At 41.3% G+C, this 144,179-nt stretch overlaps 4 protein-coding genes across 5 annotated transcripts; 2 read left to right on the forward strand and 2 right to left on the reverse strand.

Moving 5' to 3' along the window:
* Window positions 1–3,237: 3,237 nt before the first annotated feature.
* Window positions 3,238–36,660, reverse strand: LOC148831731 (hypoxanthine-guanine phosphoribosyltransferase-like). Its single transcript, XM_088918962.1, has 9 exons — window positions 36,609–36,660; window positions 33,918–34,024; window positions 32,572–32,755; window positions 17,675–17,740; window positions 11,689–11,706; window positions 9,697–9,779; window positions 5,885–5,931; window positions 5,433–5,509; window positions 3,238–3,682 (listed from the first exon to the last, which is right to left on the reverse strand). Exons 1-9 carry the CDS (start codon window positions 36,657–36,659, stop codon window positions 3,635–3,637), a joined length of 681 nt encoding a protein of 226 aa, XP_088775088.1. The 5' UTR covers window position 36,660; the 3' UTR covers window positions 3,238–3,634.
* Window positions 36,661–43,035: 6,375 nt separating this feature from the next.
* On the forward strand, window positions 43,036–84,308 carry LOC148831732 (uncharacterized). Its single transcript, XM_088919053.1, has 14 exons — window positions 43,036–43,462; window positions 45,023–45,189; window positions 45,470–45,581; window positions 46,564–47,876; window positions 51,904–52,100; window positions 53,443–53,545; window positions 54,131–54,503; window positions 57,188–57,336; window positions 58,065–58,176; window positions 60,100–61,584; window positions 69,098–69,427; window positions 70,612–70,787; window positions 71,641–71,746; window positions 81,951–84,308. Exons 1-14 carry the CDS (start codon window positions 43,183–43,185, stop codon window positions 82,499–82,501), a joined length of 5,454 nt encoding a protein of 1,817 aa, XP_088775179.1. The 5' UTR covers window positions 43,036–43,182; the 3' UTR covers window positions 82,502–84,308.
* A 7,628-nt stretch (window positions 84,309–91,936) lies between these two features.
* fbxo15 (F-box protein 15) lies at window positions 91,937–102,403 on the reverse strand. Its single transcript, XM_088919039.1, has 10 exons — window positions 102,243–102,403; window positions 100,385–100,483; window positions 99,408–99,512; window positions 98,283–98,513; window positions 97,784–97,975; window positions 96,490–96,601; window positions 95,282–95,364; window positions 93,999–94,144; window positions 92,870–92,994; window positions 91,937–92,504 (listed from the first exon to the last, which is right to left on the reverse strand). Exons 1-10 carry the CDS (start codon window positions 102,386–102,388, stop codon window positions 92,235–92,237), a joined length of 1,509 nt encoding a protein of 502 aa, XP_088775165.1. The 5' UTR covers window positions 102,389–102,403; the 3' UTR covers window positions 91,937–92,234.
* Window positions 102,404–120,385: 17,982 nt separating this feature from the next.
* On the forward strand, window positions 120,386–128,277 carry cbln2b (cerebellin 2 precursor b). 2 transcript variants are annotated; one of them, XM_088918060.1, is made up of 4 exons: window positions 120,386–120,974; window positions 121,904–122,402; window positions 124,206–124,325; window positions 124,674–128,277. In XM_088918060.1, the coding sequence occupies exons 2-4, from the start codon at window positions 122,115–122,117 to the stop codon at window positions 124,869–124,871; spliced, it is 606 nt and encodes a 201-aa protein (XP_088774186.1). In that variant the 5' UTR covers window positions 120,386–120,974; window positions 121,904–122,114; the 3' UTR covers window positions 124,872–128,277. The 2 variants fall into 2 exon arrangements, with proteins under 2 accessions (XP_088774186.1, XP_088774187.1); XM_088918061.1 differs by lacking the exon at window positions 120,386–120,974 and having other exon boundaries at window positions 121,828–122,402.
* The last annotated feature ends 15,902 nt before the right edge of the window (window positions 128,278–144,179 follow it).

The raw sequence follows: 144,179 nt of genomic DNA on the forward strand, positions 1-144,179 counted from the left end.
ATGTGTAAATTTATAGCCATTTATGAAAAACTACCCTTTTTTCACCCTCCAGTGTGTAACGCAGGTCCAAGCATCCCACCTCTCGCACTGCATTCGTAATTCAGGTTTTGCTCTAATTAAACATGCTACTTTATATTTTGTGAAATACGAAGTCTCAGAACTAGAACATACACAAAAATTAACAACAATAAACTAATTCGAAAGTGATACTATATTTATTAGTCCAACAATATACCAGCCTCATAATAGTACAAGCTGAAATGAATGAAAGGAATGGACATCATGTCTCAACAGAAAGCCTTTAACAGCAATATAAATTACTTTCAGGTAATGTGACTTGTCCATAACTTCACAAATCCATTTTTAGCAAGGTATGTGGTGTCTTTTACAACAGCACAGCTCCCACCAAATCACTCCTGGAAAGGGATTGATCCAGGATATATGCAATGTCACAAACATCTCTGTCAACGTGCATAGTTACAGAACAGGATTATCTGGGTATCTGGTTAATGCACCTTTACTTATGCTAAAAAGAAAAGTAACCATGTCTGAACTGACAAGATCAGCAGGCTATACTGTCAGAAAAAAAATACTTGGAAGTCCAGATATGCTAGTCATTTTTCTATTAGCACTGTTTCCCCTCAAGCTGTGACATACAGTGGTGTGAAAAAGTGTTTGCCCCCATCCTGATTTCTTATTTTTTTGCATGTTTGTCACACTGAAATGTTTCAGATCATCAAACAAATTGAAATATTAGACAAAGATAACACAAGTAAACACAAAATGCAGTTTTTAAATGAAGGTTTTTATATTTAAGGGAAAAAAAAATCCAAACCTACATGGCCCTGTGTGAAAAAGTGATTGCCCCCCTTGTTAAAACATAAATCAACTGTGGTTTATCACATCTTTGGAAAGCTGAGTTCAATTTCTCTAGCCACACCCAGGCCTGATTACTGCCACACCTGTTCTCAATCAAGAAATCACTTAAATAGGACCTGCCTGACAAAGTGAAGTAGACCAAAAGATCCTCAAAAGCTAGACATCATGCTGTGATCCAAAGAAATTCAGGAACGAATGAGAAACAGAGTAATTGAGATTTATCAGTCTGGAAAAGGTTATAAAGCCATTTCTAAAGCTTTGGGACTCCAGCGAACCACAGTGAGAGCCATTATCCACAAATGGCGAAAACATGGAACAGTGGTGAACCTTCCTTAGGAGTGGCCGGCCGAACAAAATTACCCCAAGAGCGCAGCGACGACTCATCCAAGAGATCACAAAAAAACCCACAACAACATCCAAAGAACTGCAGGCTTCACTTGCCTCAGCTAAGGTCAGTGTTCATGACTCCACCATAAGAAAGAGACTGGGCAAAAATGGCCTGCATGGCAGAGTTCCAAGACGAAAACCACTGCTGAGCAAAAAGAACATAAAGGCTCGTCTCAGTTTTGCCAGAAAACATCTTGATGATCCCCAAGACTTTTGGGAAAATACTCTGTGGACTGACGAGACAAAAGTTGAACTTTTTGGAAGGTGTGTGTCCCATTACATCTGGCGTAAAAGTAACACAGCATTTCAGAAAAGGAACATCATACCAACAGTAAAATATGGTGGTGGTAGTGTGATGGTCTGGGGCTGTTTTGCTGCTTCAGGACCTGGAAGACTTGCTGTGGTAAATGGAACCATGAATTCTGCTGTCTACCAAAAAATCCTGAAGGAGAATGTCCGGCCATTTGTTCGTGACCTCAAGCTGAAGCGCACTTGGGTTCTGCAGCAGGACAAAGATCTAAAACACACCAGCAAGTCCACCTCTGAATGGCTTAAGAAAAACAAAATGAAGACTTTGGAGTGGCCTAGTCAAAGTCCTGACCTGAATCCCATTGAGATGTTGTGGCATGACCTTAAAAAAGTGGTTAAGGCTCGAAAACCCTCCAATGTGGCTGAATTACAACAATTCTGCAAAGATGAGTGGGCCAAAATTCCTCCACAGCGCTGTAAAAGACTCATTGCCAGTTATCGCAAACGCTTGATTGCAGTTGTTGCTGCTAAGGGTGGCCCAACCAGTTATTAGGTTTAGGGGGCAATCACTTTTTCACACAGGGCCATGTAGGTTTGGATTTTTTTTTTCCCTTAAATATAAAAACCTTCATTTAAAAACTGCAATTTGTGTTTACTTGTGTTATCTTTGTCTAATATTTCAATTTGTTTGATGATCTGAAACATTTCAGTGTGACAAACATGCAAAAAAATAAGAAATCAGGAAGGGGGCAAACACTTTTTCACACCACTGTAGTCAAGTGAGCTTGTCTAGAAATCAAGCAGGGCTCACATGTTATCATGAAGTGTATTACCTTGCACACCTTCAAAACAATAGTCAAGAAAAGATACAATATATAGAGCCCCTCAGTCACTCTAGCTTAAGGGTGAATCGAGTTCTAGAATGTTTGTATTGTTGTGAGAATCCTAGGGTCTGTTCTTACTGCAGCAGCTACAAACAGGTGCAGCGATCAGAGGTTGTGGGCTGGATCCAAAAGCAGGCAAAGGTAAGTGGACAGCCAGGCGAAACACACAGCAGCAGGTGAGCATTACGCACGGCGGGGAGAAGCAGGCAAAACAACAGAACCACAGTCCAGGGGCGTAATCCAAAAAAGGCCGAGGTTAAAACTGGTGAAATCCGTAGACAGAATCAAGACACTCTAAGCAAGTTCAAAGCCAGGAAAACTCAGCAAAGCAATAGAAGGGAAATTCAAAACACAGATCAAGCAAACACGGGTCGAAGCCCGGAAGGTACATACGATGAGAATGCCAAGACAAGCAACAAATCAAGACGACTGAGCATCTTAGCATTGTAAAGGCAGCTCTTCAATAAGCCCAAATTGAGAGCGAACAGGTGGGACAGATCTTCTACCGAAGTTGTAGTTGGTTGACGGGCAGGTCCACCTTTTACATTAGTGATCCTGATGGAATTCCAAGTCCTTGGGCAAGAGTGTAAGATAAGGTTCTGGCTAATTTTGTTTAAATTTTTTAGGTTCAAAGTCTCCACTAATGATTATTAATACCCAGGTGAGTTTTTCTTGGGTAACCTGAGACAGCTGGGCAATGGTATGGAAAAACTGATATATATGAACGGCCTGCTTTAGATTCATGGCTACTTGAATTAACCAGAGGTCAGCAATGGGAAAAACATTCACATGGAAACGTTCTTAAGAGCAAGAGAAATAAATACATTTTATTCTTTAATTATTGGTACTGATATTTAAAGGCAACTGTTTTAACTGAATTACTAAATACCAAACTAAATTACTATTCAGGCATAATCCAGTCTTTGAATTTAATACTTAAGAAGATAAACAGTTTGTTACTATTCCTGTGTTGTCTTGGGGGCTGTTGGGGCTGTAATACAGTTTGTGGTTGAGAACATCTGAACACTCAGCAAACATACAGTACTTCATCCACTGACAGCATGTCTTGCAGGAGCTCCTTATGAGGAAATGTGCTGTCATCTGTATCCAGACTGTGTGAGAAAATACTGTCCACTGTGTCCAGATGTCCTATCTAGGAGGTAACATGCTGTGCTTTGTGTCCAAGCATCATGTGAGCAAATATGCTCTCCTTTGTAGGCTGGAAAGGGTGATCTTCAGACCTTATACTTTTCTTTGCCTATTTCGCTGATTACACATATGTGCTGAAAATCAGAAAAATGTTTGAATCAGTCACACACTTACACAATCTAGTAAATGAAGTGGTGCCACAATTTATCAATCTGAATAACTGTTTATTAGACTTAGTACTACGCTGTTTTTTCCAAATTAATTATACTCATCAGAAGTTACAACAAGGGAATATGCTGCTTTTATGACTTTATACCACTTATATACTGCATTTATTCCTACAGTATATGTTTGCCATTTTGTTGTTATTACTGAGCCTAAATTTAACTTTATGGTGCTGTGCTATTTCAAAAGATTTCCATTTTAACACATCTGACAGATAATCAATATCTACTTATTATTATCATATAAGCATGACATGTAAATGAGAGAAGTTGTCATTTTTACAACAAGATCAATGAGAGATACTATACAGTTTAATAACAATACAATCAATATCATAATGACTGTTTTAGCAGATTAGACCTGCTGTCATAATGGGTCAAAATAACATAACACAACCATGAATTCTTCCAGGTTCAAATGTTTCTTCATGGAAGTTCTAGATTTCCATAAAGGCACACTGTTCCACAAGATTTGTACAAAAATGTAACACAGTAGTTTTCACTAAGCAAGGCTAAATGCTAGCCATTACTGTACTTCATGAAAGTGTATTCTTAAGAATTATTTTTATAATAACTACTTTTAAACACAAATATGAAAGTACAGTAATTTTTAAATATTTTTCCTTTTGTTTTAATCTGACCATAGGCAAAAACCCGATGCCTTTGTGTGTTGCGATAGGATAGCTCCGTATAGATATACTTGACTGTAGCACAACATGTGGCTTATACAGGGTTGATCCAATAAATCACCTCGGTGTCTGCAGTATCCTTTTAATAAATAAAACATTTTGATTCAGTTCAAATTTGGGAACACTAACTCAGTGCAGATAGGTTTTTATTGTATGTTCGATAATGTCTAAGGAACCTTTCAAATCTTAAAAAATTATAAATAGTAACCATCTCTCTATCTCTCTCAAGTTCTCTTAATCGCTGTATTACTGTATTTAATCATTCTAGCAAACATCAATAGATTTCCTGTACTTATTAGTCATATCAGAGATCATTTATCATAGCTGATAGTATCAGTGCTCTACTGGGTACAGTTTTGTATGTTAAATCAATAAAAAGAAGGTACTTATTGCTAAGTTAATGCAAATAAAAAGAAATATGTTTTTCATTTGTATTCTTTTTCTAGTGCAGTATTACAATGATGGAAGAAATGTATTGCTCCAGACTTTATTCCTGCTTTTGTTTTTTTTATGTCTCTGTAGACTTATTACAACACTAATGTTGCTGAAATCTGACATGAAAAGATTCCAGATACTTAAAACGATCAAATACAAACTGTATCATTTTTATTTTAACAGCAGGATTAGGAAATAAATTGGGTTTCACCCATGTTTTCACACCTACGCCACAGCAAGATGAACTAAAGGCAGATGAGAGACTATCCTAATTAACAATAATTGATTAATAATAATTAATAAGCTTGGCTAACTCTACCTAACACTGAAACACCCAGGATACCTGAGGATAAATTATGCCAACCTATTATTCCCAAATCAAGATTAACAGCAATTATAAGTAAAATTCTCTTTTAAGCCCATAAAGAGACTAAACTTGCAAACTTGATTCCTGTCACGAAATTTCAATAATGCGCCTAGATGTGTCCTTATGTTAAAATGAAAGTCAGGAAAATCACAACATGATATTATCTTACATTGAGGTCTCTAAAATGCTCATTGTAGTCCAAGGCATAGCCCACAATGAAATGGTTCGGAATTTCAAATCCAACATCTGCCAGGAAATAAAAAAACAAAACATAAATGCTTTAATTAATATGTTTTGAATTCATTCAAGTACGAAAAGTAACCTTACAAAAACGAATGTACAAAATTGATAAAACTCTAATCATTATATTGCGCCCAAAGTAGTATATAGTATGAAAGATTATTAGCAAATGAATAACTTCAATAAAATTCATATTATCAATATATGCCTGGCTTTACATGCATATAGAATATTTCAAGATCAACAACCCACATAAAAACATGCAATTAGCATTTGATATTTAAATATTACGCTTAAACATAAATAAGATGCAATTGTGTTATTGGAGCTTTTAGTTTAATCTAAAGCAGGATGTTTGGAGTTGAAGTGGAAAGTACGCACAGTCTGGACGACAGCCTCCTTCGTTTGGTACTCTCTTCACCAGCAAGCTGAAAAAATAACAGTGGCACTTTGGTACCAAGCCTACAGTTCTTTCTCTTAACGCAAAGGCAAAACCGCAAGGCGCTGTACACTCACAGTTCTACTGAGGCTTTTTCTCATGCACAGACAGGAAAGTGTAAAAACAGTAACCAGAAAAAGGATGATAAGGAGAATATTAACAGCAGATTACAGCTTTTAATCACAGCATGGAGCAATATCTACTGAGAGGCGATGTCAATTCAACCAGTGATTACTAGAAACACTAACACACGTTGCCTTTGAATGCCTCTCAGTACATGTTCAAATTTAAGGAACAAGGTGAACACTGGTCTAAAACCTGCTTATAAACAGATTCAGATTCAGATTCAAAACACCATGTTTACAATGGAGGAGCCCAACTCCAGTCTGCAGACATACTGTTCAGCAGGTTTTATATTTCTCTTCAAATCTCCAGCTCCCTACGAACAAGGAGAGGTTTCAAATTGTACAGTTAAGCAATTAATGAGACCAGTAAAGTATCGAAGGGCTCAGGTGGAAAGAAAACCAGAAACCTTCTGGTGCTCCCAGACTCTTGGTTTACAACTTCCGGAAAGCAGACTATGAAAGCAAGACATAAAAAAATAATATAGGACATATTACTTTTTTGTTATCTCTGAAGCATAGAGATACTTAACAGTAAGCTAATTAAAGCAAATTAATAAAGCTGAGCTCAGTAAATATTGAGAAATGTACAGAATGGCAAAGGAAAAAGAATTCAAAGGAACAATGTTTGGTTAAAGAAGATGGATGTAAGTAACTGCGAGCACAACTAAAAAGGGATATTAGAAAACAAAGATCTAAAAACCAATCCTGCAGTACTGGAGGCTGGAGGCTAGAATAAAAATGACTCTTTTCTGTATTACAAGAGCTAAAGAACAGTAAAAGGTGAAGCAAATTGTTCCAAATAATAATCTCAAAGCTTCTGACAATGAGCGAGAAATAACTGAAGTGAGAAATTAATATTGCACCCAAGTGGTTCTCAAGGAAGAAGCCAATAAACACATCTCAATCTGAGAAAAGACAAAGTTCTAAATTAAGAATTAGGAACACAGATGAACCAGAAGTGTTTCAGGCGCTGAAAGAGCCTGACAGTATTCTACCAACTGTACTTAAACAAGATATGTGATTCGTAGGTTGTCACTCAAGACAGGGGAAAACCCATTGACAGGAAGATGGTATATATATCTGTAGAGGCCATCCATATAAAGGGTGACAAAACCAAACAATTACAGATCAATAAGTCTTACTGTACGTCTATTATGTTTAAGGTTATGGAAATGACAATTAGACACCAAGGATCATTAATATGAAAACAAAATTCCAGGGTAGCATAGGTTTGGAAAAGGAAGGACTTTGATCAAAAACCAGCAGGGATTAATACAAAGCATATGATATATTTTAAATATTAAAAATATTTGTCTACTTGAATTACCAGCAGTAGGCATTCAAGGAAATGCATGTATTTGGATTACAAAATAGTTAAGAAAAGGAAACCTGGATAATAAAAAGGACAGGAAACAAAAGCATAAGGGATGAATACTCCAACTGCGGTACTGTATTTAGCAGAGTACCACAGGGACCTGTATTAGGGACACTGTTAGTCCTAGACTATATGATTGATTTGGACTCCAGTGTAGTTATTAAACTAGCCAAGCTCACAGGTGAAGATGATGAGTAAGCACTGTAGAAGTGGCAAAGTGAAAATGGCAAAGTGATGCAGATAGAATTCAAAACTGGAAAAACACTTCACACCCGACATTCAATGTGTTACATGCAAGTAGCATATAAATACAAAACGGAAAAAACTGAGCTTGAGTAAGCTCCTTATGAAAAAGGTCTAAGTGTTATGTGGACAACTGACTTTCATCTTATAAATTTTTGTGAGGAGACAACACAAAAATTAACAGCTATACGGTTTAAAACACTGCACTGAAATCATGGAAAGTTGAAATTGTACAATGTACTCGCGAGACCGCATTTAGAACTTTTTGTACAACACTTTGGTTACAACAACACAAGGAAGACGCTGCTGCTGTGGAATTAGTCCACAGGAGAGTGGGAGAACGCCTGGCAAAAGTATTCAGACCCTTGCAGAGTTTACACATGTTGTTGCTTTAAAGCCTGCTGTCATGGCACTTTGAAGTACAGTTAATGTTTGTGATATACACATCCTACTCCACATAAAAGCAAAAAAGAAGTAACATGAAAGAAAAAAGAAATGATATATATATTTAAACCTTCTGTTATGGCAAACCTAAATTAATTTAGGTGCACAGAATTACCTTAATGAGTCAGCATAATTACTTTAAAGCAGGAACATAAAATAATTTTTCAGCTGGAAAATGATCCAGAGCACAAGGACAAATTTACATTGCAGTGGCTTAAGAGTAACAAAGTGTACGTTCTTGAACGGCCTAGTCAAGGTCCCGAGGGAAATCCTGCTGAGAATCTGTGGAAAGACTAGGAAACCGCCCTCCGTAGGTGATCCCCGAGCAACTCAAGAGAGCTTGAGCAAATCTGCCAGGAAGAAGGGGCAAAATTGCACCAAGCCAGTGTGAAAAGGTGGTTTTCATCAAGCCTCTACAACTGTAATTGCTCTCAAAGCATTTACTGTTATTGTACTTCACCCCGTTTCCGATTTTTCTGTCTGGTTTTTGGTCACATTTACTGTAACTTATGTTACCCCTTATGTACTTATGTAACAAACGTTTTCTGTTTGAATAAGATATGTTTAAAAAAATGTGTATGTGGGAAAGAAACTACACTGTGATGGACTTTTAGGAGCAAAACTCCCTTTTATTCTCTTTTAACAATTACAAAAGAACCTCTTCTGTGGCTCATTGTCTCTGGACAAACTATAAGTATAGCGTCTCTAGTGTTGCCACTCTTAGTCTCTCAGAGCTCTGTCCGCAGGGTTAGAACTCTCTCTCTCTGGTTCCCTTGCACACTCGACTAAAGCAGCACCTGTTTAAATAACCAGGAGCTCAGCTGCCCAGGATCAGGAAGTTCCTGACCCACAGCTGGCTCCCAGGAGGTAAACACTGAGGTCTGACAGCCCGTCCCGGCACCATTCTGTAATTTCACAAAATTACACTACAGGAAAGGTGTGAATTCTTCTGCAAAGCACTGCACACCCCCTGACTCACAGAAGGACCTTATTCAGGTACTGTATTCAAAATCCCCAAAAGTAGTGACAAAGTCAACGCAACGCACTTCTTCAGGTTTTGCAGTGTAAGATGTACCAGAGGACACAACTGGAAACTAGGGGCAGGTGTGTTTAAAGCCGTGAACTGGAACTACTGTACTGTACCTCCATCCTCAACTTTCTCACATACTTCAAATGCTAATAAGACTATGTGGCACCATGACCTGTATGAATACAAACATAATAGCAAAGAACAACAACACCTGATTTTTTATCATCATGTACAGTGTCCTTGGTTTTGAAAAGGTGCTTTTTTTAAAAACACGTTTTTGTTGTTTAATTAGCAGTAATTTTGTCTAATGAATACCCGCCTTGGTCAGGTACTTTTTTATTATAGTTGAGCAGTTTTAAATAACAGATAATGGCACCATTTTCACTACACAGGAAAAGTTATAATAAAACATTAGGTATATAGTAGTTAGTCGTAATTGATTAAGAGTACTACAGTAGGTAAGGTGAAAAAAAGTACAAAAATACATGAAAATAAGTGAAGAGTATACTCTAATTGAACTGTAGATTTTTAACTTACCTTGCTACTTTGATCATCTTTGGCTTGTAGTTCTCAACATGTTTAAGGAGAGCGTTCATTGTCTTGCCTGTGTCAACTATAGCCTATGAAGTAAGATTGAGGTCCTGCTGAGTCTATTATTAAAACAACACAGTGAACAGATGCATGCCGTGACAAAATTTGTACCCCCTGTCCACAGTGAAAGTGGATGCACATCATACATCAAGTCTAAAATGTCTTACATGATAAGCTGTTCTGAAAAATGTAAAAAGACAACACAGAAGATGAAAAGACTTTCATTTAATTACTTGGCCAGTTTGGAGTGCCTAATTTTCTCTACTGTGTACCCAAATTATTGTCACTGACAAGTATCTTACATCAGTGAACTTAATCTATAGATATTAGAATGTAAGTGAATTCATGGTCTCAGAACTATTTCTGTCCAAATCTTGCATTGCTGTCCTACTGAACATCAAGGTCAACTCAGAACGTTTGTACAAGGAAGTGGGACAGCTAAGACAGTCATGTCATGGAAATATGACACATCATGGAAAACTGTAGTTTTCAGATGCAAGACTTTTTAAATCATCTCAGTCTATTGTTCTCTTTTTTGTTGACTAAGGACATCTCTGCTTCTTAGACACAACACATAATTATCTCTATTATTATTCCAGATACATGTGCATGAGTCCTATGTCTGCAGCTACAGTACAGGAGGGATATTGTATGATGCCTGTATTGTTTTGCTATACAGTCATTTTATTCTTTTGCAACAGTTCAAACCTCTTTTCATATAAATTTAGTTTGACAGTTTTATTTCAACCAGTTTTGTTATTCAAGCTTACTGGGTTATTTATAAAAAAAACATAAAATGGCTCAAAAAGGTTTGATAAGCTATTAGAGTCTCTGCTTCCAGACAAAAAAAATCCTTTTAATCTGAACATCCTACTGCCTGTACAGATGTTCTCCCTGGTCATAAATGAGTCATTTTCCTCTGTTTTTAACCACAATGCTGATAGAGAGGAATTACTGGCACAATTCACCAGGAAGCATGTTGATATTTGATGTATGGAGAGCTTTTCCTTCTGCCTAATAGGAAAGTATCTTGGCTAGCTCTCCAAACTAAGAATAACTACTGTATATTCATTGATTTACATCTATATTTGTAGTCAGGTTTGCTGAGTTTTGCTTCAGACAATGGCCTGTTCTCTGATTGAGTGTGGCAAAATGAATTGTGGGAATGAAGTGCACTAAAAAGAAACAAAGCTATACTGTAATTTAAAAAACTAAAAAACGTGCAAACCGCCCGTTCCATTACTGGAAAAGCTAACAGAAACAAAATGCTGTACTTTCATAATGTTGCAATGTTAAGTGTTGTGTTAAGCGTGACACACACTTGAGGTAAGCAGTGCTAAGAGTTAAGGGTGTTGAGACAGCTGGTCTGGAAGTACTCCCAAGCAGATCTCAATCTGTCCTGCTCCAAAAGAATCAGGAGCACCACAAGAAAAGCAAAAGGGTTAGTCACGATGTTGGGTTTCGGAAATGAGGACATGAAACAAAGGCACAGACCTCTGAATGGTTTATTATTTTGCCTTAGTAATCACATTTAATTGCAGAAGTACAGTACATTCTCACTGAAGGCAGCCTCCCAAGCAGACCAATTCAATGAATTCTTAAACAATGTGTTCTTAAATGGTGGGTCAGTTGGAATTTGCTGTAGATCAGCTTTAGCTGCTTTACACACTGAGTGGCCTCTACTGTGTGTGCAGCACTACAGTAGTACAATGTGTAGCACTGGCATCACAAAGAGGTCAAACAAACGTCTACTTCATAAAACAACTTATGAAATGAATGAGAGGCACTCTGTGTACTTACAGTATGCCTGCGCAAATGTAAATGGATCTTACTATAGCGGGCATGCTGATCACGCAATCCACGACACAACCAAACACACTGAACAACTCAGAAGATTATATTCCTTTTTAATTGGTTTATGAACATTTTTGATCTTACCTCTACAATCAAGACATTCTTCATTGCATGTAAAAGAAAAAAAAACAATTAAAGGTTTTGGTTAGGAATGCATAATCACACTAGAAATATACATTTTAAATTACAGTAATCAAACCACCGAAGAACTGTTATTTCAGATCCTTCTCAATTAGAAACAAGACTGTTCTCATCATGTTTTAGTTACAATTACAGTTATTATGCACAAGCTCTTGAGTGTATCTTTAATTTAGGAAAATAAATGCAAAGAATCTTTGCTGTTACAGAGCTTCATACCATTTACGGAAAATCAAAATAAACGTGTAGGTCAGAACAGCAGCAAATTTACAAAGTGCACAGGAAAATGACAATCTGTTTTGTAGCAGGTGTCCTGACACTTTCTTCAACAGACATGAAATAGTCTGTTGCTCATGACACAGGACTGATTAACATTTGTCATCAGCAAGAGGTCTCCTGTGAATACGCTAGTAGACTGACCACCCCAGCAGGCAGTGCAAGCTCTCCATCCAGTCGATAATGCTGCCTTGTGTGGTTCTGTCTCATTGCTTTAGTAGAGACTATAGACTAGATAGACTATAGAGTAGATCCACATCAGCCCAGCTTATCCCCACAGATGGGTTCAATGGGGCTCAGTTTGTGCTGGCAAAAGTGTCACTTTCTCATCTTGAGCTTTACAGGTAATGGGGATCCCCTCCACCGCCACCCGTGTGCAGCCCCACCTGGATGATGTGACAACAGTTAAAGTGCACCAGTACACTCACCACACACCAGTTATCAGTGGGGAGGCATTTCACAGATGGGAATTATTAGGGGCAATGAGTGGGAAAGACCAATGGGAAATTTGGCCAGTATGCTGGGTTAACACTCTTACTCTTTTCAAGAAGAACCCTGGGATTTTTAATGACCACAGAGAGTAAGGACTTCGGTTTTACGTCTCATCTGAAGGACGGCACCTTTTTACAGTATAGTGTCCCCCTCACTATACTGGGGCATTAGGACCCACACAGATTGCAGGGTGAGCGCCCCCTACTGGCCCCACTAACACCTCTTCCACTAGCAGCCTTATTTTTCCCAGGAGGTCTCCCATCCAGGTACTGGCCAGGCTCACATCTGCTGAGCTTCAGTGAGGCACCAGTTGTTGTGAGTTGCAGGGTGCTTTGGTTGCAAGCAAGTGAGGGCAATGTAGAAATGTACAAGCATGTTGCCACCAATAACTACAAGCAGGGCTCTGTAGTGACCTGACATGTTCGTCAAATCATTAACAGGACATTAACGTTCAGTCAACACATTAAATCAGGACTTCCCCACTGATCTGCTGTACACAGCAATTAGCAGATCATCCTACACATAAGCACCACACTCACTGAGGTCCATCAGGCAAGACTACACTAAACCTTGATTTATCACAACAGAGGACTTGGCTACACTGCTGGTGAGTTCAGGCAAGGTGTGACTCCAGAATGTCAATGGCATGAAGCTGTTGATCCTTTCAGTGTTCTTGTTACATCTCTGTCAGTCCTAACGAGGTGATTTAGACTTCATGTAACAGAGTCACTCAAGTGTATCACAGTCACAAATGATCAATTAATCAAAATGGGGCCTAAACATTTAATCAATATGCAGCACCCAGACACTGTATGTCTCTAAAAAAATGCATGCATAAAGTGAAAATTTCTTTTGATGTGCAGTATAAGCAATTTTTATTCACTTCTATTGACATTTTGATTGAACAAACGGTTTTTGATAAATATTTGGAAGAATTTTAGTACCAGGACTGCCAAGTACTGATTCTTTGAGCTTTCTTATGCAATTATTGTGGATTCAAATATTACTGACAAATTCTTTCAAAACCCGAACATGTAAGAATTGCAGGTAAATTCCTCTACCTCCCCATATTTATTTTAAAATAAGTCGCGCAAAAAAGAAAATCATGTCAATACATATGCTGTTCAGTGCCTACCTCTGCTTTAAAAAGATTTGCAAGAATTCTGGAAATGGCAAGAAACTATCACTAAATCACAAGTCAGCTGTCTGAAAACCACTTCACATTGGACAGCTCCATTAAGGAGCTAATTGTATTCAAAGTACATTTCTATGCCTTTTGATTTTTAAGCTTATATATATATACACACACACACTACCTTTTTCAAACCCAGATGTGTTCTTAACATGGTGTCATGGAATGTAATTATCCCACCTACATCTTTATATTACAGTGCTTAATTCAGCTTAATGGGGCTTAATTTTCCATTCTAACGTCCATTAGGACTGTGATACACTCGTTCACTGTTTCGAACACAGATACCGTTCAGAACGCCCACATGGAAAGTTATATAAATGATGTATGGTTGCCAATCAAACAGAACTGCCTGCTGGCACGACTTCACTATACTGAAACACTGCCTACGCCCAAAGTCTGGTCAAACTCTTCACAGCAACGCATGATGTGCTAATATATGACTGAGATGTAAAATTCGAGTCTTTTAAAGATGATTGTTAAGAAAGGAGGACAAATTCTTCTCGTGAGTGTTATTTTTCAATTTTCAAAGCCTCACAGCAGAGGTTTAACAAACGCAGTTCAGATCTTATTGAGGTCCTAACAAAAATACCTGAAACTCATATCTTTTATAAAAGGAAACATAGTTGTAAGTAATGAATTTAAGTGTCTAAAATGGATTTCAGTGTTTTTTCAGGTTACTTCACCTTTATCACGATAATTCAGTTTTACCACACTAGAATCAATAGAATAAAATATGATTAAAATCACGAGCTTCACTAGTCTTACATCTGACTGTGTAGATAGAAGTTGACCTTATTTCCTTGTCAAGGTTAGTGTTAGTTTTAACAGGCCCTTGAAACTGGTAATCTTAGAACTAATACAAATGGCAGTTTATGTTAAGCAAAATCTGTGCGAGGCATTTATTTGAAAGCATGTTGCGGATTATTTCATATATTAGGGGAAACATCCTAAAGGAAAAAAGCCTTTGAGTGAGTTTAACATTCACGTGAGGACTGACTTATAGACTGGGGAATCCTAACCATGTAGGGCAAAGATCTATACAATTACAGCAAATGACAAACATTAATATTGATTGTGCATTATTTCTGTTCATGCATCTACTCTATCTTTACAGCTGTATTATCTTTACGGGGTAGAGCAGTGGCTCTGTGGCTAAGGATCTGTGCTTGTGGCTGGAAGTTTGCTGGTTCAAATCCTGCAGCTGGCAGAGGAATCCTATTCTGTTGGGCCCCTGAGCAAGGCCCTTAACCCCAACTGCTCCAGGTGCGCTGTACAATGGCTGACCCCCATGCTCTGAACCCAAGAAGATGAATTCCTAATGCAAGAAATTGTATATGGCTAATAAAGTGATCTTATCTTATCTAAATGCTTCAAATGCAAATGTTTTGCTATTTGGAAATATCCAGATTTCTCTATGATATACTTAAAACAAGACATAACAAACCTGGCACCGTTCAATCCAAAATTGTACGCTTTCAAAACACGGCTTTCCAGTTTCCACAAGTTGCTCTTGACATTGGCAAATTCGCAGTGTCAGATGGGAAAGCTGCTGTGTTTGTAGCTCGTTCTGCCCTGAGCACCAACATACTGCAATTTCAGATTAGTGTCCGGACGATGTGGACTCCCGTCCTTCAGGGATTCTTCACAGGATCTCTGTAACAGCCTGAGAGCTGAGGAGCTCCTGCTGTCCTGTGGGTGAGGGGTGGCGTGCCTTCGGACAAGCTGATTCTACACGACAGCACCCGTCTCCTCCCTAAGCACGGCAGTACGACCAAACAGATACCTCATTTCCAGGCTACATTTTTGTAACCAGGAAGTGTTCACTCACACATTCTGACAGCCATCGGAACAAAGAGCATTGTTGTTCACTGATCTAACCCCTAAACAGAAGCCTTGCAGTCTCAAGACCTTAAACTAGACTAAAATAGATCACAGTACTCCCCTCAACTAAATATGAATTAAGTTTCTGCTTAAGTTTCACCCTTGGGTACATTTTAATACAGTGCAGTGGCTGTATAAAAACGAGCACTCATGACAAACTGTATAAGTTTCTGCAATTTCCCTCACGGGATCAATAAAGTATCTATCTATAATATACTGTATAACACAGGGCCTGCTATTTGGGCTGTGATTACAAGTATAATATGGCTTAATCATTGCATTGCATCATTGCATACATAGTGAGAAAACCACGTACGAGGAGTGAAGCCCACAGACCTTTTCCAATGTTCACAGTGGATGAAATGCAGTGTGCAGCAACTGAAATGTCTCAAAGGGCACCTCTTTTCATACAAAGTTGGTGTCAGAGAAGGCAGTCTGTCTCGGTACATTATAATGGGAGAGTTGCTCTCCTAGATTCCTCACAGAAATTTACGTTTAAATGACGTTTGAGTAGCTTTTACCGTGTTCTCCCTCGGGCAGCCAGCAATCTTCAATGGCAATAGTAAAAACCTGCCCCAAGGCAAGATTGTCTTGGCCTTGAATGAGAGACACAACGTTTCAGCTGCCGTCGACACCTGCAGAAGGCACAACAGCTGAAATCGTGTGTTTCTCCAGCTTACTTTTCACTTTGGAATTATTCACTTGCGCCCTCGCAGTCAACGCACGCTGACGCAGTTCCCCAACGCAAAGCCCCTGCTTGTTTTGATGGCCGACTTTTTATATTTAGTTAATTGAAGCAGCTGTTTTAGTCCTAAAAATGATTTGCCGTTTGCAATCCTTCATCTAGTCCGTCACGACCTATGCCTATTATTACAGAGAAACCTACACCGCGTTTTCCACGAACCAGCCTTTCACACTCCCTACCGCAAGTGAGAAAATACCGTACAGGACTGTGGAGAACTGCTCCCCCTTGTGGTGTCAGTGTATCTCGCCAGACCTGGAAGGGGAGACCGACCCGCCTTTTTAGTACCAGGCCAGGATCCATAATTATAATTACACGTACTTTTAATCAACTAGAGTGATACAATTAAAATAATATCTCAGTTTGATTTAATGGGTCACTAAGAGTGTCTTCTGTTGACAGCGGCTTATATCAGAGGACAGCAACTTCAGCTGGATTCCCAGATTTCCGGGGGGAGGTACGCTCAACTTCTGTTTCCAGAAGTGTGCCGGCGTCATGTGAAAGGGTTATTTTAAATGCTGTCCAGAGATGACAGTGCGTACTAAGGAAGTCCCTCTTGTCTGAGCTGTCATGAAACAGCGGCACATTGAGCGTTTTGTCACATTATTTAAACACCCCTTAGAGATTGATTCACTTACGGCTTTTCCAACCTTGCCATCTTCATTATTTATACTTCTATCCAAAACGACTTACATTTATAAGGCAGGGCTTTTTACTGGAAGCAAAGTTTCTCAAGGATTCAGCAGCAGTGCTCCAAGTGCAGTTTTAACACACAACCTCCAACTATTGAAAGCAAAAACACATCTTCCTGGGTTCCCCACATGCTGGACTAAGCTTAAGCTACAGGCAAATCAGTCGTCTGTAGTACAGGTATAAAAGTATTTGTTCAATGGTCTTCCAGCCCTGTAACTCCCACCAGACCACACACTACATATTTAATAAAAGCACATCCAAAAAGAGAAATACAACCAGCCCAAAGCATTTTCTGAACCTTGTGTTACAATGAGTAAACAGTTTCAATTACATTTTGTATGAAAATAAAGAAAAGGCACATTTTGGTGAGGACACAATTCTCTTGTAATTTTGTTTTTTGTGATAGTCAGGCCATAGTTCTTGTCATTTGTTCTTTGTTTGACACTATTTTAAATGATCTCCAGACTGATCGTGAGGGAAACTAATGAGAATACACTATCTCAGAAGCAACATAAAACATTCGGCCTTTTTGAGCAGTCATTTTTTTAAAAGTATGACACGCATAAAAAGTCTTTGTGTATAGGAACACAATAAAAAACAAAGGCATCTTAAAAAATCGTTCTAAGCAATCTATGCTAAATCCTTGTACATACCTTTCCAGTGAGAACTGTCAGGTCATCTCCTCCTATTATCTGTATGTCTTCTGTTGATTGGTCATTCTGTAATTTACAAGAGAACATTAACAGAAAAGCTCAAACAAGAAGCCTTCAAATTGTCTAAAAAGGACTACACAAATGACCATACATTACAAAAAAGCACCAGAAATTCAAGAACAATGAGTACAGTAACTATTATAAATACATTATGGAAGACTAAAAAAAGATTAAATATTAAGAAGCTTTTAGGTATAGCAGTTTACAGTAAGATACTCTCTAAAATGTAGCCTGTAGTCTTATTCATCTTTACTTATGTGACAAATTTGGGAAACACTGAGCTAAAGTTGGCTCCTTATGACCAAGGCTGAGATATTTAGGATAACAACTCTTACATCTTCCATGAAATGTGAGAAAGCAATAAAAAGGCAAAGATAATATTAGTTCAGGTGGGGAGCTGCGTCAGCATGCGTAGGCTGCAATGGGACAAGTAATAGGTTTATTCCCTGCTGAAAAGAGAAGAAAGGAAACACGATGTTTTGTTTCGGCTGTGGAGCCTTCTTCAGGTGTGAGGGTAATCTTAAGCTATTTAGTCAAAATCACATTTGGTCATTCAAATCAAGGGATGTCATGTTATGATTGTACAATGCACTAGTTTGGCTTCATTTAGAATAATGTACACAATTTCTGTCACCACATTACTGAAAGGTATTGCTGCTCTGGTATCATTCCATAGAAGAGCAAACAGATGCAGTCGAGATCTTAAAGGAATGTCCTACACTGACAGGCTGAAAGAACTGAACCTTTTGAGTCTTAAACTAAGAAGATAAGGAGGAGACATGACACAAGTATTCAAAATCCTCTATACTGATAATAACTGACAGTCAGCCTAGAGGACATCTCCAGAATGGAGAATGAAACACGAAACAGAACGAGAACAGAAGGAACAAGCTATCCAGCCATGTGGCACTTTGATGTCTTTCAAGAAAACAGCTGGATGAAATGCTTAGATCAATGAATGGCTGACCACCAGATATGGATGGTGACATATCTGTCCTTCAGAATTCCAGAGGCTGGCAGACATGGTAGTCACGGCACATACAAACCATACTGGTCACACGTGGTGGCCCAACCCCTTTTATTTTACATTGGTATTTCCATTTTTTGTCCATTACCTGTATAAGGGCTATATTAAACCCTAATACCACTGTATTAAGCAATACAGTGTTTAGTACTTACTAGTTACTGCAAATCCAATGAAAAACACTTGTGCCTTAAAATGGTCCATCTATAAAATCACCAATAATGATGTGATAGTTTCATACAGGTTGTACATTTTTTGCTTTGACTGAACCAGTAAGGTTCGAAGGCACAAAAATAAGAGAAGAGGTTATATTTTGGTTTAGGAAAGATGAAACATTTTTTTAGAAAACAAAACCAAAAGAAAACCAAATCCATCAAAGGCAGGGCATCGTAGTAACCCCCCTACACAGTGCACACAGATACGTGTTGCTGTAGGACAGGTGTGGACTTATATCAGTACGATTAATAACTGTTTTAGGAAGAGGAGCTCCAAGAAGACATCAGTGCTGGTTATATATGCTTTATAAACACATTTGTCTTGGGATTATAAGGGAGTAAGATGTGAGTTACGGACTGTGGGAATAAGCTCTGAATTACTTATTGCTGGCAGCAGGTCTCTGAAGAGTGGTTGTGTGTCTGGGTGTTATATTACTATCAAAAATAGTAGAATCATCTTGCTGCATGCTCTCATTGTTTCTACTACTATATTATTATTATTATTATTAATAATAATAATAATGTTTCATCAATAAACTGTCAAAATTACAACTGTTATCAAATATTTGAATTGTTTTGTCATTTTGACACTAACACAATTTTTCAGCCGTTTATTGATGTGTAATTATTGGTTTTATGATACACGGGTCTTATTGTATTTCTGGTCAGATGGATCCACTTAATCTCATGATTGTCTTTTTACATTTTAAAGGGGGCTGCCGTCCACCTGGAGCGCCGTCGGGTAGGGAACTCTTGCTTATGGCAGATCTCCATCTCCATCTAGCCAGAAAGGTTTGTACTGATGAAGACTGCTGTTCGCTGGAACTTCACCCAGTGTTAGTAAGTGTGAGTTGGAACTTCGCTGAGAGTGTGTCTGGTGGATTCTACTGGATTTACTGATTTTTGGTGGACTGCACCTCTATAATTTTTAGGTATGTCTTCTTTATATTCCTGGCCCAGCTGATGGTAGTAAGACTGATAATGGTGAATGTGCACAAGAGCACAGTGAAGGCTGAGAAGTGAATGCAGGCCACAGTAGGACCTGCTGTGGTGACTGCAGCACACACACATGAGCACAGGGGTGGGATAACACAACGCCTCAATGCCTCGCATTTTGTGTGTTATCACTTAAGGCTGATAAGATGTGGACAGGAGGTTTCTGCTCCCACAGTCCCAAGCATGCTTTATTTACCCACCAGCAGTCAGCAGGACACGAAAGGAGATTTCAGACGGGCAGTGGTGCTGATGTAAAAACAGCTCACCAGTCAATATGAGGCACAGGACAGCAGTGAGGTTCCAACGCTGTCCTAACAGATAAATATATGATGTTGCCTTTAGCTTAAACAAACTGGCACAGGGGAGGTTGCTGGGGAACGAGAAAGCTCTGGATTAATGCCCCTGTGGAAACTGATCAGGCAAAAAGTTTTCAGAAGGAGGTGTAAATTGGCCATATTTTACATTGCTAAAACCTGCATTTAAATTGAATTAATTTACAACATTTTATGGAAAACCATCTGTACAGAGACTGAAGCATGTGGCATGGTATTACTGTTCATCTGAAATGATCTCTGCAGAGCATGGAACCTTACTGAAGCATGAAGGGGAGATGAATTACACTCGGTACAAAAGAGCATATGATTGGACTTTTGAGTCCTGTTGTCAAACTCTTCAAAATGTCTACAAGAAAATAAATGCCGTGACAAAGTCTGCTCTGTCAGAAGCTGGAGAACTTATTGTTTTTAATGTTCACATAAAAACTTAGTCAATTAGTATCTGCTATTGTCAGCATAATGCAGGCGGAACTGTGGTTAAGTCTGTGTTAAGTTGCAGTGCTAAACTTTTCACCTCTTATCAGTACAAAATTTTGAGGTATTACAAGAACTTCCTCAATTTTTTGAAATGACCTTTTGTTTTGGAACATTGTAATGGTTAGCCATGATGGACTGGCATCCTATCCAGGAAGAATCCTGCCGGGCGCCCCTTGCTTGGCGGGATAGACTCCAGCTCCACCTGGATAAAGCTGTTAGAAAATGGATGGAAGTAATGATTACACGGAACACTGTTTCGTATGAAGAAGCTTAAATGTCACCAAGAACTGCAAGGAAAATACACAAAGTGCAATTTACTGATTGCATAAGTATCTGGTCCCCTAAGTCAGTACTTTGTGGAAGCACGTTTTGCAGCAATTACTACTCCAAGTCTTTGAGAACACTAGCTTTCCACAGTGTGATGGTGCAATCTTTGCCCATTCTTCCAGGGAATTTAGCTCCACTACTGACATATCTGTTGGAGATCTGCAATCTCGAACTATTACCATACACCTTCTATTGTATTCTATAGAAAATCAAACAGCAGGACTGTTTGGGCCCCCTCTCTCCTTATCAGTTCACTCCCGTATGGCTTTGGTCTCATCCTTCAGGTCATTATCCTGCACAATTGTGAATTTCTGACCCACTTGTGGATTCCTGACTGACTTCCACCATCCATTTCCCCCCTCAGTGCTGACAATTGGGATAACTCAGTCCCTGATGATGACAAAGCTGCCGGCACAGATGGTGTCGGCTGTATCAGGCTTGCAACATATGCAACGGGCTGCGTCATCAAAGAAATCTGACCATAAACCTTTCTGCTACATCTGTATCATGATTTACATGTTTCGTCACAACCTCCATAGGAGAGATTTAAGGTGAGTTTTCTTCAGTTAAAAAAAACCACGCAGATTCAGACAAACTTTGTGTTGGGACAAGGATATTGTCAACATACCCTTCTTAAAGCAGTTCTTTATACTTCTCCTACCATGTGGCTACGCACCTGTAGCTAATTCCACCTGGGTCTTCTCCTTTTCAGCACATTGTCACAAGCATGATCACAGTGCTGTCTGAGCAGCCTGCTCCTCATGGAGATCTCGTCTCCCCCTTGTGGTTTCTTACTGGAATTTCATGCGGCCAGCATTTGAATTTGTAGCCTTTATCATCTTCTTATGCTTTCATATGCACTTAAGTGAATTTTCACGATTCCATGTGTCAAACAAAAGCATATTTTAAGTATCTTTTCATTCAGTATTGGTAGTAGTGCTATTGAAGAGCAGCCTGGGTACAATACCTGGATTCTTTCCTGCTTGGCTGAGCAGTTTAGAGGTGGGGACAGGTCCCTTACCTTAACACCAACTAGACCAACAGTAATAATGTTTTGCATTTAGACCACCAGATGAAGACTTTCATTCTTCCTGATTGGTAACTTAACCATTTGACCACAAAAACTGGTAATGGGATATTCGAAACGAAACTATATGCAATTTGATGTGTACTGACCATTTTAATAGCAAATCCTTTTAGAGCGTCATGATACACTATCAAACATTAACTCAATTATTTTTAATTAATTAAATCCCATTTGAAAAACCAAAGGCTACTGACAAGCAACTTCCAATATCTACTGAGGATCATCTCTAATGTACAAGGAGCCCTTTTCAGAAATTCTTCCAGCAAGTGACACCCCTGATTTGTAATGATAGGTATATCCTGGCAGTATATCTTTGTAATACAGGATATACTGACAGATAGCTCAAATGAATTCCTGTTGTGTCAAGTTCCAACCCCAAAGAAGGAAGGCCATGTGTCTGCAAAGATGCTGAGGCAGAATTTACAGCTGATATCCTGTCTGTTTGAAAGACATTCAGTCATTGCCTTATCAGTGAACAGACTGCTGAGAAAAGAGCTAGATTTATGACACAAGACATATGGGCTATAAGCTCTGAAGACAAGAGTTTGTAACATACAGTAACGGAATGTTCTTCAGACACAGGGAATGTAGTGTGCATGTATGATACTATTTTGCATCAAATTACTCTGGATGTCATAGAATAGCTGAATATTACCCATTCAGATGCTGAAATGACATATTACAAAAATGTTTTTATACAAAAATATCTTGAACAGCATACGGGAACTTTTACCCATGCTATTAACATAACTTGCCAGCAGCTGTATAGCAGCTACATATGTAGCGGCTCTCTCACCCTGGAACTCACCACTGGCAGTCCACTGAAGCTCAGCAGGAGTGAGCCTGGTCAGTACCAGGATGGGAGGCCTCCTGGGAAAGCTACAGTAAGGTTGCTGCTGGAAGAGGTGTTAGCAGGACCAGCAGGAAGCGCTCACCCTGTGTCTGTGTGGGTCCTAATGTCCCAGTATAGTGACGGGGACACTACACTGTAAAAAGACGCATCCTTCAGATGAAAACCGAAGTCCTGACTCTCTGTGGTCATTCCTAGAGAATTTCTCGAAAAGATTTGTGGTGAGTGTTCTGGTGCTCTCTGGCTGCTGTTACATCATCCAGGTGGGGCTGCACACTGGTGGTGGTGGAGGGGATCCCCATTACCTGTAAAGCGCTTTAAAGCGGAGTGTCCAGAAAATGTCTATGTAAGTGTAAGGATATTATTACATATTATTGAACATTAGGTCTGCCTTGATGTGCCCATTGTGTTTTTACTATAACAGCCCCCTGCTGGCTGTTTGAGAATACTACAGATAATTTAGCCAAGCCAAACACTCAGCTTCCCTTCAACTAGATTGCTTACAGGAGTTCAGAATTCATAAGAATTTTTATTAATTTAATTAATAAGGATTAATAAGAATTTTAATTTTTAATTTGAATTTGTGGTTTCAAATTTCATTCTAGCATTCAAAAGCTAATTTCATTTGTTTTTTATTTCCTTAAATGTACGTGTTTTTGTGAATACTTGGATTGTGTAATGATTGGACTGTCTTTAATGTTTTTAAAACTCCTGAATGGTACTTCAAATGTTACTGACCAACCGCTGAAGAAACAGCAGGCAAATAACATTTTTACTAGTGTTGCCATAGGTGAAAAGAACTTACCTGTAATGTATGCAAGCATAGCAGTACTGGCCAAAATGCATTCTGAGTCAACAAAATCTTGTTTTCTGCAGCCTTTTTTAAATTTTGTGGTGATCACAGTGTTGAGACAAAAGGTCTTTAAAGCTTTTAAAGGCTTTGGATTGGGGTTAAATCTGCTACTGTATTTTCTTTTTATAAGCGCCCATTACCAAAGTGCATTTTGTCTCTAATTCAGAATACAAATACATACAATGTATTGCCAGCCTATCTTCTAAACTCTTAAACTTTACAAAGCAAAACACAACATGATATGTATTATACAAGAAGGTCTCCTGACTTTGTGAACCTTTGTGAAATTAATCTACCCAGTCAAACCTTAATTAAATCTGGCTAGTGATGTTAAGTATAGTAAACCAACAGAAATCAGTGTGACCTTTTCACTGGGGAGTCACTTTGAATCAAAATGATAATTTAGCAACTGCCCATTCAAGCTAAGTCTATGCCCAGAATGAATCACAGAACCCGACTATTAATGGAGCTATCAACTAATGCTATAGAGACATGCTGTACACTGCTTTTACACGACTGCCTGCTGGGGTCTAAAGCTAGCAATAATCAATAGGTTCATGCACTCACGTCAAGAGGCACATGGAAAGACACATCACATTATTGAAATTATAGCACTCTCATGAAACTAGAGAACCTGATTCAAAACAAACGTAGCTGCTATAGCTTTTAACCCTTCCAAGCTGTATGAGACGTTCACGTCCACGGGCCAGTTGTACTCAATCCCACACTGACTCAGGCTGTCTTACTTGTCAAGAAAAATACATTTCACAGGCAAAACAAAAAAACTACAAAGAAGTACTTTTGCATTAACCATGCAAACATGAAATATTCAGTGTAACAAAAGGGGGTCAAAATTAGATTTGAAAAAAATCATAGTAAGACACTGTAGATCCATTAAAAACCCACTACATATCATTACCAAACTCCTTTTGAAATGATTGATACTTCTCCTTTCACCCTGTCTACTAGCTCTTAGCATGTAATCCAACACGATTTAACATTTAATGCACTGCAAAATTTACAAAAGGCACATATAGCCTTTCACACTACAGTTACAATATTGACCCCATCTTGTGCCCTTTAACTTGTTTATGAATGAACAAGATCTAATTATTTGCTTTACAAAGAAGAGCTTGCAGATCTGGCTAAGAATACATCACCGTTAATCACAGCCTTCCCAAAGGGTTACAAGGATCGATCCAATTTGTGCACAAGCTCGGGGGCACTCAAAATGACTGCTCTTGAGGGTTTCAAGTCTGACGAGGTCTTTCAGCCATCTAAGCACGGTTTCATACGAAGCATGTTGTGCATAAATCAGAGATTGCAAAACCTACTGATTTTGTCACCTGATCACAATCGGGTGAATGCCCGGTATTACAACCCCCCCCCCCTTCAGTAAGCTCTCTAATTGTAATATGTGCCAGCTTCCACTTGGTTTTTGTTTAATCCTTAGCCTTTAGCATCACAGCAGTGACGTACAGTACCTTCCTGCCTAAGCCTAATTTTATCTATTACCTGCTTCATTCCATACCGATCACCTCAAGGTGTCCTTGTCTTTTACCTGTCTTTCTTTTCCTATTTGGTTTTAAGGAATACAGAGTGCAGGACCTCGAAAGCAGATCAAAGCCATTCCTCTAGAGATTTAACAAAGAAAACTAATTAAAGTGCTATTTAAGTGAGATAATACAGGCTACGTCAAACTTACAAAACTCATTAAAGCATTATCTTCTCTACTACAATGTGCAGAGACAGCACAAAGATATCAGAAAGTAATAGTAAAGAAAGTCAGCCAGACAAACGAAGGCTGCGAGGTGGGGAAAGGAAGACAATGAGTCAGAAACTCATCAAGCCATGAGGACCCTCATACTGTAAGTGAGCATGAGGATTTTGAAGTTGACATGAAACCTGACAGTAAGCCAATGCAAGGACTCCAGGATAGGAGTAATGTGACCACTTGCATACGATCTGGTAAGGATTCCAGCTGCCGAATTCTGGACATACTGTCAGTCAGAGTCAGTGAGGATTTAGATACCCCAGCATGTAGGGCATTGCAGTGATCAATTCTGGAAATGACTGCAATGACCAGCCTTTGCAGGAATCAATACTGGGAATGTGATGACCAGCCTTTCAACTAAAGTCAGAGACAACATAGGACATAGTCTGGCTATACTATGACAATATATATTACAATATGTTGACTGCAAAAGTATTTATCTCTTTGAGTCAAAACCAAAGATCATAAGTCTCTACCCAGTTTACACACCAGGATGGTGCAATTTTTGTCCAACCGTTTTTGCAAACTTGCTCAAACTCTTTCAAGTTGTTTGGGGGTTGTTGATAGAAATTTTCTAATCTTGCCACAAATTTTCTATTGGATTCAAGTCAGCTCTTTGACTGGACCAGTCAAAGACATTCACTTTCCTATTGTTATACCACTCCTATGTAGCTCTGTGATTTTGTGATTTGGTGTGATTTGGTGATTTTGTGTCCTAGAACACCTACAGTTGTTTGAATTGTCAACTCTGAAAGAACCCAAAAGCTGAAGGGTGTTCAAGGCCTAGTCTTTTCCATACCAGGGAAGTCTCTGTAAGTCTGTCAAACCAGGTTTTAAATGAAGAACAAGGCTGAAGCATATTTTTGTTCTGTTCATTTTCACTTCAGTCTGAAAAACTTTGCAGTCCCTACAGATGAGAACAGCCACTTAACATAATACTACCCTAATGCTTCACAATGCTGACTGTGCGATGTGTTGTGTTGAGAATGCACAGGATGTATTGCTTTGCACTTAGACCAAACAGTTCCTTTTTGTGTTGTCTGACCACAAAATGATTTGCCATGGGTTTTGCAGTTTCACTTAAATGCTCTGTTGCAAACTCCATGCACAATTTGAGAAGGCTTTGCCATTCTGACACTGCTATGTGGTTACTGGGATATTGTCTCAGCCTCTAAACTCTTTCAAAGTCATTTTGCTGTTGGCTTCACAATACATTTATATATTTTATACATGTATACATTTTCCACTTCTTAATGGTTGATTTCACTACGGGCAAACAGATATTGAGTGTGTCTGAAATTCTTTATACCCCTCTTCAGATCTGTGCTTTTCTACATCTTTGTTGTTTTGAAATTGGTCTTCATGGTTGAATCTTTGTTTGAAATTCACTACTTCACAGTGTCAGGTGTATTTATTCTGAAATCATTTCAACCACTGTTCACAGACAACGTCCTTTCAGGTAACTGTCAAAGTAAGTGTGTGCCCCTGAACTAATTCAGGTTTGCCACAGCGTATCTTTGATAAGCATAATTCAGTTTCTATATTTTGACTTACAATTTTTGCTGACATTTAACATCTTGCATGCACAAACGTGTTTAGTTTGAACATTCGTGTCCTGTTTAAAATAAATAACAATTTCTAATTCAACAAAATAGGATATCACAATGTACAGTTCATTTTGATAAATATATAGAACACAATATTAAACTCACAAAGAAAACAGTTAAAATCAAAGGAGAAAAAGTGAGGTTTACTCATTTTTTAACTTCAGTATTATAGTAAGGAATTGACCATTGAAATAAAATGAACTCTGAAAGAACCCTCAGGCTGAAGGGTGTTCAAGGCCTAGTCTTTTCCATACCAGGGAGGCCTTTCGAAAAGCTGTCAGACCAGGTTTTAAATGAAGAACAAGGAGTTATGCCAGGTACATTGGCAAGCTCGTTATTTCCGTAAAACCAAAGACGACAAAACGTGCTTCCAGGAGTATACGCAGATGTGTGTGAAGACCAACATCAAGCAATATTAAAAAAAAGAAAAAAATACAGCAAGAGTGACTTTTCAGAGAGGAAAAGATAATTCATGAACTATTTTCCTTAGGTAAGACACTCTGGATTCACCTTAGGGTCAAATCCATTTCATGTTTCCTCAGGGAATACGAAGCAAGTATTTCTATGGAGGCTTGAGTTTTATTTTGCATGTTAAGACTAGTCTAACTGCCTGTAATTATTCATCCAACCCTCACAGTCTTTCTTTCCTTTATTGCAGCAACATGCACAACATGTTTTTTCCTCCAGGGTAAACGCGAAGCTCCACACAGCCACTACAAGATCCCGTACAGATTGGAAATCCTTCTGTTTAAAATACAAAATTGTGCCGTAAAGTGGCTTGATGCCTTTTGTTGTTTTTTTTTCTAAATGGAGAGGAACAAAGAGCGTTTCAACCCAGGCTGCCTGAAAAATAAAAAGGAATAAAGGACATAAAATCCCTTTCAGGGCACGAAATGAAAAGAGCCCTTAGCCTTTCCCTCCAGCTGGAACACAGCGTCTAAGTCCTCTTTGTTCTAAAATGAGTCAAGCCAAGAGCTGCTTAATAAGTTCTGCTGCATGACTGCCAACAGGTGAACCTCACACACAAAGCTTCTCAGTACACAGCAGCAGAACCGACGAATAAAAAGACAATTTGGGGCCAGTACTGAAAAAGGTGGCTTACATGCCTTATTAAAAAGGAGCTGAACAGGGGTGAAGTGCCTTTAGCACATTTCCCTTTGACTTTCACATCCCTCAGTTACAAATATGACTAAATTTTTCTGTACGGCACACAACCATTAGTACCCCCACATAAACGCATTGGCAACTTGGCTCTGATGAACCTTTTGGACAAGGCTGATGAATTCTAAGGTGCGTTAGCCATTACTAGCTAACGAGTTTTAATCAAATGAAGAGAAGAGGTTTTTTAAATTCTATATAGCAGAGAAAGTTTTCGTATGACACCCACACCAGTCATTTCATTACATTTTCAGAACATTTTAGCCTGTGGCTGTCTCATATAACTCATTTGAGGTTTTATTTACAAACAAGTATACTGTACCGACCCCTTGACAGTGATGATGAGTCTGACTTCAAACCTTGAAGGCTGCAGTGAAACCTGATTTTCTATGAATAAGTAATCTGATCAACTCTGAGCCCTTGAGCTGCAGGTCGAGAAGTTTGACAACTGGTGTTGCTCATCACTGCTTTCGTTTGTTCAACAATAAAGGGGTTTTCCTTTGCCTCACCTGGAGAACAACACCTCTGATTCAAAATAGGTCTCTCACAATATTTTAAAATTCCAAATAAAAAGATTGTTGCAATGCCTGGAATCTGACAGGAATGTGACGTATTTGACCATTAGGAGAAAATAACATATAAAATAATAAAATAATAATAATTATATTATGGAGAATTTCCCAAAGAATTGTGTACTATGGTGTCTGTTTTCAAAATTAATTTCATGAGGTATTGAGAATTTTTTCTTTAAGCTTTTTGTTAGAGAAACCTTGTTTCTTTAAGAATTGAATTCAGGATACTAATTAAAATATAAAGTTCCATACGTACATACTGTATATAATTTCACAGTGGCCAATTTCAGAAACCCACAAAGCTGGCTATCTTAAGGAATAATAAAAAAAAATAACATCATTGCTTAAAACTTAAGTAAAACTTTTTTTTAAAACTCGTAGCAGCAAGAAGGGGAAAGCGTGGCCAGATGAGATTTGAGGCCAGGTCTTCATAGGGTGAAGGCTAGTCTCTCATCTTACTGTGCCATTGCTTCAGCTGGGAGTCAGCAGCGTTTCTGAGCCTGATAAAGAGCTCGTCAGCAGTGACGTCGCCCTCGACAACCTGCCCCGGGAGGGAGGGGCCACCAAGGTGAGGGCTGGCAGCTCACCTCGCCTCCTGCTCTACCGAGCTGCAGCTCCTCTCGGAAAACACAGGCCCCCCCGTTAGAAACAGGCCAGACCGGCTGATCGTGGATCTGATTCATCTAGGCTTCTAGGCAGAATCAGATTCATGTCAGGTGAGGTCTTGCGCTTGACAGGAACTGCAGCCAGTGAGATCGAGCTCTCAGGTACATTTCAGTGAAGGTAGATTTTACTGTTGTTAAAGGTGACGTCACTGCTGACGAGCTCTTTATCAGGCTCAGAGACGCTGCTGACTCCCAGCTGAAGCAATGGCACAGTAAGATGAGAGACTAGCCTTCACACTGTGAAGACCTGGGCTCAAATCTCATCTGGCCACGCTTTCCCCTTCTTGCTCTTCTGACTTTTTTTTTCTCAGTTAATTGGTTTTACTTCAGTTTTAAGCACTGATGTTTAATTTTTTGTTTAATTTCTTAAGGTAGCCCGCCAATTAATCAGAGCCTATTCAAGGCTCACCTCGCCGCATCACAAGAACATGTCATCTGCATATTTAACTAGACTGGCTGTGCATCTCTATAGCACATATTGAGAACAGAAAATAATACCTAACCAATACCTAGGTGACAATACCTAACCCTGGGCTCAACATGTATGCAAAACAATACCCAGAAACAAAAGCTGAAAAATGATATTTTTGTATCATATCAATCTTTTGATCTGAAATACGATTTTCATTAGTAACCAGCTAAAATGACAATTTTCAGTTCACTGTCCCAATACTTACACTTTTCACGGTATATATCCAGATATTCAATTAGCTTTTTATTATTTCCCCATATTGCACCAAAGAGGATGTAGGTTTACTGGTTTTTAGCTGTTTTTAGGCCTCTGTAGGACCTGTGTCCTGTTAACATTGGGCTTCTTTTCAATGTATTCTGTTGTAAAAGCAGTTTGAAGTTTTCATTTACATCTTTAGTTTATATTTGCCTTCTGTTATTAACTGCATATTATTTTGTGAACTCTTTAGTCTGTTTTACATCTTTTGATATAAAATGCGTATTTCTGCAACACATACAGTACACCTTCACTTAAATCGGCAAAATTTGTTACTACTGTAACAATAAAATCACTATTGTATACAAATTGCCTCAACAGGTAAAATGTGACGTATTTGACCATTAGGAGAAAATAACATATAAAATAATAAAATAATAATAATTATATTATGGAGAATTTCCCAAAGAATTGTGTACTATGGTGTCTGTTTTCAAAATTAATTTCATGAGGTATTGAGAATTTTTTCTTTAAGCTTTTTGTTAGAGAAACCTTGTTTCTTTAAGAATTGAATTCAGGATACTAATTAAAATATAAAGTTCCATACGTACATACTGTATATAATTTCACAGTGGCCAATTTCAGAAACCCACAAAGCTGGCTATCTTAAGGAATAAAAAAAAAAAAATAACATCATTGCTTAAAACTTAAGTAAAACTTTTTTTTAAAACTCCCAGCAGCAAGAAGGGGAAAGCGTGGCCAGATGAGATTTGAGGCCAGGTCTTCACAGGGTGAAGGCTAGTCTCTCATCTTACTGTGCCATTGCTTCAGCTGGGAGTCAGCAGCGTCTCTGAGCCTGATAAAGAGCTCGTCAGCAGTGACGTCGCCCTCGACAACCTGCCCCGGGAGGGAGGGGCCACCAAGGTGAGGGCTGGCAGCTCACCTCGCCTCCTGCTCTACCGAGCTGCAGCTCCTCCCGGAAAACACAGGCCCCCCCGTTAGAAACAGGCCAGACCGGCTGATCGTGGATCTGATTCATCTAGGCTTCTAGGCAGAATCAGATTCATGTCAGGTGAGGTCTTGCGCTTGACAGGAACTGCAGCCAGTGAGATCGAGCTCTCAGGTACATTTCAGTGAAGGTAGATTTTACTGTTGTTAAAGGTGACGTCACTGCTGACGAGCTCTTTATCAGGCTCAGAGGCGCTGCTGGCTCCTGGCTGAAGCAATGGCACAGTAAGATGAGAGACTAGCCTTCACACTGTGAAGACCTGGCCTCAAATCTCATCTGGCCACGCTTTCCCCTTATTGCTCTTCTGACTTTTTTTTTCTCAGTTAATTGGTTTTACTTCAGTTTTAAGCACTGATGTTTAATTTTTTGTTTAATTTCTTAAGGTAGCCCGCCAATTAATCAGAGCCTATTCAAGGCTCACCTCGCCGCATCACAAGAACATGTCATCTGCATATTTAACTAGACTGGCTGTGCATCTCTATAGCACATATTGAGAACAGAAAATAATACCTAACCAATACCTAGGTGACAATATATAACCCTGGGCTCAACATGTATGCAAAACAATACCCAGAAACAAAAGCTGAAAAATGATATTTTTGTATCATATCAATCTTTTGATCTGAAATACGATTTTCATTAGTAACCAGCTAAAATGACAATTTTCAGTTCACTGTCCCAATACTTACACTTTTCACGGTATATATCCAGATATTCAATTAGCTTTTTATTATTTCCCCATATTGCACCAAAGAGGATGTAGGTTTACTGGTTTTTAGCTGTTTTTAGGCCTCTGTGGAACCTGTGTCCTGTTAACATTGGGCTTCTTTTCAATGTATTCTGTTGTAAAAGCAGTTTGAAGTTTTCATTTACATCTTCAGTATATATTTGCCTTCTGTTATTAACTGCATATTATTTTGTGAACTCTTTACTCTTTTTTACATCTTTTGATATAAAATGCGTATTTCTGCAACACATACAGTACACCTTCACTTAAATCGGCAAAATTTGTTACTACTGTAACAATAAAATCACTATTGTATACAAATTGCCTCAACAGGTAAAAATATTGTTTTTAAAAATTACCTGTCTCGTGTGTTTCCTGCATTTGTGGACATTTCTGTCTACATTTTTTTTTCCGAAGAGAATGTCCAGAAAATGACCACAGGCAGCATGGGTGCAGATGTGTTTAAGTAATAAACTGTTCTGATTTGTACTTACACAATAGCTTTTTAGTCTGATGAAATTGACTCTCATCAGAAGGGATTTGTCAGAGCTTCGGCTGAGGACTTTGATGAATTCGACCAGGTCAGCGCAGAACTTGTAGCCTCCTTTCAGGACACAGAGGACAACAATGTCATGACCGCCGATGTCATCCATGATGTTTCTGGCCAGGCGCTCAGTCCTGCCAATCAGATTTAAAACATCACAGGACTGAAACACACGGAGCAAAAACAAAACCTTATACAGCAGCACAAATCCATTTACAACACACAGTATATCCGACACTGGGTAATGAATGAATTTATTAAATATAACTAATATTGTTTGTTAAGGTGTTCTTATCTGCACCTATATTGTGCACTATCTAGCATTCAGTGCTTGAAACGCTGTACTGAATTTAATAATTTTAAACATTAAAACACATGGTGCTAAAATTTGTTTGCATACATTATTATTATTATTATTATTATTATTATTATTATTATTATTATTATTATTAGAGTATAATTAGCGTATATCTGTGTCTGGACTACATTCCCCAAGAGTCTCTGGGAGAATGAGCCGCTGCTCTAAGTCACCTGACCAATTGCTCAACGCTAATTGGTCAGGAGACAGTTTAAAAACCAGGAAGTGGAGGGCCTCTGGCTTGCTGGTCAATCTGCAGTATGGAGTCACAGTCAGATCTTCTGCTGTGTATGCTCACCAGACGAATGGGAGAAAGACTTGACCGACTGAGGAACATGAAATTGTGAGTTCTGAAAACTTTAGAAGTGCTTGTTTGTGAAGAATTGCAGAGGGAGTCTTCAATTTTGAAAGAGTCTGTTGGAAACTGAGTTTTGAAGTTGGTAAACAGTTTAGCAGCCTGGCAGTGGTAATCTGGAAAGTTGTGAGGAGGTTAGTCAGTTTTTAAAATGGAGCTTAGGCTTTTGTTTTGGTGTTTTTTGTTTGTGGTGTTTTTTTCGTATCATGCACTGTAAATAAAAGAGCACTGCTGTTTTGAACTTTATAGTTGTTTGGTGCATCTGTTGACCTGGACCCACCTATTTTTAAAGATCCTATTATACCATGTCACAACATTGTTTTTGAATTCTCAAATTCTTCTAAAAACATTTAACCTGATATGACTTTCTTGTGTAATGTTACTATTGCTTTTTCACAACAATTTAGTATTAATAGAAATTAGTCTGTGAGTGAGTATGCTGAATGTGCAAAATCAACAAGTTCCCCAACATTGTTTTGGAGCATATCTCTTGTAGGATCTGGAGGTGTATATCAAAGTAAAATTAATTAATTTTGTATTGCTCAAGTTATTTAAGCATAGTGAATTTGAAATGAAACCTTACCTATCCATGATAACTCCATGTGGTATGTAGACGCATGCTAAGTCTTCAAAGTAGTGCTCTGGATAGGAGAACAGATCCAAGCTGTAGCCTGCAAAATCATCTTTGATCTGAAAGAAAATATTAATTAACTCATTAGCCTGTTAAAAATTAGGGACTTTTCCACCTGAATGAAGTAGCACTTTTATAATTGCTTTTTTTTAATGAAGCACTGTTTAAGGATTTAACATGGCATTTCAGGTGTGTATTTGGTGTTATAAAAACTGCCAAATCAAAAACTGAGCACTTAAGAGTTTCAATATTGTGTGTATAAATGCATACTGTACACTATTTATGGTACAGTGCTTTGATAGTCAAGGAGGAGGGTTCTGCAGCCTTGTGAGCAGTTACTGTCCATGCCTCCATGCACATCTGTCCAGTTTCCCCAGATTGTGTGATCGTCTTCAACTCTTGCCATTCAATCCAGAGCTAGAACAACCCAACTGTGATTAAATAAACCAGTTATTTACTAAATGAGAAGTTATTTCAGTCAAATCAGGAAGTCTTTCAGTCTCCAAACACCAGGGTTCCTTTAACTCAACACATTGTGTGTTTATTGCATCAATAACTTGCAGATCTTTTCAATCTCGCCCGTAAGATTAACTGCAATGAGGCTCTCCAGGCTCAGGGAAGGAGCGTCCTGTTCTAGAGACTGTGATATCCAGTCGAGAACACCGAGTTTTCAGTTGATCTTTTTATGCCTTCTTGATCTATTGATTGAGTTTCATGCATGCATTACATTATCCTTTTGTGAATCTTGCAGGCAAACAAATGAGGTTCTTGTTCTGGTCCATATAAAACTCTTGTTTATATGCTTCACAGAAGGAATGGCAAGGTCTTTTCAATATTTCATTTGTTCTTATACTGCTAATAAGGTTGTTTCACCTGACATCATGTTTCTGAAGTGGGACTCCTGTATATTGCACATATCCAGCACTCCAATATTACTTCTCAATCATATTGCAGAAAGGATTAAAGTAATTCCTGATAGAGATGGCTGAGGCCTTGCCAAACACCCACGACAAGCATGTCCTAAAACAGGACAAACCCTCAAAGAGCTGCAGGCAACGGGACAAACAGAACTTCTGTTACATATCAAGAACAGGACAAGCACTTGAAGTGTAAACTGATCTCCTTTCTGGGCCTGTACTGTCTGCAAGAGTTGAGAAATCCTGTCTGTTCTAGGAAGCAGATCCAGGATTGTGCTGCTGTACATACGGAGCTCAATAAAAGCTGAATCTACAGAATCGATTAGTTGGCAAATGCACATCTGTCTGAATCTCACCCATTTGAGCCCATCCTCCTACTGATGGACACCAATGTTGAAAGATTGTATCAATTCTATCAGAAAAATCTTTTTCTGGAGCTGTTGAGGATGGGAGTTTTACCTTGCACTTTATTTCAGTTCTCTTATTTACCCCATGATGTACTTAGTGTTTTGCACTGTGCTCAGTTTCATGGAACACAAAAAAGGCAATCATGGTTGTGTCTAGAAGAACAACCTCATAACTAAAAATATGTGGATTACATTTACAGTGTTTGACAAAGTATGAACATGTATTTAGAAATGTACTTATGTTGTCAGTTTGAACGTTGTGAGAGTGATGCCCAAATACATCTTCTGTGATGAATCATCTTTAGGCAGTTGGTCAAGGTTGTGAAGAGATGCAGAGGCTACTGTACATTAACTGGTCCAGAATTAGAGACTTTCCTAGTAGCACACAAGGATTGACTGGGCTGAGTGGTGCAAGACCTCTCTCTCTCTCTCTCTCCTTCTGCAGGCAGGACTCCAGATAGCCAGCCTACAGATGGCCAGTGGAACACAGGTCTGATCCCACACCCCACTTCCCCATCACAACTTCAGTTGAAGGTGATCCTGTTGTAAAACTGGGATGGAGTAGGACTACAAATGTTGAACAATCTAATGGAGTTCATGCTATGAAGAAGTTCTTGCTTTCAGAAACCCACCACACTGTGGTGTAATTTCTAACATTCTGACCAGTGTGCACAACACATACAGGGAGAAACACACCGTTATAGACAGCCAGTAAGAAAGTTAGGTTACAACACCGAAGAATGTTTTTTCTTGACCCCTGTACATCACAAAAGATCAACAGCTTTCATTTTTCACATTTCAGGTTCAGTGTAGCATCACGTGCATGTATTTTAAATTTTATCTAAGCTTTTTTTTCCCCTCCCGATTTGGATTGACTAACAATCTTAGTCTCAACTTTTAACACGATATCGTATCGTTGCATACCACACGGCTGTCACTTTCAATTGCATCTGCGAGGATTTAAAGTCTTCGTTGTGAATACGAATACTATTTTATCCTCATCGCACACAAGTTACTTGCTTTCCAGAGTCTTAACTTTAGTTAAAAGTTTGATCAGCTTTGCAGCGGTCAGCTGCACACAGTTAACCACGTGTATCTTATTATTCTTCAAGTAGCCTTCGCGGCGTCGTACGACTGTATTCTGCGAACTTGAAAAAAGTTGAATACATCTCAAAGGAAAGAAATGTGGTTTAAAAGCACATCATACTGCAGATGAAGAAATCTGAATTACAAGTAGAGGTTTTCTTACGGATAAGAACAGTTTTTTTTTTCCGTTCTGAAAAAGTTTTGCATAAGAGTAGTCGGTGATCAATAGTTACCACAACGCCTGCGTCCTTTTCCACACTTTCGAGTGAACCGCTGTCTGCCATGTTGGTTTCGCACGACCTGTCAGGTATCCCGCAAACTTGAAGGGATACAGGACTTCTGAAAGTGAATCCAAGACGGGAGACGGGGGAGGGGAAGGGACTGCAGTTCTCCGCCTACTGCTGCGACAGATCAGATGTCGGCTGCGGGGAAAAAAAGTTTAATAACCCCCTTTACTCTCATCTACTTTGCGCAGATGTTGAATAAAAATTTTACTAAACACAAAGGATTTGCTTTTGGGTTCCTTTGAGCAGCGACACAAGGCGTCACATAAAAGCGTCATCGCAGGAGTATTAAACCAGCGCACAGCATTTACCCTCATTATAGTGCCTGATTACGTATATTTTGCTGTTTGTACGTTTGATTTCTAGTTCTAACTTTTAAACTTCTAACGACGTTAGAATACCGTGACTTATGACTTGAAACACTACTCAATATTATCCCCCGGATGAACGTATGTGTGAAAATTACGTGGTGGGCTTTCTTATCTTGGAAATGTCACACGTACATGCTAATACATACAGTATCAGCTCTTTAAGCTGATCCGTGGACAAAGCTCTCCTTGAGAGGTTTTTAAAACAAGCAAACTATCAGGAGAGAGAGTGTATCAGTTTAAACCGCATGTTCAGAAGATCTTTCAGTTTTTATATTCAGACAGAAATAGTTTCTACATAGTCCTAGAAGGACATAATATTTATTATAGATCCCCCATTTGAAACGTGTACTAGTCTGTATCCCTGCAATCGCAAGCTAAAATAGTATCCAAAGTCCGAAACATGCTCCGTAAACTATCCCCAGGATACTGTGAACAGGAGGCTAATTAAATTTTGTAATTTACAAGTTATTCAGCTCTCATCATGTCCAACTGAACCTGGTACTAAGTAGAAAGGCATGACTACTGTCATGTTGAAGTCATTAGATATGCTTCCAAGGATGTAAGAGCTCTTTTAAAATCTCAAGATGCAACAGAGCATTTGAAAATACTTGCACTGTGTAAAGTGTATCTTTAATTGGGAATGTTTCTTATATTTTCCATGCATGAGTGCAAGTTGTTAGGATGGTGTCCCATATTTTACTGTTCTGCAGATGCATAACTAAATACTATGATGGAAAGATTTCTCTGCAAATTAAATTACTGCTATGGCAAGTCACATGCTGTGAATGGTTGTTAAGGTGGTTCAAGGTCAAGCGAAGATGTGATTTGTAGTGGCAAAAGCTGTTATGTACAATTTTGACGTTGGAACATAATTTTAGACAGCTGACTCTTGGTTAGGCTCCTGATTTCATCAGTGTTTAATTTGTACACCCCTATAGTATGTCAATTGCTGTCTTGAGACTCTGATATTCTTTCAGTTCAGAGGGTATTAAAATAAGAGGCTGGGAAAACAGCTTTTTCAGCTGCTCCAAAGCTGTGAAGTTGCAAAGCCCCTTTTGAAAGCACTGGGTGGCAAGGTTTAAACATCTTAAAACTCCCTTTTGTACTTGCTTTTAATTCTGTTTAAATTAATTAGTGTACTTGCTTGGTTATTGTATTGTAGACTGCCTTCCGATGTACTACAATACCCTTATAAAATAAAGGCTACTGTCATTACTCTGTGCTACACTGAGTACTGCACCACCAAAAGGTAAAATGATTCTTAGATTTGGTTTACTTTTTTTGTTTTGAGTAACTTGCATTCAAACTGTCACCTCTGAAAAACAAAAGATGAAATGTATATTTCACATTAAGTACAACTCAATTCAAACTGCAAGTCAGTTTTAAGGCATAATAAAACACCATATGATATAAAAACCTCAGGTACTGTAAATACACTGTAGTATATGCATCTCAAGATTATGTACTCTTTAAATTCCAAACAATGAAGAAAATTGTTTTGGTGGTGCAACAATCACCTTTTTGTTTTAGAAATAACATTCTTTAAATGATAGACAATATAAACTAAAACCTGAAACTGTTCTCTTTAATTTAACACATAAACACTTTAAATAGCAATACTGTTTATCAGTTCCCTGGGACATGGTTATACTTAAACCTTCTTTTATTTCAACTCTTTAACAATGAGGAGCACTGTTCACATCCAGGCTACACAGGCTTATTGAGATGATCTCCTCTGCTCAGCCTGTCTTACACCTTTTGTTTGATTGAATATCTCCTTGTTCACAAACTGGATCAGTGCCGATATAGTGTCTGGTTTTGAATTAATGTGAATGCAGACAAAATTGCTGTCTGAAAAGTACACTAAAGTATATTAATTATACTGATTAAAATTGAGAATCCTGTGCTGGTCAGGCTGCAGTTTGATACTGGTAACAACTTTAGAAATCCAGTATTAATGACCAATATTTTTTCCACAACATAAAACTGATTTCAATAAATGCTTTAGGTTTTCAATTCCACATTTAATGTTATTACTTCTGCTCTAACAGGTCTAAAGAAAAAATGATTTCACTCTTGGAAGCAGTATGTTGACATTATTAATGATCCCTTTTAGTACAGTATGAGTTGTATGTATTTAATCCACTGTTAGGGACTGCACATCGTAGTGACATATAAATGGTCTAAAAGCCTTACTAGTTGTGGTCATTGACTTTATGCTTTAACTTAATTTTTTAAATACTTAATCTTGTGTAGAGTAGTAGGATTTTGAAAAGGTTTGAGAAGGTGGGTGAAATTATATTATTGGTATATAATTTATATTCTGAAACATTACTGTAGTGAGTATACTGTAAAAACCAGATGCATGGTGCCACTATACAGAAGTTAGGGCGCTGGCCTTGTAACTGGAAGGATGCGTGTTCTGGTCTCAGGCGGAGTGTTGCTCTTGTGCCTTCGAGTAAAGTTGTGGTAAAGAATCCAGTGGAGTAAGTGGGTTCACATGTATGTACCTTTAGATAAGTGTCGGACACATCCATCCATTTTCTCACTGCTTCTTCCAACTGAGGGTCACAGGGGAGCTGGAGTCTATTAATAGACACAAGGCAGGACACACCCTGGACAGGATGCCAGTCCATCACAGGATGTGCACAGACATACTCGCACCTGGATCGATTTTCCCAGAAGCCAGTTAACCTACCAGCATGTCTTTGGACTGAGAGGAAACCGGGGCTCAAAGGGGAAACCCATGCAAACACGAGGAGCACATGCAAACTCCACACAGACAGTACCACAGGTCTGCTTTGAACCCAGGGCCCAAGTGCTGCAAGGCAGCCATGCTAACCACTGTGCCACCATGCCATCTCGGACAAATACATTCACAGAAACACGATAGAAGGGAGACATCTACTATTTAGTGTTGAATTTCATGTAGAATGAATATTGATGATCTGACCTTTGGGTTCTCCTATAGTAAGACGGGAGTTAGTTCAGACAAGATGAGCAGCCATTCCGTTACCTGATCATTTGGGGAAAAGACAATTTAGTGTTTTAGGAAGCAGGGACTGGAGACAGAGTGCAGGTCTCCTGCGGTGTCTTTTCCCCAGAGGGAGAAGGAAGAGACTGAACATGAAGCTGTTTTGAGGCTGGTAAGCAGCTGAGCTGTCTTCCAGTATTGATAAGGGAGGGATTTGAGGAAGAGGTCTAGTTAGGAATTCAAGGAGTTGCTTAGTTTTTTATTTTGGTCTTGTTTGTGCCCTGTGCGTGTGATTTTTGATTAACGTCCCTGCACTAGAAATGAGTATCAGTTTCACCATGACTCGCCTGTTAAAGGACCTCCTACTAGGGCACCTCGACCTCCCAGTGTGTCTCAGCCTGTCGTGAGCTCTAACAATGTACTCAAGAAGTTCAAGCAGGTGACACCCGAAGGGGCTCCACAGGTGAAACGTTGTTTCTTTTTTTTTCTTCATGGAATAAACCTTTACTTTATCTTACGGTATTTAAGGTTTACAGTCAGCGACATCACTGAAGCTTCACACGGTGGGACTGTATGATGGGATGAGCAGCTCCCATCTTCTAGGGCCGGAGGGTCCTCTTGCTTCCATTCCAGCTCTTCTCTTTCGGGGATGTGCGGGAGCTGACTCCTAACCGGGCAAGCAATGGGCACGAGGCAGGCAGACACGAACACAGGCATGCCCACACTATCCAGACCTGCCACGTTGATTCATTGTAATTCACAACAAACACTGAAACACTCTGAAATCTATTTGCAAATTGGCAAAAAAAATTGGTTGAACAAGTTTACACACCCTTGATTGAATCAGTCTTATATCAGGCTGTTAGACTACACAATGTGTTAATCTGGAAAGGGTGTGTAAACTTTCTATAGGCACTGTAAGTACTTGAAAACTGGAGTTCCTACAAACCATAGAATAATATAGTATATGAAGTTAAACAGCAAGAAAACCAGTACCATATACAGTACAGCCATGATCACAAACGCACAGATGGATCATTGTAAATACAGGCTCAGAGCACTATAAAGACACTTTACGTTTAAAAGAACAAGACAGTATACAGTACATAATGTATGTGTGTAAGTGTCTTAGATAAAATCTGGAAACAAAGTAAAACACTGCTTATAAGAAAAATTAAAACAGCACCACCCTCTGGACAAACAAATCCTGTAAGGGGAGAGGACACATGGGACTCTAATGATGGAACTTCATTAATAATTCCTTACACTTCTATAAGGCTTTTCTGGACACTCCACTCAAAGCGCTTTACAGGTAATGGGGATCCCCTCCACCACCACCAATGTGTAGTCCCACCTGGATGATGCAACAGCAGCCATAGCGCACCAGTATGCTCCCCACACACCAGCTTATGAGTGGGGAGGATAACAGAGTGATGAATACAATACAGACACACTGACTGGACCCTACAGTACATTACATTGAGGGAGGGGTTAGAAAACCTTGCATGTAAAGCGCTATAGAGGTACCATGTTTCCTGTGAATATATGCAGAAACGTGTTCTGTCTTTATATTTAATTGTTGTTCTTATTTATTATCACTTATTATATTTTAAAACTGAAGTCATTCTTAGAATTACTAATCATTTGTTTTGAAAATGTAGCTGCGGAACTCAGCGGTGGTGGCTCAGGTAGCAGTGGGGAAGTTATACGAGGTGGCACCGTGCGCTGTTTTGTTTTGGTCGAGGTCCGAGGCAACTTGTTTTTGCTGAGCTTTTAAACTTATAAACCGCTGCGTTGTTTTGGGATGTTTTAATATTTTGTTTTGTCCGTATCCATTAAACTGCGTTGACGACAGGGTTAAATAAACGGTTGCATAACGCTGTTAGGTACGGTAGTATTTATATGTTTTCAGTCCATTATTATTGCTGCTTGCCATCTCTTACCCTTTTAACTATTTATACAGGCCTGATGGTTTTGCCTAAGGATCCCCGATATTGGGATTTGTTTTGCTTTAATTTTTAATGTCCAGCATTTTACCCACGGATGGTTGTGCGGTAAATAAGGTCTTTAACGGCGACGGTGGAGGATGCGTGGTCAACATTAGTTTCCTCTCGGCGTGTAGCTGTAACGGTTTGGCCTGATGTGTTAAATCTCTGCATGTTAGGCCATCGCAGATCTGGCCCTCGTTAAATGGAAACTTTCGTGTTTTCGCACAAATTACAACAGTAAGGTTATTAAGGCAAAACATAAAATGGCTATTTTGACGTGGGAATTAATAAAACAAGAAGTATAGAGAAAATAACATACAGTAAATCGCGATTTATTACCCTCCTATTTTATTTCGAAATAACAGCAGTAAAAGTCCTCCAAGAATTCTAATATGCTTAACTTTTCTCTATAGTAAACGAGTCTGTGCAGACAAAGCTACAATATGCCGTTTTCCGAGGTGTAACTTGATGTTTCGGAACGTCACAATTTAGAAAAAAAAAACAGCTTTCGCGAAAATATTTTTATTGCGTGTTTGGTGCAAAGGCCACAACGTGGTTGGGCTGCTTGTTGCACTCTCCCACCTCCTTTAGTGTAAAGGAGTGCTTCCTGTTCTCGGTTTTAAATGTGCTTTCAACTTGTGTCCCCTGGCTTGTTTAATCGTTTCTTTGTGTCAAGTATAAAATTCAAATTACGGAAAAATATAATATGCCATCATGCCAATTTTAAAACCATATTGTTTTAATTGTTTGCATTAAGTAACTACTTTGCCCACTTAATGCAATACCTCCCACATGTATAATAAGTACACTGATTAAAAGCGCAGTAGTCTCACAATCACATACAGCTGCAGAAAGCAATACTGGCTGGTGCTGACACCCTACATCTACAGCACTGTGATTGTGATTTTGTATCATTTAAGTTTAGTGACCATCCATTCATCTTTGCGAGTGGTTATCGCTAGCTGATTGAAAATAAAGAAACAAAGCTGGGTCAGTGTTTGTCTGCTGAAAAGGTCCTTTGTTTCCTTCTTTTAGTCTGGGAGTTGAAAGTGCCGATTCTCTGCCTGCTGACAAGCTCAGTGGAATGGAAGTGTGTCCTGGAGAACCCTGACCGCAGTCAAGTTCACCCCTGAGCTGGGATCACCGAACGGGTGGGAAGGAAATCCCGAAGGGACCGTCGGAGAGGCAGGATGCTGGAGTCCGTGGTGACATTCCAGTCCCAGCTCACCTCCGTGATGGAGCTGCTCGTCAAAGCGGCGGTGTGCGAGATCACCAAGCTGTTCGAGGGCAGCTTCGCCGACTTCCAGCTGGAGATCGCCCAGAGCAAGAAGGAGAACGACACCCTGAAGCTGAGGCTCAGGCTGATTGAGAACCAGCTGCGGGCGGGGCAGGACGCGGGCAGCCTGCGCTGCAGCGGGCTCCGGGCGGCTGAGGGCGGCGCGCGGCGCAGGCGCAGGAGAGCGGGCGCAGGTGAGCTGGGCCGGGCACTGCCAGGCCACGCTGAAATCAGGCCCCAGATCAGCGCAGGCCATCTAGCCTGGCTGGTAGTTAGCAGCTAACTGATCAGAGGATCTCATCCAGCCATTTCAGAAGTGCCTCTTGTCCTTACTGGAGGATCTCAGTAGGATCTTGAAAGAAACCAGGATATTGCATTCAACAACATGGCTCTGCAGCTTTTTTTGCAGACCACCACAAACCCTCAACTTTCAGCAAGCAGTATAATGACAGGAATGTGCTAGCTGCAAATTGAACTTGTGAATCTTGCATGATACTAATTTTTAATCTAATCATCCAGTAGCTGTATCACCCTGCAACTCACAAGTGGCAGCTCACTGGAGCTCAGCAGGTGTGAGACTGGTCAGTACCTGGATGGGAGACCTTCTGGGAAAAACTAAGGCTGCTGCTGGAAGAGGTGTTAGTGGGGCCAGTAGAGGGCGCTCACCCTGCAGTCTGTGTGGGTCCTAATGCCCCAGTATAGTGATGGGGACACTATACTGTTAAACGACAACCCTCCTTCGGATGATTTAAGGTCATTAAAAATCTCAGGGCATTTCTCAAAAAGAGTAGGGGTTATTACCTTGGTTTCAAATTTTCCATTGGGCTTTACCTATTCACAGTCTCCTAGTAATCCCCATTTATGAATTGGCATCATTACTCTGTTCTGCCAACATATAGTTGGTGTGTGGTGAGCGTACTGGTGCGCTATGGCTGCCGTCACTTCATCCAGGTGGATCCCCATTACCTGTAAGCTTTGAGGGGAGTGTCCAGAAAAGCACTATATAAGTGTAAGCAATTATTATTATTATTAGTATTATTATTATTATTATTATTATTATTATTAATAATGAAGTTCCACCATAGAGTCCCATGTGTTTCAAGTGTAATTCTCTGCTATCAGCATACACCTGACAGTTCTATCAAAGGCATCTTATTTTTGCTCCCATTTACAGCAAAATACAGCTGTGTATTTTACTAGAAATACATCTGAGTGAAGTACCTTGCTCAGGTGTGCATGTTGTGACCCACCTGGGTTCTGAAGCTGCAACCTTCCAGTCCAGAACCCTAAGCATTGCTCCTCACTCATGCACCTCAGAGATTATCCTTGCGGAATGATCTCTGTGAATCTGGAAATCCAGGTAAGGAAAGCACCTAGACGTGTTAGCGACAGTGGGTGTCCTTGCCTGTTCAGGACAGCACCCACAGACAATCGGGTCAACAGGAGGCACTGTCACATGCTTGCGGTGTTGAAAAGCTGAGCCAGCCGGGAGTGCACAACATCTGTGTAAGCAGGTTTTGTATTGCACGTTTTATATTGTTTTTTTTTTCTTAGGGAGAGGAGAGGAGCTGAAGGCAGATTCTAGAGTCTTAGTCTTAGTTGCATGCTCAGACCAAACTCCCTACATTTAAACTTAATGCAGAAGAAGACGTTCTTGATGAGGCTTTAAAACCCTAATCTTGGTGTGCCCCGCACCCAGCTACTGTAACTGTGTCATGGGAGTTCTTGTATCGCGTCCATCGTTTTCCCCGCAGGAGCCAAGGGCAAAGGCTCTGTGCGCGGGGAGAGCAGCTCCGAGGCGGAGCTGGACAGCTGCCTGTGGAGAGACGTTGAGCCGGCTTCCGTGGGCGCGGCCAAAGAACCTGCCGGGCTGTACCCTGGCGAAGGTGCGGAGCTGGAATCCATCATCATCAAAGAGGAGGTAAGAGACCGGACACCTGTCTGGATCCCACTGAAAACCCCTCTGTGTCCCATCGGTCTGCCCGCTGGGCCAAGGTGAAGAAGAGCCTTTGTCTGCAAGGCCCCCCCCTCTGTACAAAACAGACCACCCGTCTGCACTCCAGGTGGTATGATGGCATACAGAATTGGCAAATATATGCAGATCGGCCTGCACCTCATTTCAGATGGTATGTGATGGCATTGGTAAGGATGTTAAGCAGTTGATTCATTTTGAATGCCCACCTTTACTCTCTCTCATCCAGCCCACAGACCTGGACGAGGAGACCTCTGAATCCATCCTTGACCTGGAGGACGGACCAGAAGCGGACCCAGGCGACAGGGACCTGCGTGGAGGATTAATGATCGGTGTGGACGGTAGGATTGCTGGCAGCACAGCCTCTCTGTTAAAAATCCCCTTATCGTAATTGTTATAAAATCTGCTGGTATGCTGGAAACAGTTTTTTTCACCCCTAGTTACATCTGTATGGTAGGTCAGTTTGTCTGATTTTTGTTTGAGTTAACACAATAGTTATGTGATTCGCCATCAATCATTTTTTCTGCAGGGTTGTAAACATTACAGCAAATGCAGTGTCCTCCCAATGTGACTGTCGCTTTTCTTTTGTCTGTTGTTGTGCCTCTCCAGCACGAGAAACTTCACCATCTGTGACTTCACAAAGCACTGAAGGATTGTTTTTGTATATCTTTTGTTATAGCACTACTATAACCTCAAAATCATTGTAATCATAACATCGGTAATCTTACGCCTGCACTTCCCATGTAAGCTAGTAGTGACTGGGAGCACTGATGACCTTGCATCTATAAAAAGTTGCTTAAAACGCTTCTTTTGTTAACAATATGTTCTTGTAATTCTGACATAATGCGTAGACTGCAGGCAGTTACAAATTATGAAAGAAAAGAACTCCAACTAAGTTTTTATAGAGGCGAGAATGGAAAGTCATCCAGTTGCAGGATGAGGGAGGCTGAAAGAAAAAGACTTTTTCTTCCTCTCACGCTATTGTTCCTTAACTTGATCTGAAATAAAGGCCAGATGATAGCTTCAACTCTGTATCCTGGACTCTGATTCTTTTCCTGGTCTACTGGAGAGGGATACCATTACCCATTCGCCTTAAGCAGCCACCCGATCTGCACCCATAAAAACAAGAATACGAAACTGATAGGAGGGAAAAACAGTCAGTGTTGGCAGTTTTGTACATAGGTCCCTTGAAAACAGCTCAGCCAGATTAAGATGTTTGCCTCAGCATGTCAACAGTGGCTGCCTCTACTGTCTCTGTGTTGATGCAGTGCTGGTGACCTGTTCTCTTAGATGCTGTTAATCGTTTGACTTTCTCTCGACCAGGAACCATCGAGGCCTGCGCCCTCCCGGACGCGGAGGAGAGGAGCGGGGTGGACGAACAGCTCGGCGCGAGATGTTGGAGCCCCGATCTGACTCTAGGCGCAGAGCCCACATCTACAGATGACCCCAGGAGCAGGCAGAGTGGAGAGAAGATGAGCGGGCTGGAGGCCGTCCATCTGGCAGAACCTGGTCTTCAGCAGGTTACACAGCGGTTCAGCCCGCTGGAATCGGACCATATTACAGAAGGGCTTAGTATGGGCCTTGATTATGCGGTAGAAAGTCTTATGGATCTGGGGGCTGTTACACAATCATATAGTAAAAGAGACCTGAATGGACTGGAGGGCATTGTGATGCCAGAGCAGGACACTGAGCTGAAGTCCAGCGAGCAGAATGCCCCTGACGACTTTCACCTGCACGGTTTAGAATCGTCATACATGAGTCCAGAGGCAGATGACTTAAATCCTGCCCGGGTGAAGGAGGAGATGAAGCTGCAGGCTGCTTACAAGGAAGAGAGCAGGGCGGAGCAAGAGCACACCCAGCAGGGGGAGCTCGGAGAGGGCTTGGAAAGTGGTGGACGACCCCAAGGACCCAAGAGCAGGAACCCTGCCCCACAGCTGCACAGGCAGAAGCAACAGGGACCCTCCGGCACCGTCACCCCTCCGCCTCCTGCCGGCGAGAGCAAAGCAGAGTCCAGCGGGGACGCCCTGAGCTCCAGCCACTGTGAACAGTGTGGGACCAGTTTCAGCACTGACTGGCCTCTCCAGACACACCAGTGCCCGCAGGCCGGGCAGGGCGTGCACAGCTGCTCCCAGTGCGGGAAGGCCTTCAGCCAGCCCGGGTACCTGAAGGCCCACCAGCGACTGCACACGGGAGAGACGCCATACTGCTGCGCCCACTGCGGCATGGGCTTCAGCCTCTCCAGCAACCTCAAGGCGCACCAGCGCATCCACACAGGTGAGCGGCCATACAGCTGCACCCTGTGCGGGAAGAGCTTCAGCCACCTGGGCACCCTGGAGCGGCATCAGCTGATCCACACCGGGGAGAGGCCCTACCGCTGCCACCAGTGCGGGAAGAACTTCAGCCGGCAGGGGAACCTGGAGAGGCACCAGCGCATCCACACGGGAGAGAGGCCGTACTGTTGCCCGTACTGCGGGAAGCGTTTCAGCCGGGTCGAGTACCTGAAGATACACCAGCGCATTCACACGGGCGAGCGGCCTCACCGCTGCACGCAGTGCGGGAAGACGTTCAGTCAGTCGGGCCACCTTAAGAAACACCAGTGCTACCATAGTGCAGAGACTGGAGAGCCGCCCTCTGTCTGATCGGCCTTCCATTTTTATAGTTCCCTTTTACCTCTTCGCGTGACTTTGGTTTGGTGTGGTTATTGACTCCACAGCCTTTTAGTCAGAATAATTTCTCTTAATGTTCTCTTTGTGCTGTCAAGAGCCAGGCAGAAAATGAAAGGCAAGAGACTGAGGGCAAACTGTTCTGAAAGTAGAGCCTACTTTCAAATAGACTGCTTTATGTTTTCCTCTTTTCGAATGATTCTCTGTTGGTATCGGTCTCGTGTTTTGCTTTCTGTAATGAAACTTCTGGTTCCTTTTCATTTCTTTCGTCAGCCCGCTGGAAGAAAAAAAACCCAGCTGTCATAAATGTCTCTTCTACAGAGAGGAGATCAGAGAGAAAAGGGAGACACAGCTGTATTTTTTTTATATGCGTCATGGATCAACTGATTAACCTTTGGAGTGATCAGGTGTTAATTAGCTCAGCCCCAGGTTACAGCCAACACAGGTGTTAGGCTAAGACAACACAAAAACTCCATCTAGCTCGTTCGCTAGATTTATCTGAAGATCTCATCCAACTGTTTCTTGAAAGAACCCAGGGAGTCGGCTTTGACAACATGGCTCAGTGGCTTTCCCAAGCTCCCACAGCCCTTTGTGTAAAGAAGTGCCTCCTGTCCTGAATGGAGGATCTCATCCAGCTGTTTCTTGAAAGAAACCAAGGTATTGGCTTCACCAACATGGCGGGGCAGCTTCCCAGCAGTTCGTAAAGCAACACGGGCAAACAAAAGGGTCAACATTAAGTATGTTGCAAGTAATTTGTTACTTTTGAAATGAATTTGTAGATTAACAAATTTCAAGTGGAAACAATAGGACTCATTTTAATATCTTGTACAAGGTAGACGATTCATGCTCATTACAAACTAGTTTTTTCTTAGTGTCCCTTTTAACACTTCTTGAAAGAAGGCCAACATGGTGCAATAAAAAAAAACTTTTAAACAGAAAAAGAGCTGTGTACATCTTTGCTGTCTTGTCTTCTGCCCTTTGCAAAACACTAAACCCCGAATGCAGCCAATGTGTCTGGAAATGACAGGAAATTATACGTCCGTGATGAATTGTTGCTTTCTACAACTGCTTTCCGTCTCCTTTAATCATTGCTTCGACCTCTTAAGTCGCACCTGTATGACAATTACAAGAGATGCAGGTACATTCACTACAAACAGAAGAATTGGATTCCCTGTTGTTTTTTCCCCATGTGTCAGATTTTCTATTTATTAAGAAACTAGTAGGCAGTAGTTCCGTGTCTTGTTTTGTGTTGAATTATTTTGGTGTATTTAAATCGTTATCTGCTGTACAGCAGAAAGAAGACTTGCCACGTAACCTTACGGTTTCCGATGTTGGAGGAGAAGTCGTTTGGAATTTCCATTTATTTCAGATGGAAAAAGCAAGAAAAACACGGCACACACTGGGCACACCACTGATTAGGTCAAGGAGCGTCGCCCTTCCTCACGTTGCACCCTGGCATGAGGGGCTGTATTCATTTGGCTTATTCGTTTGTACAGTCGTTTCTGATGGAGTTTTGATTTGAAGAGAAAAAGCTTCCAGCGGTGTTCATTTGTTTTGGTTTTTCACTCGTTTGTTTTAATACTCCTGACTCCGGGATGTAACTGCGCTCCGTGTTGTTCAGTAGCCATGCCGGAGGGGTTTTTAGAAAGGTGGGTTATTCCAACAACAACAACAACAACAAAAATGAACGCGCCACTAAAATAAGGACGCGTTTTTGGGGGGGGGGGGGGGGGGGGCTGAATGGTTACTCGTAGGATCCGGAGTCATTTGTAACGAGAAAACTAAAGACTAAGTCAGGCTTTCTCCAATTTATTTGCATGGCACTCGCAAAATACAGCTAGGGTTAATGCCATGCTGGGAGTCCCCCGATTCTGCGAGGGCCTTTATGAGATCCCATATTCATAACACACTGACTCGGTAATTTACCTACACTTCGGGAGGCCAATTGCTGCTGTAGTTGGGGAATATGCTGGTCAAATTTGTAGCAAACCTTAAGTTAAAACCATACGAAATTTTATCAATATAATATACAACCAAATTATCATTTTGCCCACTCCTGTAGTTCACGTGAGATCAGTTCACGCATTTCCCAGTACAGACAGTCATAGTACACCTAGCCCCAGTTTGACTCTGTTGAGGGACAGAAAGCGGATTATTTAAAACCAGAGTTTGACGAGTCATGTGAACTGCAATCTATTTCTGTTTAAGCAATAGACCAGGACATCGTGAACTATTAAACACCGAAGCATCACGCGGTACAAAAAGTGACGCCACTCCCCTCCAAAATCCCATCTGTCTCTGAAACTGATTTTTTCCCCAAGTTTTATTAAACATCGAATAATACAAAGGAGGAATGGTATAAAAAAGTGAGCGAAATAAAAACAAAAAACAGAGCGCTGCCAGAGGAAAACAGTAAGTTATAATTTGTACATTTTTGTCTCGTTATTTATGAAGTTCTTGAGAAGTTTTAGTAACATTGTATTTCTACTTATGAGCATTAAAGGAAAAGTAGGTAGCGTTCGTATTTTTTGTTTTGTGAATGTATTATCTACCCGGTATTACTAACAGATTAATTAGAAATAAATGTTCTTTATATTACATCTTCTAACATAATATCAGATTTCTTAGATCTAACATTCATTTAATAATTTTAAATGACTAAAAATAACGTTTTGAAAGTCTATCCAAAACAATTTTGTATATATAAATTTAAATAAATGCGTCAGTTTCTTCTATAGCCCTACAGAGCACATGTACATCATCTAGTTCGTGTCTCAGTCTAAAACGAATTAGTTTAACAGGATGAAACCCGAGAACAACTTTAAATGTTATTTTTTTTAACCTTGCTTGTCTGTATTGCATTTTTGTCTTTTATTTGCACACCATCCAAGAATCGTAAGTGTAGATTCAGAAAGGTCAGTACTGACAGATTTAAGATTACTTTGAACAAACTCACTACTTTCTCAGGCATGTCATCATAACTATAGCATATTCCCGAGTGGTAACTGCAATCTGCCCAAAAAGTCAGCGTACGTCAACAATCTACCATCTTTGTCCTGCCATCTAAATCTAACAATTATACCATGTCTGCAAGAATATGCTTTTATTTTTGTGCTTAAAATTTTTGTAATTTTAGTACTGTACTGTATGTGTGTGATGAGAAATTATGTTTATATATATATTCAATTCCAAGATCGTAATATCTGCCTGTGAAGTCTGGATAACTTAAAGAGGAACTGCAGTCCGAATTTCTCTGACCAGTTATTAAATCTCAGTAACAAAATAAATTAATTGATGGTATCACAAAATTTTACAAATTCCGATTTAAGCACAAAATCGTGAACTTTGTGAAAGTGCTGAGCAGCCCCATTTTGTCACAAACCCCTGGTCTCGCCACGGGGGGCGAGAGAGTGAGAGTTTGCGTGAACTGCGACGTAATGCGGCCCTTCCTGCTCACTAGTCACCGTAATGACTAATGTAAAGGATGTGATGCAGAGTTAACAAGTAAGTAGTATTTGTCGGCCACCCATCTCGAAGTTGAGAGCGACATTTCTCTTAGATTAAAAGAGATGTATTCACAAGCCTGCATGTTTACATTGTCATACGGCCGCATCGCTGTCACTGAAGTTTTGTTGCCTCATTCTGAATCGCAGAACATGGCGCCGCGCATACCTGGAAATTTAGTCTATTTTATTATGTAAATTGGAGGTTTTACATGTTACTGGGTACATTTTACTTTCACTGTGGTTTGAAATGCACTCATTGATGTCGATTCTTTCTACTAAAAAAATAGCATTGCAGTTCCCTGTTAATGGGGATTTTCCTTATATCAAAATTACACTTTCACAGAATGTCAAGATCACCTATAATTTGAAAGACCTAACTGGCAGATTCCATAGATAACCTTTGTTTTTAACGTGAAGATTTTGAAGTGCCCTTAAAAACTGCTGCCCTGGCAGAATGATTAGGCTGTTGAGCCTCGTCACTTGTCCCTTTACAGCCAACATACGCTGACTCAGCTCCTTACTCCATGTTCCTCAGTATAAAGCCTCATCCACAGGACAGCTCCTCCTACAGCTCAGTGTCCCCAGTTCACCATACTGGAGTACTGGGCTTATGGATCTCCTGGCTCAGGGGGAAGAGCCCCACCTACTGGTCCACCAACACCGTGTACAGCAACATGGTTTTCCCAAGAAGGTAAAAGATGGGTGCTTCACCTCTCCTTCTACTTGTGAACTGCTTTACATCGATTAAGAAATCAGCTGCAGTAGTAGCAATTCCTGCTCTTTCATACTTGCTGCTGTCGTGTGTGTATTCACATGAGTGTTCTTAGTTATTGCGACCACAGGGAGCTGTAGCAGTAGTAAGTACAGGTTAATTGACGTTGTGCTTGGCGGGTCGCTGGGTGATTTGTCAAACCTTCAGTCCAGACAATCGCTTGCACTGTTGCTCCGTGAAGGAGGCGGCACGGTTTGGGACTCGGGAGCTTCCGTACAGAGGCCTTCCGTCACTGCTTTCTTCCTTTGTTTTGGTTCCGTGGGTGAGGGCTACGGCTGCTTTCTTTGTCACTTGTCACTGCGAGGTAAGTTTTCTTTTTCGTTACCGAATTATAACTTTGTTTTACAGCGCAGCGTTGTAATCGGTTTTGTCGAGAGGATCTGCGATGTTTAGGGGATGTCAGGCTAGGCTTCAGTGACTGTGTCACTGCATAATAACATCAATACTGCTTCTGTTTGAACCCGTATACTGTACTGTATATTACTTTTTATAACACACGAGTAATTACAATAGAATAATAATAATAACACTACACACATTTGCGTGGTGCGGTGACATGAGCACGCTAATTAAAGAAATCGTGGGCTGAATTTGTAGCTGATGCTGTTATAACGTAAATTGTACGTGTTTCACGTACTTATTCTTTCCTTTGCGCTTCGTGAAAACGGTTTAGATACGTGCAACGTTTATTGATCTTTTAGGTAAAATTACCGTGTCACGAAATCTGTAGCTGGAATTATAGTCAGATTCATTACTGCGTTTGTGTTATCTTGCAATTATCTGTAACAACAGAAACATACAGTATGCTTAGTACAGTGCCTTGAGTATTGGATAGTAACGCTTGTAAAATGAAAAACTTGGGTCAGTTCCATGTTTGCAGTTTCTGAAAACAACCGCTATTCATAACGTTAATGAAACTGTAGATTACGTGGCCTTCATTCCCCGGAATCGCCCGAGGTGTTGGAGCGAATATGACTGATATTTTTATAACGAGCGGTATTAAGATGTAACCAGCGCTCCCAGTTCTGTGTCAGCGGTGTAGGCAGTGACTGGCTGGAGACGACTTTACAGGCTCACTAACAGTTTCATTGCCCTTTTTTATTACAGTGGGCGTGATAATCGCAGAGCAGGGAGTTAGCCGGGAAGGCAGAGAGAAAGAGGGGGGATTCCTCTCTGCTTTTAAAAGGAGGTAAAGGCAGGAATGGGGAGAGGTCATGGGGACATTCAAACACAGCGGGATGTGCTGTGCTTCCCCCCTTAGCGCCCTAACCTCCGAGGGAGACCTCCAAATCCCAGAGCTGGATTGCCTCTTCCAAGTTCCCAGGAGCAGAAGGGATCTAGCCTTTGGAGAGACGGAGCACACAGTAGGCTGCTTAGCGTAGAAGATGAGGGAGGCCCTGTCTACACCAGCTGCAGCTCAGACCATCGAGCACTGGGTGTTCCTCTTCCGTAGAGTATGTCGGAGCCTGTGTAGAAACATGGGGGGCTCAGTGATTCATAATGCCTCATGCTGCTCTGTCACATTTTTGAGGTCCATTTCTGGTTTTAATGAACAGCCGGCTGTTGTACACATTCCAGTTTGTGACACCAGACTGTTGTAGCTGTGATTTGCATAACAAGCTACTCAAGCCGCAGTTAAAGAACTGGAAATATCCTCTGCTCTGCTTTGTTTCTCCCAAAAGAACCTGCGTCTGGTAAATCCTGTAGTGGATTTAACTGCTGCACACCTAAAGTTTCCTAAAGTTGTCGCCTCAAGGAAAGCCTAAAGTTTCCCGCCTGCTTGATGTCCACTACTTATTAACCCAAATGTATAGTATTACAATAAGGGCAACAGTATAGTATAATATAACTGCACACAACCATCCCTGCCTTTTATTCTCTTTTTCAGATTCCAGACTAAGATCATCATGGTGCCACAAACCTTTGAAGCTCAGAAACACTGAACCCAGTGTTGTGTGGACGCCTATGCCCCAGTACAGAAAGGCTCTATTGTAATTAAACGTAACGCTCCATCTCGCTTCAAAATGGCGGATTCTGCTGCCGTCTTCCGGACCCAGCTGGCCTCCGTCATGGAGGTCCTCACGAAAGCGGCGGTGTGCGAGATCAGCCTGCTGGTCCAGGGCAGCTTTGCCGACCTCCGGGCGGAGGTATCCCGGAGGGACCGGGAAATCGGCACCCTGAGGTCGAGGCTGCAGTGGTGGGAGAGCAGGTCGAGAGCAGAGAGTGGAGAGGCAGGGAGGGACGCGGGGAAGACAGCGCAGAGTGTCGGAGTCCAGGTGGATAAGGAGGACATGGACAAGGAACGGCCTGCACAGATCCCTGGTAAGTTAGAGGATCCACCCAGCTGGAGGGCAGCCATCTCTTATCTACCTGTTAGTCACGGCACAGGCAGGCAGCAGGCCTCCTGCTTCTGTTTTCTTTAAGGGTTGGAGGCAAACAGGACTAAGAAGGAGAGGTATTGTCATTGTGGTTCAGGATGTCCAGCTCATTCCCTGGAAGGCTCCAGCATGTTCTGCTTTTTTCAGCTGCAAACGAGCTCTACTTGGGGGCAGAACTGGAGGTGTTTTTTTTTTTGTCTTCTTCAAAATGAACGAACCAGAAGGCACGAGTGGGGGCTGTGTGGAAGTCTGCTTAAAACGGAGAGAACGTCTTTACACAGGGGAGTGTAGAATACGTGCTGCTCCACCCTGTTGTTAAAGCAGCTGCGTTGGCTTCTGTCACAAACTGGCTGGATGAGATCCTTGGATCAGTCGTTAAATACCAGATCTCCACACCAGATGCCTGCTGTCATTCGTTACCTTTCCTCTGTTCTGATGACCCCAACGTCCACTTTATGATGGGGTGGCACTGTTTGTTTGGAAATGTGCGTCAAGCATTAGGTCATGTAATTGTGTTTTGACACCTCTCACCTTGCAAACCATAAAATTATCTCATGAGTCAGTATCATGTTTTCTGATTGTATAGGCAAAGCCAAGTGGAGTTGAGCCTGCCTGGCTTTCTGTTGCCTAAACTGGAATGTTCCTATGTTGAACAAACACATTTATCCTTATACTTTACTCATACACTGTATTTAAAATAAAAATGAACGAGAAATGACATTTGGCTTGGAGACATGAATATTAACTTTGCCAAACAGCAACAGAAATGTGAATGAACTGTATATTAGTATAATTTGTCACTGATACACACAAAGCCCCATCTTCTTGTTTGTCATAGGTGTTAGGAAAATAAAAGTTGCATTACACCTCCTGCCTTCCAGTTCTTGGAAGAATCACATTTTCTAATATTACATTAAGGGATCTTGTGGAAGATAAAAGAAATGCTGTGATCTTAAAATCAGCTCATATAGACTGGTAAAGTCTAGATCCCTACTGCAGGAGGGTTAGATTAATGGAACTGATCATGACTATAAGACCAATAAGAGTGGTGGGCCTCATTAGCAACAATGATGAGTCACCATACAGAGAGGAGGTGGAGCAACTAGTGGACTGGTGCACAAACAACAACCTATCTCTTACTGTAAATAAAACAAAAGAGATAATCATTGACTTCAGAAGGGGCTCACACTGATCACTCCCCACTGTACATCAATGGCTCTCCTGTGAAAACAGTTAGAAGCACAGTTAGAAGTTTCTTGGTGTACACATTACAGATGCCCTCACTTGGTCCCTCAATACCACCTCCCTAGCCAAGAAAGCACAGCAGCGTCTCCATTTCCTGCGGCGACTGAGGAGGACAGACCTTCCTCTGCCCATTCTTGCCACTCTCTACAGAAGCACCATTGAGAGCCCCTTGTCCAGCTGTGTCACTGTCTGGTTTGGGAATTGCAACGCTTCAGACCGCAAGACCCTGCAACGAATTGTGGAAACAGCTGAAAAGATCATCGGAGCCTCCCTCTCTTCCATTTCTGTCACCTATCACAAACGCTGCACACACAGGGCCTCCAGTATAGTAGATGACCCCTCCCATAAACTCTTTGCCCTCCTACCATCTGGGAAAAGATATCGCAGTGTACGGGCCAGCTCCCCCAGACTCTGGAACAGCTTCTTCCCGCAGGCTGTCAGGCTCCTCAACACCCTGGAATCTATTTGCACTCACTCCAATTCCAGAAACAGGGTTTAAATCCCCCCAGTGTGTTGTTTATATTGTACTACAGTATGTAATGCCTTGTAATTTGCACTATCTGCACTTTGCACTATGTGTATCCTGTCTTCTATGTCTATGTCAGTGTCCTGTTTGTCCTGTCTGTATTTGCACTGTGGACCAGGAGGAACGATATTTCGTTCCACTGTATACTTGTATATGGCTGGAATGACAAATAAATGTGAACTTGAACTTGAAGAGTAACAATCGGGATCCTAGTTTTAGGCTCTTTCTCCCATAGGGAAATAATGAGATTAGAGGTGATTTGTGCATCATTGACTACAGTGTGAATTGCACATTCACCTATGGTAGGAACTTGGTTTTAAATCTCACCTGAAGGACAGAGGACAAGGAGGTTTTGTAATTTATTCTGGATGACACTCAACAAGTCCATGGCATCTGGAGTCTGGAACATCCTAATAAAAATGGATCTGTTCCCACGTATTAATACTCCTTAACTCTTTTCCTGAAGAGCCACAGCTTCTTTTGTTAGTTGGTTCTCCTGAGCTCTATAGTAATAGGCAGACCAAAATTATTTACATTATTGTGTGAACCTGACTGTTTTCAGGTCTAAAGTAAGTGAACCATTAAAAAGCCTTGGAAAATCTGCAGAACTCTGGCTGTTGAATACTGGAGCTGAGGAAGACAAAATAGCACAGAGATCATTCTCTTGTATAATTTTATTAAATTAAACTTAATCATTCTTTTTGATGGAGCAGCCAGTACTGCAAAAACCGTTGTGTATATGAGCTAGTGAAAGGTAGACCTTAGTATCAAAAGTCATTCCCAATGTCCACATCCATGAGTGTCGAATGGTGGAGAAATCCCGAACTGCACTCATTTCGGCTTCACTGTGTTTCCAGTTGCTGTTGCCGAGAAGGTCCTTAATGGAGAATGGAAACATAATACAGCTGAAAGGCCGACATCTATGAACGTCGAAGAGGAAGATACAGAAACATATCCTGTCCACACTACACCCAGGGATGCTGGACTGCAGTGTGTCATTAAAGAGGTTGGTGATGTTAATGGACCCGGGGCTCTCTGGACTGCAGTGTGTTGTTAAAGAGGCTGGAGATGTGAGTGGACACCAGGAGACTCTGGACTGCAGTGTGTTGTTAAAGAGGCTGGAGATGTGAGTGGACACCAGGAGACTCTGGACTGCAGTGTGTCATTAAAGAGGTTGGAAATGTGAGTGGACACCAGGAGACTCTGGACTGCAGTGTGTCATTAAAGAGGTTGGAGATGTGAGTGGACACCAGGAGACTCTGGACTGCAGTGTGTCATTAAAGAGGTTGGAGATGTGAGTGGACACCAGGAGACTCTGGACTGCAGTGTGTCATTAAAGAGGTTGGAGATGTGAGTGGACACCAGGAGACTCTGGACTGCAGTGTGTCATTAAAGAGGTTGGAGATGTGAGTGGACACCAGGAGACTCTGGACTGCAGTGTGTCATTAAAGAGGTTGGAAATGTGAGCGGACACCAGGAGACTCTGGACTGCAGTGTGTCATTAAAGAGGCTGGAGATGTGAGTGGACACCAGGAGACTCTGGAGCTTGATGGTAACCGTCCAAATGAAAGTGAGTACTGATCCTGACTGAGGTGTTTTATAAATAAAAATATGATTCTGCTTTGCATTATGATGTTTTTTAGACAGGTTGGATATATGGTTGCATAGTTATTGTACCATATAGTATATCAAGTGTCCACTCAGACTCTCTTAGCTCACAATCTTGTGTTACAGACAACTAACCTGGAAGAGAACAGGCCTGAAACACTTCTCATCAAAGAGGAGAGATCTGGAGAGGACAAGGCTGTCGGTACTCTGCAGAAAGGGCTGGTGATTGATCTGAAGAGTAAGTGTTGAGCACCAGAGAAATCTCCTGTGTCTCTACTTGTTCACCATTAACTGCTTGGCTAACTCCAAAGAATAATTCCATAATAAAAACTTAACATTGCAATTAAAAAGTTTGGAGGATTCATTGTAATATTGTTATTGACTATATTAATTGGCACATAAGAATATTGGCACAATATTACCATATGGGCATGTGATGTATTGGTAATTAAGAAAAAGTACCAATTTATCCAAGGTTTCACATTAAATTCTTAATTTGTTTTTGGGTGAGGGTAGGCTCCAGCTAGCATTAAAGGGGAACTGCAGTCTAAATTTCTCAGACCGGTTATTAAATCTCTGTAAGAAAATAAATTAATTGACGGTATCAATTTTTTTTTACTAATTCCAACTCGAACACAAAATTATGAACTTTGTGAACTTTGTATGGTCGCCATGTTGTCACAAACCACTGGTCTCGCCACAGGCAAGAGGGAGAGAGAGAATTGTGACATAAATTGGCCTTTTCTGTACTGTAATGACTATTGTAATGTGCTGGACAAGTGAAGTAAGTACAGGTTGGGAAGCAGACATTTCACCTCAGAAATGTTCCAATGTGATCGGCATGCAGAGTTAACAAGTAGTATTTGTCAGCAAAACCGTCTTGAAGTCCATAAAAAGAGATGTGTTCACAAGCCTGCTTGTTTACAATGTCATAGGACCGCTTCACATCACTTGGAAGTTTTGTTTCCTTGGTCTGAATCTTAGACAATGACGGCAACATGGCGCTGCGGTTACCTGGAAATTTAGTCTATTTTGTGAGGTAAATTAGAGGTTTTACATGTAACTGCATACTTTGTACTTTCATTATGGTTTGGACTTCGTATTGGACAGCAAATTTCTTGTAGGTGTTAAAAAGTGTCGATATGGAACGTTTTGTTGCGTTTCAGAACGTTAGGGTCATAAAGGAGAAGAGATACATTTACTTTTCCTCCTTTACATTTAGCTATATTGGTGTCAGAGTTATTAATATGAACATCATCCAATCATTTCTTGGAGGATCTCGGCTAGTTGGTGTGAGTCACATGATTAAGTAGCCGGTTCCTGGAGATTCCCGCTGCTTGTTTCAGAAAAGACACACCTCCAGACTGTATTTTTAGGAGTTGGCTGGCTGATTCCCATGCCTGCCAAGTACTGGTGACTCCTGGGAATATGCTGGGGCGAACTCACAGTGAATCCACCGAGAGATGCCCAGTCTTTCTAAGGGAAGTCTGTGAAACAGTGGTGGAGCCCTGGGTGGAAGGAGTCATTGGCAATCTTTCTGGCCCTCTGAAAAGAGCAGAAAGAAAACACAACGTTTTGGCTGTAGAGCCTGTGGATCCTGTGGTGACACCCGAAGATGGCTCCGCAGCTGAAACGTTGTGTTTTCTTTCTTCTCTTTTCAGCATGGAATAAACCTTTACTTGTTCCTGATGCAGCTACCCACGTGAACTACTTTTTCTTGCCCTCTTCTTTGCTCTGGAATTGCACAAATCACCAGTGGAGGGCAGGTGACAACCACTGACCCTTTCTGCAGAGCGAATAACACAATATGCCTTTGGAGTAGGCAGACTTATTGCAAACCAGACAGTTAAACAGTTTAAAATGTTCCTATTGTTTTTCGTCGTTTTTAGTTGTATTGTGGTACTGTAAGTGTTTTGTGCTGTTTTCTGTATTTTGACAGATGTAAAATAAGAAACTTAAAATAATTTTTGTCTGTAGTGTACAGATCAATGTACTGAGGGTTTTGGGCACTATCATTACACATTTAAAATTTATAATGGCTGTGATTTAACCCTCATTTTTATTTTCACTGCTTCTTTTCCAAGTTCTGATAAGCTCATCCGATCCAGGAAGGAGAATTCTCGGAAAGACGTTGACTCGTGTGTCTGGTCTTTTTCCACAGAAGCGTCTGGTTCTCTCCTACACACTAAAGAAAGGGGTCCCGTTGTGCAGCCGGACTATGAAGAGGAGTGGGGCTGCAGCTGGTGGCAGGACAGTGATTTAAAACATACGGAAGGAAACGAAGATCCCGCCGAGCAGCACCGGTCCGGGCAGCGTGTGAGGGTGCCGGGATCCGAGCGTATCACACACGGGGACAGTCCAGCAGTGTCTGGCTACAGCACAGGGAGGCTCGATAGAGCAGGCCCTGAGAATATCGCCGAAAGTGCCAATGGAACCAGTACTGGCTTAGCATCGGTATACGTCAAAGAAGAACAGAATATAATTGACAATGTGGACCGAGACGCTGAGCCCCCGTCATTTCATACGAAAGGCAATGATCAGTTACTTGAACCCCTGTTGAACCCCTACATAAACCTAGAAATGGAAGGCTGGCGCTCTGCCTGCGTTAAGCAGGAGGCTGAGCAGAGGCTTGCACGCAGCGAAGGCAAGAAGGTAGAGCTAGATCCCACCCAACCGGGTCAATACAGTCGGGGCCTGCCAAATGGATCACGGGAGCATAGATGGAGCATTGACAAACCTCTGGATCCCGTTGGGGTCAAGGAGGAAAATGAGCTTCGGTCAGTTCACACTGAGGAGCAGACCACTGCTGAATTAGGACCTCTCTACGTAAGTGCCAGGGGCAAGGGGCAGGGTTCTGTTCACCTTAGAGATGAGACCGGGCAACGTCCCGCAGGCGGCGAAGACAGCAGAACGGAGTTGAATCATGCCCTCGGCGGGGTGAGCGAGAGGGCAGAAAATCAGGACTACTTCCAGTGCGAGCAGTGCGGCAAGAGTTTCTGTACCACCTGGAACTTTAAAGTCCACCAGCTCACTCACAGCGGGCAGAGGCCTCACTGCTGCACCTACTGTGGGAAGCGATTCAGTCGCTCCGATAACCTGAAGACACACATGCGAATCCACACTGGCGAGAGGCCTCACTGCTGCTCCCTGTGTGGGCAGAGCTTCACCTACCTGGGCAGCCTCAAAACCCACCAGCGGCTCCACACTGGGGAGACGCCACACTGCTGCACCCAGTGCGGGAAGAGTTTCAGCAACTCGGGGAACCTGGAGAGACACCAGCGGGTTCACAGGGGAGAGAGGCCCTATAACTGCTCCCAGTGCGGGAAGAACTTCTGCCACTCGGCCGATCTGAAATCCCACCAGCGCATTCACACAGGAGAGCGATCCCACCGCTGCCTCCAATGCGGGAAAAGTTTCAATCGCTCCGATAATCTCAAGACGCACCTGCGGATCCACACAGGAGAAAGGCCCTACGACTGCGCTCTGTGTGGAAGGAATTTCAGTCATTCTGGGGACCTGAAAAGACACGAGCGGATCCACACGGGAGAGAGGCCGTATGTCTGTGCCCAGTGCGGGAAGAGTTTCCGGGTCTCCGGCAGCCTGAGGACACACCAGCGGATTCACAGGCTGCGCTCACATGTGAACAGCTGATCAATGCAACTGCTGTAACTGGAGAACGCTTCTGCAAATCACAGCAGTGTACTGTATATATCAGTAGAAAATGATGAGTGAAAAATACAGTAGGATGTCAACACTTAAGAGGATTAGATGCAGAGAAATGTTGTGAGTAGCCAATAACTAAGTCCACTCCTCTACCATAGCAAAATGCACTACAGTATATAGTATGTATGGTTAAAAGGCATAAGTAACTAAGGCTATATTAATATTAATAGGATTATTAAATTAATAAAAATATTAATTTAAATAACATTGATTAACTAAAAGAAACACAACTTTATAATACTTAAAATAAACATCATGAATTCCTCCTCTGTGACCAGCCTACACTTTCTGTCTCTATCTCTGTGATTAGCACACCCCGAATTCGTTTTGCGATCCTCCTCTCTTGTGCTGCTAATTTTAAACCTGTGGTTAACAACCTTCATCTTGGGTTCATCCCATTCTGCCCTCTCATCCAGATTGAATCATTAATAAGTACATTGGACGTCCAGATCTGCTGTATAATAATAATAATTGCTTGCACTTATATAGCGCTTTTCTGGACACTCCACTCAAAGCGCTTTACAGGTCATGGGGATCCCCTCCACCACCCCCAGTGTGCAGCCCCACCTGGATGATGTGACAGCAGCCATAGTGCACCAGAACGCTCACCACACATCAGCTCTCAGTGGGGCGGAGAGCAGAGTAATGAACCCAATTCAGACATGGGGATTATTAGGAGGCCATGATTGGTAAGGGCCAATGGGAAATTTGGCCAGGACGCCGGGGTTACACCCCTACTCTTTTTGATAAACGCCCTGGGAATTTTAATAACCACAGAGAGTCAGGACCTCGGTTTTACGTCTCATCCGAAGGACGGCGCCTGTTTACAGTATAGTGTCCCCGTCACTATACTGGGGCATTAGGACCCACATGGACTGCAGGGTGAGCGCCCCCTACTGGCCCCACTAACACCTCTCCCAGCACCAACCTTAGTTTTTCCCAGGAGGTCTCCCCTCCAGGTACTGAGCTTCAGTGGGTTACCAGTTGTGAGTTGCAGAGTGATATGGCTGTATAGATGATACTGTTGTATTATACATGCATATTTTAAGTGACATTTCCTCAGAATGTCCAAGTCTACCGGTACCATAGGCAAGAGTCTAGACAGCAATGAATTTCAGCTTCAAATGTGAAGAATGATCATTTAGGGTTCTTGAAGTCTTTGTTCATTAACATGATTTTAATTGCTGAAGTGAGCAAAATGCCTTGAACGTGTCAAAAACCACCCAGTCAATACGGCAGTATTGCGTTTTGGTTTCACCGATGACCAAAAGTCAGATAGTAATTTCCTGGCATTTATAAATAGTGTTTTTCAGTTCAAAAGATCACAAAAGGCTTTATGTACAATGGGGAACCTGCTTCTTACCCCACTGAAGTGCAGCCCCACCTGGGAGAAACATATCGCACCATCCCACACCAGCAGCCCCACCTTGTGACTCGCAGCATGATTTTGGCCAAATGACTTGTACATTCTATTTTTCCTAAAGACATTGCACTGGTTAATCTTGCTGTCATACTTTACTAATTTGTTTGGCTGACATTTTCAGCCAAAGGGACTTTGGACTTCGCGTTTGTATACATTTATACATCTGGGAGTTTTACTGGAGCAACTCGGGTGAAGTACTTTGCTAAAGCGTGCAGCAGCATTGTTATCCTTGGGATTCAAGCCCACAGTCTTCCATTTACAAGTTTAGAGCACTAAGCGCTCTGCCACACTGCTGCCCACCAGGCTGCTAGGTCTTGATTGTTTGTATCTTTTCTTTTTATTCTGAGAGGAAAAGCCTAAGAATTTAAAAGCATGGGTGTTTGAAGAAGTCCAGAGAGGAGCAGCAGGAACCAGCTCAGCTTAAAGGGAAACCGCAGTCCCAGGTTTTCAGACTGGTTATTCAGTAACTAAATTCAGTAACTAAATTATTATTCAGTAACTAAATAAATTAATTCACGGTATGGGAAAATCTGACAAATTCCAAAGTAAGCACAAAATCGTGAAAGTACTGGATAGGTGCCATGTTGTTGCAAACCCCTGGTCTCCCCATGCATTGTGATATGAGGCGGCCCTTCCTGCTCACTAGTCACTGCAGTGACTAATGTTACACGATGTACGAGCAAATAAGTACAGGTTGTGCAGCAGACATTCCAATGTGATCTACAGTACATGCAGAGTTTACAGATAAGTTATTTTTGTCAGCAAAAAAATTAGTCTTGAAATCGAGACCAATATTTCTATTGGATTAAATATTGAGCTGTATTCACAAGCGTGCTTTTTTACAATGTAATAGGGCTGCTTCGCCTCACTGGTAGTTTTGTTTTCTTGCTCTGAATCACAGAATATGGAGCTGTGCATTCCTGGAAATTTGGTCTATTTTGTGATGTAAATTAGAGGTTTTACTTCCCTAGAAATGGCCGGTCACTGTTGAAAGTCTCTGTTGTTCACCTTGCAGAAACTCTGTCTGACCACCCCAGTAATAACAATACTAAATTTTAAGGATATTGCAGCTGGGATTGTTTTATTGATGGTAGTGGCTTGTAATTATACATTTGCATAGCATTTTTGTCCAAAGAAGTGCTTCTCCAAGGAACAAATAAATGTTTTTTTTAAATTATTTCCCACTTTGTTCTAGAGCTTTTTGAGTCCTCCCTCTCTCCCCATCACTGTAAAATAACAGTTTCCAATATATATTTGATTCTTACACCTTTGAGAATAATTCTATTTTATTTATGTTCAGGAAAGTGTGCAGAAATTAGATGTTTTGCTGACACCGAACTGTTATTTTCATTCAAAATGTCTCTCTACTGGTGGCTCTATTTCCTCACATGTTCTTTACCTCAAGAGCAAAGTAGCAAACCTGTTAATAGCACTTTTTTCTCCCTGTACATGGGTGTACAAAGGTATTTATTTTAATGACATTGTGGCAAGAGGAAAAAGTTGAGTTCAGGAAGAACAGAGCATAGGGAATGAATCATTCTGACTGTACTGTCTTATACTCTCCATCATAAATGATTCTGTCTAAAAAATATTTGTGAATTCGGTATCAGAAAAAAAATTTAATTCTTTCTTTGATTCAAATAATCAAATAGAAGGAAAAAGTCACTTTTCCACTTTTTGTATTTAAAAAACATTTGAATATTTTTTTATTCTTCCTAATTCACTGAACCATGTTAATTGCTTTTCCTATCATCCTCTGTAGCATATATTCTCCACCCTGCAATTCTGAATTAATGAGAGTTCCCTTATTAGTGATGTAGAATATGTCAACAGATGTTCAACCTTAGAATTAATATCTGATGCAGTACCTTGGAAAGTGTAAAACGTACTGTTTAGTTTAACAATGATACGGCACATCTAGAAAATGTCGTTATTTAAAAGCTTGTCACTACAAAATGTATCTTGTGTTAAAGGAATGGGAGCAACTGTTAGTTATATATCCCCTAAAATAATTCTATATGTTCTTTGTATCAATACTGTATGTTCTCCAACTTCTGAATTAATAAAATCATTAAGATATTTATTTGGCTAAAGCAAACTTGTACCGTATATGTTTTTGCAATTGCTGAACACATAGTTGTGCTTATAATTCTTAGATAAATTTTAAATAAAAATATTTATACTACTGAGTATGATGCAATAGGCAATAAGTCTGCTGCTTATTTTCATAAAGAGCACTACAATCAAGCCACGAACCATTCAGTCAATTAAGCCCTTTTGAAAGTAGCTATCTGATCCACTGGACTCATCTAGTTGTTTTGTGAAAGAAGCCAGGGTATCGGCTTCAAAACTCCCATAACAGTTTGTGCAAAGAAACGCCTACTGTTCCTGGTTTTGGAACCTTATAGTCAGTCCTAAACTGAACAGATAACTAGTGCAGGTACAGTTAGCTGGGGCAGGACTTAATTTGGCATCATCTGCTTTTAGTTAAAACTCCATTAGTCATATTTTATACATGCAAAGGAACAAGTAATAGGTTTATTCCATGCTGAAAAAAAGAAGAAAGAGAACACAACGTTTCGGCCGTGGAGCCTTCTTCAGGTGTGAGAGAGACCAGAGAGACCAGAGAGATGCTGAAAAAAAGAAGAAAGAGAACACAACGTTTCGGCCGTGGAGCCTTCTTCAGGTGTGAGAGAGACCAGGTCTCTCTGGTCTCTCTCACACCTGAAGAAGGCTCCACGGCCGAAACGTTGTGTTCTCTTTCTTCTTTTTTTCAGCATGGAATAAACCTATTACTTGTTCCTTTGCAGCCTACGCATGCTGACGCAGCTACCCACCTGAACTACTACCGCCTACAGCTGCTGCGACCCACTATGCCTTCCTCCAAATCTCTTTCTAGATCTCTTCGTCATACCTTCTCTTCCTCCCTGGGCCACTTGCCCTCTTCTCTCACTAAACCAGCATTCCGTCTCTTCACAGCTATCTGTGGTCTCTCTCACACCTGAAGAAGGCTCCACGGCCGAAACGTTGTGTTCTCTTTCTTCTTTTTTTCAGCAGGGAATAAACCTATTACTTGTTCCTTTGCAGCCTACGCATGCTGACGCAGCTACCCACCTGAACTACTATATTTTATACATTGCAACTTTATTAGGGTTGCAAGCAAGATGTTACAATAAGCAGTTCTGGATGTGATAAAGGCTGTCAGACTTTCTCTGCATCAGGAAAGGGGTCTTTGCTGAGCTGTATTTCAGAGGTGGTGCATCTTTGTGTAAACTTTGTCCTTAAGGCCTGAACAAAAGGTACAGGATGAATAACCTTAAGGAATCACAATGACTGAGTTCCATCCCTGTGAGTTGGGATTTAGAGACGTTTCTGCATGCTGCTGCAATTGATTTTGCAACTACAACTAGATGTGGCTTTCATTAAATCACCAATTAATATGCTGAGGTGACATTGTTAATTCCTTTGAGATAATGCTTTGAGCAGGTGCCATTCATGTCTGTGCCATAACCAATGTTAAAATAAATGTTGATAAATTGGGTTTTGCCCAGTTTTGATGTTGTGATGTATCACAAAAAAAATATTTTTTTATGATATGTGATTTGGGACCTGAACGGTGTCACCCTTCATGTAGTCCTGCTGAGTCAATTGGAATAGCAAACTGAAAACAAGTGACTGTAAGTGGTAGGACTACTGCAATAGGAAAAGGCAAAAAATTCTCCTATGGGTGAAAAGGAAGCATTATAAGGACCTCTGCTGGCCACAAAAGGAATGGCATATGCTTATGTAAAGCAACAGACGCTCGCTACAGGAGATGTCCTCAGTGTTTTTCACAAGCAGGAGGTAAAAAGCTGTCCTCCTTACTAGAAGGAAATGCAAAAGAAACTTACTCTGAAGTCTGTAAATGGAAGAAGGTAAGAATGATTAAATAATCATAAGGCTTTTGGCATTTGAAAAGAAATAATCCTTATGTTTATATAGCATTTTTCTGGACACTCCACTCAAAGCGCTTTACAGGTAATGGGGATCCCCTCCACCACCAGTGTGCAGCCCCACATGGATGTTGCGACAGCAGCCATAGTGCACCAGAACGGCGAGCGCCCCCTGCTGGCCCCACTAACACCTCTTCCAGCAGCAACCTTAGATTTCCCCAGGAGTCTCCCATCCAGGTACTGACCAGGCTCACACCTGTTGAGCTCCAGTGGTCCTGCTGCCTGTGGTGAGCTGCAGGGGGAGAGAGCTGCTGGTTAAAGGGTAGGGATGATTGTAACAGTCGGTTAAGAAGATAGGAAATCCAATTTAACGTGTCTTGAGTTCGAGAGCTGCGAGGAAAACAAAAACATCCAGTGAAACTCCACTGAAACACAAGAAATGGATGATCACAGACACTAATGCAAAATGCTAAAATATAAAAATACCTTACTTTTTATGTCCAAAATTAGTCAGAATTAAATTGGCTATTGGAGTCGATCAATTACACGATTAGAACAGTGAAAGACATATTGTGACGGTTTGCTCGCTGTTGCAGAGTCATGACAAGACCTTGTTGAAGCCCAGTGAAAGATAGGAAAGCATGAACAATCCGTATTAAACCTTAGCAGCTACAACTGTAGTTAAAAGGGATGTGAAATAAGAGTATAAGACAATTAAATACGGTCTAAGCGGAGATCCGCATGTTCCCAAGTCTGGTGGGACTCGACAGGTAAGCACATGCCAGCAGTTTTTAATTTTCTATTTACAGACGAACTAAAAATTTCGGACACGTTTAAATTGTAAACGGAGTTTTAGTAGAATTTGACATCGATCCAGACCTCCTATGCTCCCCGGCCAAGCGGAGACTTTTCTCAGCCAGACGGTATTGAAATTATTTAGAATTTCGAAATGAAATGTTTTCCATCCCCTCCGTTATATCACCATACCTTGCGCCTGTTGACGTCTAGGTTATAAGCTGTCTCACCACGACTTTGTATTGCGCTAAGCGGTTATTGAAAATGAAACTATATTTTAGACTCCACGATGTAACCTGGCGAATACCTTATGGCTGTGTTACTGGCCAGCCAGAGCACCTGACATTTAAGAGGGCCGAGCATAGAAAAGAAGAGGAAACAGTGTCAGTCTGCACATTTCGACCTCAAACTGGCCTACGATAGGACAGGGATAACTTGTCCCTAGATGTTTCCGACCGAGATAAAAATGTGAATAATACCGGGTGGTTGCAGCTGTGAGATGGCTGTGGAACTCGGTGTGCAGCACAGGTTTCCGGCGGGACGCTGAGTTAGTTTCACCAGCGGAACCAGCTGGTGGGGGTGTGCGCTGCGAAATATGTCCGTCTCTTTGTTTTGATTGTAATCAATGCTTGATACACCTTGGTAAAGGATCCTGCTGCTGAATAACAGAACCTGATTCGATTTCAACCGCACGGCCTAAATAAGGTATTCTCATAACGATTTTTTAAACTTATTGCATTCGTATTTCGTACCTGACAGTTAACCTCATTGGTTAGTGTATACGTGTCGGGTAGGTTTGAAATAGTGTTATTATTGTTACTGATGAACTCGTGTGTCATTTTAAAACGAAGTGTACCCCTGGGGTATCACATAAGTGAGTGTGGCTTCCGTGGGAGACAGACATATGTAAGGGGATACTATTTTGTGCAGATAACATGGCTATGGTGCATTTTTCTGCCCACCGTTAAAAATATTTCAGGCAAAGAAAAAAACAAAGCAGACTGTCTTTTCTTGTTTATTTCGGTTCCTCTCCATGAGTTAGTGTAATTCATAGGAATTCGTAAAAAAAAATTCAGAGGAAGACGTAATTGCTGATTAACACCTAATTTCTCAGAATTGTAATTCTAAAAGTAAACCTTATTTTCAGGGCAACTGAATACAACTACATGCTTTTTCCTTTTGTCCAGATGGTCAATTAAAGATGATTAGAACAGCGAAGAATATTGGATCTACATGATATATGTGCACCGCTGAGTTCTAATAAGGCTCATTCCTGCTCTGGGGAGAACCGGACAGAGAAGCAGCCTTTATTCTAAAAAAAAGTCAGTTCCCTGGGACAGGCGGCAGTATGTCAGAGTCCACGGTGGGCTTTCAGTCCCAGCTCGCCTCCATCATGGACATCCTGTTCAGGGCAGCGGTGTATGAAATAACCAAGCTCGTGGAGGGCAGCTTCTCCAACCTGCAGGTGGCGATAGCCCAAGCCAGGAAGGAAAACGAAGCCCTCAAGCTGAGGCTGCAGGTATCGGAGTCCGGGCTGGCAGGAGCGAACAGCCGCTGTGTGGGAGTTCAGGACTGTGAGGAGACCACAGGGAGAGAACTGAGAGGAGGTGTAGGCGGTAAGTTGGTTCTGCCTATCTAACAGGTTGCAGATCAAAGTGTTGGCACCCTGTCTCTGAAATAGTTATTCACAAATAGAATTCTGTTTAATCGCGTCTCAACCAGTTGAGGCACCACTGAAGAACAGGTTGTGCTCTATGAACCTGGGTTCGAGCCTGTGTCATTGTACTAGCCAGCAGTGACCAGGAGCCTGTCTCTGAGGGTATGATGGGATTAGGCGGATCGAGGTCTCTGGACGTTTGTGTCCCCCTTAAAAAAGAACGGCTGTATGAAATCCTGTGGTCAGGATTGGAGTCTCTTCTTTACACAGAGGGTTGTGGGAGTATGGAACAAGCTCCCCAAGAAATGGCCCCTGGTGGGAACAGCACTGTATCAGACGTGCCCATGTGTGGTAATGCAGCACGTACAGCCTGTTTGGTAGTTTATAAGCAGTGGATCCGAGAATTTCATGTCTTTGTCTCTTGAAATAGCCAAAGTATTGCTGGGTAGCTTGTTCTATGGTCCCACAACCCACAAGTTATTTCTTACAACATTGAATGGGGTTTGTAGGTGATATCAGCCCTGCGCTAAGTAGTGAGTGTTAGGGCTGCCCTCACACAGTTGTTTGCCAAAATGTAACCAAATGGACCTGAGCAGAAAGAAAAGCACTGACTCCCTGATATTTTGCTGTACCCTCCCGTGGACATGTCTGATATTGTCCTTGAGGGCCGGTATGTTTACAGCAGGGCTGTCCAGTCCTGGTCTGATAGGGACGGTCTGTCTGTAGCACTGCTGTCCAGTCCTGGTCAGATAGGGACGGTCTGTCTGTAGCACTGCTGTCTGGTCCTGGTCTGATAGGGATGGTGTGTCTGTAGCAGGAACATGAAGTCCAAGTCCAGGTGTGCCCGTGTGTATGCAGCAAGGCTGTCCAATTCTAGTCCTAGAAAGCTGGTGTGTCCACAAGTTTTCAGCCCTGTTTGGAATGCAAAAACCAGAATCCATAATCATTTCATTAGTGGCTTAATTGTACCAATTTAACAGTTTTCTCCAGTTCTTCTCCCTGCTTCTGCTTCTGCTTTAAAGACACATTGTCCCTCCAGGACAAGGCCTGGGGACATGTAACATAATGACATAGTCACCCTGTACCATGAGGGTACTGTGCTTTAATACTTCGTTCTATTCTGTGCTGTTGTTTTCCTCACAGGAGTGAGGAAAAAAAATACCTCCTCTGTGAGGGAAGGCTTTGGCAGAGAATGGTGTGACAGCCTGTGGGAAGTCAAGGAGCCCAGCACCGTGGAGAGTGAGGAAGTCGCTGGTGTGCGTCCAGTCTGCCCTGCAGAGGAGGCAGCTGAGCTGCAGGCTGTCATCGTTAAAGAGGAAGTTAGTGGCCCACGTCAACCCCATTGTTGTTGTTCTCCAAAATTATTTGAAATATTTTTTTTGTGCCAAGACCCTTGAAGAGCAGAGAGAGAAATCCGCTTACATCCTCTCAGTCTGCTCTGAGACATCAGTATTTCTGAGGGCATTTTAGACACTGGCTTTAGCAACTAGTGCTATCATAAATGTTGTGTTAAGGAGGAGGATGCACAGAATATATATTTAAAAACAGAATATGTATAGACATGGTTTGAGCACAGAATGCAAATTCCATTATTCAGCCTGCTCAGACATGTCACACCTTTCTTTCTCATCCTCGAAAGACAGATGGCGCACGAGAGGTGTCTGTACGCTCTCTTTAACATGAAACGTGCTCACTAAGTGTAGGTCAAGGCCCTCCACAGACCACAAGCACGCAGGCTGCCGAAGCAGACTGTAGGTTTGTTCAGCAGGTGGGAGATGCCCTGTCATGCTGGGCGGACGCTGGCGTCTTGAGTTAGAAACCTTTCCTGGACTGGCGTCCCAGCCAGGCTCTGGGTCCACCTGCACCCTGTGCTCCAGGATGGGCTCCATGTTGCCAAGGCTCGGACTGGGAATACACGGCTTCCTCAGCAGTGATGGATGAAATTACAGTTAAAGACAATCCCAGTCTTTTGGTTCTCCAAGTACAAGTCCTCAGTGAGCTCCGAGTGAGTAAGTGACACATCACCATGTGGAGGTGCAGATGGGATCACTCTACACTATATGTAACAGTCCTTGAGCCTCTAAAAAAATCCTGATGTGTGATTGTGAACTGCATTAACGTTGAAAAGACAGAGCTGCGTTTAAAGTAAAATCTGTGCTCTTATCTTCCCAGGATGTAGACCTTGGGGATCATAGTCCTGAACCGCTTGTTATCAAAGAGGAGACATCCGAAGAGGTCTCAGTTGGCAGGCACTGGCAGGAACGACTGCTTTTCACAAGTACGTGCATTAAGTCTGCACTTTTTTTGCAATTAGGAAACATTTTATGTTTTGAAAAATGTCTACAGAAGTATCTGCCTGAACAGGTTAGGTTATTTTCAGATTCTGGATTCCAGTTTGACGCAGACTAACTACTAACATACAGAGGGTGAATGTCTGTTACTTACTGAAAAAGTACCACACTGTGTCCACTGTGAATGCAAATGTGGTACACTGAACGGACAGTAACACACTGTGGCCAGAATGTGAATGAAATTGTGGTTCACTGAACGGACAGTAACACACTGTGGCCAGAATGTGAATGAAATTCTGGTACACTGAACGGACAGTAACAGTTGTTTTTGTTTAAAGTTCATCTCGCATCTGGGAGAGATTTATTTCTATATCTTGTTTTTTAAGATGTTACTGCGATTATTTTCCAAGTTTTTTGGGTTGTGGAACTTGATAACCATCTTATCTGATTATTCAGCACAACAGACTACAGCACAATTTACCCAGGATCAAGCAGTATTTTGTTTGAACTTTATTTATTGGAGCAATAAGCTTAAATAAACTGATGCATTATATTTTCTCATTTGTGCATTTGATTCTGGTTTATATATTGTTAATTGTTAGTTGCCTGATTCAGCTGTCCAGTGAGGAGTAAGATATAGTGACAAAGTAGAAGCCTTTGACACGCATAGCAATAACACAGCAACAGCATATTCTTACTGTTTAATAAGCTTTTTGGACTTTTACTGTTCAGGTTCAGAGCTCAAAATGGCTAAGCAAAGACTGATTTTCATGTTCACGTAACCTAATGCTTGCTTCTTGAAAGAAACCAGTGTATTGACTTCAATAAAGAGTCGATTGTACCATACTCTCAAAACCCTTTGTGTAAAACAGTGACTCCTGTCCTGACTAGGTGATGTTATCCAGCCATTTATTGAAAGAAGCCAGGATATCGGCTTCAGCAGCACATCTGAGTAACTTCTTAAGTATGTAACTTGTAACATACTCCCACACCTCTTTATGTAAAGGTCTTGTGTAATGTTTTCAGTTAGAAACCTGCAAATTATCCTGTTTAGGTTTAATGACACATGTACAGAGAGGCACATGTATGTCATTTTTATTGCATGAGACAGAGGAACTGTTGATTTAAAAAAAAAAAACTCTGCATTGTTGAGAAGTTGCTTTCAGAAATGTAAGTGCTCTCAAACCATAGAGCACAATTTCACTGATAGCCCCTGGGATGCTGTACTGGGACAAAACCCAACACAGCTTTAACTTCTGTAAGCCCTTTCATTCATGTGAGCCAGGTTCTTGTTGTAGTCTCAGGACCATTCTCAAAGCTTTCCCATACTTGTAGCCATTGAATCAACTCCAATCCTTGATGTCTGCATAAGAAGTTACAGTAGTATGTTTCTATCATTTGCCAGATTGTCGTTATTTAAGGTTTGTTTGTTTTCTTGTAAAGAGATGCTGATCCCTTTATTTTGTGAAGAACTGACCGTTGTAAAGCCTTGCTTGATGTTTTTCTTATTAATGTTCTTAACAGCTAATCTGAAGGACTTGGTCTTTTGTTAGTTTTTAGATCATCTGTAGTTTACTGTGGTCTTTCATTTAATCTCATGATGATCAGGTCCCCTGTGTTCTGGATCTTCAACTGGTATAATTCTCTCTTTAAGATCATCCAGGACTCTGAATACATCTGCTTCTAAGTCATGGTGAAAAACAGATTGTAACACTTAAAAGATTCCCAGTTTTGAATGTATTTTCATATTTTAATTTCTTATTTTTTGTGTCACAAAGGGAAAGGTATTGCTTTTAATACTGTTTTTACTCCTGCATCCTTTTCATCTTTGGATGCAATTTTAAGTCCCTTTGAATAACAGTGTCTCCCAGTTTAGTAAGTGTGTATGTATTATTATTTTCAAACATTTCTGCATCTAAGAGATCACAAAATAGTAAGAATTTAATCCAGTTTTTAAGAGCCTGAAGATAGCTGATTAAAGTTAAGAAAACCAGGACCAGAGAGATAATTGGGCAGCGCTGTGGCACAGCTGTCAAGGTTCTGGACTTTAAGTGGAAGGTTGTGGGTTCAAATCCCAGGTGCGACACTGCTGTTTCACACTTGAGCAAGCTACCCCACTGCAGCTACTCCAGTAAAATATCCTGCTGTGTACACTATATGGGTGCAAATGTAAGCTGCTTTGGATAACTGCATCAACCAAATAAAAAAAAAAATTGAAGCTGGGACAAGTCCGTTTCATACAGAAAACGAGAGGTACGATACACACAGAATACGCACAAACAAGTTATGGGAGCTGAATGACAACTCACTGGGCAGATTAACTGCTTGCTTGAACTGAAAAGCATTTGAAGGGCAGTGTTTTTAGTAAGCACACATGGAAAGAAATAAGTACTGATTTGGTGAGAACAGGATTTTTTTTTATGAATGAACCTCCAAGCTTTCAAGCTCTTTTCTTGAAGTGTCAAGTTGTCATTTTATTTGAAAATGATTTCTCCAAATTGCATAATGCGATCAATGACACAGCATGTGCAATGGCAAATAAGTGCATGTGCTTCCTGGCAGTGGTCACTTTTCAGTTCTCCTAGCTGATTGTTAGTCAACACAGCCCCTGGTACCACATGGGATGGGTAAGAGCATCACCCAGCCTGCCGGCTTGTCAGAGCTGCTCTGCCTTTGACAATGCACAAGAGACTTCCCACTGTAGGAGTGATGCCTTTTTCGCCGACAGCACAGTAAGCTTTCAGGACTCCAGGGGATCACTGATGCTTGACAGGCCGAGGACACACTTGATGACCCAGAGTTGCCCAAACCTGGAACTACTAGGAGAACTAATTAATTAAATTTAATTGCTTACACTTATATAGCGTTTTTCTGGACACTCCACTCAAAGCGCCTTACAGTTAATGGGGACTCCCCTCCACCACCCCCAGTGTGCAGCTTCACCTGGATGATGTGATGGCAGCCATAGTGCACCAGAACACTTACCACACACCAGCTCTCAGTGGGGAGGAGAACAGAGTGATGAAGCCAATTCAAAGATGGGGGTTAGTAGGAGGCCATGATTGGTAAGGGCCAATGGGAAATTTGGCCAGGACACCGGGGTTACACCCCTATTCTTTTCAAGAAACACCCTGGGATTTTTAATGACCACAGAGAGTCAGGATCTTGGTTTTACTTATCCGAAGGACAGCGCCTGTTTACAGTATAGTGTCCCCATCACTATACTGGGGCATTAGGACCCACATGGACCACAGGGTGAGCGCCCCCTACTGGCCCCACTAACAGCTCTTCCACCAGCAACCTTAGTTTTTCCCAGGAGGTCTCCCATCCAGGCACTGACCAGGCTCACATGTGCTGAGCTTCAGTGGGTTGCCAGTTGTGAGTTGCAGAGTGATATGGCTGCTCAGCCGTATCACAGAGAACTGTGCCCTACCCCCGGCTTGTTCTAGTGATGCCCCTACAGGGCTGTGATGGTTGAAACCTGGGTTTTGGCCAAGGCCTCCTCTGGGAGTGAAAACTGGACACACCTGTCTTGATTGCCTGATGTGATTCCTGTGTCACTGGATTACCACTGGAAGGAAGAATAACCAATTTGATTGGTCCAGTTAATAATCCAACCTTCCACAGAATTTACTGTCAGGTTATATAAGTAGTCAGGTGTGCGTAGGTGGGGGGCTGCATTTAATCACCTGCAGGTCAGGGAGAGGGTTGAGTTAGGAGGAGAATGAACTGTAAGGAGCTGAGATAGCACAGGACGTTGATAATTTACACTAGTATTTTAACGCTAACTGCCAGCCTGTAGCCCTAATTCCAGTCAAGTTAAATTGATCTAAGAGGGATACAGAAGAAACTTGCAAGTATCATTGTTTTGGAGTGGAGTCACTTTAACAAGCAACTGATAGGTCCAGAGTGAATTTAGTATTTTGTATCTATATTTTCCAGGATTTAATTTGAATCCTCCATAGTCTCTGTCGGGTTGGAGAGTGGTGTTGATTATAGTTGGAAACTGGGCACCAGTGTGGTGTGGGACATATATTTTCCTATTAAAGGAGAAGCCTGACCTTTTATTGAGCGGCTGATCCTGGTTTAGTGTGTTTAGTGTGTCAGGGTATGTTAGGAATAGTTTATTTTAAAGGAAGAGAAAGGAGTTTTGTCAGGAATTCAGCTCTTCCGGATCGTTCAGTCGATTAAGAAGACTGGAAGAGTCGGTCCCCGGGAGATGAAGAAGAAGGGGAGATATTTGTAATTATTCCTATGTGAAGGACAGTTTTCTGGGACTGAGCAGGCTTGTCCGCCAGGAGCTCCTGTACATCACAGGAGCCCAGAGGGGCCACTAACGGTGATGGACCGCTGAAACGCACACACCTGATACGGTGATTTTGTGGCTTGGGGGACAGCATTCACTACAAGGGTTCATCTGCGTTCTTCACAACCGCATTAAGAACAAGAGGAGACCACTCAGCCCATGTAGACCTTATGGTGGTAGATAATTAATCCAAGGATCTCATCTTGTAAGAAGAATCTCTTCTTGTAAGAAGTTGGGGTTTGAGCTTTGACAACATGGCTGGGTAACTTTTTCCACAGGTCTTTTTGTGAAGAACTGCCTCCTGTTCTGGGTTTTAGTGTATTTCCATGCGGGAAGAAGTGCCTTTACCTGTTGATTTTTCCCAGGAGGGAAATCGTGCAGCATCCGAGTGGGTCTCCTGCATCACCAGCTTGTGACAGATGCTCAGCCTGGCCTCTGAGTGCGAGGTACTTACAGGTGCCTGAGGCAGTGCCTGTCTGGCTTGTGATCCTGCCTGACATGTTCTCTGATTTCACTGGTCAGTTTACCTGGTCATCAATTTTAGAAGACCTCTGAAAACGACTTACAGTATATCTGAGCTTCTCTGGGCACAGGATTTTGACATGATCCCCAAACCTAACAGAATGAGTGAGAAACAATCAGGACCATGGATAGAAGGACTTGCATTTGAATGAGATTCAATAACGCTTGGTTACAACTTTTAATCTCATGACTCATGAATCTCATGAGTTTTGGGATACAATTACCGCGTGGTGCACCGCGCCATCCAGGCCCCAGGGAGTTTCCGAAAACAAAAATTCAGATAGGAGGTGAAAACCACTCGTCCTAAACCTGACTTGGGCCCCTAAATCCATCCCTGAGCTTAATGATTGTCTACGTAGTGTGTGAATGCTGATCCTAACCCTCCCTGGGTTGTCAACTGAGCATTTCCGCTATCTACAGTAAATATTAACATCCTGAATTTATTACTGCAAAGCTTTTTTTAAAAATAAAAATAACATTATAGCAAAGCTTTAGGCCAAGAATCAGATGGTAAATCTGTCATTTAGCAATGTACAGTATAATTGGAATAATAAATATTGTATAAAGCCACTGCATATAATGCATTTTATTAAAAAATGTACCCTAAGTTGATTCAGTTTCAGATGTCTCTCACCTGTGAAAAATGTATCTTATGTATCGGATTTATAATTGGTGACCTTTGCAACAAAAGGTGAGCAAATGTTTTCCCTGTGGCACTGGTGAGTATTTGGAAGCCCCTAGGACATAGGTGGTCCACTTTACAACTCAAACTTTATAACTCAAAAACACCTTTATCTCCAATAAAAGACATTTTGATGAAAAAGTCATGCAATTTGTCATCTGTAGTTCCTATATGAAATTTCTGTAAGGAAAGTACTTTATTTGCTGGGTTGTGTAACTTCTGAATGCAGTACAGAAAACACTGGGTTTAGCAGACTAATAGGAAAGGGAGTCTGTTACTGAATGTCTGCTGAATCACTAATGACAGTTGTTCAGCCCAAAAACACTATTATAAAGGAAATATATATCCGTTCTGGAACTTTTTTCTTATTTAGCAACTGCAATCAACACAGTCAATGAAAACTGTCCCTGTGCCTTTTCACTGACTAAAGCAAACGAAACACAACATCCACCTTAAACAACTGATCTATCCCTTGTGGGCACCATTGATGTTATTGAATGTTAAACCTTAGTTGTATTCATTTTACACCCATCTGTGCACTTTACTGATTTTTTTAACTTATTGTACGCATTTTAGTGTATTTTCTTTAACGATTGTTTTCTAAAAATTCCCTACATCATACAAAGCACAAACAACACCCCACTTCCTCTGTAACTGCGGAAATGTCTGGTATTTCAGGTTTTACAGACAAAATTCCTCAACAGCAGATCTAGTCTGTTAAATTCAAAGTCAGTCTATAGTAATCTTGCACTTTAATGAAGCTAGAAACAAGCTTGAGAGTGGAGCTGCTGTCACCTCTCATCAGCTGTATATTGCAGAATGAAAGGCTTCCTTGGCATCTGGAAGGCAGGTGGTGCATTATGGGTGGGTAGTCTTTATGAGATGAAACGTTACTTTTATGCTTTTGATGATACTGCTGTCAGAACATTAAAATATCACAAATTAGAGGAAGCCATTTTGAAGCCAGTAGGTTATCCATGGAGTTCATTAGCCCTTTCTGGAACGACGCTTGGGTATCGACTTCAGTAACATGGCTGGGTAGCTTGTTCCAGTCTCCCACCACCCGTTGTGTAAAGTTTTTAAATACACTTCTGTGCAGTTTCCACTAGTGACCTCTGGTTTGTGTTTCCAGAGTTGAACTGTCTAGTAGCTGAATCAGATTGCATATTTTTTGTTTGTTTTTTGACTTGCAGGTGATTTTTTGAGCTGCTGACCACTTCAGTTTTGTAAGTTTCGTTGGTCCAAAGTACATAGCAGCAACTATGTTTTTGTTTCTTAAAATAATTTTTCAGGATGAAGTGAAACTGTTTTTGGCTCATGGGGATCCAGATGATTTGTTGATTATGGCAGCAGCTATAATATTGAGTAACTGCAATTCTGCAAACGCGGTCGTAATCTATGATGCTTTAAGACAGTGCTGTATTCATAAAACTAACTATTATGCTAAACTGGCATCTGCTTTTTTCCTAATAAGGGAGTCAAAAACTTTGTGAGATCTAAAAGGACAGTGATTTGAGTTGCTGAAAAATGTTCTTTGCTAAAATTGGGAGTTTGTGTTTTTTATTTGACAATACTAGTGGTCAAACATACCCGACATAAACGTTTGATGAATACAGCCCTTAATAAACAAAATATCTCATGTGGCTTCACCAGTTGTTTAAATTTGTCACCAATAGGGAACCCGATACTGACCCAGACTTTTCAATTAGTAAGAATATAGGAATTTTAATACTGTAGTATAAGCAGCATAATTATTTTAGGAATGCACATAGCATACTGAATGGAAATTGTGTTGGGAGTCAGTGGGTTTAATGTTCTTGGAGCTTTGGATAGCAACAGGTAAATGCCAGAGACAAGTGTGCAACTTAATTATTAATACTAATTAATAAAAAATACTGTTAATAAAACACTATATAAATGACATAGGTTACGTATGTCCTGCAGTCTGACTAGTGACAATAAACATTCATAAGCTTGCTATATTTTTTACCAGCCACTTGTTGAACAGCGTGAGTGTTCAGGGAGCTCAGAAGAGATACCATTGTCCAATATGTGTCATTTAATTATTGCACTTCAAAGAATGTTGGAAAAAGGGTGTTAATAGTTTTATGTGGGACTGTAGCAGACTACAGTTTTGTCTAATCATAGAGGAGGGTTTTATAAGGACTGCTGTGTGTTCAGCAAGGAAAGTGATAGGAGGAAGTTCTCATTTTAAGATCTGCAGTCAGCTGAAACAAGACGGTGAACTGTTTCGTTGCTGCAGTTTCTTTGTTGCGTTGTAAAGAAATCAGTCGGCACCATTAACATGACTGTATGGTATGTATGTTTACGTGTACGTCCTGCTCTTCCAAAACCAGGGTCTTTCAGGCTAATGTGCAGGAAAGCGTTTTCAATTCTTAACATTTAAATTTTAAACCCTTTACTTCTTGCAAAGATCCCGACTTCCTAAAGGGCCGTATCCACCGAAGGTAATAAAAGTTCCGGGTGGCCCGCAGCTCCTTAAAGGCCGGGACAATAATTTGACCAAAATTTTTTACATATAATTTATTTTTACATATATCAAATGTTATCTTGCTTTTTGCACTTTTCGATGTTTTTAATATAATTAAAATAAACGTTTCAACTCCATCTTAAAAGTACTAAAAAAAGGAAGTATTATTGGACCATTTTAATTTATGAATGTGAAATTAACGTAGAATTACTAATTTACTATAAATAAATGCTTTTTTTCCCAAATTTTCTCTTAGTACAACTAAATATCAAAATCCTTTAAATGCCTACAAACAAAATACTGTAAGTCCATCCAATACAACTTCACAGATATACACCTTACAAATAAAAGTACCAAAAAAACCCTTTCAGCCCAACTGGGGACCCGGGTCAGGGAAGACTGTGCCCTCGTGACGCAGAAAATATTAGTCTAGAAGCTGTGTAGAACATTCAGAAGTGCTGAGGCGCGCAAAAAGAACGTCGTCAAAGCGCACTGATGATGTCCTACTGCACGCAAGCATGTGTCCAGGTTAGGCATTTGAACCGTGCTGAGGAATTTAAATGAAGTCACATTTGGATGTTTTATAAATCACTGTTCAATAAAGGTTCTGGGCGTCAGCAGTTTTATCATTCAGTTTTCGTTTTGTCTATGAATTTTCATGTTTGTGCTTTTAAAACATTTTTTTGGAATTTATTTGGAAGATTGTCATCTGAGTTTGTGTAAAGATTTGTGAACATTTGGTAAACGTTTCCTTCGAATCCGTAACTGAATTTCATGATCATGTGAGCTACATGACCTGGTTGCTCTCTTTTTTTTAAACTTGGTGGACAAGTAAAGAAGTTGTCATGAATTGTCATGCTTCATGAACTACTCAAGAAATTTGTTCTTGATTAATGATTGTGTTACTTTTGCAACAGTTAGCATGAATTGGTCTATGGTGGCTTTGACTACTACAGTACATTTTACATTTGCTTTGGTACCTCACGTATTTGTCTGATGGTTTTATCCAAAGCGACTCAAGTTTGTTCCTGTGTATTTTACTGGAATCATTCAGGTGAAGTACTTTGGTCAGGCGTACATAGTAAAATCCTAGATTTTCATACAGTTTCGTTGTGTGTGCACATGCTCTGATGGACCTGTGACCCATGCAGAGTGTAGTCCCACCTCATGATATGAACATAAGAAAGTTAACAAATGAGAGGAGGCTATTCGGCACATCTGGACTGTTTGGTAGTTCCTGTAGTAGCTTATTGATCAGATGATCTTGTCCAGCTGTTTCTTGATAGAATCCAGGGCTATTGGCTTTGTCAGCATGGCAGTTAAATTTAGAAACTGAAAATGAAATAAACCTCCAGGCTAAATTGTGAGTAATGTCCAATATTGAATTGTGTTAGAAAATGAGTGAATGATGAGGTAGGAACTTCCGAGGATTTAGTGGATGAAGGGAATCTGAGATCAGGGCTCTGGGATCCTATCTGGAAGGCTGTGGGTTTGACTTCCAGATCAGACACCACTGATGTATCCTCGAACAAGGACCTTCACCTGAATTGGTCTAGTTCAGGGGTTCCCGACCTTTTTTTTTCAGCTGAACCCTTTCAACCTAAATTATTTGCCTCAAGTACCCCCTTGAGATTTTAACTAAATCAAACCTATCAATAGATGTAGATAAATGCTACAGCAATTAACTGAACTTGCTTCTCTTTACTTGGTAAAATATCAATATCACTACTGTTGTTTTTCTTATGCTTATTATTACATTGTTATTGTTATTTATTAATAGGAGTATTTAATTTGACATTGACGTTTCCATCACAATCTCACGAACCCCCTGCAGTACTGTCACGAACCCCTAGGGGCTCGCGAACCCCCGGTTGGGAGCCCCTGAAATAGTTAAATACCCAGCTGTATGGATGGGTACAAATGTAAGTTTCTTTGTATAATAGCATCGATTACACAATTAAACTGTGAATACCAACATGAATGTGTTTTTCATTCGCCAAACACAACCTATAAAGTTACAAACAACCCATAATTTATTGTCGATATGTGTTGTGTTCATCTATTGATATTCAGTAGAGAGGACAGTAGCAGTGACAGGTAAGGTCAAAAAGTATTTGCGTTCATAACCGATCATGAATAACCCCTCTTCTTGGTGTGTCTTTGCTCTCTTTCCTTGGTTTCACCCTTTAGTTGTAGAAGCCGGCACTCTCCTGGATACCAGTCCCACAGAGGGGCAGCAGGGCTCCGGTCTGAGGTTGGACACCGTGCCCACACTTATGGAAATCAAGGATCCACCTCCCATGCAGTGCAGGACCAGACAGGATGGAGCAGCGCACCTTAGATTGCATCGGCATATTCACACGGGGAAGAGACCGCACTGCTGTGCCCAGTGTGGGAAGAGCTTCAACTACTCGGGTGACCTCAAAGCACACTACCGCATTCACACGGGAGAGAGACCGTATATCTGTGGCCAGTGTGGGAAGAGCTTCGGTCGTCTGGGAGTCCTGAAGGACCACCAGAAAATTCACACAGGGGAGAGGCCCCACTCCTGCACTCAGTGTGGGAAGAGCTTCAGCCGCCTGGGAGTCCTGAAGGACCACCAGAAAATTCACACAGGGGAGAGGCCCCACTCCTGCACTCAGTGTGGGAAGAGCTTCAGTCATTTAAGCAACCTGCGAAGACACCAGCGCATTCATGTAGGAAGGCAAAATGCAGCTTCAGGTCATCACAGTGACTCCTAGTTCTTGGACAGGCTCAGTCTTTTCCTGCTCCGTGGCATGAGCACAAGAAATTCTGTCTGTGCCTTTCACTGATTACAAAATCAAAAACTTAGAATTCATATTCAACTACTCAACTGAGCTATTTGTTATTTATTTTGTGATTCCCAGAGGCTGTATTGAGACCTTAGCAGAGTCTAGAGTTCGTTGTATGTCTCATATGATCAGTGCTATGATATTCATAGTCAAGAGTTTGCCTGGGAGCACTAATTGGCACAGCTTTAACAGTCAATCCTTTTAAATCCCTTTGAAAGTTGGTGTCCTTTCCCATGCCAGCTTGAACTTGTTTGCAAAGAGCTTTCAAACATTTTGTCACTAGTGTTTTCGTTGTGGTGACATCACACTGGATTTTCTGATAACTTTGTAGAAGACGTCTTAAAATCCAGCATTTGCATTATTTTGGTTTGCCGTGACAAAGGTTGTATTAGTGGGTAAGAGTTTGTTTGGTGCATTGTTTAAAAGTTTCCATGCATGTTCTGTTGTGCTTGTCCCTTCTGCTCTGTGGGGTGCACTAGCATTGAAATGGCAACTGGCCTCTGCTCCACCCACCTGTCACTCAGTGCCTGTTGCCATGGACATCAATGTGACAGGAGACCTGGATCACCTGGATCCAACACCACAATGTACTAACTTGCCTACTTCAGGTGGTTCAGGGATATCTAAGGGCTGCTCTGGCTCTGCTCAGGGCTCTGTCTGGACTGTGAGCCTCTAAAGTCTCTGGCCTTGTTCCCCTCCTGTTCTGAAAACTTCTCTGGCCTGACTTGCTGCTTATTTCCCACATACTTATTCCTGGATTTCCCTCTTGCTTAGTTAACGTCTTCCTTGTACGACCCGGATCGCCCGACCTTGTTGCAGAGCTATGACCTCTTCTCCAGTTTGACTACTCTTTTGGATCTTCTCTGCTTCCAGGGGACTTCCAGGGCCACAGCACTGTGAAACAGCAATGCTAACCAGAGTATCACTGTATTGCCCCATTACTGTTATAATGATGATGATATTTTGGGGTTGTTTTGCATTTACAGGTCCCGTTGCCCTTGTTAAGACAGGAAGAGTCATGATGTCCAACACATACCAGGACATTCTGGCCAGTCACCAGGTTCCTTCTGTCAAAAATTCAAGTTTGATCATGTGCACATCCAGCATGACAATGTTATAAATTGACACACAAATTGACAAAGGAACAGCACAAAGAAGACATGATCTCAGCTGTCCGTCTCAGTCTCCAGACCTTAATTTAGTTGTACTCAGAAACACTGTTCACTATGGGAATCAAGGGGTATGAAGGACCTAGAGCTGTTCTGGCTGGAGGGATGAGTTCATTGTCCTCAGAAAAGCCAGAGGCCAGAGCCTCACAGCACTACAGGAGTGTCTGTCAGCGTATGACCTGCCAGAGGAGGATTTACAAAACATTGCACAGTGTTGGGGCCCTGGGTTCCTGGGGTGCTATCTGTGTGGATTTTGTATGTTCTTTCTGTGTTCATGTGGGTTTCATTTAAGTTTTCCGGTTTCCTCCAATAGTCAAAACAGTTATGTTTTCTGGAATTGAATTCTAATCACATATGAATATATTCATTTGCTATGTGCAATGATATTAAAATTGCAATATAACATTTTCAGATTCTATAAGCAAGATACCTTATCCAATCTGAAAGTTCTCTGTGATGTGACATTGTTTGTCCCCTTTTCATATTTCACTCAATTTGGAGGGCACAGTATATATTAAAATGAATCATTAGTGACCCTAAATTTATATTAAAGAACATGAGTTTAAGTTGAAGTGCTTCCAATGTTTGTAATGCAATTGTCCAATAAGCTTCTCTTCTTCATTTTAGCTTAACACCAACCGCATGATTGCAGACAGTCAATTTAAATATGTGTTCATACCAAAGGTCTTAAGTTTTGTGAAAAGCAACATATAGTCTATAGGGTTTGGAGGACGTGTGCATTGTCTTAGCTGTGCTGATATGAGGGTGAATAGCAGTGCTCCTAATGGATTTTAACTGATGACCTTGACTTGTGTCTTTTCAGAAGGAATATCCTTGTTCAAAGAATCTAAGACAGTTTCTTTAAAGTTACTTATAGTCATATAGTTACTTCGTCTACAGACTGTTCACATAAACCGCGTCAAGATAGTTATCTCATTCTGTCTTAATTGCTAATGTCGTTAATGGTTGAGGCTCCTTATCCCTGAGGCAGTTCATCGAGGAATGTGAAAGATTTTCCCTTTTTACTTACCATTTTTGTAAACATTTTATAATGTGAGTTTTAAGTCCAGAGAGTATTCTGTAAGCTAACTCTGAATCAGAATTGTTAGCAAGAAGTGCTTCTTGTGGGGTTGTGGGAGTGTGGAACATGCTGCCCAGCCATATTGTTGAAGCCAGTTCCTTGGGTTCCTTCAGGAAAAGGCTGAATGGAATCCTTAGATCTTGGCTATTAGTAATAAAATGCACTAAATAGACTGAAAGGCCATTTATGGTTTATAATTTCCTTGTGTGACATACCTGTGGTCAATGAGTCTATAGTGATCACAGAGCTTGTAATCACGACAGGATCTGTCTTATACAGCCTGAATGAACATGGAAGAGCTGTGTGTGTTTGCAACACAGCTTCTTTAGTGTCTTTACCTTGAAAAAGCCAGTCCTCTGAGATTAACAATCCTTTTAATTTATCATACAATCCTGTGGGTTTGTATCTGAAGAGTCCCCTTGTTTCTTTTTACGAGATACACCTACGTTTGAACATGCTTTCTTCATTCGATGCATTCCATGCCTGCAGTTTGGTAGGTTTATGCTTGTAGGTTTATGTTTTTATGTCTCGCCAGTTATCCGATGTTAAATACTGACTGAATACTGTAGTATACCCCCCTGCTATCTTTTTTTGTTGTTGCTGGCAATGCTCGCCATGTGCTTCACTTTCAGGTTCATGATACAGTCAATATACGAGTGCGAGGAGTACGTTCATCTGTCTTTTATTCTGCATGCAGTCAGCAGAGAAGCGACCTTGAGACCATGTGTGTGCGAGTGTGGAGCCATCTGCCTTTTCTCTGTTAGTCAGCTCAGTCAGGCCCCAGGATGTCCAGGGAGTGGGTCACCAATTTCAGTACGGCAGTTAATGAACATCTGCTCTAGGACAGGGTTGCGGTTTGGAGGTTAGTGCTGTTTCACGTTCACAGCTTTTGAGTCCTGGGTTTGATTTTAGAACGGCACTCCTTCAGTGATGAGTTTGCGCGTCCTCTGCGTTTTGGCATTGTTTTTTTTCTTCTGGGGTGCACAGAGGTGTGTCTGACCAGGACAGTTCAATTCAATACTTTATTGGCAAAGGTGATGGGAATTTGCCCTAGTACAGTCTAGATAAAAACAACAAAAACAACAGAACACATAATTAGGCTTACACAGCTAGTCTCAGGCTCCCCAGCACTAAGGATAAACTGGTGAATGAATACTGATAGATGCTTCTGTGAAGAAGGATATGTCTTAAAGTCTAGCTTACACTGGGACAGCGTGGAGAACTGAGTAAGCCTCTGGACTCATGACCCCCTGCAGACACTGCTGGTGTATCCTGGGTGAGGTGCTTGACCCCAGTTGCTCCAATCCACCCAGTGGTATAAGTGAGGACCAGTGTTTACTGGGTGGTCATCCCTGAAATGGAGTGATGTCCTGTCCAGTGGGGGGCATCGTGTGCTCTCTGATTGCTTCACTCCACTGACATCAGGATGAACTCTGGCGCGACAGGCTCTTGTGGCTGGGATATACAACAAATTACCTTACCAGTTTACTCACAATTTGATTACTTTTTTAGTTTTTTTAGTTTTCTAAAAGTTTTTTCTAAACTCCCCCCCAAAAAAGCACAGTTTGCTAAGCAGAGGGAGTGTGTTCTGTTTGCCTTTGCCCAAGACTTGCTCTGTGTCCACAGTGCTCTGTGAGCTGTGTGCTCTTGAGAGCTCAGGGTTCTCTGCATCCTGATTGAGATGGGCTGCCTTCCTGGATGCAGATTGAGTTCTGAGACCTGTTCAGAGGGCTCAGAATTCATCCACAGTCCCGTGACTAAACTGCAGCCAAAAGTGTCTGCAGATCTGGGCTTCTGATCTTCTGTCCACCCGTTATCAGAAGGTCTCTTGTCCTCCTGGAGGCTCCAAAAAAACAGAGCACTCCAATCCTGTCTCCAAGGTCCGCTCTCCCTCTGGATGGGACATCTGGCTGTTGCCAGGCCAAGGAGAAAGGGACACTGTGGCACCCTTTCAAAAAGCCAATCAGACCATTTATTTAGGAGGAGATGGAAGGGAGCTGGAGGATCAGGTGAAAAGTCACGCAAACTCCACTCAGACAGGCCCACAAAGCCTGAACCAGCATAAGACCCTGGAGCCAAGATGATAGCCACATCACCTCCACATCCGCTTTCTTTTAACTGAGCTTGATGTGAAGAAATGTTTTCTCCAGGCTGGGCTCTGTTAAATGTGCATGATTGGAAAAGGTTGAGTCAAGCACTCAAAATTCTCCAGCTACTGACTAAATCAGCCTGGGGCTCCACATATGACTAACCACCTAATAATAATAATTGCTTACACTTACAGTGGTGTGAAAAAGTGTTTGCCCCCATCCTGATTTCTTATTTTTTTGCATGTTTGTCACACTGAAATGTTTCAGATGATCAAACAAATTGAAATATTAGACAAAGATAACACAAGTAAACACAAAATGCAGTTTTTAAATGAAGGTTTTTATATTTAAGGGAAAAAAAAATCCAAACCTACATGGCCCTGTGTGAAAAAATGATTGCCCCCCTTGTTAAAACATAAATCAACTGTGGTTTATCACATCTTTGGAAAGCTGAGTTCAATTTCTCTAGCCACACCCAGGCCTGATTACTGCCACATCTGGTCTCAATCAAGAAATCACTTAAATAGGACCTGCCTGACAAAGTGAAGTAGACCAAAAGATCCTCAAAAGCTAGACATCATGCTGTGATCCAAAGAAATTCAGGAACGAATGAGAAACAGAGTAATTGAGATTTATCAGTCTGGAAAAGGTTATAAAGCCATTTCTAAAGCTTTGGGACTCCAGCGAACCACAGTGAGAGCCATTATCCACAAATGGCGAAAACATGGAACAGTGGTGAACCTTCCCAGGAGTGGCTGGCCGAACAAAATTACCCCAAGAGCGCAGCGACGACTCATCCAAGAGATCACAAAAAACCCCACAACAACATCCAAAGAACTGCAGGCTTCACTTGCCTCAGCTAAGGTCAGTGTTCATGACTCCACCATAAGAAAGAGACTGGGCAAAAATGGCCTGCATGGCAGAGTTCCAAGACGAAAACCACTGCTGAGCAAAAAGAACATAAAGGCTCGTCTCAGTTTTGCCAGAAAACATCTCGATGATCCCCAAGACTTTTGGGAAAATACTCTGTGGACTGACGAGACAAAAGTTGAACTTTTTGGAAGGTGTGTGTCCCATTACATCTGGCGTAAAAGTAACACAGCATTTCAGAAAAGGAACATCATACCAACAGTAAAATATGGTGGTAGTAGTGTGATGGTCTGGGGCTGTTTGCTGCTTCAGGACCTGGAAGACTTGCTGTGGTAAATGGAACCATGAATTCTGCTGTCTACCAAAAAATCCTGAAGGAGAATGTCCGGCCATCTGTTCGTGACCTCAAGCTGAAGCGCACTTGGGTTCTGCAGCAGGACAAAGATCCAAAACACACCAGCAAGTCCACCTCTGAATGGCTTAAGAAAAACAAAATGAAGACTTTGGAGTGGCCTAGTCAAAGTCCTGACCTGAATCCGATTGAGATGTTGTGGCATGACCTTAAAAAAGTGGTTAAGGCTCGAAAACCCTCCAATGTGGCTGAATTACAACACTTCTGCAAAGATGAGTGGGCCAAAATTCCTCCACAGCGCTGTAAAAGACTCATTGCCAGTTATCGCAAACGCTTGATTGCAGTTGTTGCTGCTAAGGGTGGCCCAACCAGTTATTAGGTTTAGGGGGCAATCACTTTTTCACACAGGGCCATGTAGGTTTGGATTTTTTTTTTCCCTTAAATATAAAAACCTTCATTTAAAAACTGCATTTTGTGTTTACTTGTGTTATCTTTGTCTAATATTTCAATTTGTTTGATGATCTGAAACATTTCAGTGTGACAAACATGCAAAAAAATAAGAAATCAGGAAGGGGGCAAACACTTTTTCACACCACTGTATATAGCACTATTCTGGACACTCCATTCAAAGTGCTTTACAGGTAATGGGGATCCCCTCCACCCCCACCAATGTGCAGCCCCACCTGGATGATGTGACAGCAGCCACAGTGCACCAGTACTCTCCCCACACACCAGTTCTCAGTGGGGAGGAGAGCAGAGTGATGAAGCCAGTTCATTCAATTCTTTTCAATGTTTTTACATTCTTTCTTTTATATTTGTATCTGCCATCAGTCTGGAGGGCCCTGTAATTATGTAGGAAAATGTGAGTTGAAATAAACAGCCACAAAGATACACATAATTTTGTATTTTAATGAACTGCATATAATAGCATACTGAGGAATGCTAGTACGGAAATATAACACAGGTGCAATAAAGATGGCTAGATTAAGGTTCCATCCTCCCTGGGGGTATATGAATCTTACTGTGGCCAGATTTTATTCTTTTCATAAAAACAAATCAGAACCATGACAAAGTCAGTCAATGAGCATGCAAAGGTTACATGAGCACGTGGACAAAGGTAAAGCAGATCATGCTCTTTTACTTTTATGAAGGAATCTTTTAATATCCTTTTAAAATAGCTTTTTTTCCCTTTATTTTCATACACAGAATGTCATTTTTTTAATATTCAGTCTGGAGAAGAAAGAAATTATGCAGTAATGTTCTTGTACTTTTTGATGATTTCATTGCTGCCTCTGAAATCTGCTTGTTGGGCCGGTGAATGTGGTTTCCTAGCAACCTCTTTGAATTTGTAAATATTCCAAGTTGCATCTTGTGCTCCTGCTGTTGTTATCAATGCATGATGTGAAATGAACCGCTGAACAGACTTGCCTTACCTTATTGAGCAGCCCTTTCCTCAGATTGCATTGAAAACAAAGCCTAGGACACTAAATGGAAAACCTTTTAGAATTTTTACCCTTAAAACACCATGGGTGTTAAAATATTAACTGCTGAAAGAGATACCCGACTATGGAAAATGAAGTGACGTTTTCAAGGGCTAATAAGCTCTATTTAATTGCGTAATTGGTTAGGTATACTTGTGTAATTGATTATTTGACAAGCAGAATAAGTTGAAAATGTGTGTTCCTTGTACCCAAACAGTTGTAAGTACACATGGACATTTCTTAACCTTCTAAAGACACAGTGAAACAGATTGTTTTTGCTGTCATTTTATAGAAAACATTTGCCCTCAAAATAACTTCTTCCCTTGGAAATAAGTAGCTTGGAGTTTTTCCATTGTTAACAACTGGCCTAGAAATCTGTTGTTGTGAACCAGTGAACAAGGTCTCTAAAGCACAGTTTTATTATGTTATAAATCATCTAGATTATTTTTCATACATATCTTTGAATGTTATGCACTAATAATAAGCAAGTATGCACTACAAGGATCTTTTAGAATTCTTGTGTCACAAATTCTAGAAATTCTGCTAATCGAAATGACATAAAAAGCTTTTACACATATACTAAGGATAAAAAGTAATGTTTCACTTAAAATTGTGTAGACCTGGTGGTCAACAATACGAGACACTCTAGACTGTGGGTGATCTCTATATCATTTCACCAGCTTCTGCTGCCTCAGAAATTCACCTTTTCTGGAAATACGTGTCTGTAGCTGGATAAAGGCATAGAATTGGGGGGTGTCTGTTAAATTAATGTCTGAGCAGCATGAGGGCATCATCACGATGAACATTATGAACTCTTTTTCTGTCAGAACCACTCAGGATTACAATCTTATTAAATTCATAACACAAGAAGGATTTCTGAGCGAAGTATCAATTTGGAGTCTTGCCAATGTGAAAATTACCTTTTGCATTATGGAATCTTAATAACCAGGAAATACATTTTTAGCAGCTTATTGCAACAGCAATTACATGAATATTTAGCAGTTTGCAGTGGTGATTACCTAAACCACTACATGGTAAAAATGGCTGTAAAGCTTGATCACATAATTGTAATAATTTTGTTCACTGTAGGATATGTTGGGACTGTTTAGTTTCATTAAACAAAACGTAGTATAATCTGCTAAAACTGTTTTAATTAAAATAACCCCTTTCCCTATATTACACAGCGTATTCCCTGGATCTCCCCCAAGCTCTGCTGGGCTAGAATCCAGCTGTGCCTGGCTAAAAAGAAATACAGATCTTAATTGCCTGCTGCCTTGCATCTCCAGCATTCCTCCTTCTCTTCAGCTCTCGCACCTGACAAACGTTCTTATTTTCAATCAGCCACTTAGTCCACTGACAATCATCATAAGCTCTCCCCATCTTCTCCCCCTTCCTGTATCTCATCCGATGGCTCTGCTTCCCTTTTTTTCTCCAAAATCCTGAGTCCCCTGACCCTCTTTCCTTCTCCTCCCCCCCGGTTCTCCCTTTGCACCCCTGTCTCGGATTCAGATATTCCTTTCTTGCTCAAGAACCAACGGATTACCGGCTTTCCACTCACCTGCCCTCCAGTGTCCTCTCTCCTTAACACTTATCCTTCTGCCTATGCTACACCACTCTTCTAAGACCACGCCCTTGATCACTTATTCCTCAAGAACTGTCAGCCTGTGTCCTTGCTTGCCTTACTTTCTTAAACCCTTAAGAACATCAGGCTGGTCACAAGCAAGAGGACACAACTTTGTGATAGTTAGCTAACCAATCCAAGGATCTCATCCAGCTGTTTCTTGAAAGAAGCCAGGGTAGCGGCCTCAACAGCATGGCTGTCTGATTCCACACTCCCACCACCCTTTTGGTAACACCGTGTTTAGACACAAAGCCCCATACCCACTTCCCTTTTTTTTTTTAAATGGATTTGTTCGAATACTGCAGATATTGGGCTCCAGAGGATGGGTCAATATGCTGCATGACACCTCTTCTGGTATTTTAAGCTTTGGTAGGGCAAAAAAGTGACCTAAACACATTGTGAATCCTCAGTGTTTGGTAGCTTTTAAAGATTCTTGACACAGCCTCTAAAGATACACAGACACAATACAAAGTGTATAGTACATATGTAAGAATTTTTCAAAAGCCTTTCCATAGACAGGATCATATTTGACACCTATGAGTACCTTTCGCAAAACTTAAGGAGTTTTCCAAAACACACTTACTTTGGGAACATTCCTATTTTTATTTCTCCTTACATGTCAATATAAGTTTCTGTGGGCATTACGGTACCTATGTGAAGTCTAGCAACAGATGCGACGTCAGTCATGCCAAAAAATGATGAAATTCGACACGAGAAGATTGGCTTTATTGCCATTAACATTTTCAGAGCTATCTATTTCTCCTCCTCCCCCGGCTCGCTGCCTTTGTGTCCTGAACTGAAGCAAAGGAATTGGAAAACTCAAATTTCGAGAAACTGAAACAACAACAAAAAGTTTTACATCCATTCCTGACTGATGTTAAGGGAATGAAGATATGCTGCGATTCTCGCCCGTCTCAACTCCGATCTGGAAAAGCGCCCTTCGCGGATTTAGATCCTCTTTTGCCTCGGCGGTGTCATCGGATTCCTGTCTCCGGTGTCAGTACTCTCTTCCAAAGTGCTTGTTGACCTTCTCGGTGGCCATGGAAACCACCAGGTGCACCAGGAAGAACTGGCCCTGCTCCTCCAGCCACACCAGCTCCATCAGGACCCTGCCGTCCGCGTCCACATGACTGACCACGTAGTTCTCCCCCATGTAGTCATACGACACCGATTCCTGGCTGGACAGCTGCAGGGAGACCGGGGTGCTGACACACCAGAACGGGTTCTGTGCTTCATCCAGAAGGGTCAGGCTCACCATACAGCAGTTCTGCAGGGAAACAGCATGAAAAGGACACAAACAGTGTGCCTGCTGTGCGTCACTGACACAAGGTCCTTGGATCAATTGAATTCTAGACCAGCCAAATGGCCTCCTCTCGTTAACTGTTATGATGTTCTTATTGAGCCATTTCTTGAAAGACACCAGGGCTTTGAAAACGTAGCTCAATGGCTCATTCCATAGTTATTTATGGCTGCAGAGATTAATTTTTCATGAAATGGTAGCTTATTCCATATATCCACAACCCCCTGCATGAAGAAGTGACTCTTGTCTTGACTAGAGAATCTCATCCATCTGTTTCTTGAACATCATAAGACACTTCATTGTTATGCTATTATGCAGTTTAAAACATTTACCTGGATAATTCCCTCTAAAACCTCAGTCTTCCAGGGCGTGTTGATTTTCCCAGAGATGGAAGTGTGTTGAGACATGTCATTCCTCCTGATCACCTTCAATGGTATAAACCCATTGCGGATCTGATCTGAAAACAAAACACAAATTGTCTTAACCATAACTGATTTTAACTTAATTTAAAAAAAAGCTTTTGTTTCACTGTATATAAAACATACATGAGTGGCCATGTACATTCCTCTAGCTAAAGGAACGCCCCCCACTGATTAATTTTGTTACACACCCACCCGATTTGGAATCGCCAATTGTGCGAGTCTGGGTTAGGTCACTAGCCAGCCCTGGCAAGAATTTCCTAAGTGGCATGGTGGGATATGTCAGCCAGTGCCACCACATGGTCTATTGCGTGCCAGGAGGCATGTGTAGGACATGTAGTTCAGGTGGGGAGCTGCGTCAGCATGCGTAGGCTGCAAAGGAACAAGTAACAGGTTTATTCCCTGCTGAAAAAAAGAAGAAAGAGAACACAACGTTTCGGCCGTGGAGCCTTCTTCAGGTGTGAGGTCACACGGCCGAAACGTTGTGTTCTCTTTCTTCTTTTTTTCAGCAGGGAATAAACCTATTACTTGTTCCTTTGCGTGTTAAAAGATGATTGGCTGGAAGGTGGGTGAGTGGGAGGAGTCTGCCTGAACTTCATCAATTTCCCCCTTGTGCGGTCGTAGGGTTCACTGAGATTGTAGCTCCAAACAGAGATGTAAGAAAGACACAACTGGCTGTTACAACCCCGCTCAGAAAAGCAATCTGTAAAAAATTAGTACAGATTCGAAATTTCATATGAGAAAGCAAATAATGCTAGAGAGGTTTTACAGCTAAATCATGTTTATTCTTGCACTGACAGAAATGAAATAAAAATGAAATCAAGTAAAACAAAGCACTAAGGAACAGGTTATGAAAATAAAAACACATCCTTCCAGGAAAAAGTTTCCTTTCCTTTTAAACTAAAAGATCAGAAAGTTAAATTATAACAGTTAGTTATTGTGAACTAAACCTGATATACACCTGATTATAAATTGTGTACAGAACATGCTTCCTTAAAAATGTTTAAAGTTTTAATGTTTACTTACAAAACAAAAACTTTACCTTTCCTGCAGAACAAATGGGAGAAATGCCCAGACATCATTTGCTTCACACTGCTGTGAAGTGAGATGTGCAGTGTGTAACCATGGAGACCATAGTTGGGGTCAACATCATCAAAAGGACACCTCTCTACTGGTGCTGTGTAGGGGCTGTATCGAGAGACACAAAAGCATTTGGATGGATTTGACAACATTAAATGTTGCCCTGATATTAGGGCACTGGAAAAAAATCATGCAAAATGAAACATACGAAAATTAAAAAAAAAATTGGTATTTTTGTTATGGTGTGGTGCACAGTGACTGAACAGCCCAGGATTTACTCCCAAATAAGACACTTTCTCCTGGCTTCAGGAGAACATACTGTATATAGCACTGCCTTGCAGGAAAAAACACACAGGCTCCAGAATTAAATAACATTCTTATAGGCCCAAAATAAAATTTATCAGGCCCGAAGGGAGACGTAGGCACACTAAAAGCCTCCAGACAAGGTCAGACTGAAGAAACACACAGGCAGACACTACTTGCGGTTGCGGAGGCCATAGCAGTGCTCTAAGAAAACTAGACAGCTCCACTGTATTGGAACATAAGAGCAGTCACAGTCAAACAAGAGAACAACCACCTGGGTTGTTTGGTAATTAACAGCTCATCTGAGGGTCTTATCCCGTCATTTCTTGAAAATAGCCATGGTATCGGCTTCAACAACATGGCTGGGTAGCTTGTTCCACACTCCCACTTTTCCTGTAGAAAAGTGACTCGTCCTGACTGGAGGATCTCGTCCAGCTGTTTGGCTTCAGCAACATGGCTGGGCAGCTTACTGAAGTCTCCAATTACCCTTGTATGTTAACATAGCAGGTCCTGTTGAAGCATCCTCTTCCATTTCTCTGACCTAGTATCCCAATAGCTCAATTGTTTTTGCAAAAGGAACATTTTCAACCTTCAGAGCAAATCCTGTTTTTGAACTGTTCCACTTTTCCCTGACTACCTATGATCTACTACAGATGCATCATAAGTGCTTTTACTGTGAATTCTTGAGCTATGAGTACAACAACGGTTACTCGTTTTGCCTGATCACATTACTGCATATTATTTCATCATGGTGCATTGTAACATTAGTTTAAGACTTTAATACAATAGACAATAGACTCTATTATGTTTACACCTAAATAAAGTTGTCTTCATTTCCTAATGATAATGTGCTTGGTATTGGTGCCATTTCACAACAGCACTTCAGTTCCACAGAACCCAGCTACGTTTTTAAAAAGGAAACAGAGTAAAGAGAATCTTTACCATACAGAGGTCCCCAGGATGCTTCTTTCCACTAACTTGTGAAAGTGAAGGGTTACCATGAAAAAGGCTATTGACATCTGCCCCTGCACAAGAAAAAAGACAATCAAACCTCATCACTTCCCATCTCTCTACCACTGCTGGTCCTGATCCGATTCTCTGTGTATTTGCTGTCAAGGACATCAAAATGCAGACTTGATGGCAGTCGGATGCAGATTTTTCTCCCGGCTCCCATCCAGTCAGTCTTATAGACCCTTTCAGCCGAGCTCTCATGAATCAAATTGACTGGGACTGCCTTGGGCCAGGAGCACGGGATCTTCAAGACTGACTGGACTGGGGCTTGTCAGGATTGGGAACCCCTGTGCAAAGGACCAGGGGGTAGTCTTTTTCCCCGAACCTTCATCATCACCTCCCATAAAACCATGAGAACAAAATCAACAAACAAAGATGTCTAAAAGTAAATGTTACAGGAATGGCTAGACTAACTACAGTAAATCCTGACTAAAAAATATAATTTCCTCCATTTCTACCTCATTCTACCTCATTCTCATTCTCATACCTCATGCTTTTCCAGCATCTTCTGTTCGGTGTGTCTGCTGTATTTTGGTGGAGAAAATTCTTTCTGACTTTCCTGTTCCAATATGTCTATATTGGCCAGCAGCTATATCACCCTGCAGCTCACAGCTGGCAGCCCACTGGAGCTCAGCAGCTGTGAGCCTGGTCAGTACCTGGATGAGAGACTCCTGGGAAAGCTAAGGCTGCTGCTGGAAGAGGTGTTAGTGGCGCCAGTAGGGGGCGCTCACCCTGCAGTCTGTGTGGGTCCTAAAGAATGCACCGTCCTTTGGATGAGACATAAAACTGAGGTCCTGACCCTCTGTGGTCATTATTACTATTCACTATCATTATCAATACTTCTGAAGGGCCCCATACCTGATATAGAGAACTACCAGTCAGCAAAATGGTCCTTCTAAGCATTGAATCACATTGAACAATTCTGAGAATCAGTGTCAATATTAAAGGCACGATTCATTGATTACTATTCGAGATGTAGCGGGGTTCAGCAGACAGGCCTGGCTTTACGGGCCCTGTAGGCTGTACTAAACTACAAGTCCCCACTTCACACAGCACAAGGCTTTTTGAAATGGAGACATCATGGTAGAAAATAAATCAGAATAAAAATGCAAGATTAAGAAAAAACAATGAAAACATACCCGCCAGACTCCAACAATGAGCCCCGGAGGAATATGCAGCACATTGACAAGCTTATCAGAGCCGATGAATTTTCCTCGAATGCCATCCAGATCATATTTTGCAACCAGAGATCTTCGGCCAGACAAAGTGAAGACAAAAGGAATATTATTATAGAACACTCAACTATTGTTCCTATTCAAATCTCATGATCCGGGTCTTGTGAATCCTGTAGTGTATTCTGCAGCAGTGTGAGACAAGACACCATCACCCTGCTGTAGGGGACGTGTTTAAAGAACAGCCATTTTAAAGCCAAGAACACAAGAAGGGTTCTAAACAGGAGGGGCCATTCAGTCCATCTGGCCTGTTTGGTAGTTAGTAGTTAATTGATCCAAGAATCTCATCCAGCTATTCGTTGAAAGAAGCCAGAGTAGCAGCTTTAAGAACATGTCTAGAAAGCTTGTTCCATACTCCCACAGCCCTTGGTGTACAGAAGTCCCTCCTGGTTCTCAGTAAATCTAGCTCCCACTACTGGTTCATGTTACATTGTTTAATCCGCCAATGTCTGTGATGATCTTGAATGTCCTTGAAGATCTTGTATGGGGGGCACATCTTCACAGAAAGTGTTGTGGGAGACTGAAACAAACTAACAAGCAGTGCTGTTGAAACTGACACCCTGGCTTCTTTCAAGAAGCAACTGGATAAGACCCTCAGGTCAATTACCTACTAATTACCAGATGACGTTGATGAGCCGAATAGCCTCCTTCCTTATGTTGAATATCAGTCTTATCTTTTTGTAACTGGTAATATAGATAACAAACTGCTTTCTGTGTATGGCAGGTTAGAAGATAATAATGGACAAATAGATAGGCAAATAATAATAGCCCTGCATAGACAGAAAGTCAAGAGTTGATAAAGTTTAATACCCATCAAATGTCTGTATTATCTGGCCTTACTGGACACTGCAGGCAGATGAGACTTCATTCTGGCAATCGCCACCTTTCTAATCATTTCCAAATGGAACCTCTAAGGCTCGAACTGCATGCGTAGAAATGGGCCTCCATGAATCCTTGTTAGCTCCGAAATGAGAGCTCTACCCCACCAGTTTAACTTAAAGACCAGGAAGAATTTAGAAGCGTGAGACAGTGCTGCAGTGAATGAAGAAAAATGCCACCAGGCAGCCAGGCGTCCTCTGTCTGTGAAGTCATTAAGAATGAAGGTCAGGGTGACAGAGTGCTATTCAGGATGGAGCCGACCTCACATCCAGATTAATGAAGGTGGTGTAATGTTGTGCACTGAGGGGGAGACATGCCTCACCTTCTGCTCACAGGCCCATCGCGTGCAACTCCGTGCAGCTGCAGCGTGGAGACATTCTTGAGAAACGGCCAGCACGTGCTTCTCCAACACACAGCAACAGAGGACTCAAAAAAGCAGGCATAGGACTGCTCAAAAGTGGTCTCTCGTCCTCTCTTGTCCAGTATTGAGATCTCCCATGTAACGTGCAGGCTCCTGAAGGATTTAAAATGGGTAAATAGGCATTCACGTACTTTATAGCAGAGTTCTCCAATCTTGGTCCTGCGGCCCCAGTCCAGTTAGTACAGGGGTCTCTCACCCTGGTCCTGAGGCCCCAGTCCAGTTAGTACAGGGGTCTCTCACCCTGGTCCTGAGGCCCCAGTCCAGTTAGTACAGGGTCTCTCACCCTGGTCCTGAGGCCCCAGTCCAGTTAGTACAGGGGTCTCTCACCCTGGTCCTGAGGCCCCAGTCCAGTTAGTACAGGGGTCTCTCACCCTGGTCCTGAGGCCCCATGCCCGCTCACCTGAGCACCTGCTCCGTGTGGCTGGGCAGGCCCGTGTAGGGGCTGACGGCCTTCAGCTGGCTCCTCCACCTGTTCTCACTCCTCACCGCCACCTTCCTCAAGTACAGCCTCTTCCAGTACCCGTCCGGCCGCTCGCCGACGGAGGCCGCGCCCAGGGCCTCCGCCACCTCATCGGAGGGCCTCCACTTCTGTGCCCCCCATTCCCTCGAATACAGCCTGTACCACAGAGAGCTAAGAAACAAAGAAACAAACACAGAGCCAGGTACGCCTGGCGTCCGCGGGGAAGACAGAGACCACACTGTACGAGACAGAGACAGACAACCCCGAGCCCTTCCCTGTTGCTTTTCAAGGAGCTACACCAGGGCCAGGCCTGGATCTACACTTCAGGTCTTTCTGTGTGGTAGAAACTTCAAAGCTTTCTGCACAAGTAGGCACTGACTTCTTGATCACTACAGAACAGACTGCTTTCGACTCTTTATTTGCTAAACGTACTCGTGCTGTGGAACCATGACCGTGGATGTCATCTCCATCAACGGATAAGTTAAAAAAAACAGGGAGTTGCTAAAACCCAAGCACTGTAGGATACTGGTCCACTGCAGAGTATCCCTTCACAGTGAAGCAAGATACAACATGGCCTACCTGTAAATCATTATTCATTTGTATTAAAAATCCAATGAAAGAAAAGAAAAATAGCACGATAATATGCAAGTGAAAGATATTTCTATTGCTTAGAGGAGAATGTCTCCTCTGTGTTCCAGCACTCACAGTGAAATTTGTATGGGTAAGATACAGTAAAAAGCAAGGCTGATTTTGCAATCTATGGTAAACCCAGGCAGCTTGGATCTTAGACACACAAAAGCTCCAATTAAGTGACCTGTTTTTCCATGACCAATTAAAGATAGAGACAAAAGTAACATTTTCAGTCCTACCTGCTTTTCACTTATATGGAATCACCCTACTGTGTGCTTTTTAATTAACACATAAGTCTTACTTAAAATACGATTTCCTGTACGTAAGAGAATGACAGCATACAAACGTACACAGGTTTTGGTGTCTTACACTGTAAGTGCTGGGACCAGTGGGGTTTTACCAAGAAGAACGGGGCGATGCTCGAGTAATCCTTACTTGTCATTCACCAGAGTGTGAAACCTCTTGTTCAAACTGCCCATACAGAGCAAAGAAGCTGCATCTAAATGGGCTAAAATCTTCAACAGCATCTCAGAAGGCAGGCTAATAAAAACAAAGAATCAAAACAAAATAAGCAAAGTTAATCAAATATGTACCTAAGCAACTTCCTTCAAAATCAAATATTTCTATGAGGAAAAAGAAAATTCCCAGACCCAGACCAGGATGATTAATTCAGTAATGACAGCAAGTTGTTCATTAATATTCAGTTTCATGGCAACAGTTTAAGTACATGAGAAGTCTAAAAACAATGGCTATAACAATGGCTATAATAGCTATAAAAAAATCAAGCACAAAATTTCAAGTTACTAAACCCTATAGCATGTGTTCAATCCAGGCCAGACGGAAAATGAAGCTGTATCCTGAAGGTCTGCAAAAATATAACCTGGACTGTGAACAGGGGTGGGGGTAGAACAGGGGCAGGGACAGAGGCAGGGGCAGAAGTGGTGACAGGGGCAGGGGCAGGAGTGGTGACAGGGACTGGGGTAGGGGCAGACTTTGGAAGGCGGAAGAAAACTCTAGCACCTGGCAAAGGCTTGCATGAACACAGGGAGAACATGCAAACTGTGCTGTGCATGTAGCTTGGCTGCGACTGTCATTATTTCCTGTTTTGTGAAGCACAGTGCACATTGTGTGGTGTTGTCAGATAGAGACAGGCGCAAACAAGAACCCCCATGTACAGTACATGTGGCAAATAAACTCTCTCTCTCACCAAGCCAGAATCAAACCCAGGAGAACCCAAGAGCTCTGATGCAGCAGTCTGAAATACGTCAAATAACTAGAGTTTTGCAGAAATAAATACTGGAAGAGAGCCTTGATGATTTGAACTGAATAACCCTTCGAAGTTATGTTCTGTGACACAGAAGATGCAGCCCATCACAGCTGGAAACAGTACACTTCTGCTCTTTTTGACTTGCCTTTCAATGTGGACTTGAGAAGTTGCAGCAGGGGTTTTGCAGATTTTGGATCTTCCACATGCTTTTGGCTTGGAAGGCAACACTTTGGGAGTTACTTGGCTAGAAAGCAACAAAGAAGGGTTTGAGGGAAAAAAAAGCAAACTTTGCTTACATGGTAACACTCCAAGGACATCCGTGCTGCAGCTTAATACACCTCCTGGTTTGCCTTGAGGACAGTGTTTTGCCCAGTCAATCTCTATCATTTTTACTGTTATCTTATTGCCTAAAATTGCCTTATTGCCGCTGGAGCGTGGGATAGCTCCAGAACTCTAGGGGAGAGATGATGTGACTGGATTTCATCTGGATGAGGTGCAGATTATTTGCCGAGCAGAATTTTATTTGTCTGGTCAATCACATAGCTGGTAGAGTTTGAGCACGGCCTGGAACCTTAATATGCAGTGGCAAATATCGCAAAGAGTAGATGCCAGGTGAAAACACACTCCATGATGTCCCCTAGGTCTGTTCTAGGAGATTCAGTCACAATTTTCTAGATAATTTAGGGAAGCAATAAAAAAGACTCCCCAGAGGAAGTTATGTTAAAATGGTATCATGTACTAGTAAGAATATTTATACTACTGTGTACAATTGTGGTCACCATGTTATAAAAAGAATACTGGGGCTCTGGAATCGGTCAAGACCAGAACAACCGGATACATTCTGGAGCTGAAGGAAATGTCCTACACTGAGAGGCTGGAGGAACTGAATCTTTTCTGTCTTTAACGGAGAAAACAAGGGGACCTGAAACAATTATTCAAAGTCCTCAAAGACACTGGACAAGTCAAGTCACCGGACCTCTTCAGAATGAACAGTGAAACACGAACAAGATGGAACAAGGGGCATTTAAAACTGAGAGCAGGAGGCACGCCTCCTTTACACAAAGGGTGGCGGGAGTGTGGAATAAGCTGCCCAGCCATGCTGTTGAAGGTGACACCTGGGCTGAATGGCCTCCTCTCGATTGCCACCATTTTTATGTTCTTAATCTTTGAGCTGCCACTACTGAGCTTGGTACTGGAGCAATCTGAGCGAAGACTGTCGCTCTAAGGGTACACCAGCAATATCCCACCCAGTCTGAACCTGTGACCTCCGTCTTGGAGTCCAGAGCCCTGAGCACCCCCCACCCCATGCTGGCTCCCCAGGTGTCTGACCGAGACCATCACAGACCCCCGCTGGGGAACAGATGAGGAAGACTCTGAGCTCTGCTCTGCTTGTTTCTGCAGCTCTTACTGATAGCAGTGCACAACCGGGGTGGGTGAAGCTAATGGGATGCTCTTTTGCTAGGACTGAAGAGTAGAGCTCTAAAATCAAACAAGACCTGGATCTCTTGCAACAAAGTGAGAGAGAGCCGAGACCGAGAGTTTAAAGAGATCCGAGCTAAAAGACTAAATACCAAACATGAATGCAAGCTTAGTTTTGCCATTTGCTTTTAATGATGGCTGGGAGACTATTCTGCACGTGTGTATGTTTTATGGCTCATTTTCCTTCTGTTATTTTTAGTAGAAAATGGGGACAAATACCTTGTATTTAGGGTCATACCCGCATTGCAAGTATTGCACAAGCAGTGTGAAATAATCCCAAACACAAAGTTTCTGCCCGATTTTATTGTGCAAGACTTAGGTGTTAGCCCCATTGTGTAGTCCATTAAAAAAAAATGGGTGCATTTTTTATGAGGATTAAGCCATCCAAAACATTCGGCATTTCCATGAAATCATCCCCCTCACACACACCTACACGATGGGTGATTTTACAGATGATTTCTGAAGGCACAGCTACAGTATGAGACAATGAAAAGGAACCCGCGGGCACCGCAAGCCACAGCTACCTGCTGTTGTGAGGGCTTCTGGGAGGCGCCTGCGGGCGCTCCTGCAGACCGGCGCGCTGCGCGCCGCCGCCGCCGCCGCCGCCGCTCCGCAGCCTCTCCAAGCCCAGCCTGTAGTTCCGGAAGACCCGGCCGCGTCCCGTCGCCATGGCAACACACTCGCGCACGCCGCTCGCTCGCCGGCCGGCAAAGTCTCCAAGAAAAGTCGAGACACTCGCTGCGCACACACGACTTCACATAAACTGTCTTAACACCACCAGCAAACGCGACCTTTTCTGTTTGACTCACAGCCTATTATTCCTTATTCCTCCAATGCGCCAGCGCGCGTAAAAGGAGTGAGTTTAATTTTCCAGCGATAAGCTATGAAATGCTACTGAATACCAAACTATAGGTGCTAAACTTTATAGTTTGTATACTTCGTCATAATATAACGTCATGACGAATTACTGTAAATTTGTTTGTAATATATAACATTACATATAGACGTGTTACAGCGCGATAATAATATCCCAAACTTTAGAAAACCGACCGCCCATGCAGGTACCTCAGCAGTATGCAGCCGCAGAAAATCCTGCGTATTTGTTTGAAGTGATTCTGTGCAGCGAGTCTGCCGCCTTCTGGTCCGGAGTACTAACAATTTATCCGTGTCGGATTGTGCACCTCTTGTCTCATTTTCACGATCCAGATACTTACAATTGTGCCACCCATCCAATAATACTACATTTATATAGCACTTTACATACACAAGGACCACAAAACGCCTCATATACAGTATATTCTGAATGGAGACACCCACAGACGTGCAACTCCACCTGGGTGACGCGACCGGCTACTGTAATACACATTCAAGTGTTTGCGTGCTGTTTCTGGTTTCTGTGTGTTTTTTAGAAGCTGTCTTTCCGTTTATGTGGAGCAAGAAACGTCTTCTTGTATAAAGTCACCAATTCAACAAATAATAAAAAATCAGTGGAGAAGACAGAATTAAGGTTTAATGATAGTTATAACAAATTATTTGCGTTAACAAAGAGTATCACTTTTCATTCTCAAGAGATCTAAAGGTTCTGAGCACGTAAGAAGGACTTCATCCATTTCATCTGTACTGACCAGTAGTGAGGACACTGGGGTTAAGACCCCTACTCTTACTAACAGTGTCCTGGGTCTGTACTGACCAGTAGTCAGGACACTGGGGTAACTCTTACTGACAGTGCCATGGACTCTTTAATGGTTGTGAAGTTTGACCTGATGGACAACAACTCCTGCAGCACGGTGTCCCCTGTCACCACACCGGGCCATTGATTTGGAAATCCTGTACCAAAATTAATTAATGGCAATTTTTATATTTCTCACTTGCACCAAATCTAAATAGTTCAATTTGGTGTTTATGCGTGTTTCTATAACCTTGCGCAAAATAAAAGTTGGACTTTTTGGTCTGATTTGGTTCACTTTGTTGCCCTTGTTATGATTAGAAACTACATTAGCGATTTTCCATTGCTAATTTAAACGTTGTGTTAACAGCCTGTTCAGAATATCTCTTGGTTCACTCAGTATCACTGGGAGTAATGTCAGGCCCTGGAGCTTTGTTTGTCCTAAGAGCTTCTTAAGCACATGTAAGAATTCTGTCTCTTCAGTGCTAATACTATTTAATGAAATACTTTGTCTTTTGTTCAGCCTGGGGCATGTTGTTGATTCTTGTAAAGTTTTATTTACAAATTGCATATAAAATGTATAAATAAATATTTATAATAAGCAGGAGTACCTTGGCCCAGTCTTGAACATCCAGGCTACTCAGTGAGAAACAGACTGCTGTAGTGTCTGAGAGAGACACTCTCAGCATAATGAATGTGAACACATGCTTATAAAATAAACGCCCCTTCCAAGAATAATACCACTGTCTTAATGAAGTTAAAGCAAAGCGAACCTTCCTTACTATACAAAATAAATGCATCAAAATACAACAGAATAGAGATTTTTGCTTAGTGGATACCATGTTGATGATCCTGGATAGGGGCAAAATAGCTGTGCTTGGCTACTTTGAGTTCATGTATGCAAAAGCATATTTAGAAGTCTCATCAGCTGGTTCCACTCCACCCTCATCATGATGAAAAAGCAAGAAATAAAGTTAATTCCCATAGTTTATAGTAACTACCTGCTCTTAAAACACCCTACACCTGCAAACTGTTTTCTTGTTATACACCTATGTACTGTACATATTTCTTCACACACAACAGATAATTTTAGGTGGTATACAATTATGGGATCATGCCTATTGATTCTTATGGCCCTCTGTACGAACAAGAATTTAAAAATAGACATGATATATTATCATTGAGTACACGAACGAAGGAACGGAAAAGATTTTGCAAAAGTAGTTGTTCAGTCCTTATTCATCAGAACTACAGGTTGTGAAGCATGATGGCAACTGTATGTGGATCACAGTCCCAGAAGCTACTTTATTTTGCTTGCTGTCAGAGTAAATAGCCATGACATTCTCAATATTGCCAGTCTTTTCGCCTGATTGGAGCACAGCCTGCTGTCAGGCTATAGGGAGCCTCTGGTTTCATAATCTTAGGCCTACTGCCCTCTCGACTTGACATTTGATGTGCTCTGTTGTTACACGGCCTTCGAAAAGCCTCAGGTCAGTCACTGCTTTGGGAAAACTCATGTCTTCTTCTGCTTCGCTGGTCAGTCACCAGATTCTGCCCAGTGTCTGTCAAGTCAAGTGGGAAGAGCATTTTAGGTTGTAGGAATACTGAATTCTGTTAACTGCAAATTTCCCTCTGCTTGCTGCTGTTTCTGTTTGTACTGTAGGCCAGTCAGACGTGATAATTTAACAGACTTGTTAAACACAGGGTGTGATGAGGACATTCAATAATCCTGACCTTTAAGACCTGAAAAAGGAATTAATTATGCTCATCTTTTCTTCCTGGTAGATCTAAGTTTTTCCCCCCTGTATTTTTATAAATTGTTTTGTTTCCTTTTTGTACAGTACCAAGCAACAGAAGAACATAAGAAAAATGCAAACAAGGGAAAGCTATTTATCCCCCACCCCAATTTTCCCAGCTTTATCAGGCACAGCTAAAAAAGAGACATTAGTCTTACCAAGAGGGAGACCGCTTGCACTGGAGACAGTAATGCAAGGCATTTTGCCAGTAGTACAAGAGCAAAAGAGCTGTGGAAGTGGGAGAAAAATTACAGCATAATAGGAGGTTAATGATCCAAGATCTTAAACACCTGCTAACTGAATATTTCACACAGGCTATCACCATAGACCTTCTCTCACACCCGAAGAAGGCTCCACAGCCAAAACGTTGTGTTTCCTTTCTTGTCTTTTCAGCAGGAAATAAACCTTTACTTGTTCCTTTGCAGTCTAAGCATGCAGACGCAGCTACCCACCTGAACTATTTCAATAGACAATGTCAACTTCATGCTTCATGTTATAGAATGAACTTGGTTGGGTTATTTTAACACACAGGGGCTAGGGTAGCTAGAGAGGAATAAAGACTCAGGGCCTGGTGCCATTTTCGGTATTTTTTCTTAAAGCAACTAGGAATTTTATTCATATAGCAGACACCTAGGTAGGATAGAATGGAATATTTCTTTCTATCATTGAATCTCGGGACCTTTTACTCAGTCTGTAAAATGCCCTCTTCCTTTAAATTTCTACCCCTCCGTTCATTAATCTCAATGTTTTCCTAGAGTTGGACTTCATCGTTTTCGGGGGGAATTTGTTTAAAGCCTTTCACATTGTGTTCATGAAATACAGCCATGGATCCTCTACTGACTCTCTATCCATGTGTTTCATCCATTTGGCTGTAATGCTCTTCCTCATTCCTAAGGTCTGCCTTTCTAAAATAATAAACCTTAATTTCCAAATTTCATTTTTTTTAGATTGAAAATACCTGTAGATGTCAATAAGTAACATATACTAGGATACTCCTGCTCTAAATACAGACCCCCTCCAGGACAGGGACTGGACAGCCCTTCTGTAAACACAGCGCCCCCTCCAGGGCCAGGACTGGAAAGTCATTCTGTAAACACGGCCCCTCCTCCAGGACCAGGACTGGACAGCCCTGCTCTAAATACAGACCCCCTCCAGGACCAGGACTGGACAGCTCTGCTCTAAACACAGCGACCCCTCCAATACCAGGACTGAACAGTCCTTCTCTAAATACAGAACCCATCCAGGACCAGGACTGGACAGCTCTGCTCTAAACACAGCGACCCCTCCAATACCAGGACTGAACAGTCCTTCTCTAAATACAGAACCCATCCAGGACCAGGACTGGACAGCTCTGCTCTAAACACAGCGACCCCTCCAATACCAGGACTGAACAGTCCTTCTCTAAATACAGAACCCATCCAGGACCAGGACTGGACAGCTCTGCTCTAAACACAGCGACCCCTCCAATACCAGGACTGAACAGTCCTTCTCTAAATACAGACCCCCTCCAGGACCAGGACTGGACAGCTCTGCTCTAAACACAGCGACCCCTCCAATACCAGGACTGAACAGTCCTTCTCTAAATACAGACCCCCTCCAGGACCAGGACTGGACAGCCCTTCTCTAAATACAGAACCCATCCAGGACCAGGACTGGACAGCTCTGCTCTAAACACAGCGACCCCTCCAATACCAGGACTGAACAGTCCTTCTCTAAATACAGACCCCCTCCAGGACCAGGACTGGACAGCTCTGCTCTAAACACAGCGACCCCTCCAATACCAGGACTGAACAGTCCTTCTCTAAATACAGAACCCATCCAGGACCAGGACTGGACAGCTCTGCTCTAAACACAGCGACCCCTCCAATACCAGGACTGAACAGTCCTTCTCTAAATACAGACCCCCTCCAGGACCAGGACTGGACAGCTCTGCTCTAAACACAGCGACCCCTCCAATACCAGGACTGAACAGTCCTTCTCTAAATACAGAACCCATCCAGGACCAGGACTGGACAGCCCTTCTGTAAACACTGGACAGCCATGTTATACTGCTATTCTTAAAAAATATAGTTCAAAGTTGTTATACCTGTTTTCATTGCATATTCCAACGCCATTAATAGTGGCCAATAGTTATGTAGCCAATCTAAGCATATTTTGATGGTTTCCTCTCTTCCTCAAAGGCGTCTGAGTTGCAGGTTCAAACGGATGTCTATCTGTTTCCTTGACAAGGAGAGATTTGATGCCTTATTAACAGCAGCACCAGGTAGGGTGCTAAAAAGAAAGATTAGCTGCAGACTTTAATACTCAGTCCTTGTTCTCTTTTTTCCTCTTTCTGCCTCAGTCTCATTTGCTCATGTACAGTAGGTCCCACTTTGTGAGTGATTATTTCATTTAATAAGGTGTGTTGTTGACCACCAGGTTCAGTTCCTTCACTCAAATGTTATGTGCCTAAAAGCCAAGCTCTCAAACTGTTTACTCTTATTTTTCCCTCAATGTTTATCTTAATCTTTGCATCTGTAAAACGCAGCATGCTTTTGATTTCCATGCCAGAAATACAACACGCAAATGTTTGCATATTCAGTTTTAATGGCACTGAAAAGCATAGGCTTTGTACTTTGTACTTGTTAGATCTTGTGTTTAAAGAGTTCTTTCAAAATGAAAAATAATGTTTGATTTGGATATCTCGCCTGGTTACTCTGACACTACATAGCACTGCTCATTTGAAATCAAAGAGGTTATATCTGTAAGGAGGGAAAAACGTACAGTGATTTTAGCTTATATAACAAACAGAGTGACCACATTGTCAAAATTAGCTGGACTGAATTGTGGAGGCAAACCAATGAGGCAATTTCATTTGCTTTACTTTTTACTCTGCAGAGGAAAGACAGATAAAAGATAATTCCCTCAGGTGTCCATCACTGCTGAAACTGTATGGAAAACGTGTCTTTGTTGTAGAAGAGAAGCGTCTGTTAAGTATGTAAAAAATAAATACATTTCAACAATGACAACATCTTTATCATACTCGCTCTCACTAGCTCGGCGTCTGTTCCATACCATATTCTATATAGTATGGCTGTGGTAAATGTATGTAGTATTGTGTTGTCCTATTGAGAACAGCAACAACAATGGTTGACACAGAACAAAACATTAAAGAGTGATTACTGACTGTTAGGTTAATACATGCAACAGCCCACAGAAAAAAAGTTATGTCTTTACATTGTTTGCTTTTCCTAAGTGGTAAATAATATTATCAGTCCACAGGGCTGGGCTGTGCTGTGAAAGATTTGTCTGCTCACTTGGTCTTGTTCACATCTCATGAGAACATATGAGGTTACAAATGAATGGACACCGTTCCTGCCATTTGGCTTCTGGTAGCTAATTGATCACCAACCATTTCTAACCATTTCTTGAAAGAAACCAGGGTTTTGTCTTCCACAACATTGCAGAGTAGCTTGTTCCATACTTCCACAACCCTTTGTGTAAAGAAGTGCCTCCTGTCCTGGCTGGAGCACCTCATACAGCCATTTCTTAAAATAAATCAGGGTTATTGGTTTAACAATATAATAATAATAATAATAATAATAGTTATTATTATTAAGGTGGCTTCTCAAAGCGCTTTACACAATGATAACAACAATAAATAAAAATAATACACAAGATAAAACACAATTACAATATACAGAGGAGACCGTGGATGGTGGTACTAAGAAAAGCAGAGGGGTGAAGAATGGAACCAGGCTTTCACAATGTGGCTTGGTAGCTTGTTCCATACTCCCACAACTCTTTTTGTACGGAAATGCCTGCTTGCAGTTCTCAGTTTTGAAATGCACCTCCACATAGTGTCCACTTTCGTCCTCTGATCTATGTTTCACTGTTGATTCTGAAAATGTCTGCTTTAGTTGTCAAAAGCTTTGAGGTTTTTAAGTACTTGTATTATGTCCAAACAACACAGATGAGCAGAATGGCCCGGTCTTGTTCTTATTTCATATGACATATAACACTTTCTAAAGTACAATGCGCTGTTTCCATTATAATGTGTGACTTCAGCTTCTCATAGCTGATATTTGTGGAAGGGCTGCCATTCAGAAACCACTTGTAACCACGGCCAATTTGCAGAAACACATAACACGATGCAGTGAGCACCACACCTGGACTTCGGAGCAGCAGAAAAAAGTGATGTGGTCTGATGTTGTGTTTGACTCTTTTTCCTACATATAGAAGGGTTTATGTTTGTCTTCAATCCACACTGCTTGTTCTCAGTTAAACTATGGTGGTGGAGCTGTTATGGTGTGAGCAGCCATCTCATCAGTGTGTCATTTGAGTAATTGGGTCTGATCAGTACTCTGCATGGTAGAATTACAGCCAAGGAACATGAAGCCTCTTTAGGTGACGAGGTGCACCGTACGGTAACCCTATGCAGACGACACAATCCGGAAGGGAGTGAACACACACAGGGAAGAGACAAGAAACAGGGCTTGTAGACGAACGGGGGGGGCGTGGTCCAGGGCGAACAGTTCAAAAGGGAGTCCAAAGGGAAATCCGTGGTGAGGCAAATGTCCAGAGCCGGGTGATCAATCCGAGACGAACAAGACAAAGTTAAAAGCCGGAGCGGGATCCGGTGAGGGGTCGGGGGGAAAAAGGGGGGACAGGGTTCAGGAAACAGAGCAGAGCCCGGAACAGAGTGAGCGTCTGGCTTTTGTAGGGAGGCAAGAACATGGAGCAGGTGCACAAAATCAACTAAAAAGTGAACGAGCCGGAGCGCCCTTAAGGGGGAGGGACTACAATCGTGACAGTTTTTTCCTCAAGAAGCTTCCATATTCCAAGACGATAATCCTAAAGGATTCAAGAGCGGTTTCATGAACACCAGGATGAAGCCAAACACCTTCTAGGGCCACCTCAATCACAAGATCTAAACATCATTGAGCCTTGATGGGAAGTTCAGGAAACTAGAGTGCAGAGTAGACTCTCAACTCCTTCATCTCTTAAAGAGCCAGAGGCTTTCCTTCTTGAGTACTGGTCTAATATCCCACTTGAAATAGTTCAGAACTTGTGTAACAATATTCTAAGAAAGATTGGAGCTGTTCTGAAGGCAAAGGGCAGCCTAGCTCCTCATTGGTTGATAACTATTCCATTAATTTGTCCACCCCCTGTATGTAACTTGTAAACATATAACACATTCTGTATATCACAGTATGTTGTTTGCCACAGAGATGTACTAGGTGTACCAGGTCCACAATCCCAGCACTCAGCTTCCCATTCATGTCCACTTCTTAAACCCAGAAATGGTGGTTTTAGTTCTGTAGTGCTTTGTGCTTAGGAACAGCAGAATAAAATATCAACTAAAGATGTCTTGAAGAAACACTACTTTGCACCTTACAGGCTCCGACAAGACACTGAAATTAGCTGAGCCAGGGGTGGAGGCTCTGGATGGCCTGACATGTCAGGGACAATAACCTGGTAACCTGGACCCACACTTCACACACAATGACCTTTTCTCTGCTTCTTCCTTCCTGGTTGCCTCAGCTTCCTGGTTTTTAAAGTACAAACTGGTCAGGTGGCTCAGGGCGGCAGGACATTCCCTCTAGGGAACTTGTTGCCCCCTCACACCACTCAGTTGCACTTCTTTCAACAATGTCCCACTTCCCTGAATTACAAATGACGCAGATGCTTTTTTATTAAGCGAAACTTTGACTTTTTGAAGTAGACAAATCGCTGTCCTCCAACGATCCCCAAATAACTTGACAGAGCTTGAGCTATTTACAAAGATGAAGGGGTAAAAACTGCACCATGCTGGTGTGTCAAAAAGACTCACAGCTGTAATCACTGCCTGTGGTGCTTCCACCAATTATTGACTCAAGGGAGTTTGAGTTTTTGCTGACTTCTAATGTCTTCTGCCTGTGAAAGTGTTCTGTTTGAGCAGCCAACTTCTGAGTAAAAATATTCCCTTTAAAAAATGTGTCTACAGGATTTGTAATTGCAGAAAATGGGACATCACTGGAATATGGGCTGAGCACGTTTGCAAGGTGCCGTAGACCTACAGTACTTGAGGGCATGGGACAGTTTAATACGAGGGGTGCTTCACAGACAGCAACTGGATAGACCAAGCCTTTGTTTCTGCATGCCAGCCTGCTCGTGGCCTTGTAACGGGACTCAGTCTGCTGAGTAAGTCACAGAACTCAATTCCAGCCCTCTGAGACCTCAACACTGTAAAACTCTGCCGCAGCCATGAACTCAGTCTTTAGGCATAGTGGAGTTATCTGCTGTCTCGAGAGACGCGCTGTGCGTTCTGGGAACCTGTGAACCACTGGGATATTATCCAGGCAGGATCAGGGAGAGCTGCACTCGTTAAGCCATCACCCGGAGAGTCTGACCAGTTTTCTCAGTGACTCATGCCTCCTGGCCTGGGCAGTTGACAACTACCACACCATTTATGGGGGGCGGGGGTTCTCATTTTATTGAAGCACGAGTTGACAAATCTCATTTCTACTTGATAGATGCATCTTCGAATGTTCTAATTAGCCCCTAATCACTTTGGTCCCTTGTTTAATCTTTGTTTATTTATCACAACAAAACACAGCAGACGGGATGTCTGGGAGGTCAGCGTATCCTGTAAATGTACCCCATAATAATTAATGACCAAATCTTTAAATCCAACATGAAATACCCAACCATTCTCTCATGTCCAAATGCCCTTTCAATTGCTCAGATGTATGTGCCATGTTTGAAAAGCATATAGAGAATCAAAAGTTTGCAAGCAAAATAATTTCTGAGCAGCACATATTTAACGGTTTAGTAATAGGTACTGTTTGTACCACTAAATTAATTTCTTTCAGTTAAGAAGGAAACTCTTTTTACAGAGGAGATAGGGCTCAGGACTTATAACTTAAAGGCTGTGGGTTTAAATCTCAGATGTTGTGTTGCTTTGCTCATATTAGGTGTAATAAAACACCCAGCCATACAAACAGAAATCACTTGTTGAATACATGAAGTGTAATTATATATTTATTATTTAGGGTTACCCCTAAATGCAGGAAGTGCTTTTAAAAGTTGACTTTGTAGCTGATTACACCACCTAGCAATTTTTAGGGTTCTAGGACCCCCATTTCCTCCATAACAAATACTTTATATCTCCCAGGGGTGACCGCTGCACCCACGGACCAGCACTAGATCACATTGTTTAATCTTCATTTTCTACCTATTTCTTACAGTCTACCAAACCCACCCATCACACAGGACCCCTGACAATATGTACGTCCAAGGGGAACACACTCACATATTATATGAACACCATGGATCCCAGCTACCCCAGAACTCTTTGTCCAGCAGCCCCGATGTCCAAACACATGGCTTCTGTCAGTGACCAGGCATGCCTCCTTCCGGCACCGTGAAGAAACTAGGAGGTCTGTGTTGTCCTTCAGTGGTCTGAGACACCCTCTGTGGTCCCAGCCGTCCCAAGCAATGTGGTCTGTTATGCTCCTCCTCTTGCCTTGTTTGCTGAGTTCAACACAGGGTCGGGGACAGGAAGACGACGCAGGAGTCTGGGTCCTCTTCTCTCTGTAATACTGCTGTCTCTGTCTCCCCAAATTCTTCTCTCCATGTGTCATTTCCCTGAGTGGGGCTCATGAAGCCCTTTTCTTCCCTGAGCTCGGGACCTGTTGTGGGGGAGGGGATCCTCGTAATTTCTTCATCAGTATAGTGTGATGGGGACACTGTACTGTAAGAAAAGGCACCATGCTTTGGATGAGATACAGAACCGAGGTCCTGACTCTTTGTGGTCATTTAAAATCCCAGGGCTCTGTTCTTGTCCTCACTGAGAGCTGGTGTGTGATGAGCAGATGGGCACATTTTGGCTGCAGTTGCATCATCCAGGTGGGGCCACACATTTGTGGTGGAGGGGAGTCCCCATTACCTGTAAAGGGCTGTTATTATTATTATTCAGTGGGGGAATGTCCTGCCAATTGAACAGTTTCAACCTTAAAAACCAGTAAGCTGAAGCTTCCAGGAGGAAGAAGAAGAACAAGCAAACACATTTCTTGGGTATGGGGCTTATTGATGAAATGGCTGTAAGTAGATGGCCAGGTGTAACGATTTGCTGTCTATTTTTCACTTCTGAATCCTTCTGCTCTGGCTCAGAACAACCAATTAATGTGCCAACACTTACTGTGTGGTAATTGAGCGAGGTCTGAGCAAAAAGGTGTGTCCTTGTTGATTTGCGCCTGCCCCTCTGTCTACGGTTAAGATCTTTGACGAGAGGGAGGAAACAAACAACAGAAACACCGGCCACTACACGCAAGCCCCAACTTAACACAGCCCCCAACACCTGCTGAACCACAACCATTTTACACTCTGTGACATAGTACTCTACCAGCCAACCGAAATACACTTTCCCCAAAAAATATTTACACTCTAATGGTATAAATTAAAAACGATTTATTTTTTATTTAATTGATTCAAAACTGAAAAACTGTAAGAATGCTTCATTACTTCTTATATTCGAGCAAGACGTAACTGCAGTATACATGTCTAGAGGGCAGCTCATAGTAGACAGTACCAACTTGAACAAGCTGTGGAGTGAGTCATTTCAAACTGACAAGGATTCTCTGGATTCTCTGTGTTTGCAGGGCAAACTGATTATAATAGAAGAATAAACCTTTCTCTGAGGACATCCATCTTTGTACCAACTTCTGGACAATTTATATTTATAAATCCTGTTACCTGAAGAGGTAACACTGTTGCACTGGCACGCTCGGCATCCCTCCTCTTAAAGGGCGCTCCGACCCTTTCATATTTTAGTTGATTATGTGCACCTGCCTCTTGTTTTGTCCAACTATTTAAGCCTGGCGCTCCCGCTATTCCTGGCTCAGCACTGGGAGATTGACGCCAGGAAGCCTGCCTACCAGCGGGTCTGGGAGAGACCCGACAGCATAGACTTCATCATGGCGTCCTGACCTTCTGAGTCCGGCGCTCGGAGTGCCTGACCTCGTCATCCTGGTTTTATTCCCTGTCCCTGTGCCGGATCCAGTTCCGGATTTTAACTATGTTTGTTTCGTCTTGGTTGGATCCCCAGGTTTTGGTCTTTGGACTGCGCCCCGGATTCCCCCCCTGGACTGCCTGAACTGGTTTGCAATCGCCACGCCGCCCGAGCACCGGATCACTGTAGTCACGCCCCCCTGTCTGTCAACCCGTCCTGATCCTCTCCGTCTCCTCCCCTGATGTCCTTCTCCACTTACTTCTGGATTCTACCATCTGCATAGGGTCCTGAACTACCTGGACCAGCTCCCGTTACATGAACAAGTCAGAATTTTGTATTTTTAAAGAGATGCAGTTCTGTCACTTTTTCAGCCTAAACCGGTCCTACATTAGATGGTTTGGACACTTTATGAGGGATGAATATATTAAACATTGATCAGATCCAGGTATCTCCAATCCTAACCCAGAGCTTTTTCTTCCGGCTCAGCTGTTAACAACCTTAAAGAGCTCATTATTAGCTTAACTGGACCTATTCTACAGTGTCTGTCAGCTCTTCCCAGCAAGCAGCAGGCAAGGCAGGATACAGCTTGGATGGGATGCCAGCCCATCACAGGGCAGATAGACACAGACACACTCACACCTAGGGCCAATTTTCCCAGAAGACAATTTACCTCCCAGTTTGTCTTTGGACCCATAGGAAACCCATGTGAACACAGGGAGGACATCTACATATGGGCGATGTGGTGGCTAAGAATCTGTGCCTATGGCTGGAAGGTTGCTGGTTCGTATCCTGTGGCCAGCAGTGGAATCCTACTCTATTGGGCCCCTGAGCAAGGCCCTTAACCCCAACTGCTCCAGGGGTGCTGTATAAATGGCTGACCCTGCGCTCTGACCCCAAGCTTCTCTCCCTGTCTGTGTGTTTCATGGACAGCAAGTTGGGGTATGTGAAAAGACAAATTCATAATACAATAAATTGTATATGGCCAATAAAGAGATCTTATCTATAAACTCTACACAGATAACACTTCAAGACTTGACCCCCTTGCCCCACTGTTGCAAGGCATCAAAGCTAACTACTGTGCCCCTCTGACAATTGACATTTTGTTATTACTTAGCTTATATGGATGAACTTGCATGGAGGAGAGTTCAGAAGTATTAGAAAGTTTGGTAAAGACTGAGAAATTATAATTTTCCTGTACCTTTACACAAGTTCTCTCTTTTAACTGTTGACTGATTAGGATTGCAGTTCAAATGGATTTTTCTCCCAGATCAGAAAACAGATGGTTTCCACAGACTCATTTCAGAGCAGGCTTACAGTAAGACAGCTGTTTTTTTCTTCAGACTTTGGTTGCTTGGCACATCTGTTTTATTGTAATACCACTTTGTCAGAAATTCCAGAATAATGGTAAAAATACCTGTAGAAAACAAATCACTGACTGCATAGAACTAAAACCTCCAACCACTGAAAGCTGTGCAAAACTTTGTAAACACTGGGGTTTTCACCTTTTTTATTTTTTACTCTTGGCAAGTTTTTTTTTTAGTTTTTTGTGAGAGGAATAGTACATATGAGCAGAATACAAATGAGATGAGGCCCCCTGTACTCTCTGTTTTCTCTTAAGCATTTGCAATCCAAACACTTGTGTTTCCCTGAATGCCTACTGCCTGCATTTCGAGAATTAATCTTTTATGTGGAACATTATAAAAAAGCCTTCTGAATATCTAAATACACCACATCAAATGCCCAGTGCGTACCCATTGCTGCTGTAGCTTGTTTGAAGAACTCTGACAGGTTGGTTAGACAACACCTACCTTTTCTAAATCTATTTTGACTGTTTCCTAGGATATGGTTTCCAGTAGGTAATCCTTCATTTAATTTTTATTCTTTCCATTACTTTGCTTGGGATACAATCAGACCTATCATTAACTGGTTCAGTTTTCTTAATATTCTTGGACAGGCACTATCTTAGTAAGCCTCCCATCAGTTGGCTGTTGGAAGAGTGGCGTCAAAGACGCTGACAAAGCCCACCTGGACGATTTCTTCAGCACAAGCAATTCAACACAAACCGGAGGACGCAGGTAGAAACTACACGGAAGAGCATTTAAAACTGAGAACAAGAGGCATGTCTTTACACACAGGGTTGCGGGAGTGTGGAGCAGGCTGCCCCCGCCGTGTTGTTGAAGCCAATATTCTGGCTTCTTTCAAGAAAGTGCTGGATAAGGCCCTTGGTTTAAAGAGTTTTTAAGTACCCAACCAGCTAGATGGCCTGAACAGCCTCCTCTGTTTGGTCATTTTTCCTATGTTCTTATACTATTTGTTCCAGACCCTCACATTTCTTAGTATGAAAATGGTCCTCTTGTGCTCTGTTGTAAATGCACTTCCCTGTATTTTCAGATGTCTCCAGTCAATAGTTATTACCCCTGTATTGAGTCACTGATGGAAGTTTGGTTAGCAGTCAACAAATAACATCTTGTTTTCTTAAATACGATTGGTACAATACCCAGGAGATGTGTCTGTCTTTAAGGCACAGATGGCACTGTGATTGTACTCGAATTCTGACATTATAGCTACGTATCTTCAAATCTACACAAGAAAATGAGGTGAAGTGTCCATACAGTGGATTTTCTCATCAGCGTGCATTACAAACAGCATTCTTCTAATCTCAAAACAATATAGAAAAGCAAGACCAATCAATAACGCCAAACCAAATGCTCAAATTACAAAATAACAAACGCAGTGTCTTTATACAGTACGGTTATTGTTATTTATGTCATGAAAATTCACATTTCAATTACATTTATCTATCCCAAGTGACCCACCTTTCAAAAGGTACAGTAAGGATATATTCTGCATAAGTTTTCTAATTAATTTATTAAAAACAGGGACGTAAACTAATATTAAAAAAAATGTTCACAGGAATCCTTAAATTCCATGCATCACACTGTAATCAGAAATTCATGTATCTTATGATATATATATATTTGAACAGTGTGCTGTAGCTATGGCATTTCAGAAAAATCCTTACAATAACTGGAGCCTATACAAGACAATGAACATTGCTAACCTTTTAAGGTTAAACTACTGTACCTTCTTCTGAGACCAGGTGCTATTCTCACTTTTAAAAGGGTACAGTACAATGCAATTGGTTTATTTAGGACAGAATACTTTAATTTAGTGAAAATTTAAAATATTAGTCCTCATTTGGTGGCATCTATGAACAAAAACAATAAAGTAGCATTCATTATTAATGAAAGATCTGTCTGTGTGGAGTTTGCATGCTCCTCCATGGTGGGTGTGGCTTTTGCTGGGTGTGCTGGTTTCCTCCCAGCTCTGATGTCTGTGACTGAGCCAGCAGTGGACTGGTGTCCTGTCCAGGGAGAGAGCTGTCAATTGCCTTCAACTGGGAGTGTGAAACGTGCTGGCCAGTCCAATGGTGTCCTGAGCTTGCAGGAGCTTCCAGGAGCTTCCAGGACAAAGGTCTCTGGCTTGCTGTACCCCTCACCCCTCAGTCACATTCACAACACTACAACATAATAACAATGGCAAATTAAATACAAAAGGCAGATTATGTTAAAATAACACAAGCAAGGCCTGTTGTGTACAATATTGTGTACAATTTTGGTCACCATGTTAAAAAAAAAGATATTGCTGCTCTGGAATCAGTCCATAGAAGAACAAGCAAGCCTGGGGAAATGTCCTACACTGAAGCAGCTGATCTGTTTCAGTCTTGAACAGAGAAGATTAAGAGGGGAACTGATACAAATATTGAGTATTGAGTATCCTGAAGAGCACGATAAAGTCAATCTATCAGATTTCTTCAAACTGAAGGGTGAAGCACAAACCAGGGGGCACAAGTGGAAACTACAGAGATTTTTATTTAAAACTGAGAACGGGACATGCTTCTTTACACAAAGGGTAGTGGGAGTGTGGAACACTCCAGCCAGCCATGTTGTTCAAGCCGATACTCTATATGCGTTGAATGGCCTCCTTTTGTATGTAACCTTTATTTACATTCTGAATAGAAATTAATACATATAATGTCCAATTAAAGGTTAATTTCACATTGAAAATTAGAAAGAAGAAGCTCAACATTTCAGCTGTTGAGCCATCTTCAGGTGTGATAGAATAAATATAGTGTAATAGCATATATAGAACATGAGAACGGAGAACCAGGGACAGAGTAAATCAGAATGGGCACACAGGAGAGAAAGAGTGAGCACAGGCAGAGAATCAGGGGAGAGGTGTGAAAAGGTAATATATACTGTATATAATTTACAGTACAACATATAGCTTTAATATAGGTATTAAAACTATAAATGATTCAATACTTTACAGTACAGCATATAGGTTTAAAATAGGTATTAGAACTATTACTGATTCAATATAAAAGTCCATATCAGAAAGCTAGACAACAGTGCCTAGCTTTTTCAGTGTCAAGTGTCTTGCAAAAGGTTTAACTCAGGACACTACAACGAGCTCAAATACGTAATGTAACATGGACTTAGGGTCACAAGTGAATGTTAAGAGCAGATGCATTTAGAATCGAAAATAGAAGGTGGTTCTTTGAGTGAAAGTGGGTGTCTGGAAAAAACCTTCCCAGGTGTATTTTAGAGGCGGACTATCTGGGACTTTCAGACTACAAATACATGAGGTTCTGGGCAAAAAGGCTAAAAAGTCCAAACAATGAGATGGGTGAAATAGCATCCTTAGATATAATTGTAATAATTAAAAATATAACGCAATGGTTCACAATTTAGAAGAAGAAAAAATCTAAATAACTCAGTTTATTAGGATCAAAGCCTGAAATCTAGAGTTTCAGATATGTCAGTAGTTTGACCATATGGATATATTATGGAATGAAAAATGTTAGATTTCCCTATGTAAATACCATTATCATCACAGGGTGTTTCCATGTCAAATGTTCAATAACCAGAATTAAAATTCTGAAGGCACCCTTGAAAATATAATCAGCACCTACTGAGTAATCAGATCAGCTGTGCTCATTTTTATTTAAAATTGTTGAGTTGGTGAGGCAGATAGCAGTGCTTCTTCATAGCTCCTGCTTGATCCTGGGTTTGAATGCGGATTGGGGACAGCTTCTGTAAGGAGTTAGCAAGTTCATTTATTTTCTGCAAGTGCTTATTTTGAACTTGAACTTGAACTTGAACTTTGAACTTTGAACTTTATTGCCATATGTAACTGGTACATGCACTGGTACAATGGAATTCTTACAGAAAGTCTCTTGATTGTTAAAAAAAGTGTAAAGAAGTGCAGACAGTGCATCAAGACAATATACAAACAGTAGACAATGTACAAGTAAACAGTTCGAATGTAAACAATGCAGACATGTAAACAATGACTGCAGATATGCAATAAATACAATTACAGTACAATGAGGTAGATGGTGTATGTGTGGTCCGAGGGGCATGGCTAAATGTGTTCGCCAATCACACTGCTTGTGGGTAGAAGCTATTGAGGAATCTGGTGGTAAGTGTCCGTATGCTCTTGTATCTCTTGCCTGAGGGCAGTGGGGTGAAGAGCTCATGCCCGGGGTGGTGACTGTCCTCTGTGATGGCCAGAATTCTACCAGAGCTGTTTAATCTCGGTGAGACCACAGCCAGTGATCTTCTGGGCCATATTGACCATTCTCTGCAGTGCCTTTCTCTCTCGAGAGAAGAGGTGTTGCCGTACCACACGGTGATCCCGTTAGGGAGGACACTCTCGATGGCGCAGCGGTAGAAGCTCCACTCTTTGAAGACAGGCTAATTATATTCATTATTATCTCTAAATGGTGCCTGTGTACTTGTGTGTGTGTGCCCTGAGTGTAACTGGGCTACAGAATTCCACATCAGGGAAAAAGTGACTTTCTGATAAAGAATAGTTGGATTAATTAAATCAGTGCTTAATTTACTAATTACTCTTGATAACATACAGTAGGTTAAACAAATTCAGGTTAGTATATCTATGTCTTGAACATGTAATATGTGTAAGTGATTGCTCTCTTTTCCCTAATTCAAGTGGAACAAATACTGTAATTTTTTTTTGTTGAAAGTATGACTACCGATAATATTTCTACCTGCTAGTGCCACCTGCTCTGTCACAGTAGTTCTATGATCTTAAGGCAGCAATACTGATAAAGTAGAGCCACTGGATGGCGCTAGTGCATCTTATTTTGCTTGTTTCTAATAAACGGCGGTTAATAAACGCAAATTAGAGACGCATGTGTACTCAATTAAATTGGATTATCATTGAGCAGAACGGTAATAAACTTTATAAATCAGGATTAAGCCCCCATGTCTGAGTTTCGACACCTTAATATATTGTATAGCCGATAAAAAAACAACTCAACTTCCAAGGACCTATTAAAATGAACATTATTGTATTGTTGAGGGTTGCACTGTTATCTGTGGCTTGTTTTAATACTGTTGCTTTCAGGATTTCTGCTTGCTCTCTTTTCCCTTTTAAAATAACGCTTTCACCTGTCTCGGTGTCGCCTGGGCTCTCGTGTATCACACGCACAACGTCCCGTCGGGCGAGCAGATGAACAGTTAATTAATTGCTCATGCTTGCCGACACAAAAAACACGGACTCGGCTTCCCCCGCGTCTGGAGACAAGGCCACGTACACAGCGGGAAAGTGTTTTCTTGCTTCGTGTGAGTGATACCTAGTTCTTACCTAAGTTAGAAATGACAGAGGATGGGCGGGAGAGGCGAGGGGCGCTTCTCTCGATCTTCTCCTCTCTCCTCCGCCGGCTCAGTTACTCTCCAGATCGCTGCTCACTCAGAAACAGACCCTAAACCCTCCGTGGACGCTATGGATCGAGCAGGTAAAAACTCCCAGAGGCTTCCTATAAGTTTTATTTTTTTGCACTTCTTTTTTCTTATAGAAAACGTGTGCGCAGTAATCGGCGAGGGCGATCCGTGTTTTTTTTTGGTGTAGTATTTATTTGTGTTATATCAACAGTTTCAAGCAAGGGTTTTTGGCATTTTTTCTTGACAATGCGCCTTTATTTTACAATTGTCGGCCTTAATTTAATCTATGTAGGGGTAGAATCCTCTTCGGATTAAGGCTCTAAATGGGGGAAATGTGTAATCAAGTTACATGTGGACTTTCCGTAAGTGTATTTACTGAGTTCACTTTTCTCATTCCTTTACTTTATCAGGCAAGTCAACAGAGGACAATATTCGCCTTTTGCTAAAGCGCACTTCCTCGCCTAACTCCAGTCATCATACGGAATAAGAGAGCCTTGAGGATTTATCGTTTTTATTATGCTTGCAAACCTTTAAATATTACTTATGATTGTGAGGGCGCTTTAAATATTTTAGTTTTCTCATACATTGTGACAACTGTAACAACACAGGGGCTCGAGTTTAATGATGTGTACAATTGAAAGGAGATGTGAAGATTTATACAGGCGTGTAGTGATGAATGCACCTGTTTAACAAAGTACGCTATGCATTTTTATGCAATGTACAACTTCAGCACTCAAGCCAATCGCAGAAAGAGTTTAAATGCCCGTGCCCTTCATTGCCGCATTGTGTGCACTAGTAACACGGAGTTAGTTACCGTCAGACACTCTTGACAATAAGGGAGCTATATTATTGAGGGGGCGTTTCCCATGCTAACGTTCTGTCTTCATTCACTTTGATCTAATCTGTGCTGTTATTACAACCGTGGCTGTCGTTTTCTGCTTAAATGCCATCGTTCCGTGGCGAAAGAGGTGTGGATAATAACGCCAAGGTTTTGTTTAATTAGCAGGTTGTGTCACGCGAGCAGTCTGAGGACCGTCCTTTTCTCCGCTGAGACTTTAGCAGAGGGGGAGGACGGAGGGGAGACTGAGAGAGAGTGTGTGTGTGTGAGAGAGAGAGAGACAGAAGGGGTTAGGTTGGAGCAGGTGATCGAGACGCAGCAACCCTCCGAGGGGCTGATCGCTAAGATCAGTGTGCACAGGACTCGCCTCTTCATCATGGTGCCAGCAAGCTGTCTTGGACCTTGTACCATGCTGGCGCTGGCTCTCCTCCTGGGATGTGGCGTTACTTTTGTCCTGGGACAGAACGACACGGAGCCCATCGTTCTGGAAGGGAAGTGTTTGGTGGTTTGCGACTCGAACCCTTCTTCGGACGGCGGAGTCACCTCCTCGCTTGGGATTTCCGTCCGGTCTGGAAGCGCCAAGGTGGCTTTTTCCGCGGTCAGGGGAACCAACCACGAACCTTCCGAAATGAGCAATACCACCATGACCATCTACTTCGACCAGGTCAGATATCCCATTAGATATAAGGCATCATCTAATGCGAAATGAGCGCGCAAGCGACACCAGTCACTCAGTAAATACCGATTTGACAACTGCGGAGCGACAGTGAAAGGTAGCCAAATAATCCATTTTCCTGTTAGTCCCTGTCATCTTTGCGAATGATTTCTTTTGAAGTTTTCCACCCGTAAAACTAATTGTGCAGTAACTTTTATTCAGATAAATACAATATGCTTTTAATCTCTGCGATCTGAAAGCAAAGTAGGCTCTTACACCTTGCATTTATTTTTATTTGTGCACGGACAAGTTCTGTCGATGAATAATAGTGTATTGTTGGCGACACACGTACATTAATAAGTGCCCCACACAAACACAAGGAATAATCTAATGCGGAAACACTATTCAATTAATGAATGCAATTTAATTAATAAGCATAAACATGCAATACTTTCGTTATTCGTTATAATTCCAGATGTGTACTCAAGTTCAAGTCGAGAATGCGATCGTTTTGTTTCGTCTCTGTTATAGTTTAACTGTTGTCCGATGAACAACGGAAGTTAGGCTGCCCTTTTGGAAATCAGATTGAAACTACAGTACAAGGTGATACAATAGTATCGATAGAGCGTGTACAATGGTTTTCAGATCGTGAATCGGTTGCTACCGTATGTTCTTGACCTCCTGGATATTAAACATACCTTAAGGTTCTTGCGCTATTGTGATTTTTGTCTTAACAATATCAGCTTGAAACAGACAACAAAGAAGATATAAAGATGTGTTAAAATGAACAGAGGAGTTATGGAGGAATTCGTAATTTTAAAGCCTCTGAGCCAATTTGACCGCTGTATGATAGCGGGCAAGGCCAACTTGTGTTCGACCTGAAATTGCTATGAGAATTGTTTAGCCTTTCTTATGAAATGATAGATTCAGAAAAGGCCGTACTTTGTTTTTAGCTTCTAAACCACGCGGACCGAATCTGCAAAATTCTGCTTTCTGTTGACTTATGGTTATTGTGTCATCACTGTTTTTATTTTTTAGGAGTTCATGCTCTGTGAACCTAGCGGAGCACAGGTTACAGTGGTGCTCTGCAGCCGATCAAGCCACCTGCCATTCAAATGGAGTTTTTCTGTGGCTGCTTTGATTAATGCAACTGATTTGCTTGCGCCAAATTCGCTTGCCCTTCGTTAACACAGCACGTAACCGTATTGACAGACATCACTTGACTTAACAAGGCTCAGTAACTGGCCTTCAGCGCTAACATTTTACATTGACATCCAATGATGGCCACGTGACAGAAGATTAAGTATATTTACAAAATATTTGAAGGAAGAATGCTTATAGGCAATCGAATTTGACATGTTATCAATTATGATAACCAAGTTGACTGCTGCCTCACTACCTTACTGTTTCACATTTTTGCACTTCCATTTAAAAACGAAAAGAAAAAAGGTGCAAACATCACGATATTTGTCAGAATAGGACTATATGTGCATTTATGACTTATAGATAAGGAGCAAACACATTTTGCTGCAGGTAAATTGTTCAGCGGATGCCGTTTCCAGTATTCGTCTCTAAAAGGTTTTATTAGATTTTCTGGCGTCTCTAAAATGTAATTAACAAACCCTACTCGAAAATACCCCCTAGGAGACGGCAATTTCGCAACCCATTTTTAAAACTCGTGCTTAATGTATTCTACCGTCTCCGCTCACCGACCTCATTGGACGAGATGTCTTTGCACACGCCTGGAAGCCTGTAAAAGTATAAATGAAAGTCCGTTTTACACCGTGCGTTGTCTTGCTGCTGTTGTTGCAGGTGTTGGTTAATATTGGCAACCACTTCGACCTTAAATCGAGTGTGTTTCAAGCCCCAAGGAGAGGCATCTACAGCTTCAGCTTCCACGTGGTGAAGGTGTACAACAGACAGACTATACAGGTGAGCACGGCTGGGATGTTGGGACCTTCTGAATTTGTGTGAACAATTCAATCTGGGCAAGTGTGTTATGTTAATCTGGGGGGGAAAGAAAGGTGGACCGCTTTACATTTTGACCCGGGTGGATTTTAAAACACACGTTTTTAAAATCGGAGAGGACTCGGTGCACGGTGGATTAAGAACAAACAGTGAAACCCATCAGGCAGGCAGGCCCTCAAAGATTGCCATCACGCGTAAGGGCGCGGTCCTAGCAACAAGTGTGGGATTCAAGGCGCTACGCAAAACAGGCTCGACTTTGGTTTTTGATTTCCCTCGTAATTCAGTCTGTTATCCTCTCACGTCTCGATGTAGGTAAACCTGATGCAGAACGAATACCCCGTCATATCGGCGTTCGCCGGAGACCAGGACGTGACGAGAGAAGCCGCCAGCAACGGGGTCCTCCTGCACGTGGAGCGCGAGGACCGGCTCTATCTGAAACTGGAGAGGGGTAACCTCATGGGGGGATGGAAATACTCGACTTTCTCCGGCTTCCTAGTGTTTCCTCTATAAAAAAAATAACCTATCGGCAAGGATATCCGTTTCCAGTGACTCTTCTGGGATGGAAGAACTCGAAAGTCCGCCGTTCGCGCTGAGAAAACGGCCAAGGGAAGCAGACAGACCTCCATCTAATTCAAATGTTTGCGTTGACGTATTGACGTTTCCTTGGAGCCCTCACTTCTTAATTAGTTTCTGATTACCGTAATCGCTAGGATAAACGAATTTATCGACCTGTGCAGTTTATACAAGTGAAGTTCAATTCATTCTTGGATTTTATTGTTGGGGAATCCATTGACTTTTTTTTTTGTCCACAGACAATTCAGTAAACTTGGGACTACTGAATTAATGTGAAGCCGTTCAAGCCGAAGAATTGAATCCCTGAACTGCGTGTCTATCAATGCATTCTTTTGTGTTTGTATAGCCTTAAAAAGAAAAAAAAATATGGCTTCAGTCAAGTACAGTATGTGGAATTTTTGACGTCCCTGTGTCAAGAAGTGCTTTATCAACAAAAGCAAGTTTTGCACGAATGGAAGATTATTTTTTGTTTTGTGTTGTTTCTGGTGTTTTCTTTTGGATGCTGAAAATATTGAAAAGATGTCAACTATAAGAAGCATACTGTTTTAAATGATTGTTAAAAATAAAACGGCGACGTATTTCTGTAACTGGAGACATCTTAACATTGAACTATTATTTTGCGCCACATTTAACGTAATTGATAAAATCCTTGTTCACAATATGGTCTATCCTACATTCCGGACATGCATAGATTAGATAGACGGATTTGTGCAGTGAAGTTGCTCACAGATGTTTAAGTATATTGTGAAAATGATAGAGAACCATCTCCATATAATGGCCCGCCAAAATAAAAAGAGTCATCGATGCGTTCATATTTTTATTATTCGTAACCGCCGTGCTAAGGTGACATTTTATTTAGCAGCGAAAGAAACGTGGCTCGTTTTATCTTCGTAACAACTTTATCGACAATTATCGGTCAGTGCTGAAAACTCGCCAGTGTTCAAAACGCTACTGTTAAACAAAGAAGCAATCGTAGGGGCGGTGCAGGACAGGTGGTCTGTTCGCTTTGAGCCTGGGTGACGGCGGCGTTTACTTTGAGCTCTGTCCAAGGTGCTGAAGCGGAACGTCTTCGTTCAAAAGCGATTGCCGGTGAATTACACAGGTGGACCAAAAGTTACTGAAACAAGCTACGTATTGGAAAGTATGTTCAAGGGGGCAGAAGTGTTCGCCATTATGTGTCAACGTTCCTGTAATAATTTAAGAAAACAGCTACACGTATTTGATTAAATATATAAACGGCTCAATTCCACGACTGGCAGTCTGTATGTCCTATTGGTATCTTTACGTGATTAGGGAATATATTTAAAAAAATCTAACTGGACTGGACTTCTTCGATAGAATTTACTTAAAGCCAGCAATAACTTTAGTTGCATCGCTTCTGTCTTCGAGACAGAAAGCACTTCGCAGGAAAAAAATTAAAGCGGCCTATCTCCTGCAGGCCGTCTCCAGGACAGTCTGCCCCTCTAATCAGCCATGAATGAAAACTTGTAGCACCGGCTACCTTTGTAAAAGAAACGAAGACGGCGACGTGTCGTTTTCTTATTTTAATTATTTTATTTTTATAAGAAGTATATATACAGTACAAGTTAAACGTAAGAAGGGTTTACCCGGTTAATCACTACCAAACCTAATGAAAGTGATATGAAATCATTAACAACACACAGCGCTATTTGAATTTTCAGAAAGTCTTAATTGCGGGCACTGCGTGTGCTCACAAAGGGCCTTTCCTGCGTCTGCTCTGGTTAATAAGTACTACCCCCTGTGTGTGTGGATGTTACATTCAGTCAGTTTTGTCAGTTACTCTGACTGATTTATTTTAATATTCCTGGGTGTTGTAAATGGAGACGCAACATATATTTTTTGTATTATGGACTTTGCATTTTTACAAATGAATCCTTCTTTAGGAAATTGTAGAGGAAGGCAGAAAAGTCTTTTACCCTCTTAAGCTTTTTCAAATTCATTATTGCGTTCACTCATTACAGGTGTTTGAGTTAGATAGTACTCAAAAGTAGGTGACAAAATGATATTAATGCAAAATCTGAGAACGCAGGCAAAAGAAAATGTATTTGAAACAAGCCTGGTTTATTTATTTAGTAACATTCACATTTCTCGACTGATTTCTTTTTTCTGGTGTAAAAAATCAGTTTTGTCCATCAAACAGTTGTATTTAGCAGTACTACTATGAAAAGAAAGTGACATTAGATTGAAATATATAAAGTGAAAAAAATCAAAATGAGACTATAAATTCTTATATGGAACTAATCACAATAATGTGGTTTGTTGTAGAAAAAAATTAACAATTAAAAAATAGAAAACAAAAGTTTTGCATATGCTCTGCATAAAATTCAAATGAACCTTATATGAAAATATTTGTTTTAATTTGTGCTTTCATTCTCTTTAAATAGGTTATAGTTTTATATAGCAAACAAATATTGTTTTCTGATATATTATTTTCCACAGTATGATAAATGTTGCCCGATTCAGACAGATCAGAGACTGTAAGTGAGAACAGAGAACTGGTTATTCAGTTATTCAGAAAGCCAATTTCCAATTTCCAGCTGTCTTCTTAATGATAACCTACGTTAAATTGCAAAAGTGATCTAAGAAGTAGACACACACACACACACAGCACTTCTTGGGCTTCATATACATTTAGTTTGATTGTGTGTGTGTATTCGTCCATTATTATTTCACTTTTTTGTGTGTTGGCCCTCAGTACAATTAATAGCTTTTTCTCAGTAAATGGTGCCGATTTCTCAAACCGCTAAGGCTCAGTTTGTCTACCTGGATCTTGAACGATGTTTCCGTGGGGATTTTGTGTGCGGGGCCTTGATTTTTGGTAAGGGCCCAGGTCATGCCCAGAATGCCATTCCAAGACTCATTCCCACTTTGTCTTGCATGGACCATGTTGAGGCGTGGAAGTGCTTTCTGTAAGGAAATACTGATGTGTTTGGACCTGTGGCCGGCGGCGCCGCCTCGCAGACGCTCTTCCTGGAGAACACCGAACAGAATATCGGAGACGGAATTACGGCCTCTTCGAAGACGCCCATGGGCCCAGATCCAGGGCTCTGAACCACACAGGAGAGAGAAGTCAAGTACCTGCGCTCTTCCACGGCCCCGTGGGGTAACCAGGCCTGAGCCTGGCTGCTCTTGTGCGGGTGTCTTTCCACTGACCCCTGCGGCGGAACCTCTCTCCCTCTCCTCCCCCAACAAATGAACTCTTCAGGACCCTGTTGGCTGATATACAAGTATGATGCTGTGCTGGACAACTCCCCAATATATTAATCTCCCTCATTTCTTGCCAGTGTTATATGTGGATTCAGAATAAACGTGTTCTCTCTGACTATGTCTGCCCTCTGTTTACATATGCATGCACACTACATAACCATGACTTTCATCTCCTTTCCTTACCAATAATGCCATTTTGGAACCAAATCTCCATCACCTGTGGTGTAAATATCTACATCCTGTTATTTTAACAACAGTGAAGATTGCTGTCTGCATTTTTTTATCTCATAAGGGTATATTGTTCAGCCTAAAACATGCCCAAAAACAGGGAAGTCAATGGAAAGGCAAGCTGCCTGGACACAGCATTTTTCCTCTCAGGAGGTGCACAGGTTACAGCTACACACCAGATGAGATGCTAAATACATACTGTGCACAAAACTTTCTAAAAAGGTTTAAAGGAACCAAATTCAATAGAAGAAGTTCTAGCAGCAGACAAAAAAGAGACAGTTCTCCATGAAAGTGGCCTTACAGACTGTCTCTCCAGGAGGGACTAAATAAAGCTGTCTGTGATGAACTGCAATGAATCCTGAGATGGATTTATAAGGTTTAAAGCAAGCAGAGATCCTGGAGATGAACCACACAGAGAAATACTACAGGCAAAAGAAACAAAATCAGTAAATTTGCTATTGGTTGTACAGGAGCAATTATGAGACCTACTGAAGACTACAGATAAGTCACAATGAAATCGTATTTCTCATAAATGCTTTTAGAGGCTGTAAGATCATAATTGCTTGTATTGATCAATCCTCTCTTTTTGTTAAGTGTTTTTGGAAATGAGACAAAAGCAAGCCAACAAGGACTGAGAGTCCCTTCAGTCCGGTGTGTTTCTTTTCCTTCAACAGAATCAAAATATTTTAAATTTATTGAGATGTTGTCATATCACATTGTTTAAGAGCACTGTAAGAAATTATATAGAATGTAACTAACATTGGATGAGACAACCTTTAACTCTCTACAAAGATTAATTTTATAAATTCATTTGATAATGACCATTAGAAAAACTATTTTGTTATTGTTTTCAAATGAGCTAGATGGCAAGGCATGACTTTCAGCAACATAGTCTTATGTAAAAAAGAATTTATGTTTGCTTTCTTGAATGAAAAAAAAAACAGATCAAGCTCTTTTAAAATATCTTTGCATAGACTAAAGGCACGTTGTGCTGGGAAAAGCAAGGTGTTCCACTTGGAACAAGGTGTTGAGAGCAGGCTGTTCTCCTGAGGATTTTGAGAGCAATGCTGAGGATTTTATGAGTTTGCCAGAATTTTGCAATGAATTAAAAAAAATCATTTTATTTCGGTTCTATAAACTGTGGATAAAGTACGGCTTTCCAAATTTTGTGACATAATTTTATGAAGCACTGAAAAGCTATTTCACTAATATGCACTGCACTCCATATCACACAATGCATTTTCTTTGCAATCACCTACCCTTTCATGCTTTGTAATAATGCCAATCAACAATCTGATCCAAAATTAACCCAACCAGCCTCTACTAAAGGAGAAATGCCACAACAGATCCCACAAAAATATTATGATTTTTGCTTCAGTGTTTTGTAAGCCAACCTCCTTTATTAATAAACCAAAAGTGTTATGGTACACAGTACCAATAGTTCCCAATCCTGCTCCTAGAGGAACGTGCTGCTCCGGGTTTTCATTGCAGCTGAGCTCTATTTCATTGAGCAATGGACTCCAAAAGGCTTCGTTTCCTCTGAAACTAAAATTGACTGATTTACATTACTTTATTTAATGTAATGGTTTATATGCACAGTATATGAAGTACATGATAAGGGTAAGTTTGACATGTTTAAGAGAGGAAAGTAGCAAATCTCAAGAGTTTACAGCAAAGTTAGGTCAATTAGGGCTTTAATTATGTAACAGAGTTCAGCTGGAATAAAAACCTGGAATGTGTGGGTGTCTCCAGGACCAGGATTAGAAACCTCTGCTCTGTGCTGCTTGTTTGAGATCATAACAAATATAAAGCAAACATCAAGTCAGGGTATGCACATAGATCAAGATAACCTTTTGTATTTAATTTGGGTGAACTGTATCCTTGTTTCAGCACCCGACAGCACTACAGCAACCGAAAAGAAATCTATACATCACAACATTTGTATTTGTGAAGCACAGGGTAATGTGATCACCATGTTGTAGTTAAACACAACAGCTGGTGGACACATACCGTAGGATGAACAAAATGATACATTTTCTGTGCTGGTAAGGTGATATAATCAGCATCTCAACATAATCATAATGATCAGCAATCATTATACTAATGATTATTTGAAAAGCTGATGATTGTGTGTTGCTATTGTAATTGATACTGTACCTATCATTTTTATTATTACGGTGTTATTACTGCAACCACCTTTTAAAAATAGTTTGATGATAAGTGTTTCTGACATCTCATTTGGCCACCCCTATGAGTAATGGCTTCCCTGCCAGTTGCAGATGAAAAGGCTTTAGGGCTGAAACAAAGTGAAAGAAACTCAGAAAGAAATTAATCAGCAGCACTACATACTGCTGTAAACACAATTGGCACTTAAAGGTTCCAATCCAACCGAGCAAGTTTTCAAGCTAGAGTATTAACCATTTCACATTTACTTAATATTTTAATATTTCTATCCATCAATTTTCAGTGGCTTCACCCACTTCAAGGTCACAGGGGAGCCTGCATTTTCCTGGCAAGCAACAGGCACAATGTGAAATCCAACCTGAATGGAATGCAAGTCCATCGCAGACACACACACTCACACCTGGGCTGATTTGCCCTGAAGCCAATTAACCTACCAGCATGTCTCTGGATTGTGGGAGATATTTTAATTTTAATACTTATGTCTTAAAAATATCTTGTCCAACACAGTTATAAAATACAGTGATCAGATTCTTGCACTGACTGGTCCAAAAACCAGGCTATGTTTGGTGTAGGTTGTTTCTTAATAACAAGAAAAGGCTGCGAGGCACAGTTTGGATTCCAGATGAGACCTAGCTGTGTTCTTTCAGCCTGCTTTTGAAACACATGATGTTCAATTAAGTTTGGATTAAAATCATTTAAGAACAACGTTTTATGGGATTTAAAATGATACCGTGCACTGAGATGGTACAGATATATGGTTTTGACAATACTGTAAAGCTACTGTCACGATTGTAGTCCCTCCTCCTTAAGGGCGCTCCGGCTCTGTTCACTTTGGACTATATTCTGTGCACCTGCCCCTTGTTCCAGCCTCCTTCCCGTCCCCCTTAAAAGCCAGACACTCAGTCAGTTCCGGGCTCTGCATCTGATTTCCATATCGTGCGAGCCCGGGTCCGGATGAGTCTGGCTCCGACATGGTTTTAAGTCTCTGTTCCTGTTCCCCCTGCCGATTCTGACCCGGTTCCTGGTTTTAATCCTTCGTTGTGGATGGATCACCTGGCCATGGACTTTTGCCCGTTTCTTGGATTCCCCGTCTGGATTACCTTTGGATTGTTTGCCTCGGCCACACCTCCCCCGTGCACCAGCGCACTTTGGACATGCCCCCCTGTTTTCATCCCCGTCTTCCTGCATGACCTTTTTCCCCAGTGTTTCCTCACTTTTTTGGATTGTGTTGTCCGCATAGAGTCTGGAAAAAAATGTTAATTACAGTTAGAGCTGGAATTATGGTGCAGACAGTGTGGATTGCTGTATAATGGGATACTCAGGGCAGATGCCAAAACCTCAGCTATCAAACAGCATTGAGCCCATTTGGGTGGCTCTAAGGCTCTGCACTTCAAATACCCTGGTGATCTTGAGCGACCAAAATCTTTAAAAAACATTACATCAAGGCTCTAGATTTCAAATTGCTGACATCAGCAAAGTCACTGTATGTACAATGATGCCTAACAAATTTCAATTGCTTTGCAGAGGAATAACACTTAAACACATGAGCTTTGCATGACATCCTTTTGAACTCCAATGTGCTCATGCAGTTTCCTCTAACAGAGGGTGCTGATTTCTGTGTATTGCAAGATATGAGGGTTACATCAATAGGAGATTCCATTTTAGAGTGTTCTATTTCCTTAAACAACCTAGTTTCTTAATTTCATATTTAAAAATCAGGCTTCCACCAAGAGATATAATGAGTGATTATTATTATTATTGTTTCAATCAGAGCTTATAAAGTCATTCAGGACTTAGCCAGCACTCTCAGACGTGACTTTAGCTGGGTGGGCCTCTTAGATTGTGTTTGGTTCCCATGAGTGTGATCTTCTTCTTTTTTTTGTCTTCTTTATGACCACAGGCAATTGCTCTTGCCTTAGCGCTTCAGCATCCTGATCTCAATTTCCTTCCTTCTGTCTGTTTCCATCAACTTTAGAGTGGGATCAAATGAAGCAGTTGCAGTGATCAGTAGGGATTCTTTTCTTCTCTTAATGCGGAGCACCATACCTGGAAGATAGACAGAGGTGGAGTGATGAGTTTGAATGGCGGTACGGACACTAATGTCTGGGATAGACTCATACCATCTCTCAGGTACTTGACAACCCAGCTTGACCACTGTAGATAGCTGGCAGGATCTTTTAACCAGCAAGCAGGCAAGTAATCGGACGATAGTTCTTGGGAATTTCCAAGAGGAAAGGGACACCAGCAGTAAGTCACTCAGGAAGATCTCTTAGATATTTAGTGTTACCTAGTAGCAAGATCTTTATGCAAGTCAGTGCATTTTTTAAAACCAAAAGTTCTTTGATTTATCCAGCCCAGGAGATTTCCTGTTATGAGTGATTTTTGATTACTTCAATTCTTTCACTGAATAATTACAAGTTACTCAGTAGCAACTTTCTGAGAAAGAGTTTTTCTTTGATGATACTAATAACAGACTTAATTCAGTAGGGCTTTTCAGTGTGGTGAACTAAAAATTCTAACAGTAAATTGCAAGAGTGCTGTTTGGTTATTGGGAATCGCTCAGACAGAGTAGCAAGCAGTCCCTGTACACTGATTCAAATCCTACAGTTTATTTATATTTGTATTATTTATTAATACATATAGGTATTATTTGTTAATACCTCATAAGCTAATATCTACTGTATATTTATGATCTTTTAAGATTCATATCCTCAAAGACAAATATCGTTTACTATCATGAACTACACTTTATCAAATGTGTGGAATTTAAATGTATAAACACATAATAATATGTAGAACTAATATTGACTCATTGTCAGATATTTTTCATATTTAACATTTTTCCTCTTTACACATCCGGAAAAGCTAAAAAAATGATTTGTACAAAACAATGCTGATATATCAGAGTTAACCGTTATCTTAAACATAAATGGCTGCAATTCCAGTAGAAGATCACTACACAATTGTTTCTGCTTAAAGAAGGAAAGATGGTGAGTGAAACAGTTAAAATGTTTAAGAAAAGTCTGAGTCTATAACGTATATTAATTTTGCAATTAGAACATGGGGTGTATATTACTGCTGTAATAGTAAGGCAAAACAGGGAAAAGAGACATTGAACACATATTCTTAGCACTTTTCAAAATAGCAGCCTTTTCAGTTTCTGAGAAGATGCAAGGCTTAATGGATGACACATAATTTTTAAGTACGTCATAGAGAGATATTCCTTTTTGTCAGAATGAATTCAAATCCCAATTTGTCAAAAGTAAAACAGTTGCATAGGTTTTACAATCCAATTTTAACCTGAATGTAATGACAAATATGAGCCAACTTATTTTGCCTTTAAGGCAATCAGGCTCATATGATTCATAATCTAACAGAAGGCTGTTCTTCCACTAATGAAGCAGTTTTAAATACTGGATTGGTTACACTCTGCTGCTGCTAAACTACAATTTGCATTGTGACATTGTTCTGTTTAATTGAACAAAATGTGAATGCTCGCCATGACAAAAGTGAACGATATTCAAACAAAGGATTTTCAGTGAACAAAAAGGTTGGTCTTTGTTTCTCTGCATCTCCTATTATCATATCAACTATACAGTATACAGCGACATCCTGAAAATATATGGGAAAATACACTGTTTTTCAAAATGCTCATAAAGCTAATCAGTTTCATAATTATTTTAAATTTTCTCTCATCACAGAACTTAATTGCAGTAATCGTCTAATTGAATTCTATTCATCTGTCTGTGGGTATACAGTCTCTGTCTCTGTGTTTGCTTTGTTTGACACAAAGACATCTGCACAAGGCAACCATAGTTTGTTCAGCTGCCCTGATGCTGGAATCTTTGAGCAGAACCTCAACTACATCTGTGAGACTGTGACTGTCATGGATGTCAGAAGGGATGAACTGTGGAATGGCAGGAGAGCAGAAAAATACCCTATGCGTAGAGGTGGGACAGGGGTTACCCCGGGCTCAGCAGTTCAGCAGTTGTATAGAAACCTATGCCCTCAGGCAGCGGACGTGGGGCAACCTGGTGCTAGGCGGGTCTCAGGACATCCTGAATGTCAATGCTGAGCAAAGGGGAATGAGTGACCCGGAAATATATAGCCCCTGAGAGAGAGACACCGGAAAGACAGCAAAGCAGAGGAAACTAGGAACAGGAGAGAATAAGAGCACCCTCTGGCTGCAGAGGGCTTGACAGTGACACACATGGAAGCTAAAGAACAGTCCATTTAAAACTGACAGCAGAAGACGTTTCTTTATTACACATAAAGTTGTTGTAACGAACAGTTCTTTCCGGACCCTATGCGGACGACACAGTCCGACGGAGTGGGGGAACACTAGGGAAACGTCATGCAGGAATACGGGGCTGAAGACAGGGGGGCGTGTCCAAGGTGCGCTGGTGCACGGGGGAAGGTGTGGCCGAGGCGAACAATCCGAGAGAGTACTCCTTAGGGATAATCCAAAACGCAAGGGTAAGTCCAAAACCAGGAGATCCATCAGAACAAGTTAAAAACCACGAAGGCCGGGTCGGAACCGGCGGACGGGGAACAGGAACGGGAACAGAGGTTAAAACCTTAACGGGACCAGGCGCTTCCAGGTCCCGGACTCGCACGATATGGAAATCAGATGCAGAGCCCGGAAGAGCGTCAGCGCCTGGCTTTTAAGGTGGGCTGGGAATGGGAAACAGGTGCAGAGAATAAAGTCTTGAGTGAAAGGGCTGGAGCACCCTTTAGGAGGGGGGACTATAATCGTGACAGTACGCCCCTCCTTTTCAGGGCGGCTCCGAAGCCCTAAGAAAAAAAAAGGGAAGAAAAAAAACCCGATGGAATCCAGGCTGCCAGGGTGCCGTCCGCGGGGTCCAGGTGTTGGCTCTGCATTCTGTAACGAACAGTTCTTTCCGGACCCTATGCGGACGACACAGTCCGACGGAGTGGGGGAACACTAGGGAAACGTCATGCAGGAATACGGGGCTGAAGACAGGGGGGCGTGTCCAAGGTGCGCTGGTGCATGGGGGAAGGTGTGGCCGAGGCGAACAATCCGAGAGAGTAGTCCTTAGGGATAATCCAAAACGCAAGGGTAAGTCCAAAACCAGGAGATCCATCAGAACAAGATAAAAACCACGAAGGCCGGGTCGGAACCGGCGGACGGGGAACAGGAACGGGAACGGGAACAGAGGTTAAAACCTTAACGGGACCAGGCGCTTCCAGGTCCCGGACTCGCACGATATGGAAATCAGATGCAGAGCCCGGAAGAGCGTCAGCGCCTGGCTTTTAAGGTGGGCTGGGAATGGGAAACAGGTGCAGAGAATAAAGTCTTGAGTGAAAGGGCTGGAGCACCCTTTAGGAGGGGGGACTATAATCGTGACAGTTGTGGGAGTATGGAACAAGCCGTTTAGCCGTGTTTAGTCAGTACCTTGGCTTCTTCCTAGAAATGGCTTCTTCCTCAAATCAAGTAACTACTACCTAACAGGCTGCTTCCTCTTGTTGTTGTGTTCTTAAGACTGAATATCTGTGAGGGGTGAAGAAGTGAATAATGTACTGAAACAATTAAGCATGAAAAACATGAAATATGATAATAGAGTTTCTTAGTCATGCAGTTACAAATGAGTTTGCTGCTGGACCTAGGACTAATCAGTCAGATAATACGGCTGCTTAGATAAACCCTCTAAAAGTGGATTTACGCTTTTAGACACCACTTTCTGACACTGTGCACGTCTGAAATAATGTCTGCAGCATGCAGGGCAGTTGGTATAGTGGTGACAGGCTGTTCTCACATCTGTCTGTGACCTGGGAACACAGTGGAAACCAAAGCATGATCCGGAGACTATGGTATTATTTCCATAATACTGGACATTTAATGTTTGCAGACATTCAAGGTTGTCAACCAACCTCAGCAGAGGATAATTGTCTTGTCTTTGTTGCGGCAAGGCAAAATTGTTGTTAGATTGCAACAGTACTTCATCACCAGAGCGCTGAAATATTTAAGCGGTGAATTAGTATGACTCAGTATACCTGCAATTAAGTCAGACGCCTCACATTGGCCCGGCTACCTCACCAAATTAGAATGCAACATTAATAAATAAAGAGAAGCTGTTATATCTGTTCTTCAGCTGAAAGGTTAAACAATAATGGTGAATTGCAAAGCAGCAGCATTGAGTATAAGAAAAGCAGACCACAAAGCTGTGATAGCGTACTATCTCCTCTCTCTGCTTTCACTATCAGACAAAAGAAAGTCAGAGGCTTCGAGACAGGTTTGTACAGAGAACTGAAATAAATATATAAATTGACCACTAAATGTTAATTTCTTTGATATCTTTGCATAATTATTGCAGTGTTCTGACATATTTGATCAATTTATATGAAAGGTAATTCGATTGTGTTACCGTTAGGTAAACCCCCTTTCCTTTTAACATAAGAAAGGTTACAAATGAGAGAAGGTCATTTTGCCCTTCTGGCCTATGTGGCAGTTAGTAGTTAGACTTGAGGATCACATTCAGCCACGTCTTGAAAAATGCACTCAGCTTCGTGCAGACTCCCATAGCCCACTAGGTAAAAGAAGCACAGCCTCCTGTATTTAGATTTAAATGCACTTCCATATAGTTTCCACTTGTGTCCTCTGGTTCATAATTCACTGACTATTCTGAAGACATCTTCTAGTTGACTTTTTCTTAAGACTAAAGATATTCAGTTCCTTCAGCCTGTAGATGTAGGACATTCATTTGTGCCCTGGAATGGATGAGTTTGCTCTTCTCTGTAGTGATTACAGAGGAGCAGTATCTATAAATGTGTCTATAAATTGTGACCAATATTACACACAGTATTCTCAACACATCATGCCTTGATTTGTGATCACACTGACAAATATGAAGACATGATCTTAGAACTAATGATACATAGTCACATTCTTTTCCATCTAACAGATGCAATGTAATTAAAGACAACAGTGAATAAAAATGTTTAAGTTGTGAATTTCTGCTTATACACTCTGCAGTGACTAACATCTCTAAACAACAGTAGAGAGCTTCAGACTGAGCTATTTTGACTCACATGATGAAAACCATCAAAATATGAATAGCAAAACACAAATAATTTTAATGGTAGTTTACTTCTATTACTTGAATATGCCAATTCTTTAAACCGCTCAGTTGGTTTCTGGTAATTTTTATGGCTTGTGTGGTCCAGATGAGTTTTTTTTTCGTTGCCTTCATTAGTTTTAAAGTGATCGATTGGATTAATATAATATTGATTGGATTTGCATTTTATAACAAGGTCCTTCCCTCACATACTGTGCAAATGTTTTATTCAAGCAGGGCAACATGTTTTAGTCCCAATGCTGTTGATATTCAAGGCCAGATGCAATTAAATGTCTTCCATTGAGTAATGTATGACAGTCTGGGATTTGTCTATAGTTAGATAGCTTGTACACAGTTTTGTCACCCCTCCCCGAAAATTTTTGCATTTGATCTCCTGCATTTTAAGCCCATCTGAAAAGTTTCTAAGCACAATCTTGTTCTAATGTGAACACTTTCAGCTTGGAGAAACAACTTTTCCTCACAGCAAATGCATTCCAGCAAACGCCTCTGCAGACTTCTATTCCTGATGCCGACAATCACGTTTAAAGATGCCAATGTGTTGGAGAAGAGTGATAATGAAGCCTTTAAAGAACTGCATCATTTAATTGAAATAATTAGGAAAAACATGCAGTTTTTAGCACAAGGAGGCATTGGATTTTTGGGCAACAGTAAAATAAAACAAAACAGAAAAAAGGGATTTATAATTGTTTATATTCTGTTCAAAATCACATCCTTTGTCTGATCAAATAATAGGAAAATATCTGTATGAGGCCTCATTGATTTACATTAGATGTATTCACTGAAGGAAAACTGCACCCAGTTATTAAGTGAAAGATGTATACAGGTGTCACCAAAACCATAGAGACATCTGCATGGTTCAATCAAAAAAGGAAGATCATAGAGCATTGTCTCACGTGGAAATCCCATGAACATTAACCTTTAAAAAATGCAATTGAGGACACGTTTTATTAGATCAATTTTTTTTCTCATCGTCACTCTGCTAAACAATCACAGCTGCAGATAGTTCATGCAATCTGTCACACGACTGATCCACCAGCTTAGGGTTTGTCTTTCACTGTTGATTTCAGTTGGAATCTTTATACTTTGCAGAACCTTCAATTAAAATAATTGCAGCTCCTAGAATTAAGGAATTAGATTTCTTAAACTTTAGACGCAAGATCACATGGAAAAAGAACATGAATGTATTTCTGTCTAATTTTATATAATTAGTGCTTTTGTGTTTGCTTAATAGGGCATATGTATGGATGAAACAGTATACTTATAAATGTATACTTATACTTATAAGTCAACTGCAGTCTTATGCAAAGCCTTATTCTCTATTAGGGATAATTATTATTGTAATGGTAATATTTAATACCGTTTTATTTTATTTTTAGTTCCTTACATTTATTAAGAAAAACAATTAACATTTTTCACCAAGGTAAATCTAAGAGGTTGCCTTTGTTTTCAAAGCAAGATGAAGTAAGTGGTTTTATAATGAAAGATTGATGTGCTCTGCATTTTCAAGATCTGTTTTAAAAGAGAGACAAAGAGAGGAACTCAGCTACAGATTCACTTGTCTTGCAGCCTACTGTTAACTCCATTCAAATCTTACAAAGTGGGGCCCCTACTACGTATTGTTTTAGGTAAGAGAAACAAAGGAAAATTCTGGATTTCTTATTTTAAATATTCATATCGAGTATTGTTTGAGCAGATTTTTTATTTTTATAGTGTTCTTGATTTTTAACTAGCTTGTGTCTCTGACATGTCTGAAAGTCTGAAGTGCCTTTGTCTTTTGTCAATACAACCACCTGAATAATTCTTTCGAGCATGTGTACACACATGGGGAAGGAGTGCTGTAATGGGAACTTTAAATAGTAAAACAGATTCCTCTGAGTCAAAGACAATACTGTAAGATAAAAACAGTGCTTTTATATAGAGTGCAGGAAAAAAAGATAATCAAACATACTGTAGAACAAAACACTAGCTCATCCTTGAGATCCTAACTAGACTCCTTCAGTATCCTTTCCATAAGACAGTTCTGTAACAAGCTAAGCTGCTTATCGGCTTCTCAACGCACAAGTGTCTCTTTGAGACTAAAGGTTCTCAAAATATTTTTTTTCTCCGAAATCTAGTCTCTTTCAGAAACTGTTAAAAATCTAACCTTCCACAACAATTCAGTTTCCTTCACTGAGATGTCTAAAAAGATCAGTTACGCTACAGTACATGTCCTTGGGCTCATTGTCCCTCAGTCCATTTTCCTCTGGTGAAGCACATAGAGGAGGTTGACAGGGCCCTAGAAACCTCAGCTACAGCATCACCCAACCCATTGTCTTCCTGTCAGGTGACTGAAGATGGCAAGTCCCCTCGGCCCTCTGGGGAACATAGTTCCAGACAGCAACCTTCATCTAGTCTGAACCGACCACCATCCTACTTTTGGCTTTTCATAAATAAGGAAATTAATCAATGCATATTAAAACATACGGAATGATGTATTATGGCACAGTGCTCTTCTGAACATTATTTTTTTAAATATACAGTAACTGTGCTGAGAGAAAAGACATGAATATCAAGAGGATGACTTGGCTCACAGAAATCGAAGTTAAATCGATTTTGTCAATTGCTTTGATGTTAAACAATAGTTAAAACTGAAGGATAACCTCCCTCTTCCTTCTCGGTGGGTGAAAGGAGAGAATGATTGCATATAGGACACCCCTTGACTACAAGTAGCTTAGCTGGAGATTACCTGAGATGTGTGCTGGTGTCCAGGATGCCTGAAGACATGGGTTCTGGAAGACGATCTGAGATTGTACTGCTGAACTTGTTAGATTGGAAACGTAGAGTGGATTCTATGTAAGAATGTGCTGGATTAGATGATGGAAGAGGGAGTCTGCTATCAACAAGGAGACTCCAGTGGTTTCTTTTCTTCCTGCTTACAAGCCCATTGGTCCAGTCAAGCCCGTTTGGACACAAGTGACAAGCAAAGGAGTGTGAAAGAGTGGAACAACCGATCCCACTATGTGGCTGAAGGTGATACCCTGGTTACTTTCGAGAAATGGCTGGATGAGATGCTTGAATCAATTATCTGTCCATGACCAACAGGCTACAAATGTCCTCTTCTCATTTGTAACCTTTCTTATGCTCTTATATTCTTTGGACTGATTCCAAAGCAGCCATGTCTTTCCTATAACGTAGTGAACAGAATGTACACAGTATTCTAAATGAGGCTTACTAGTGTGTTACAGAATTTTATCACAACATCCTTTAAATTCAGTTCTTTATCTCACTGTTTGCCTTTAATTACTTGTACACATTGCCTAGAAGATGTGAATGATGTGCTCGGGATCGATGTGCAAGGACAAAGTGGACTTTGGAAAGCACAGCCATACAGACATCTATCACAACACCAGCACTGGACCAGTCCAGTCATGAACATGTTCCACCTTCGAGCAGAAGGTGGAGGGATAATAGCCAGAGAAACAGCCACTGCAGAAGAGAGACAGATGACTGTAGAGGAAGACAGACTGACAGATGATAAACGGTCATTGGGCTTCTTGCTTTGTGTGCGGAGTTTCAGTGCCTGCCTTAGGCAGATACTTCTAGAGCCAGGAAGTTAAAGTCATGCTCAGGAGTGCTATTGCAAGAAGCAGCAACTGCCACTAGTGATCTTTGAAGTGGAGGAGATATGAGATATTAAAGACTTTGGAACCTGTCTTTTAGCATACATTCCAAAACCTTGATTTCATACTGGCCTCAGTTCAGCAAGCACCATTTAAAAAATGATTAGAATACCAAACATTGGATTATACGCACATTTATTAGTTTTTCTTTAGTATCAAGTCATTCTCTCTCCCACAAAAACAAATCTGACCCAATTTTTGTTCTCTTAAATGGCAGCAAGCAGATATGAGCAGTTCAACACCTCCATAAGAATGTAAGACAGTTCATCTTCATTTTTTTAAAAAAACCCCACAAGTCTTAACATTTTGGCCAGAAATATGGTTTTCATCAGAAATCTCTGGCTGTATACTGTATCTCTAAGAGAACCATAATGAGATGTTATATTTATTTTTAATGTAATGTTTATGTGTACTCTTTGTATGTCTTTGTAAGGTTATGTGTGTAAAACACAGCTGTTTCTGTCTACAACATACTGTAGCTGTTTGGATTAAAATAAAATTGAATAAAAATCAAAACCTGAGAAGTCTGAGAAGCATTATTGTATCGTATATGAAGCACGAGGCCGTAATGCCTAGTATGGCGTACTTGGCTTTAGATACATTCGGTACATCTTCCCTGAATACAGACACCTGACCTGATTGATAAGGTATTGTTGGGTTAAAGATGGAAGATGGGGTTACACTTCCCAGCTTGATTGCTCTGTTCAGGAGGTTCAATACAATGGGTATGGTTTTGCTCTGTTTGCTTAGCTATCCTTGGGGCACGAGACATGAAGACACAGAAGATCAAGGAATGTTACCAATAATCAACTCAGGGTAATCCAATTTACTATTGAACTATTAAGACATCCATATTAAAATATAAGTGTTCAACACTGACCAGATCCTAATGAGGTCATTATGCCAGCTTCCACAGGGAGACATTATGGTACACAATAAATACAGACAGACAGGGGGCTGGCATCATCATCATCATTCATCATAATCACAGCAAGATCGTGTCTTCAGAGAATTCCTCTTTATTCAGACTTGACACCAGATTCTGTTCAGGTAATCCCAACACTGGCAGAGTGCTGAACTCCAAGCCTGCGGTCTTATTTATTCTGGAAAAATTCAGATTTCCATTATTGTGCAATTCACAGGCAAAAACATTTCTCTTGAGTCAGTGATGTTTTGTTAGAATGGGGGACATTGGCTCCCATTTTTTACTCTTTAGCTCATAAATCTTGTATTATGCGTTCATAGCATAACTCTTGTATGTTGTTTAGTTGTGTTTATTTATTGTTAAAAATATTGGTCCTATTTAAGTTTGTGCCTGATGATTACTTTATTTTACATAATGTAACACTCAGTTAATCTCAGACATTAGGGGGTGAATTTATTTATCTTTATAGTTTGCTTGCATAACATCTAGTTGGTGTCAGGACCTGATTCTTGATTGACTTTGTGATCTGAATGGATATCCTCTTTATTTTCTAATTGAATATAAACACACTCCCTTTTTACAATCTGTTGCAGTGGTTATTTCCTGCCCCTATTTTTATAACAAGGTAAATGTTTTTTGGCTGTATTTCTAAATAGGCATGACCACAAAATTGGGGCACCACTGGTTTATGCCCATGCAAAACCTTAAACATTAAGCCTTTAGTGAGTAACTCTATGAGGGATACCAGCATCATGCTAAAATATCCTGTAATTTTCTTATAAATAACTTAGAACTCTACAGTACTTCTTCCTTTGAGCCAGACACCTGAATTGGTTCTGCATATTTTAAAGCTTGTTCATAATATGTTTCTGACACACAAATTATGAGTATAAAGAAAACATCCTACCAGCTCCATTGTCTTATGGAAGTAATGGCAACACTGATGTTAAATTTAGGACAAGTGAGATCTGATGTGCCCCTCCCTTTTGAAGCTGTCCTGACACACAAATTGTCTTTTTCGTCTCTGTTTGGCTTTTAATTTTGTACATCTCTCCATTGTGCAGGGTGGTACATAAGAATGTTTCAGCTTTGGATAGAGATATGCATTACATAAGGCAAAGGCACATAATGAACTGCTATTCTATTCTAGAATGTCTTAGTGCAATTACGAAGAGAATTTTGAATATGCATGTTATAAAAGTCATTTTCTGAATTTATATGCCATGTGTACATTTTTTCCACTTTGAGTGGAAATACAGTCAGGCACCTTAAGCCTTAGAGGTTGTGGTCTTATGCCAGGCTGTATTCAGATTAGCAGTACAGACTGTTTTTAGTCACTGAAGAAATCGTAAAATAATCTTATATGCCTCTAGCATTATAACAACCTCATGGGCACGCTGCAGGCATGTTCGAGGGCATAACAGACTTCAATAGGAGGCAGACGTCCTATTTAAACCAGTTTGTTTGGAAAACGTGCACATTTTTTTCTGACCTTTTATTTCTCTGAGTCACTTTTGCCCTCAAAGTTCAGGTCAAGAACAATTTGCATAAAGGCAATAATAAGACCTTCAATTAATAATTTGTTAAAATAGTTTTGCAGAAGCTTACTGTCATGTGACATCAGAGGCCGTGCTTCAAGTATGAAAGCACAAGCTGTGATTTAAAAAGAAAAATGTTTCCTGAATTAAATAATGATGGGCAGAATTTTGCAAGCTTCTGTAAAATCAACGATTAAGGTTTAATTCACAGAAAACAGATGGATCAGCTGAGACAGACTAAGAATAGTGCTGACATTTGGAGATCTCCCTGAAGTCATGTGATGTGCCCATTTAAAGAGCAGGCGAACAAGATTCATGGCCTGGACACCATTTAAAGAATGGCATGACTGGAGCAAAAAACCTTTAACTGCTACCTGTGGCAAAAT

The sequence above is a fragment of the Atractosteus spatula genome, chromosome 6, assembly GCF_055471065.1.
Source record: "Atractosteus spatula isolate fAtrSpa1 chromosome 6, fAtrSpa1.hap1, whole genome shotgun sequence".
Lineage (NCBI taxonomy): Eukaryota > Metazoa > Chordata > Actinopteri > Semionotiformes > Lepisosteidae > Atractosteus > Atractosteus spatula.

What these genes read in the sequence shown, in the direction of transcription:
- fbxo15 (XM_088919039.1), bottom strand. Translation starts at nt 102,388, where the DNA reads ATGGCGACGGGACGCGGCCGGGTCTTCCGGAACTACAGGCTGGGCTTG. An exon ending in TCTCAAGTCCACATTGAAAG is followed by an intron (nt 99,513 to 100,384) that starts GCAAGTCAAAAA and finishes TGTTTTTATTAG; the next exon opens with CCTGCCTTCTGAGATGCTGT. An exon ending in TCATTGTTGGAGTCTGGCGG is followed by an intron (nt 95,365 to 96,489) that starts GTATGTTTTCAT and finishes TTTCTTGTGCAG; the next exon opens with GGGCAGATGTCAATAGCCTT.
- LOC148831732 (XM_088919053.1), top strand. Translation starts at nt 43,183, where the DNA reads ATGCTGGAGTCCGTGGTGACATTCCAGTCCCAGCTCACCTCCGTGATG. An exon ending in TTGGAGAGACGGAGCACACA is followed by an intron (nt 53,546 to 54,130) that starts GTAGGCTGCTTA and finishes CACTGAACCCAG; the next exon opens with TGTTGTGTGGACGCCTATGC. An exon ending in ACTGAGAGGAGGTGTAGGCG is followed by an intron (nt 69,428 to 70,611) that starts GTAAGTTGGTTC and finishes TTTTCCTCACAG; the next exon opens with GAGTGAGGAAAAAAAATACC.
- LOC148831731 (XM_088918962.1), bottom strand. Translation starts at nt 36,659, where the DNA reads ATGGCAGACAGCGGTTCACTCGAAAGTGTGGAAAAGGACGCAGGCGTT. An exon ending in CATGGAGTTATCATGGATAG is followed by an intron (nt 32,756 to 33,917) that starts GTAAGGTTTCAT and finishes TCTGATTGGCAG; the next exon opens with GACTGAGCGCCTGGCCAGAA. An exon ending in AAGATGATCAAAGTAGCAAG is followed by an intron (nt 5,932 to 9,696) that starts GTAAGTTAAAAA and finishes TTATTTTTTCAG; the next exon opens with CTTGCTGGTGAAGAGAGTAC.
- cbln2b (XM_088918060.1), top strand. Translation starts at nt 122,115, where the DNA reads ATGGTGCCAGCAAGCTGTCTTGGACCTTGTACCATGCTGGCGCTGGCT. An exon ending in TGACCATCTACTTCGACCAG is followed by an intron (nt 122,403 to 124,205) that starts GTCAGATATCCC and finishes CTGTTGTTGCAG; the next exon opens with GTGTTGGTTAATATTGGCAA. An exon ending in ACAACAGACAGACTATACAG is followed by an intron (nt 124,326 to 124,673) that starts GTGAGCACGGCT and finishes GTCTCGATGTAG; the next exon opens with GTAAACCTGATGCAGAACGA.